The sequence below is a fragment of the Bos indicus x Bos taurus genome, chromosome X (assembly GCF_003369695.1).
Source record: "Bos indicus x Bos taurus breed Angus x Brahman F1 hybrid chromosome X, Bos_hybrid_MaternalHap_v2.0, whole genome shotgun sequence".
In the NCBI taxonomy this organism is placed as follows: Eukaryota; Metazoa; Chordata; class Mammalia; order Artiodactyla; family Bovidae; genus Bos; species Bos indicus x Bos taurus.
The window spans coordinates 141,415,604-141,542,413 of NC_040105.1; the positions used below are offsets into that span (position 1 = coordinate 141,415,604).

The 126,810-nt window shown below is 42.7% G+C and overlaps 1 protein-coding gene across 4 annotated transcripts; it reads right to left on the minus strand.

The window, feature by feature from the left end:
* Window positions 1-10,173: 10,173 nt before the first annotated feature.
* Window positions 10,174-80,089, minus strand: LOC113887075 (fibrous sheath-interacting protein 2-like). 4 transcript variants are annotated; one of them, XM_027533907.1, is made up of 21 exons: window positions 79,879-80,089; window positions 78,391-78,516; window positions 76,394-76,555; window positions 75,584-75,673; window positions 75,240-75,379; window positions 74,022-74,163; window positions 73,279-73,389; window positions 72,716-72,863; window positions 52,629-52,697; window positions 48,573-48,673; window positions 46,716-46,761; window positions 45,536-45,621; window positions 42,887-42,947; window positions 38,333-38,369; window positions 33,608-33,641; window positions 20,919-21,410; window positions 18,391-18,488; window positions 16,934-16,980; window positions 14,821-14,864; window positions 12,698-12,764; window positions 10,174-10,381 (listed from the first exon to the last, which is right to left on the minus strand). In XM_027533907.1, exons 1-21 carry the CDS (start codon window positions 79,975-79,977, stop codon window positions 10,359-10,361), a joined length of 2,223 nt encoding a protein of 740 aa, XP_027389708.1. In that variant the 5' UTR covers window positions 79,978-80,089; the 3' UTR covers window positions 10,174-10,358. The 4 variants fall into 4 exon arrangements, with proteins under 4 accessions (XP_027389708.1, XP_027389707.1, XP_027389709.1 ...); XM_027533906.1 differs by lacking the exon at window positions 79,879-80,089 and adding an exon at window positions 78,897-79,118; XM_027533908.1 differs by lacking the exons at window positions 76,394-76,555; window positions 79,879-80,089 and adding an exon at window positions 78,897-79,118.
* Window positions 80,090-126,810: the final 46,721 nt, after the last annotated feature.

The window sequence follows — 126,810 nt, forward strand, 5'->3', positions numbered from 1 at the left end:
TTGTATCAGTGAAAATGTTACTCAGTCGTGTCCACCTCTTTGTGATCCCATGGACTGTAGCCTTCCAGGCTCTTCTGTCCATGGAATTGTCCAGGCAAGAATATTGGAGTGGGTAGCCATTCCCTTCTCCAGACACCTCATTCGTTTTTATGGATAATGTCCCATTGTATAGATATTCCATGTTTTGTTTGCCACTCCTGAATGGATAGACATGTGGGTTGTTTCCACCTTTTGGCTAGCCAGGTATACCAACCTGCTTCTGTGCTTAGTCTGCTTTTTGAGTAGCTGCTCTTGGTGAGGTGGGAACACTTTGTCAGCTCCATTGCATATCTGTGTGGTCTGCTGGGTAGTTCTTTCTCATTTTGAGATTTCTTTTTATTTATTTATTTTACTCTACTTATTTATTTAATCAATCCTTTATGAATTTGATAGGAACAGTCCACAAAACCTTAATACCTCTGCTGAATTATTAAATGGAATTTCTGACACTGTAAAGCGGAGGACTAGAGCTTTAATAGTGAATGCGCTAAATCAACTGGCGTGTTTGTATGGGTCCTAGATGAGATGTGCACCTACATTGGTGGTTGGGATGTCCATGAAGGAGAGTGGGGAGGGAGCTGGCGGAGACTGGGAAAGCTGTCAGACTATGACATATGTCTAACTTCTGGAGAAGAAAGGGAGGGAAAGAAGGAAGTTACATAGGAAAAGTCTTAAGACTGCAGTGGAGTTCTAGGAGTTCTAAGACTATTTCAGCAAGACCAGTGGTGAGCCCTTGAGCAAGAGTCACCTGTCAGAGGAGTCCCGGGAGATGAGCCTTGGTAAACAGGCGTCCTTGCTGCTGGACCTCCGTCAGCCATCGTGACCACTCTGCTCGTGTCCATCATGCCAGTTGTGTAGTAACTAACGAAGGCCCCTGCACCTGGCTGAGTCGTTGTGTCCGCCTGGTGGTTCAGTGCCTCTTCCATAACAGATGTTTTCTGGTGGTGGTGAACATACGATGCAGAAATCTGCACACTTTGCATGCTCCCATGTGTCAGTCCACGGCCTTTGCATCAGATCGCCTTGTCTCTGATCTTCCAGCCCTTTTCCTTCCAGGCTTCCAATTGGATGGTCAAGCCATTGGCCACTTCCTGGAGTCTTATGTATTCAATAAATGGTCTCACTTTGGGCCACTTTTTCCACACCAAGTCAAGTGCCCTGCTTTGTTGTTCCATCCACTGGAAAAATGTTCCTTCTCCCCCGTGAACGTATCTGCTGTTACATAGATACCACCCATCTTCGTTTTGTACGTAGATATTGAGTGCTGACCCATCTGTAAACCAGACTCAAGCTGTTTCCTCCTTCAGCTGGTCATACAGGAATCCCCATATGGCCACAGGTGCAGAGTTACCATAGAGCCTACCACTGTCTGCATCATTCAGGTGTTTAACAGCAGCGCTGATCTACTGCATCTCCATGGAATATGTATTTGATTTATATATCATTTAGGGGTTTTTCAGAGAAACAGGGTATAACATATATGAATGTGTATATAATATGTATGTATGTATATATATATCTATCTACATACACCATATATATCTTGCATCCAGTATTCAGATGTCTGGCTATTCTTGCCCCAGTGTACATACACCGCTAGTGCTGGGAGAAGCATTACATGGCATTGTCCTTCCTTCTAGGGGCCCAGCTACCTCTTCTAGATCTGAGGATGGGCTGATGTCTGGAAATTGAGCAAGTAATTTGGACTTTTTATTGGGGAGAACCTCCCTCGGCCCCCTGTTTCCCCACTTTTGCCTTTTTCAGCTTGTAGATCTTGAGTGATAACCCTTGGTGGCTCTCTGTATTGCTTCTAGGGACTCTATGGTCCATTTGCGCTATTTCCATGAGTCCATGTGGGTGAAGCCTGCTTGGTTGCCCTTCTGACCTTGAGGTTCGCTTTAGTATTTGTGTCTTCCTGGCTTCTGGTGGATAAGCACCACTCAGTTCAGTTCAGTTACTCAGTCATGTCCGACTCTTTGCAACCCCGTGGACTGAAGCACACCAGGCTTCCCTGTCTATCACCAACCGGAGCTTGCTCAAACTCATGTCCATCGAGTCAGTGATGCCATCCAACCATCTCATCCTCTGTTGCCCCCTTCTCCTCCCGCCGTCAATCCTTCCCAGCATCAAGGGGCTTTTCTGATGAGTCAGCTCTTTGCATCAGGTGGCCACAGTATTGGAGCCTCAGCTTCAGCATCAGTTCTTCCAATACTATTCAGAATTGATTTCCTTTAGGATTGACTGGTTTGATCTCCTTACAGTCCAGGGGACTCTCAAGAGTCTTCACCACCACAGTTCAAAAGTATCAATTCTTCGGCACTTCCTAGGTTTTTATTACTGTGGGGCCCCAGCTCTGTGATGATCTCTTACTGCCATCCCCGGCCTGCAGAGGAGGCCACCTCTGAACCTAATGAGCCTCTGTGAGTGGGATATCCTCTGGACCCTGCTATGGAATACTACCCTCTGGTGAGGTTTCTTAACCTCACGTAATCTCTCCAGGATACCTACTCCCCTTGGCCTCTTCATTCGTTCCTTGGTCCTTTGCCAGGACCGCTCAGGTGTTCCTGCTTTGCCTAGTGGTGGCCAGCACTTTCTCCAGTCCTCTGTGAGCCACCTCAGTGGAAGCTGCTCACCCCCTGCAGTTCTTGCCTGGGGGTTAAATTCTGTATGTATGTGTGTGCGTGTGCTCAGTCGCTACAGTCGTGTCTGAGTCTGCAGCCCTATAGACTGTAGCCCACCAGGCTCCTCTGACAGTGGACTTCTCCAGGCAAGAATACTGGAGTGGGTTGCTGTGCCCTCCTCCAGGGGATCTTCCCCACCCAGGGATTGAACCTGCATCTCCCATGTCTCCTGCATTGTAGCCGGATTCTTTTACCACTGAGCCACTTGGGAAGCCCTCTAAATCCTATATGCTGAGTTCTAAGTCTGAATTCCTGCTTTTCTGATTCTTGATACAGCACCCTTGAAAACCAAACCCAGTGTTCCCATGGCTCCTGTCAGTAGCTGCCAGTTAATTCTTGCAGCTTTTTGGTAGGCCCAGCACTTCCCTAGCCAGGTAATGCTGGAATTTAATCCTAGATAGCAGTTTGGTAACCAGGAAAGAGGCTGGACACAGCTCCTGGCTCGGGGCGGGGGGCACTGCGTGTCTGGTGAGGGGAGCAGCCTCTAGCATCTTCCAGCACAGGGTGTGCAAGCCCTTGTTTGGAAAGAATGGCCCCCTTGGCATATTGAGAGCTGGGTGGGGGTGTCTCCTAGCCACCGCCTTCAGGAGAGTCTAACCAGATGTTCCTACCCCAAGTTTCAGGGTCCCAAGGATTTTCCAACCATATGAAGTCATGTGGCCCTGACTGCAGCAAAGCCGACCTGCCATATGTTAGATGTTGAGTATTTAATCTCCCTGGAGTTCTGCAACTCTTATGGCTTCTTTGTTGCTCTGCTGCATCCACTCCTCCACTGCAGGAACTGAGGGGCTCTTGGGAAGCTCGCTGGAGGCCCTCTGGCTCTCACACATACTCTTTACTTAACGGTCATCCATTTCTCATTGCCCTGCTGCAGGGCATCAGTACCCTTAACAGTACCCAGCCATTTCCACTGTCTTTGTAGGCCTTCCTTATTCCTCCATTTTCAAAAGTCTGAATCACCACATCCGGCAGCCTGTTTTCTCAGTTTTCCCACATCATCTCCAGAGAAATCTGTAGCAGTTGGGTCCTCAAGGCCTGGGACTATCCGTGCCCCACATCCCCTCAGGACAGTGTCCATCCTGCCCACCAGGCAGTGACTGAAGCAGTCCCAGGCCCCACCTTACACAGCCTGTTCTCTTGGACCACTGCTGGCACCATCTGTGGTAATTCGGGTTCTCTGAGAAGCAGGGGCCAAGATGGGATTACACGCATAAGAGGTTTATCAGGGTAAGGGCCTATGAGGGAGAGTGGGGAGGGAGTCAGGGGAGAGCTGTGGGGCTAGATGCAGGTCTCTAACGCCGGTGGAGAGAGGGAGGGAAGGAAGGGTGGAGAGGAGAATTCTTAACCAGGTGGTGCGATTCTAAGGACATCTTGCGAAGCAAATGCGTCTTTCAGGACAGGCAGTCCACCATGGGCCCTGAGCATCTGCACATTCTTGCTGAGGTTCTTGAAAGCACAGTTTACCTGCTTCTTGATGCTGAACCATTTCTGTAGGGCAAAGTGACCCTAGTGTGACTACTGTTTAACCACTCGCTTCCCAGGGGAAGGAGCACTGCTTTGTTTGTTCTTTGCTCAGAAGGTCCTGGGCCCTTGACCCTGGGTTCCTCGGCAGTGATGCAACCCGCCACATAGGTAGCATGTCTCTGAGCCCATTGCATTGCCCTTGGGGGACTGGCAGAACTCCACTGATACCCATGCTGTTTGCTGATAAAGTATTACTATCTTGTTCTGCCCCATGAAGTCTGTCTACTTTGCATCTGTAATGTGGGCTCAGGTCGACCTGCCATCCTTTGTGAGGATGGGCTGCTTCCCTGACAGCATCCCTGCCCAGTCACCTGTGGGGGAATGCTGGGAGCCGGCATATCGCATACTGAGTGCATATTGCATATTGCATATTGAGTGCAGCACTTTCCACAGCATCATCTTTCAGGATCTGGAATAGCTCAACTGGAATTCTATCACTGCCGGGAGCCAGCGTGAGGAGCTCCGCCCATGACAAAGGTCATGAGGAAGGAGGCTCGGCATACGCAAAGGTGGGATCGAGCCTCAGGAGTCTCCCTGGAAATTCTCGAGCATATACCCCCAAAACCAGAGTCTGCCTACTTTCTGCTTTGTGCTTTCACCTACACCTCTGGCTTTACGGGGGGCTGTCCCCCACTACCTCTCTCTGAAAAAAGAGTCAGCTTACAGCTCCAGTTAATAATTCCTGGGTGTGACAGTGTTTCAACCTACAAACTCCTTTGGAAATCCTCTAGCCTGCCTGAATAGGTTTTTCCGGCCACATGTGATTGCTCAGAGCCTCCCAACTGTGAGAGGCAGGAGATGTTCTAAACTGTCTAAATACAGATTCCTTTGAGCAGTTAAAAGATTGATTAGAAATTGTATTGGTGAAGGGATTTTCACTTGTTGGGCCAATGTTTGCTGCTAAGTCTCCATATCCCTTACCTGCTGTGTCCCTGGCAGTGTATTGATTAATATAATTGGTGTAAATAGTAGCTTTAATGTTTGTAACCTGGGACCCTTGAGTTAATTCTTTTTCTTGTTATAGCCCACCACACCTTTGCTCTGTAGGAATGCAACTTTATCTAATGCTTTTGGAGGGTGGCTCCTGACCAATCACCTTTAGAGAAAAATAAGTTTTCTGAAGAAAGGGTCTTAAAATGTTAACAGGCCTCCGGGCCAGAAGATGATGCAAATCACCTAAGCTTTTGCATATGATAAGTTTGCAGGAAGAAAGCCTGGCTTGCTGCATGACTCTACCCCTTCCCCCATTATCCTCTATGCATAACTTAAGGTATAAAAACTACTTTGGAAAATAAAGTGCGGGCCTTGTTCACCGAAACTTGGTCTCCCCATGTCGTTCTTTCTCTCACCTTCTGGCTGAATTATTCAGCCTCTTTTCTCCACTGAATTTTCCTACTGAGCTATCCTTATTTCAGCCTCTTTTCTCCACTGAATTTCCTCACTGAGCTATCCTCATTCTATTACTCTTTATATCCTTAATTAACGTTTAATTAAGCAGTTGTTTCCTGATCCTCGCCGACGCCGTCCCCGCTTCGAATTCCCTGGATCCACCGGGGCTGGACCCCGGCAGGGGAAGTCCTGTGTCTTGAAGGAATAACCAATCTTAGCATCTCTGCTACACTCTGCCATTGGCTGAGAGCAGCCCATGAGAAATGTGGCCTTGGTGAAAATGCAGTGATGATGGAAAGTGCAGCAGCACTGCATTTCAGAGCTCAGTAGCTGTGGCAGTCAGTCACTTATGCTCCCTGGAGTCAGAGATCTGAGAGGGACAAATACACCCTGCACTATGCCCAGCTGAGAACAACCAGCTAGCTATTGGTTTTACTTGATCTTTGGCAACAGCGAATGTTTACTGGTTCCTTTCATGGGTTCACTTCACAGAAGAGTTGCAATTCATTGGTGGACAAACTCGCAGTGACCTCAACGCTGAACAGCCAGTGAATAAAGTGCTCATTAAGAACAATTTTTACTTCTTGGCATATCATTATTTCTTTCATGTGGCCTAATTAACACCCTAGTCTGTCTCTTTCCTTCCTCTAACCTACTGGAATGTGTACCTCCTAAGTATCTATCTTGGCAGTTAATGGACTCAGTGAACCCTAAATTGGAAGTGATCCTTATCTAGTACAGATGTTCTGTAAACATGCTTCGAAGCTTTTTGAAAGGAATAGCCTGGTCATTGTCTAAATGGTAGTCTAGTGAAGTATAAAGTGCTGTGCACTATGCTGTTGAGACCAAACAATAAAGTCAAACATTTGCTGATATCTTTCATCTGAAAAGGTAAGCTTAGAAGACGTGTTTGGGTGTGACTATTTGTACTGAAAGGATTTAACCTAGTATCTTTCCTTTACTAAATAGGTGGCCCGTGATTTCTGCAAGTGTTACTGGGAACTCCACCATAAAATGAATGATAAGAGCACATCATTTTTTCCAGTTGGAAATAATAATTATATCTGTGATAAGCATTTGTTATTCTTTAAGTATGGGCTTCCCTGGTGGCTCAGTGGTACAGAGTCCGCCTGCAATGTACGAGGGGCCAGTTTGATCCCTGTATCAGGAAGATCCCCTGGATGAGGGCATGGAAACCCACTCCTGTATTCTTGCCTAGAGAATTCCATGGACAGAGGAGCCTAGCAGGCTACAGTCCATTGGGTTGTAAAGAGTTGGACACAAATGAAGCAACTTAGCATGCATGCAAACTAAGTATGACCAGTAGCGTGTCATCAAAGACACATTGGTCCCTAGATGAATCATTAAGAATACTGAAATTATGTGCTGGGTCCTAAAAAGGGGCAAAACCATATGACACAAGTTACTCTAAAATATATGCTTGTCACCTAGCTATATAGCTATTGTATATTTAATGCCAATATACTTTCCATACTGAACATCAGTCAAAAATTTGGTTACCTTTTGTCAGCTTAGAATTTAGAAGAGCACCTTGGGGTTGACTGAAGATGACCTACTATCTTTACAGAAGTTGTTCGAAAAAATCTGAACTAATGCTTGGTTTTTCTACGCCTCATAAGAAACTGAGGCATTTGATATTATCCACCTTAGGCTAGGTTTAGAATTGGCGTAAGAATTGATGTTGGAGATGGTTGTGATGATGTTTCCTCAAGAGAAAGGCATTTGTTAGCAAGCAGCTAACAGCAGCCAAAAAAAAAAAAAAGTCCTTCATGATTGTTTAGATCTCTTAAGTTCCTTGAATTTTTATTAGTATATCATATGGTTGCCAAATCATAAAGTGTACTGTGTAATTGTTATCTGTGTGACATCTTGTTTTCTCCTCTAGCCTTCCCTGGTGGTTGTAGGAAACCCTGGGGTCTCCTTGGGTCTGTGGCCACATTCTGGCCCTTCCGGTTCATGTCCTGCTTGCTTGGCAGGCCCGGTTGGGCCCCTTGGAACACATCCACAGCACGAGGGGAACGGAGGGGCACTGACGCCTCCCCTCCCAGCGCCCCTGTGTGGGGAGGCCCGAACAGGGCCTTATTCTGTGCTCACATCTTATTTGTGTGCTGGTTTTACTTATTTCATATCTGCATTCCTTTGTGTATATATTTTCACTAGCATTCTTTCCTGATAATACAGCACACCAGTGTCCCACTAGGATTGTTTTAATTTTTCTTCATAATTAATAGTAATGCTATGTACGTTTTTATATAGCCTTTAACATTTTTTTTCGCTTTATATTATTCCCTTGGACCAAATTTACCTAAATGTAGTTACCAGGTCCAAAAGTACAGCTGGAACCATAACTCATCTTATTGTTAGACTGCTTTTCAGAAAGATCAAATTTGTAGGATTGTCACCACTGTAGAGTTCAAATGTAATTCCCTACATCTGGGCAACACTGGATTTTTATCATTTTATTCCTGTTTTCTTCTCTAAAAGGTATATTGTGATACATTTGGGTTATGCTAATTTGCATTTTAGTTATTCTAATTTGCATTTTATTTCACTGCATTGTTACTTTTATTTTTTTTTATTTTTAAACTTTACAAATTGTATTAGTTTTGCCAAATATCAAAATGAATCCGCCACAAGTAAATATCTAAATGGTTCTATCTCTAAGGACTGTAGTTACCAGCTCATACACTCTTAATGTATTTTGGCCAGCAGACTTTGAAGAGCTATGGTAAGCAGCTTTCCTCCCATTCTGGTGCTCACCTTTTGACATTTAATTCATTAGACAAAAGAGCATTGGAAAAAATGACTGACTTTATTTGAGACTACGAATGCAGTGATATTAGGACATAGTAGCTGTCAGATAGCGTGCACGCATTCTCTCCTTCCATTCTCACCTCCCTCTTCCTCTCTGTTTTCTGCCTTGTTTGAGGGAGGAGACTAGACTTCTTGCTCAAGTCATATGAAAATACACTTGTTATCCAAAGCCTAACTCTGAGAAGGATACTGCTCCCATTGGTAATAGAGATTGCTTTGGGAGAGGTGAACCAGGCCGACAGCTGGGAGAGGAGAGGGAAACTTTTCACTGTAGCTTTTATAACTTTTGATTTCCTAACTGGATTGCTATTACTTTAAAAGAGTTTTATTTTTTGGTATTACTTTTTAATAAAAACAAAGGCTTATGTAAGATCAGTGCTTGTCATTATTGTAGATCTTTAAAAGCTAACTTTAAACTTATGCTGCCGCGTGCGATGAACTTCAGTGTGTAAGGGCAGAGATGAGATGAAGGCAGTGCAATTTAGGTATATGTGGTATTTGGGCAGAACTGCCTGCCATTCTATTTACTAAGCTTCACTTAACATTTCTGGACTATAGATACAGCATAAAGGAAATTTACTTTCATAGAAATATTTCCCTTGGGCATTAGTATAAGGCTGAGACCTTCCACTGACCTAAATTCCTGGATAAAGCTGGGGTATGAGAATGACTAGTGAGTGATCATCTTCATGTGTTTCTGTCCCATGGAAGCCGTTTCTAGCCAAGCACTGCTTGAGGCCAGCTGGCAGATGCAGGTTCCAATGTTCTATTTGTGATTCCCTGACTTTGGTGTTCTCCATGGGGCTTATCCTTTCTCCATCAATTGAGTTTTGACAAGTGCAGCGGCACAAATATGGCTGGAAACCACGAGCTCCTCTCTGGCCACACTGGTGGTTCATGTCTCTTAAAGGGACCAAGAGGATGCCTGGAGGCTTCAAAGCCCCCCTGAGGAGTTAGATGTCTACACGTCTTTGTTTGAGGATAGACTTTGGAAATGACCTTTCAGGGACTCCTTCAACCTAATTGGAACTGGCTGCTGTCCCTGAGGCCTTGTACCGATTAGACTAGTGCTGTCTGATAAGGGAACCACTAGCTACATGTGGCTATTTAAACTGAAATAAAACGGAAAGACCGGGTTCCTCAGTCACGCTAGTGACAATAGCCACGTGGGGCTGGTGCCTCCTGTACCAAACTGAGCAGATACAGACCCTTTCCATTATCGTGGAATGTCCTGTGGGCCAGAGCTAAATTGTTCAGGCGTGGCAGCAGTGTATGCAGGGGTGTGACCTGAGGGGATGGCCTTCCTGGTGCCGTCAAGGCCTCCCTAATCCTAACGGTCCTTTGAGGGTTCTCTGAATTCCAGTTCCTCCAGCAAATGTATCCTAACGACTCCAGCCCACAGCGATGACTCCCTTCTTTGAACACCCAGGGTGCCTGAAAGATGTGATGACACGTTGCTTTACTGGTATGACACGTTTGCTTTGGAGTTAGTTCTCATCTTCCCAGCAAGGCTGCAGGGCCCTCAAGAGCAGAGCTTCAACCCCACACTGCCTGCTAGATGGATCTATATGTGACACAGAGCTGCTCTTTTCATCCCAAAATGCTTGTCAGAAGCATTTATCAAAACCCTTCTTTTCTCCAACTGCCTCTTTATGCTTTCTTTGCTCTTATTTTCAATATAAGAATCAGTGTGTAGGACACAATGTCAGCTTTAACAACCGTTTATTTTTTGAGGAAGGTCAATATGCTTACTGTTATTGGGTATTACAGTCTCAGTTTCTGTTCTGGTGAGGAGGTGAGGGTGAGGAAGGTTTCGGAACACTGGTGTTAGATCTTGAAAACACTTTGGAGAAAGTTGATGATGTCGTCCTCATCATTTCAGACCCCTGTCTAGAGGAAGTATGGTTCAAAGTCTGTGAACAACCAAAAGAGAAATGTGATCAGTTACCAGGCTTTCCAATTGCTGTCAGGGCCCGGGGAGCGATCATTTAGGATTCAGAAATAAGTAGTTATCTCGTAGCTTTTGTTTTTAAAAGTGCTTTCACAAAGAGTAGTTTGCTCCTTCTGACAGCCTTGGGAAGAAAGCAGGAGAAACCCAGTGAAGTCAGATGCCTTGTCTAAGGTCACATGGGTAGCCTGATGAGCTAATTCCACACAAGAAGGTAACTTTCAACTCTCAACAGTACTGGTGTCCATTTCAAAATGTCCAGGCAAAAGCAGCTGTGCACTACAAGAGGCTAGCATTTCTCACTCGGTTTGGGAACATTTTCAGTTGTCTGACCCAAGTGATCTGTTTGTTGTGTGAGCCATACAGGACTTGAGTGGCCAATAAAAGGCTCCATTTGGACTCATTGTTCTATACCACTTGTCTTGTGCAAAGGGCTCTTAGAGCATCTAATAGTTTATGTTAACAAAATGATTGTTGTATCTGTAAGGACAGAAATGCGCATTTACCTTTGTTGCTGATGAATTGTGACAAGATGTCATAAAAAGACACAGGGCAATAAAGAACATACCTTCTTATTTCTAGTAAAAGACAGGGTTCTCCTAGACCTCTTGCAAATCCTCAGTTTTTCTCTTTAGCAATATAACCTTAGGAACCCCAAGGATCTATGATTAAAACTAAGGTAGCAGATAGCAAATTTAACTGCAAATAAAGTGGGGGGTGGGAATAGTTTAGCTCTTCAGATCAATCATGCAGTACTGGACTGTGCTGATAAATTAAACTAAATAAGAACAACCAAGAAATTCAGAAGGAAAAAGCCAAAATGTGCAAAGGCAAAGGTAAAGGCTTGAATGGAGAGATCTCTTCTGAAAGAGTAAGACAAAGAGTTACCGAATTCAAGCATATACTGCAAGGCCACATTCTGAAAATCTTGAGGGGAAAAATAAAGCTTTGTTTTTGCAATTTGCGGGTCTTGTTAAAAATGTAGATGCCTGGCCACCATTTCCAGGTCTCCTTCAAGACACCCTGCTGCTGCTTTGATCTGCTTTGTGGGCAGCACCATGGACTTCACTTGGTTGGTACTGGTCACTCTGAAGAGAGAAATGTACCTGGGTGTTTATGGCCATGACACATGCCAAGGGCTAGGGAATGACACATCGTACCATGAACTGATTTTGATTCCCCCAAAATCCTATTCGTGAAAAATAAGCTGTAATGAGCCTGTGTTGGTCCAGAAGTCCCCTCTTTTTTGGGGGGGGGGTTTCCTAAGCAGGTATCATTGTAATTTCAAATTCAATGTAAACTCTCCTCTGGGGGGAGCTTTTCTACTTTGAGCACCTTAGCACAGGGTGAGCCATTTCTGCATTCCTTCCTCCAAAAGCCCTTATCCGAGCAAAAATAGGTTATCTGAACTGCTTCTCAGTGAATTCCTCTAATGTGTAGAATGTAGGGGTTGGGAGGAGGTGTCCCCATCAAACTGAAGTCGCAGAAGAATGCGATTTTACTCTTTGACTGGACATGCTACTTGGAAACCTAGATGGGATCTTTTCGACTTATCACTGAACTCTGCAGGAAGTTCCTGGTCACTGCTTAGTTCTGAGATGTGACCCCTGTTTGGCAGGAAAAAGAATATGGGATAGAGCCTCAAGACCTGTGATGTTTGAGCCCTGGCTCAGCCACCTGCTGGCTGTGCCACCTCAGGCAGGTCATTTGCCTCCATTTTCTCCTCTCTCAGAGAGAGCTTCAAGACTTTCAAGGAAGCACGGTGTGATAAGCTTTAGTGACTGTTACCTTGTCGATATAATGGAAATGATGCTTCACGGGGTGGATGTGAGAAAAGCACTTAGCAGAATGCCTGGTACATGGCCGGTCCCTAATAAATGTTACTCCCATGACCAGGAACTGCCTGCACGTTTAAGTCAGAGAACTGCATAATAACCTGCAAATTGCAATCTACATACATACTAAGGGAGAAGGAAATGGCCACCCACTCCAGTATCCTTGCCTGGAGAATCCCATGGACATAGGAGCCTGGAGGGCTACAATCCACAGAGTCGCAAAGAGTCAGACACGACTGAGTGACTCACATACACACACACACACACACACACACACACATACATACTAAGTCATATTATCTCATCCTCGTACTGGTGGTGGGTGGGTGTGCTGCAAGGCAAGACCCATTCAATGTGATGGGCAAGGAGGGTAAATGATCAAAACTCCTCTATGTTCAAAATGACATAATTGAGAGCTTCATTCTAAAATGATACATTTGTTGTACCTGAAGTGCCATCGTTTGAGGAATATGGGCTGGTCCGGTCTCTTCTGCGTTGATAGAGGGTGAGAAACTGCCAAGACAAAGGTGAAATACCAGCTTAAGCCTCTGCCCTTTGATGGACAGCGAACACTAGAAACCCTGAAGGGAGCACAACCATGGTGGCATCATACACAGTAATCTCAGGGCCCCTCAGTCTCAAAGAATTATCTTCTGGGACTTTGGTTATTCCTAGGCATGACTTCTCATAATTCTTGCTAATTAGGACACCCAGGATTGGCGCCAGACTCAGACAAGGGCTGCCCCTGGCGGATAATTTCAAGGGCTCACCTGTCCCAGGTCACAGAACAATGTCAGCCATGCTGCCCCTCCCCTCCTGGAGCTTGGAACAAATAAAACCTTTTCGATCCTTCTCTGAGCAAAGCTTATGATAGTGGAGGTCTTAAGGGAAGGAGGAGGCAAGGGGAGGTCCATTTTACTACCCCAATCTTCTTTGAAATAATTCTTAACCATTGTGAGGTCTGGAGCAAGAAAGTGGCAGTGTGAGGTTGCAGCAGCCTGGAGGGGGCAGGGCGGAGATGGTGGCTCAGGCGCTGGCTCTGCTCTGTGGACCTTCCTCACCCCCTGGAATGCAGAAGCAGCAGGGTCCCAGAAGGGCCTGCAACAGGCTGGGGGAGGTGGCTGGGCTAGGTGTGCCATGGTGAGGGCGGTTAAAAAGGATGGGGCAAATCAATGAAGGCAAGATGAGAGAAGCATGAGAGATGAGAGAAGCTCTCCACACCAACACCTGTCGTTGGTATGGAGAGCAGAGTATTATGGTGAAATTTTGGATTTGAGGCAGTTTATGGATTAAGATACTGAGGATAGGATATAGAAAGGGATAAACTGGGACAGAACAATCTAAGGGACTGGGTCTCAACGTTGGCTGCACAACACAACCATCTGGAGAAATATTACAAATAGGCATGCTTGGACCCCGCCCCAAACGAACAGGAATCCCTGAGGCTGGGGCAAGCATTGTTCTCTTTTCTAAGTTGCCTGGGTGACTCTAGCATGAAGTCAGGTTGAGAATGCCTTATCCAAAGGAAGGAGGGGAAGGGGCAGATGCTACTAAATGGCCAGACACAAGTCCGCTAACTCAGTGGTTCTCAACACTGCCTGTTCATCAGCATCACCCAGGGCCCAGGCTGCAACCCAGACCAACTGAATCCGAATCTCTGGGGATGGAACGCTGGGCATCAGTTGTTACAGTTGATTCCAGGCTGCAGCCAGGGTTGAGAACCTCTGCTCTGTGTAACAGTTCCCACACAGGGCTGTCCATCAGCGTCATGGGGGCAGGAGTTGAGGCACTCCTGACTTAGTTGAAATTTGACTCTGATGGTGCTAAGGCAGTTATTCTGACAAGACAAGCCCTTGCTGTCATGAAGCTTATACTCAAGTGAATCCTGTGCCAGAGGATGAGGGCAGGAATATTTGACAGCTTTGTTTACTTCTGAATCTCTAGCCCTCGGCACATAGTAGGCACTTGATAAATGGTGAATAAATGACTAAATGGTGACCTAAGAGGTGTGAAGAAAATAACGCAGGATAAGGGGGATGACTTGTGTTTATGTGTGTGTACACGCGTGCTGGGGGATGGTTAAAGTGAACCAAGAGTAAAGCAAAAGTAATACAAAACAGAGAGGAGGATCTAGGAGGATCTGTAGTTTCAGTCTCCTCAGAGACTTCCTAAGAGGGCTTTAGGTGGAGGGAATTTCTTGGGATCACACTAAGGAGTGGGCCAGGTTTTTGGAAAGCTGCCTAGGAAGGGCACCCTGCAAAGCAGATGGAGCCAGCGTTCATTTCCCTCAGCCAGCGCCCCTTCCTCTTCGAAGCATCTGTTCCCTCGCTGCCCACACCGGGCCCTCCAGTTCCAGGGCCTCACTCCTTGCGTGCCATTGTTCTCAGGTGCTAAGGGGCTTACTCTGTGCACTTACTCGGGGACAATACCTTCAACCAGGGGTTGGCCCCAACTGGGAGTGCTTCCTGAGGCCCCTCAAGGCACGCCACACCCTTACTTTAAGGCACTCCCTCATTTCTGTCAGGGTTCCACTGGCTCACCATGAGGGGAACCAGTGAAAAATATTTACCTTAAGATTGCTCAAATTCTCCAGACATGGACATTCAAGACTTTCTGTGATCAAAACACAATATTGGAAAACAGTTATTTCTGAGACATATACACATTTTAGCACAAAAATAACCTCAGTAATTTCATCAGAGAATCGCAGAAACTAGGCAAGCAGAAGAAACCAAAAGAGGTGAGATCCTCAAATTCTGGGCACAGGTCGTGGGGAAGATGCCTCTAACATGCCAAACTCATCCCATCTAGGGTCCCTTGCACTTACTGAACTCTGTGTGTGGGACCCTCTGCTTCCAGATCTTCTTGTGGTCACTTCCTTCCCGTTATTAAGATCTGATGTTTCTAGACTTCTTGGACCAAACTAATCTAGCCAGTCAGTCTGTATCACTTGGGCTCTTCTTTATGTGTTTTTCATATTCATTCATGAATGTCACAAATATGTACTGAGTATCTACTCTGTGCTTCTTTTGTAGACATGTGGGGATACAGTGAACAGAGAAAAATCCCTGCCCTCATGGAACTAACATTCTAGGGAAGGGGGAGAGTCAATAAACAATTTTTTTAAAAAGCTTTCAGATGGTACAAATGCTAGGGATAAAATTAAAGCAGGGAGTGCTGGGGTGGCATTGGGGTTTCAGTTTTAAAGAAAAGTGTTCAGGGAATTTTTGACTTCAAATATAATACTTCAGCAAAGATCTGAAGAAGATAAATGTTCATGTGGCTGGAGTGGAGTGATTAAGAGGGATCATAAAGAGAGGTGGTCAGACAGGTTACCAGGAGGGGTGAGTGGAATCCAGACCATATGTGGCCTTGTAAGCCATTGTAAAGACCCTGGCCTTTATCTGGGTGAAATGGGAAGTACTTATTCCTATCTAGAATTATTGTGTTTATGTGCTGTACTCAGTCGCTCAGTCCTGGCCAACTCTTCACCACCCCAGATGAAGCCCTACTGTGTTTATATCCCCTTCCCAATTAGAAGGAGGTGAAGACTTTGTCTCTCATTCGCAGCTGTATCTCCACAACTTAGAACAGCGTCCAGCCCGAAGAAAGTGCTCAGTGACTCTGTTGAATGTGAATGAATGCATGAACTGGACAGGTGCAATATTAAATATTACCACAGGACACCTATATCTAAGTGTGACTCACTGCAGTGAAGTTGAAGAAAACAATGACATTGAGTTCAGATTTAGGAGACTTGGGATCCATATTCTGACTGACAGTATGACCTTGGACAAGTCACTTCCCTACCCTGAACCTCAGTCTCTTCAGCTGTAAAATAAGGTTATACTAGCTACTTTCTGGCTCTGACAGCCTATGATTCCATAATACAGGAAACACGCCAGTGACGTATCATCCTCTGACGATGACCTATTTATGGGATTCTGGCAACTTACCTCCATTCTATGATTCATCTTTTAATGAATGTTATTCCCACTCTCAAATGGAGAGGATATATTTCTTGAGTAGCTTCTTGAGTGGGTGCAGGCTTGAAACAACCAAGGCCAACTCCAGCTCTGTAGCTGGAGTTTTCAGGCCATCTTTACAGTAAACATGATACCCCTACCTCAGTGCTGTCCCACTGTTAGAGCCACATTGATCCTTTGAGCTTTAAAAGAATGGAGGACCAAACCCAACTCATAAATAAGGAGTCAGTTTTAACAGAGACAGAATTAAAGTGGGGTGCACCCTAGCCAAGATTTAATGCAAGCAAATAAATGTAGGTTTCATTTTTAGCTTTAAAAGCTTTTAAATATATTTTACTAGGGCTGACCTAGTTACATAAAGCAAGCATTCCTACTTAAAGAGATGATTAAATCCTAGCAGCATGGGCTGTAGTCTACATATAGATGTGATAAACCTTTATTTCCTGGATATTTCCCACAGGATCATGGTAACTGTAAACTTATAGTCACACTACACACTTTTCACCACAATTATTAATGGAATCTTACTAGCGTTTCAGAAAAAGCAAACTAGTTCATCACACTAGCTGGTTAACTGACTCAGTATTCCTCCAATTTAGATCAGCCTACTGGAAAACTCAGTATTCATCAACACGGTGAACAAACTCTCTGTTTAAATACAATCTAATTTAAAGTAAGAAAAGTAATCAATCCAACCTTCTGCAACCTTGGCACTTGGATCGGTGGAACTCTCATCATCAGAACTAAAGAAAAGATATAAGACATTTCATTTTCTTTGTATTTTATATGAAGGAATGAATAATTATTAATGAATAATAATGACTGTTAAAGAACCATCTGTTCAAGTCTTTATTTATACAGATGCAAACCTGGCATGGTATGTCTGTGAGTTCTCAAGATAAAAATGACAGCTACATTGACTTTGGTTTTATATATTCCCACTCGTGTTGTGCAATGATACCAACAGTTGAGATTTGCCTGCCATACTAATTATGTATGTTAAGACAAGCGTGAGTGGAGATAAAGCCAGTGGTGGGCCAGGAGTGGATGTCCTAAAATGGCATCGGGTCAAAAAGAAACCTTAATTTCATGGTGCCAGGTGGAAAAGGATATAGTTGGGACAGGGTGGATTTTCTTCCTTATGCCCTATTTCTCCCATGATACAAAGTGCTACTGTTCCGAGCTTATGGTTACCAGCGGGGAGGGTGGGGTGAAGGGGTGGTTAGGGAGTTTGGGATGGACATGTACACACTGCTGTATTTAAAACGGATAACCAACAAGGAAGCACTGTGTAGCACAGGGAACTCTGCTCAATGTTATGTGGCAGCCTGGATGGGAAGGGAGTTTGGGGGAGAATGGATACATGTATGTGTATGGCTGAATCCCTTTGCTGTCTACCTGAAACTATTACAACATTGTTCATCGGTGATACCCCAATATACAATAAAAAGTTTTAAAAAACAAAAACAGAGTGCTACTGTTCCCAGTTTGTGAATATTCTTATGAACACAGGGGCACTTTTAGACATGTTTTGGCTACTCTAGAAAAACTATTAAGACTTCAGTGTACTTTGTTCCTCCCTGTCCCTATAGATACCACATGGTCCAGCCTTTCTCTTATAGTCTTTTCCAACCTGGATGGCCTTATCTAAATCTTATCCATCATTTAAAGCCCAATTCCAACTCTAACACTTGTGAGAATTCTTCCCTGAGTGCTCTAATTTACATTGCCCCCTGTCTCCTTGGGGTTCTTCTGACAGTGCCACCCTGCTGAGCATTTAGGTACACACATGAACTAAGTGGGACTCCTTTAGGTGAGCCGTTAGGGTGGGGACTGCTGGCTCAGAGCCTGTCTCCCAGATTCAAGAACCTAACACATTAAAGACTCAAAGTAACTATACTATAGACCACTATACTAGAAAGCAGATCCCAGGAGAAGAAAGTAGAGACCAGATAAATAGGAATAGGAGAAAAGATGTGGAGGGAAGGCCCAGGAAGTAAACACAGAGGGGAGTTAGGGGAAGGAGTGAGGGGAGATTGACGGGCTAAACTGGCTTCCTCACAGGTTTACTTGAGGGGCCCATTCTTCCCATCAACGTAATCTTCATTTCAGATTTCTATTTCCTTAGCCAACTAGTATTACTTTGACTGTACCTAGAAAAGGAGGCCAGATCTGCATCACGTAAAGATACACTCATCATTCTATGGATGAAGTGATGTGTTGGTTCGGTGCTAGGTCTCATTTCTGTTTCCTGGAAAAATACAAGTAAGACACAAAAGAGTGTTTATAATAAATAAAATATACCACAACATTTCCTTAGTTATCTATATAGCCAGCATTTCTGACCAGGCACACTTTGTTTGCTCATGAGATTTCACATGGCTTTCCAGTAAATAAACAGATCCCAATACATAGAGTTTGTGCAAGGCTATTGACCTGATGAGCTCCTGAAGTGGCCAGAGTCATATTCCTGTGTTTTGTTTTCTCTGGTTCATTGCTGCTTCTGAGTTAATTGGAAAGAAGTGAAAGTCGCTCAGTCATGTATGACTCTTTGCAACTCCATAGACTGTAGTCCATGGAATTCTCCAGGCCAGAATACTGGAGTGGGTAGCCTTTCCCTTCTCCAGAGGATCTTCCCAACCCAAGGACTGAACCCAGGTTTCCTGCAAATGGATAATCCATGGGATTGTTTTACTAGGAAATTCTAAATCATGTGTAATCCCCACACATATGACTAAGGTACGATTTTTGGGGTAGGACTAACCCAAGAGGTCAGTGAGGCCCAGATCACCACTAGAAGGGTACAGAACCAGGGATAAGAGCTAGAGTTTATGGGCTGTTTACAGGGGGAATATTCAACACATTCAACTAACAAGCTGGATAAGTAATTTTTAAGAAGATAGTTGGTTAAATAACTTTCCCCAATGTCACATAGCTACTAAGTGACAAAGCCAGAATTCAAACCCAGATAGGCTGAATTTGCATGAATGTTTTTACTCCCCTTCAAGTCCATCTTCTGGTCCTGCCCACTGGAAAGGAGCTGGTACACACAAAACTTCCAATGAGTATTTACAGGGCAGTAAAGTGTACCCAAAACCCACACAACCTAGCATTTTAAATAATTAGCTTGTATTTCTCCTAACCAGTTTCTATTTTCTGTTTTTCTTGTCCTTCTAAATAGCCTAGGACTCTTTCCATGATCTGTTTTTCTTCAATCGAGGCTCCTGGCTGCCGGCAGCCAGCGTGAGGAACTCCGCCCGTGGCAGAGGTCACGAGGAAGGAGGCTCGGCATACACAAAGGCAGGATCGAGCCTCAGGGGTCCCCCTGGAAATTCTCGAGCATCTACCCCCATAACCAGAGTCTGCCCACTTTACTGCTTCGTGCTCTCACCTACACCTCTGACTTTACGGGGGGCTGTCCCCCACCACCACCTCTCTCTGAAAAAGAGTTAACTTACAGCTCCAGTCAATAAAGTTCCTGGGCGTGGCAAGAGTGTTTCAACCTACAAACTCCTTTGGAAGTCCTCTAGCCTGCCTGAACAGATTCTTCCGGCCACATGTGATTGTTCATAGCCTCCCAACTGTGAGAGGCAGGAGATGTTCTAAACTGTCTAAATACAGATTCCTTTGAGCAGTTAAAAGATTGATTAGAAATTGTATTGGTGAAGGGTTTTTCACTTGTTGGGCCAAGGTTTGCTGCTAAGTTTCCATATCCCTTACCTACTCTGTCCCTGGGAGTGTATTGCTGAATATACTTGGTGTATAGGAATGTAAGTAATAGCTTTAATGTTTGTAACCTTGGACCCTTGAGTTAATTCTTTTCTTGTTATAGCCCACCACACCTTTGCCCTATAGGAATGCAACTTTATCTAATGCTTTTGGAGGGTGGCGCCTGACTTTAGAATAATCACCTTTAGAGAAAAATAAGTTTCTGAAGAAAGGATCTTAAAATGTTAACAGGCCTCCTGGCCAGAAGATGATGTAAATCACCTAAACTTTTGCATATGATAAGTTTGCAGGAAGAAAGCCTGGCTTACTGCATGCCTCTACCCCTTCCCCCACTATCCTCTATGCACAACTTGAGGTATAAAAACTACTTTGGAAAATAAAGTGCGGGCCTTGTTCACCAAAGCTTGGTCTCCCCATGTCGTTCTTTCTCTCACCTTCTGGCTGAATTCCCATCTGTAGCGTGGAGGCTCGTCAAGCCTACTAATTTTGCCTGGGCTTCTAAGATCTGACCGGGGAGGCCTCAGTGTCTCCTCTCCTTCTGGAGAACGGGAGGACGCCTGCGGCCTACGTAGGTGATGCAAATTCCTTGTCCTGGAATTTTATTAGCTTTCCACGTAAACCAAGTTATTCAGCCTCTTTTCTTCACTGAATTTTCTCACTGAGCTATCCTTATTTAACCACTCTTTGTATCTTTGATTCTATTGTATCCTGATCACCGAAGCCGTCTCCCCTTCGAATTCTCTGGATCCACCAGGGCTGGACCCCGGCACCTGGCTTCATCTGTTAATCATTTCCCTTTTGTTGTAAATATCATCAGAACTGGGAGAGACTACTTGGGATCCAGTTGATGCCCTTATCTTCCTACCCAATGTGTATCACTTGGACTAAGTTTGTGAAACTCTCTACCCTTTCTATAGAAACCTGGTCACTGATAGTTACATTTCTCACTTACGCTTAGTTGTGTCTTCTTCTCCCAAGACGAGTTTGTGACAGTCACACATTCTGAGGTAGTTACATCAATGTTAGAATCAGTTCTTATTAGTGTCTGTTCAGATTCCGTCTGTTTTGCTGGTGACACTTCAGTCATTATAGTCACACTGGATTTGGGCTGACATTTTCCTACTGACAAAAATTTTTTCAGACTGCGATTGCTCATTGGTGGCTTAGGGTGAGCCACTGTGCTGGTAGTGAGCTTCATGTCTTCTTTTACTTGATCTTCAAGTGGGCTTTCTGGAAATTCTTCTTCTTCTTTTACAACCTCTTGTAAAACAACTTCATCTTCATCAGAAGCTAAGCTTTCTTCTTTATTTTCTAAATTTTCTTGACGAATATCATGAGTTAGCAACCAAATGATAAGATCTTTTTTGCTTTGAACATCTTTTAAAAGCTCCACTTCGGTGATGTCGGGCTTTATTAAACTCTGAAATGAATTTCTACTAGAAGTCTGGAATTAAAGAGACAATGAATGTTAAAAAACAATCAATTCAGTCATTTTTGCTGTGGCTCTACTGTATTGAATGGTAAGGCAACTTTCACATGGTTTCTATTTCAATTTAGTAAAATTACTTATCTTTAAGTGCCTTTCACTTACATATTAGTCATATGTTTAAAAGAAAAAATACATGAAAATCACAAGCAATATTTCCTCTTTTCGATAATTCTTTTTTGCATTCAAGATTAACAGTCCAGTTCAAAGAAGAGACCCTAAGGTTCCTCCTTTTGCTTCAAAGTTTACATTTTACTCATCAAGAAATGCAAAATGCATACATTAAGTACACTGTTTTCATCATTTGCTTTGAAAGTCTTATAACAGATTTAGACACGATAACTTGTTTTTCTCAACTTCTTACTAGGGAACTAATACACCACTCTAAATAAAGAAATTTTCATGGAAAAGACAAAGTGTTGGCTGACCGGGATTTTTAAAACTGATGAATAATGGCAACATTGTGAAGGACTCTGAATGTTCACTCCTCACCCCTCCAACACCCTAATCCTTGGAACATATTTTCCAAAGGAAGCTTCAAAGAGTAAATTTTCATTCTCCTCACTTCCCTAGTCAAATGTTACTTTCCATTTTGCAATGTTAAAGCCAGATTAAGGAAGAGACCATTACAGTTAAACAAATAACTTTTCCCATTTCTGTAGCCTTTTGATGATGCCACAGAACTTTTAAGTTAATTTGAGTTACCAATCTTAGATCCCTCTGTAACACTGCAAACCAGATTTTCAGATAAATGCTGCCTTAAAGGAATATCCTTTGTGCAAAACAAAATCTGGGTTAACAACTGGTTTGAGGGGCTCATAGTGAAGCACTCTTTGATTTTCACCCTCTTCCGTTTCTTTGAAAGACATGGGTGCTCTGGTGCTGCCTGTGCAGAGTCACTGGATTTCTGAGATGAAATTTGTAAGACAGTGCCTTCTGGGAGAGAGTAGTCTCCTTTCACAGCTTGATCAAAATGGCTGAAGGCTTGGGCTTCACTTGTAGAAGATGATGGTTTAAACTCTGATTCGAGCCCTTCCATTGGCTCTATGGTTTTAGTTGAATCTCCTGTAGAGTATCTGACATATGAAGGTACATCTAAGGAAGTCTTGTCCTTTATTTTCATATCTTCCTCTGAATAAGACAACAAGCTGGAGACTTGTGGAGGATCATCCCAGCAGCTAATTCCCTTTGACTTTGAAGTGGACATTTCTGGTCCAGTTGTAAATCAGGAGCAATTAACAGTGCAGGCATTTTTAGCTCCTTGGAGCAGATTTTCCTTTGGATGGCTTTTGATCATCAACTCATAGAAATAAGTGCACTGGTTTATCAGTGTGCTGATGATCTGACTTGCTACAATGTTTTCTTCAAATATGCTAGTTGAAGATGGTTCCTTGTGGCATTTTTCTTTGTCAAACTAGTTCTTAATTATACTAAGCATGTCAGTAACAGTATTAACAGCATAAGTAAGCAATTCTGAATGGAAAAAATAAAGCTGTTGAAGGCATTGTTTATGTTTTCCTGGGAAATCATACTACTTGGTTTAGATTCATCAGGAAACGTAGTCAGTGTTTGTAACTTGGGAAATATTGTTTTCATTGGTGGTTTCTGTTGCACAGCAAAAACTTTTTCAGTAGGTGTTCTCACAACTTCAGAAAAAGCATATGTAGAGACATGTTTAAACTGTAGGTCTGCAAATGACTCTAAGGTGTTCAGAACCCCTTCCAAGATCTCTTGAGTGATTTGGTGGCCAGCGATCCCCAGTGTTTTGTCTTTCAACTTTGTGTTGTAAGTTGGTACATCGTTGAGATTGTTTGTTCATGAGGAACCACATTTTCTTCTAGCAGCAGTTTCTTTCTTGCTCTGTAGTGTTTCTTTACTATCCGTTGTGAACATCTGAGTCAAGAAGCACAGCTCTGATTTTTCAAACAGTTTTTTAATGATTTCCTGGCCAAATATATTAATTTGTGCTTGAGAATCCTCAACTCTAGAAGCAGCTCTTTTAAAATGATGGTGACTGCTTTCACATGGCTCAAGAAGTGACAAACTTAAAAGTGAAACAGATTGTTTTAATTCTTTTGCTTTTGTTGAAATTTCATCCAAAACAGCCTCGCTATCATCGGTAGCTTATGCTTTTCGTTATCCAGGTTGCTTGATTCTGTTTGCCATTTGTCAAACATTTGTTTAAAAATATCTTCTTTGGGAAAGAGTTTGTCTAGTTGTGAAGAAACATTCTCCAAGGAGAAATGGGCTTCTGGATTTGCAGCAGAGGTTGTACTAAAATATCCCCCGTGGAAGTCTGAGATCATCTGAATGTGAGCCCTTTATTGGGTTGGCCAAATTATTCTTCAGAGCACGTAGTCCTTGCAAAACTGCACTCACTATTCCACTTGCTCTCTCAGTCTGATCAGACAGTAAAGTGTTTACATTTGCCACTGCTCTATTTTGCCTCACCTCTTCAAATTCATTCACAGTTGTTTGCAGAATATTACGTAGTATATCCCGGGCATACATTTTTAGCTCTGCAGTGGGGAGTTTTGCTCTCGGTGAGGGACTTTTGGCCTCCCCTATTGACAGTAGGTGTGGGAGCCCAACGGAAGTCTTGGGCCAGCTACCTTTTAGGGTCTTCTCTCTAGGACCTAACTTGGTTTTGCTTTGGGCTTTAGCTCCACTAGGTCTGAGCTGTGTTTTTGTTCCAAATTTAGACAAAGAGGTAACTTTTGATTTTGTTTTAAAATTTGTCTTAACACTTGCCCTAGGGCTGCCCTTGGGACTAGCTTTAGAATTGCATGGCCTCAGAATTTCATCAGCTTGACCTTTAGGGGGTGAATTTTCTTCTAGATTCAGCAAAGCAAAATCTGTGATCTTTCTGAGAACCTTTTGAACCAAGTGTTTGCCCAGTCACAATGGAGAAAATTGCAATAAGGTGTTTTTCAATGAACTGACACTTCCAATGCCTGTGTAAGGATAAACTTGTGGTATCACAGGTTTAGGGGGAACACTGCCTTTTTCTGCTTGTTTCAGTTCTCTAAAGCATGATGAATTCATCAGTAATCCATCACTGCCAGAGGCTTCCATTTCTCCTCTGGTCTCACTGTTTTCATATAACGAGGTCAGAATTACTGAGATCATTTTTGTGTAAACACTTTCAATTATGTCTTTGCAACACTGCTTATATGTGACTGTAAGGCTTTTTTACATGCTGATGTTTTAATCTTAGAATCAGATGTAAAGTGGGGGAGTTCACTGAATGGAGAACAATATTCTGTGTTTTCCAATACCCTTTGATATGCCTTCTTTAAAATTTCCTTAACTACACTTAACAAAGAATTTGTTTTTTCCTGTCCAGATTCTCCATTTCTAAATATTTCTTCCAATGTCCTTCTCTGGTTTTCCACTTCTGGTGTTTTTTGGTTTTCACCTGAGTATTTTGAAAAGAGAGACAGTTTGGTGTTGTCTTCCATTTTTCTTTGACCTGGCACTATTTCATTTTGTACAGCTAGTTGGGTAAAAAGATCAGGGTCCTGCTTTGAGTAAAAGCCACTTGCCTTCAAAGATATTTTATTACATAAACTCTTGAAGATGTTGTTGACAGTTTCACTTGCAATGATGTTTTCTTGAAATGAAGTATTGTTTTGATATGTATACATCTTTTGGATTTCTAGGTCTATGTCATTTTTTATAAGCGTCAAAATGGTGTTGGCGATTAGGTCAGCATATTCCTTAAGACTAGCTTGTGATATATGAATTGCAGGTCTATGGTTTTCTCTGTAATTAGCTAATGTGTAATTTGTGACTTCTTGATTGAGAATGGTTCCAGCTGTTGACATTTTCGGGACAGTCACATCTAATGGCGTTTGGTTTGATTCAAGAAACACACTGTCATTTTGTTTACAATTTGTAAACTCTGAGCCAACATCCGGTTTTTCTCTAGTCTCAAGAATAAGTAGCAAATCTATTCTTTCTGTGGCGAAAGATTTTAATCTATTCAAAATAGTTTTAGTAATAAAGTAACAGTAAGCATTTTCCTTACATGGATCAGGAGTAGATTTCTTGGCATCTTGTTTCTTAAGTACAGTTGTCTGATTATCATCAGGAAGAGCTGATTTCAGCTGAATATCTCCTCCCTTTCTTGCAAAAGGAAATCTCTCCCTTTTCCTTTCATTCACTGAATCTATAACAGGAGGTTGCTTACGCTTTGCCCTTTCATTCACTGAGTCTGTAACAAGAGGTTGTTGACGCTCTGCCCTTCCATTCACTGAGCCTTTAATAGGAGATTGTTGATGCTCTGCTTTGGAAAATGCATCAGAAAATGCTGCAGACAATCTTGGAGAAATGGAATCATTTGCACTGATGTGAACCATGATAGCAGAAGTGAGATTTTGAAGAACAATATCCACCATATCATTGGAAATCATAGCAACGCACTCCTTAGGAACTAAAAGTGTAAGAATAGCCTTATTTGTATACCTAGGGTCCCTTTCAGAGTTTGTTTCTAAATGTCTCCCACTTACATTACATTTAAGAGTGGATACAGCAAGTGGGAGATTATTCTCATCTATTGTTTCCGCACAGATATCAATTAAGATACCTTCAATGGTATCTAGTATTTGAAATTGAAGTTTTTTACGATAATCACTTTTATTGAATAGCTTTTCAATAATATCTTCTGGTGCAACTGGATCAGTCTCTCTGTCAATTACATTTTTTTCATATTTGCCTTTAGTAGACACAATATCTAACACTGTGCTAACAACCTGACTTGGAATACTTTCAAAAGCCACAACACTCTGAGTTAAGAATGGACTTCTTATGTCTTGATCTAATTTATGTTTGATTCCTTGTAAAATTTGCCTAGCCACTTCTGTTGCATACATATTTAATTTAGAGGCACTCAGTTGACATATTGAGGTGGTCTTTCCTGATTTACTGTGATCCATTGAGCAACAAGAAAATCGGTCTTCAGAATATGAATCTTTGGTGGATAACCATGGTTGTTGTAAAGCAATCTCATCCTGCTGTGAAGGTAAAGCCACAGGAACTGGGAAACCACTGTGAGGACAAAAGAGCGCCTTTACTTTGGAAGTAGCAGATGCTTCTAAATTTGTTAATATTGACTGTATAGTATCTTCAACTACATTTATTTTGGTCAGTTTACCAATATTGAAAGTGGACTGAAATGTGCATGGATTTCTGTCCAGTATGGTAGAATAAACAGGGGACTTTCCTCCATGGGTAGGTTTAGGAAAAGAGATTATCTGCTGGAAAGGTGATAGTATTATACCTATTTTCACTTTCATTCCTATCTGTCATGGCAGCAGAATAAAGCTTTTGAAATATGGCTCTAACGACATCATCTGCAACAATGGTTACATCTGCTTCAGATACTAAAGGGCCCACTGTTTTATCCAGGGACTGAACAGATGTTTGAGCAAATGGTTCATCATCAGCATGAGGAATGTCACATAAATGGGACTGGGGAAGAGTAAACACCTTTAACTGACCAATTAAATCATTCTGAAAAATTTCATTCAAAATATTTCTTACAATGGGCACAACTGGGGACTTTTTTGGCTCTTTGAGTTCTACTTCAAAAGTTTTTAGTGGTTTTTTCTAGTTCCTGTTGCTTAAGAGAATCTGATTTAGTTTCATCTTCTGCTGGTCTTTCCTCCCCAGCACTTTCTTTCTCTGTATCTGCAGGATCTTCTAGATATGAATCTGGGTTAGCTCCTCCGGGAAGAAAATTTCCATAGATTGGCCTATATCTGTAATTTTCAATGCCTCTCTCTTCCGGTTCAGGTTCATTAAACATATCTGGAGAAACTGCATCTAAAATGAAATTGACTAAACTCTTAAGTATTTGTTTCTCTTGTAGTGGCTTACTTATACATGTTTCCAAATCTGGCAAGTTCATGTTTAATTCAGTTTGAAGCGCTTTCAAAATAGTACTTGACACTTTCTTTGCATGCCTGTATAAAGTCGACTGCAATCGTTTTTCATGTGTGTTACCACAAAGGTTGGTATTTTCACTTTCACGGTATGTCTTGTTCTTTTTATATCCACAGTTTATAGCACCAAGATTTTCTAAATTTCTATTGGCAAACCCTTCCAACTTAGCAAAAACCATTTCAAAGATGTCTGAGGCCAAGGTTTTCAGTTTATTCAGATGCTTTTCTTTTGTGGTTCCTATTTTGGGGGCACTAGTTTTCCCCTTGTTAGTTACCTCTGGGCTACCTGGCCAGGTCACATTGGATGCTATGCTTGAGATTATGTCATAGCATCTGCTCATTTCCTCAAGAAGCAAAGCAAGTGACAGGCTGTCAGTGTCAATACATAGCTTTAACTTCTGAATTTTTGAAAATGCCATTTGCCTCAACACCACATAGTTTTGAAACAATACCTTCTAGAATTGTACGAGAAATGAGCTTAATACTGGACTGCAGTGCACTGGTTGTTCTCAAATTCTTATTGATCCCCTCTGTATTTTGCTCATCAGATAAGGGAGAATGTGGGTGGTCTCCAGTGAGCTTGCATAACATATCATACAAGGCATCTCCAACTCTATCTAACACTTGAAATCTAGTACATTGGTGAACTTCCTCCTGCATGTGAGGGCAACGAGAAGGCAAAAGTTTTTGTTGATCAATGCCATCAGTCCCATGTGAGATTTTAGACCTTAGCTTATCTGAAGGGAGTAAAATATTACTTTTGTGTTTCCACTTAACACCTCACAAATGCAAGTAGCTAATGAACTTGTCATAATGTCAATATTTAGCTTTGTGACAACAGAGTCTAATTCATTTTCAGCGTCAGCAAAAAATCCTGTATCTCTAAAGTTCTTGGGAGGGCTATTCTTCCTAACATTTAGATTTTTCTTATTGTGTCGTAGTTCTTTCTGGATAGCATCCAAAACAATTTTTACCACTTCAGTTGTGAAAGTACTAAGGTGAGATCGAAATGAAGATTTCTTGTCAGGAGCAGGCTTTGAATGGGCAGCACGGCTTTCTGGTTTGAAGCAGGTTTGTAATTTTGGACAAATAAATGAGTTCAAATTCTTAAAAATTGCGCTAAACATTTTATCATTAAGGTTATCTACAGATTCTGATGTTGAGCCACTTGTTCCAGATTCTACCCAGGAAAGTTTTGTAGGGTCCACGCTAAGTGCAGATAAAAATTTCATCTTCCTTTTACTGTCAAACCATATTTGTAATAACTCTTTGTTTGGTACATCAGCATTATCTAGAGGAGTTTGATGTACTGATGAAGAATGTTCGATAATATGACGAGAAGTTACGTGAAGTATTTTTAATATAGCATCTATAATATCTTGAGATACCGTATGGATTTCTGACACAGAGAACATCTGGTCCATCCATTCTTGATGTGATGGATCTTGTGGTTTTCTTGAGGTAAGAAGTGAAGCCTCTCTACCATCTTCATAATCTGAGTGATCAGACGGCCCAGAAGATAGATCTTTGAGCATCTTTGCTAAAATACTCCTAATTATATCTTCTGAGGCTTTTTGTATTTGATATGTCTCATCTTGACTGAAAAGCAAAATGTCTTTATTCCAACTTGGCTTGTCCTTTAAAGGGTCCTTATTAAAAGTTGGAAGGTCAGTATTTAATCCCTGATCATGAAATGCTACTTTGCGTCCATAAGCAGGCTTTGTAGGTACGTTCGTATTTCTTGTGCGTTTAAAATCATTGTTTTCCCCAGTTAACCAGTAGTCAGGAACCTGTTCTTGTAATTTTGCTTTTTCGTCTTTGATAGGTGAAATCAATACATTTTCCACAATTCTGTCTATTTCTTCATTTTTGTCTTCAGAATAAAGGGCCACACCAGGAACATTAACAGGTGGAAACAGGCTCCCACACCTAGGAGCACTAGCTACTCCAGTCCTGGTGAGTCTGTTCCTTTCTTCAGTGCCGGAGGGACTGCTCAGTCTGGAGTGTCTGCTCTTTCGGACATCTGTTTTCACTGGTTTCTGATGCAGCTGAGCCAAGAGAGCATCAAGTAGCTGTAGGATGATCACTGTTTCTTCAGTTGCAACTAGCCTTTCATTATGAAGTCCAACTTGTATATAACCTAGTATAGTGCTGACTGCTTCCTTTATATAACCAACCAGAGAGGGCTTGGAACAAATAGTTGACACTAAATTTTGTATTTCTTCTTTGCAATCAAACTGGCAGCATCAGTCTTAGCACCGGATTTCCCTTTGCTGGCTCTTTGAAGGAACGTATATGCTGGATCTTCTCTGTGTTGCTGATAAGCTGGGTCAGTAGTGATTTTAAGATGAGCCAATTCACTTTGCTTAGCAGATGCAAGGACCGTCAGCTTTTCTAAAATCACACGAACCATGTCCTCTGCAACATCATTCATGTTCTCCAAAGCATAAGGCAGTGAAACTTCTGAAGTTTTTTCTTGTGGAGAAATAAAATGTTCTCCACTGACTTAATCTGATTTAAAGTGAACTGATATACTTCCTGGTGAAAATTCCTCAGTACATGTTTTCTTAACTGCAGACTGTAACTTCTCAAGCACATTTTCCATAATTTCAGCAGCTGCTGAGGAAATATCAACATTGGAGAGCAAGTCTCCTTTGTCAGTGTCAGTTTGGGCAGGCAAAGGTTCGGTCGTAACAGAGGAAAGGGTGGGGATGGTCTGGGTTAGTTCAGACACCATTTCCTGAAAAATGTTTTTAAAATCAACTCAGCTTCCTCTTTTAGATGATGTTTAAAGTTAACAAAAACATTATTTAACTCCTGCATCTCACTGATAGCTTTTGCTTTTTCATCTGAAGACAGTGGGCATTCTAGGCTATCTGTTTCATCTTTACATTTCCTAGTGCCTGTTTCAATCCGTACAACAAGGTGACTATCGGATTTACAGGTTTTAAGGTTGGCGGATTCAGATGTCTCATTATATTCAGGTTTGGGGGCTTTAGATTTGTTTTCCAAGTGTTCTTTCCTGTGATGTGTTGTTTCTACATCTGTTCTTTCTTTACAGGCAAGAGATGATTTTGATGGTGCCACTGGCTGCTCTATTGACCTGTCAGCCGCCTCTGTACAGGGCTCTGCCTGAACCATCTTACTTGTTTCATATAGAAATGTCTCATAGCATGTGCTGCAGCAACTCTCACTATCAGAAGAGAGGGTGGAGTTATCAGGCATTGGGCATGTAATATTTTGCCATCTTTCTTCATATTTTGTGATGGCTGGGTATAATACACTGGTCACTGCAGCCACGACCCAGGTCATGACATTTTGAATTACACTGTTCAGTTCTTCAGAAGTTACCTGGAAAGGAAGTGAGTGGGGATAGAAGGGAAATCATGGATAAATTACTCGTTTTAGGGACAGCAACTAACTTTTAATTCCTTGTATCAAACAATGCATAGTTAGAATCCAGCCATGGTGTATAAAGAGAACATAGGAAATCTATTTAGAACACCAGATTAATTTCAAGTTGGTTTATTCTCTATGGCTGTGATCTATTTTTTGAATAAGATTTCCTTTGATTCAAAATCTCTTGGACGCTATACTTGTGCTCCTAAATGTATACTTATGTCATCCCCTGGATTGTCTAATTGTTGGATGTTTATTGTGCAGTGTAGCGCCCTTAAAGCTGTCTGTCCATTTTATCTTTATTTCAAAAATCTGAACATATGCCTAGCATATACCTGAGCTCACTGTTGGTGAAATTTAAATGTTAATAAAGTAGTACACCCATTGAAAAATAAAGCAGAAAAAAAAACAAAACAAAAAAATCCCTTGGAACTATATAATAGTTTATTACTGAGGGTAAATGGCTTCTTGGTTAGAACAACATAGCAAGCTCGTAGAAAACAAATTCTCTAGCAAGAGGTAAGACTATATTATGATCCAAGCGATACTTAAAAAAACCAGATTGCCGCTAACAAACTATTTCATGAAACAAATTTGCAGTTCAAACATGTATGTGCCTTTGTGGACAGAGTCTCCTTTTACTTAGGCATCTGTTTAGCTAGGAGATGAGGGTGAAAAGTAAAGCCTCACTGTGGAGAGGTCAGCCTGTGGGCTCCCTGGCTGGTCTGTTGCTGTCTTTCTCAGTCAATTGACTGTGTTATATGCAAATCACTACAGCTACTTGTTTAAGTTTAATCAATGGGCAACAATTAGCACTGATGATTTAAGGGAAATGAACAGGCTTAGGTCCAATAAAAGATTATCACTGCAAACTGTCTTAGATTGGGAGGCAGAGGTCAGCTCAAGAAACAAATACATTAATCTCAGAAGGAAAAAAGGCTGAGCCCGAACTTGGCTCAAACAGCCAGAAGGTGGAGCACTTGAGGGAAGTCGGGGCCTCTTTCCGTAAGTGCTGAAGTTAGAAACCCAGGGCCTGGACTTGAACAGCCATTTCCTCATGTTTAATTGTGTTTATTGTTACAGCTTAGACAGGGGACCAGGGGCAGATGACAAGTGCACCTGCCAGACTCTATAACTGTTTGTGTACGTTTACTTATTGCAGATATATTTGGGGGTCATAAAAATCCTTTTGCCTATAATACAATAGCATTCTTTTTAAAGTTGTTACTGTCCTCAAGACAGCCAGACCAAGCATGCGTACCTTCCACGGGAACTGTTTCTCAACGCTATGGCTACAAGCCAGTGGCAGCAAAGGCTGGATGCCTGGCATTTTAGCTGTGCATTGTTTGATATCCTGGCATTTGGGCACCGAATTCCCTATCATGTGGTTGTTAATTCACAATTATCTCTGAAGTTAGCCTCAGATTGTTCAAGGTTAGGCCAACATTCAGAGAAAAGTTAACACCTTGCTGAATGTAGCATATTCTCTCCTGGCCAGTTAGAGAAGGTTTGAAGGACACCTCCAGGAAAAGTCATGTTATTAGAATCCTTCCCAAATCTCTTAATGTATGTTTTATTGTGATAAAATGCACATAACATAAAATTGACCATTTTAAATTCTACAGTTGAGCAGCATTAAGCACACTCACAGTGTTATGCAAACATTACTACTATCTAGTTCTTGTAATGCACTTTTTGTCACCTACCGTGCAGACCAGAAAATGGCTACTGAGTTTGAAGAACATAGTAATAATTTGAAATGACAGCATACGGTTGAAAAACACTTGTTTTACATAAACATGACCTAAATCAGACACTTCTAAGAATCACATTTAAACATTAATAAAAAAGTTACTCACCTTCTTGGTCTAAATTGATTGAAATCTGTTTCAATACATATGAGATAAGCATTTCAATACGTATTATTTTATTATTACCAGAGATAATGTACAGTAAGTAGATCTACATTATTACTCTTAGGGTAGCTGAGAAGAAGCATGTCCAACTTTGACATATAAAATTGGGACATTTGTCAAGTTTTTAATGAAGTGAAATGTGATAAGTAGGAATCTGATTTTTAGCTCATTTTTACTATACTAGTAAACCAAGAAATACCTTCCTGGTGCCAGTATGTCTCAGCCTCTGTGTTGGTTGGACGGTCTATGAAACTCTCACGTACGTGTGAAAAAGTATGTGAATGTGCTACTCCCCTGAACCCCTTTCTAGTTCATGTTTCCTCCGTCTAGCCCCAAAGTTGGGGCTTATCAGACTTACCTTATGCTCTTTGCCTGGTCCAAGTTGCAGCTCTCTTGAGACCCCCTTCTTTTGATGCAGTAGCCATCCTAAGATTCTTCTTACTCCCAGGAGAATTACAAGATAGATCTAGGCATCTTGGTTCACTTACCTGAGGGGCAGGGTGCTCAGCCCTTCAGCCAGATCTGCAAGGGTCTGCAAAGGCATTTCCTGTAATGCCTTCCCATTATGGAGTGAGTGTGTGGTATTGGATGTTTTCTTTGTGATGATTAAACCTCCCAAAGCTCCCCCAATCTACCCTCCTGAGGACCCGGGGCAAAATGGCGATAACAGTAACTTTGTACCCCCCATAACAATAAGTCTTTGAACAATAATTTTCGGACCTTGGCAAAATTCAAGATTAACAGAGAGTGAAAGTCAAGGAAGAGAAAAAGGCAAAGAGGAAAACTGACTAAAATCAATAGATGATTTTGCTGGTAGTCTGATTCACAGATTTTTCTCTAATAACATATCAGAAAATATCCTTAATTGCTCTATAGTGAATTTCATCATACATACTTTCTCTTGACAGCGATTTGGATGGTAGTCTTGTCTGAAAAAGTAAAAAGAGATTGATTTTATTACTTATGGTTAATCATTTATGTAAGTTTCCTCCAAATTCCTAATCATTGAATCAGATTACCTGTTTTGTGCTTGGGAGTTTTGTTTTCTCCCCAGCAAGTCACAAAGAAGAATAAGCTTTATTTTTTTTTACCTAATCCCCCCATTTATCCTCTTATTTAGATATCGGCCCCTGGGCATAGGACATGCTCTATTACCCAGAAGAATTATTATGCAGAATAATTGCGGCATAAACAGTAGAATAATAGGTGCTGTATAAACTAACACTTGATGTTGCCACTCTTGACCCACCTTAGCCACGCCTGTTCTGTAGTGAGTTGAGAAGAGCATGGGGTTGGAAAGACAGGGGATGGGCTAGTTCTTTCCACTTGCCCTGCTTGATCAGAGCTTTCTGATAATTCACTTTCTATTCACCCCCTCAAAATTCCTAACCTCCTCTCCTCACCCCACAGTAGAAGATCTATGTATGATTACTGACAATGACATTAAAACAGTGGGTTTCAGATGACATGCAAAGCCAAATTAGATGGAGCCCCTTTCTAGGTATCACAATATTCTCTTCTATGCTCTAATCAGGATTATCTATTCTGATCTACTACATGGAACCAAAATTATATTTTATTAAATTGTAGCAAGAGAACAACAAAATCATGTAGATTATAGGATAACACAAAGTTAAAAGAAAAAAACAAAGCCTAAGTCTGATTTACTTTCATATTTTACTGCCTCCATGGACCCCTTGCCATAACCTCTTGACCCTCTTAAAGGAAACATGGTGCTCTATTTTCATTTTTACTTGGCCTGCCCTTATGTTATCAAATTTACTTTTTTCTACCAAGGCCTAACAATCCAATATTGAGACATACAGTCAGACTGTGAAATGACAACTTTAACACTAGTAGGAAAAGGTCTCAGCTAGGGTTAGGCAGCAATAGCCCATCCTAGGATTAATACCTTTTTGCAATATGGAACCTAGAACATGAATGCTCACCATCAGTGACATAGTTCCTATCCTTGGCTTCATTAATTTTTCTGACACCCAGTTTCTCAGGCCATCTCCAGCACAATTTCCTCTTTGTAGATCCTCTGCAATCTAATGCACTCAGATTCTTTTTTTCCTGCTCTCCCTAACCTCATACCATAGGCAGCAAGTGGAGTCCTATGTATGTTTCTGTCTCCAGACTTTCTGTCCCAAAGGCATACTTTAAGATAAAAGGAAACAGCAAAGACCTAAGAACAAAACTAACCATATAGATTTAAAAAACCTTATATAAGACCACTAGAAACTAGTTGTAATATTGGATACAAACCTGCAGTTTGCCGCGAATGATCAGTTTCTCATTGGAGTCAATTGAGCAGAAACACGCAAATAAACTCATTGGTATGTGGGAAAGTTCCACCACATTCTAGGAGTGCCATGATATTACATCCACTTTTCTCTAGTCTGCAGTGGTTTTTCCCTGATAGGTTGATACTACTAAAGTGTCAAAGGTTTAGGTTCGTTTGTACTGCCAACTCTACTTCTTAAAGAGGGCAGTGATATTAATGACAATTAGTTTAGAAGCCCCAAAGGCCCAGTTTTTCACAGTTTAATTTTCCATGTTATAAAACTATAAACATAACCTTTCTGTTCCTAACCTTTTCCTCCACACAACCTGACTTTAGTCCAGAAAATAACTGGCAAACCACCCCTTGAAGATTAATGTAACAAGACTAAATTTTAGTCCGTCTGCCTAATCCTTCTGAATATCTAAGTTTTAATCTAATTGTAATTGGTGAGCCTCTATTGGTACCTCAGGCCCCTAGCTTGGGATTATACCTGATACCTCCTGATCATACATACGTGTGGTCCATTCTATCACCAAATCTGTTTAATTATTACTACTGTTTACTCCCCATCACTATCTTATCACATTGGCATCCTCTTGTCCTGATTTTTTTGGTTCCTAATTCTATTTTATTAAGCTCACATGACTGCCTCTTGAGAAACCTGTATGCAGGTCAGGAAGCAACCGTTAGAACTGGACATGGAACAGCAGACTGGTTCCAAATAGGAAAAGGCATACATCAAGGCTGTATATTGTCACCCTGCTTATTTAACTTATATGCAGAGTACATCATGCAAAATGCTGGGCTGGATGAAGCACACGCTGGAATCAAGATTGCCGGGAGAAATATCAATAACCTCAGATATGCAGATGATACCACCCTTAGGGCAGAAAGTGAAGAAGAACTAAAGAGCCTCTTGATGAAAGTGAAAGAGGAGAGTGAAAAAATTGGGTTAAAGCTCAACATTCAGAAAACGAAGATCATGGCATCCAGTCCCATCACTTCATGGCAAATAGATGGGGAAAACAGTGGAAACAATGGCAGACTTTATTTTGGGGGTCTCCAAAATGACTGCAGATGGTGGCTGCAGCCATGAAATTAAAAGACACTTGCTCCTTGGAGGGAAAGTAATGACCAACCTAGACAGCATATTAAAAAGCAGAGATATTACTTTGCCAACAAAGGTCCGTCTAGTCAAGGCTATGGTTTTTCCAGTAGTCATGTATGGATGTGAGAGTTGGACTCTAAAGAAAGCTGAGTGCCGAAGAATTGATGCTTTTGAACTGTGGTGTTGGAGAAGACTCTTGAGAGTCCCTTGGACCGCAAGGAGATCCAACCAGTCCATCCTAAAGGAGATCAGTCCTGGGTGTTCATTGGAAGGACTGATGTTGAAGCTGAAACTCCAATACTTTGGCCACCTGATGCGAGGAGCTCACTCATTTGAAAAGACCCTGATGCTGGGAGAGATTGGGGGCAGGAGGAGAAGGGGATGACAGAGGATGAGATGGTTAGATGGCATCACCGACTCGATGGACATGGGTTGGGTGGACTTCGGGAGTTGGTGGTGGACAGGGAGGCCTGGCGTGCTGCGATTCATGGCGTCGCAAAGAGTCAGACACGACTGAGCGACTGAACTGAACTGAACTGAAGTTTACTGTGTATGTCTTTATGTTAGCATTAGAAAAAAGAGAGAACTAAGGAGGTGGAGGAAGAGAAGAGAGATGAGGTATGTGATGGAATAGACATAATGCACCCACACTTGAGTCTCAGGGAGCAAGGAGCTGCAACAGATCAAGAGGACTAAGCCCGAGGCCTTGAACCTGTGTTCTTTCCTGTAAGGTAAAGAGGTGTGGCGTGGGTGGCAATGGGCAGAGCCATACCAGATGGTATTCTAGCTGTGTTTTCTTGTGTTCTGGCTTGGAATTGTCCTGCTGCTGCTGCTGCTGCTAAGTTGCTTCAGTCGTGTCCGACTCTGTGCGACCCTATAGACGGCAGGCCACCAGGCTCCCCCATCCCTGGGATTCTCCAGGCAAGAATACTGGAGTGGGTTGCCATTTCCTTCTCCAATGCATGAAAGTGAAAAGTGAAAGTGAAGTCGCTCAGTCGTGTCCGACTCTTCGAGACCCCATGGACTGCAGCCTACCAGGCCCCTCTGTCCATGGGATTTTCCAAGCAAGAGTACTGGAGTGGGGTGCCATTGCCTTCTCCATTGTGTTCTGGCTTGGAATTGTCCTAGGCTTAGCTAAAGGTATCTTAACTTGTGTATTTGTGAGGAATGAGATAGCAGCTCTGGGTCATGTGCATAGTTCTTCATCTTAGCTGATTTTTATAATAAAGGGCTATCCAGAACATTTGCTGTTGAAAAGACTCAAGTGATTCTGTAGTTCTGTAGTCTAGGATGATAGTGGGCACAGGAAGAAGAGGCAGGCAGGAATTTACACTCTATAATGCACACATTCTCTCACCTTTATTTCTTGAAACTACCTTGATACTGAACTAGTCAGTTTCTTTCCTTCAGCATCCTTGTACCCCACGAGCCCTCTGTAAATGAAACTGACTGCAATGACTCCTACCTCAAAATCCTTTTCTAAGAAGCCTGGTCTGAACATCAACACCATTTACCATCATACACTACTTCCCTTTACCTAACCAATTCATCAAAGTTTGGGATTTATAAAAATTATCCTGAACCTAATTTGGTTTGTTGAGGGTTTATAAAAGATGATAGGTATGTACGTTCCATCACGAGGTATTTTATATGCATGGATTATTATTCAAGTTTGAGGGGAACAGGACATCAGCAGAATGGATGGCCATCAATGTTTGAGAGCTGAAAGGCCCCAGGCCAAAAGAAAACTTCTCCACTGGCCTTTCTTTTAGATCATGAGAGATTGATTTACTTTGGATGAAAATGCAAATATCCTTAGGGAGTAACAGATTACATCATTAATACTATATGGTAAACTAATTTATCATCATTTGAAAACCAATAACCTCAAATGGTACAAGTAAAGCAGTTTTGAGGGGGGACAGGGGAAAAGAACAGATCTAGATCCTAGAAGGAGTAATGCTACGTGAAAGGGGAGTCAAAGTATTGCCTATGAGGAGAGCCCAGGACTAAAGTGAGATCAGAGGAGGAACTGGAAGAGCATGAATGATTAACTTTGCCTACTTTACAATTTTAGCTTAGTCCTGAGAGGTTGAAAAAGGTGAGACTTTTACTACAGACAAGTAAAACTACAAGAGTAGAGGATTCAAGCAGCACTCTAGTGTAATTATTTAAATATTAATTTAAAATAACACATTCCTTTATTAGCTTTCTTAGATACTTACCTAATGGGTGAGTCGGGAATGAAGGCGACTCCAGGACCTGCAGATGAATTTTTAGAGAGAAGAAGAAAATTACTATTTGTTGGTATCCTTCACAGGCTACTTATAAAATTGTAATTAAGGCTGTGGTTTTTCCAGTGGTCATGTATGGATGTGAGAGTTGGACTGTGAAGAAAGCTGAGTGTAGAAGAATTGATGCTTTTGAACTGTGGTGTTGAAGAAGACTCTTGAGAGTCCCTTGGACTGCAAGGAGATCCAACCAGACCATTCTGAAGGAGATCAGCCCTGGGATTTCTTTGGAAGGAATGATGCTAAAGCTGAAACTCCAGTACTTTGGCCACCTCATGTGAAGAGTTGACTCATTGGAAAAGACTCTGATGCTGGGAGGGATTGGGGGCAGGAGGAGCAGGGGACGACAGAGGATGAGATGGCTAGATGGCATCACTGACCCGATGGACGTGAGTCTGAGTGAACTCCGGGAGTTGGTGGTGGACAGGGAGGCCTGGCGTGCTGCGATTCATGGGGTCACAAAGAGTTGAACACGACTGAGAGACTGAACTGAACTGAACTGAATAGGTCTTTTTAAAAAAAAAAAACTTTTATTTATTTATTTGGCTGTGCTGGGTCTTAGTTGCAGCCTCAGGATCTTCCATCTTCGTTGTGACATATGGGACTTTTTTACATCTTTTTTGGTTTTGTTTTTTTTTTTTTTTACTTTTTTACTATGTTACAGCATGTGGGATCTCGTTCCCTGATCAGGGATTGAACCTGGACCTCCTGCATTAGGAGCTCAGAGTCTTACCCACTGGACCTCCATGGAAGTCCCTTAAGAGGTCTTTCATTCCCTGCTGTCAACACTCTTTTTAAATCCTCCAGGGACTACCAGACAGGCATCAAATACCTTAAGATTTGGGTGACTGCCTACCTCATCAGCCTCATCTATGGTCACCATTCTACATATATTCTCTGCTCCAGAAGTACTGAACAACACACAGTTCCTCTGCCTTCACTATTTCCCTTGTAACTCATGTCCCTTTTAAAAACTTCCCATCCTTTAGGACTCATTCGGCTTGTGTCACCTCCTTCAGAGAGCCTTCCTTTATATCTGCCCAGATAGACAGGCGTTCTCTGTCAAGCTCCTGAAGCGCCCTATACATCCCTCTGTTATAGGACTTACTATGCTGTATTGTACTAGTTTACAGTGCCTGCCATATAGTAAGCACTCAAGAACATTTACTTGTTCAATTAATTCTTTAACATATGTGTTGGCTCAATGTTCATTCATTAGTCTTCCTGTCATTAATCTCTTCCCACTTAAATACTAACATGCTTTGTATGCCATCTAGCAAAGTTCCATAAGTGGATTTTAGTAACTATTTCTGGATAATGATACTAAAGCAAGTCTTCATGTAGAATATGTCCACAGGAATACTGGGATGGTGTATGTCAGTTATGCACGTGTGTGCGTGCTAAGTCGCTTCAGTCATGTCCAACTCTGTGCAACCCTAGGGACTGTAGCCCACCAGGCTCCTCTGTCCATGGGATTCTCCAGGCAAGAATACTGGATTGGTTTGCCATGCCCTTCTCCAGGGGATCTTCCCAATTCAAGGATTGAACCTGTGTTCCCTGCATTGCAGGCTGATTCTTTACCTCTGAGCCACTGAGGAAGGCTGTCAGTTATGCACATACATGACTAAACAGTCTTAGACAATAAAAAGTAATGTTACCAATTAAAAGTCAGTTCAAAGTCAGGGTGAATAGCTATTGTTCTCCCAATAAATATAACGTGCATTTTGAATAATCAATGAATTCCAATGATCTGCATCAAAGTTAACTTCAATTCTGTGTACTTTCTTAAGTTTCTTTGTGTGTGAGTGTATGTTTGAGTGTGTACAGTTTTGAAAGGCAGGAGCTGGAATTAATAGTGCACATACATGAAAAAATAAGTGTGAAGATAATACTGTTGTCGTGTTGTTAAAATACGTCTACAAATTCTCTGATAATACTCTCTCCAAGTGGTGGAGGCTAATTCTTTTCCCCCTCGAGTGTGGGTTGTACTTAGAGACTTGCTTCCAATGAAGAGTGGAAGTGATGAGCGGAAGTCAGAGTGTGCTGAGACTAGGCTATAAAATATGGTGTGGCTTCTGCCCCTCTCTCTTGGACCACCCACTCTGGGAGAAGCCAGATGCCATATCATGAGGATACTCAGAGATGTATGCACATGCCCACATGGTGAGGAACTGAGACCTCCCGCCAACAGCCATGTGAGTAAGCCACCTTGGAAGTGACTTCTTCAGTCCCCATCAAGACTTTAGATGACTGAAGCAGCCCTGGGTGACATCTTGACTGTAACCTCATGAGAGCCCCTGAATCAGAGCCATCCAGCTAAGTCGTTTCTGTATTCCTAACCACAGAAACTGTGAGATGATGTTTTTTTATGCTGCCAGGTTTTAGGGTGATCTGTTATTCAGCAAATAGTAGACCAAAAAATCAGTAAAGACATATAACAGTTGAATAATATAATCAATAAATAGAATTTAAAATTCATTTAGAGCCTTACAGCCTTTAAATAGAGAATATATATTTTTTGTATATCTATGGAACACTTTCAAAATATCAATCACATATTTGGCCACAAATAAAATGTCAACAACTTCAATGTGTCGAATATTTACAGGCTACATTCTCTGAATCTAACTTTAAAAATGTGACTGAAAATATGAATTTCTTGATAATTAAGAGACATACTTAAGGATAACTCTTAGATCAAAGATGGAATAAAGAGGAGAAAGTATAACCTACCTTAAAAAGAACATTTATATCAAACCTATGGGAACGGCTTTCATTATTTCCCATAGGTTTTGACATAAGGCGTTCCTTTCATTTCTTCTCCCATGCATCTATAACTGCCCCCTTGACTGCTCCACTTAGATGTCCCACTTGGATGCCCTCAGGCACCTCAAACTCAATATATTCAAAGCTGAACTAAATATCTGTCTTCCAAACTTGTTCATCTTTCTGTATTGCCTATCTATTGAATGGCACCACAATCCATTAAGTTGCCTGTACTAGAAATATGGGCGTTGTCTTCAATTCATTCTTCTCCCTTACTCAATCAGTAGCCAGATCTCATCCATTTGCCTTTCTTAGTCTGAGTCAAATCTGTGCCCAGCTCTTCATCTTTACTGCCACTGACTTTGTTCAGGACTCATTTCTAGCTGTGACTATTATAATAGCCTCTTAATTGTAATAAGGGGCAGTGTGGTATTGTGGTTAGGATTGGTTGAGTAAGATAGACCTGGCTTTTAAAACCTTGGCTTTGCCACATGTTACGTGAAATCTTGGGCATGCTAATTTACAACTCTGAGACTTAGTTTATTCATGTGTAAAATGGTAGGTAAAATAGTTTTGTTGTTCAGAGGGTTAAATGAAAGAATACGGTTTAGCATAGAACCTGGCACATAGTGAGTGTTCAATATGCTATTATTTTTATTGTCTCATTGTCTCAAGTCTCCTCACCTCTAATTCTGCTTTCCTTTTTTAGAAAAGGCAAATTCTTTCTTTCTTTTTTGGGTCATTTTTTGAAGTATAATTAATTTACAATGTTGTGTTAGTCTCAGGTGTACAACAAAATAATTCAGTTATATATATATATAATATATTTAATGCGTATAATATATATAGACATCCCTTTTCAGATTCTTTTCCATTATAGGTTATTACAAGATATTGAATATACTTCCCCCTGCTATGCAGTAGGTCCTTGTTGTATATCTACTTCATATATAGTAGTGTGTACCTGTTAATCCCAAACTCCTAATTTACTCATCCCCCCAACCCGCTTTCCCCTTTGGTAACCAGAAGTTCATTTTCTATCTCTGTGGGTAGAAAAGGCAAATTCTGACCATATTAGGTTCCTGTCAATATTCTTTGATAGTTGTACTTCGATAATAGGATAAAAGGTAGATCTCCTGGCACAGCTTACCAGAATCTTAACGATCAACTGATACCTACCAGTCAAGCTTCATCTTCTGTAATTCTCTGACTTGAACTTTTAGCTAAAACAATTCTGAAAAAAAATCTGCATTTCCACAAACCCACTAGGCTCTAATGTATATATCTTGGTAAATGTATCCTTTCTCCTGGAAGTTCTCTTTCCATTTGTCTGCTTAGAAAATTCTCTCTTTTTTTCCTTATAAATTTATTTATTTTAATTGGAGGCTAATTACTTTACAATATTGTATTGGTTTTGCCATACATCAACATCTCGTCCTTCATGTCTGAGCTCATGTGGCATCTTCTGTAGAAGCTTCCTTGTCTCCCCTATGCTTCCAGTGGACTTTGTATTTGCCTCCTTTATTGCACTTATTATATTGTGTTGTGATTACTGGCATGACTGTTTTATACTACACTGTAAAATCCAGGGTAGGAACCATGGCTTCTCTACTTTGTTCAATAATTAGTATAGTGCATGGTGTGTAGCAAAAGCTTAGTAAATGTTAGTTGAATGTATTAATGCATTGCAGGATTTCCTTAATAGCTGTTGGTAATGTTTACCTGGCTCATAGTTTAAGCTTGATTTCTTGGCCTTTTCCCCATTCAAATCAGCACGTGTCACCTATACATGCCACAAGAAAAATGAAAACAAAAAAAATCCTTAAAGGAGTTTTCAAAGAATCTGAACATCACCTATGTCTCACAGAAATTTAATATAGTGATTTTAGAAGTCTATTTATCATAAATATACATGTTTTATTTGGTTTCCATTACTTACATAATTCAAAGGCTTACAGAGTTCCTAGTATGCTAAAATTAATTAACTGAAGAGTGAACTGACCAGCATGGAAGGTAATCAGTTGAATAGCTTAAAAGAATATGTGTGGGTTTTAAAGAAAGTTAAGCACAGGGGGAATGCTGTGAGGGAGCTGGAAAGCAGAGAGCAGCTTTTCTGCATATGTGGGATGTGGCTCTGTCAGTTGGCCAAGAGCTCTACCTGCTTAGGTAATCATACAGGAAGAGAAATCCAACAGAGTAGACTTTGTTTTTTCCTAGGCCTGAGAACTGAACACAAGCCACCAGAAGTCCATTTCTTGACACTGATGGGATGGGTGAAATAAGCTGGAAAATAGTATTGGATTTTGTTGCGATAAAAGTGGTCATACTATTTCTCAAACCGAATTAGGTATTTGTGACAATTTGATTTACTCGTATTGTCCAATGTATTTTAAAGCCTTAAAAAACAGATGGTCTAAATTTGTGTATTGCTTATTTTTTGGGTAACATATGTATCGATAGTATTATGTTTGCCATCTATCAGTTCAGTTCAGTTCAGTCGCTCAGTCGTGTCCGACTCTTTGCGACCCCATGAATCGCAGCACGCCAGGCCTCCTTGTCCATCACCAACTCCCGGAGTTCACCCAGACTCACGTCCATCGAGTCAGTGATGCCGTCCAGCTATCTCATCCTCTGTCGTCCCCTTCTCCACCTGCCCCCAATCCCTCCCAGCATCAGAGTCTTTTCCAATGAGTCAACTCTTCGCATCAGGTGGCCAAAGTACTGGAGTTTCAGCTTTAGCATCATTCCTTCTAAAGAAATCCCAGGGCTGATCTCCTTCAGCATGGACTGGTTGGATCTCCTTGCAGTCCAAGGGACTCTCAAGAGTCTTCTCCAACACCACAGTTCAAAACCATCAATTCTTCGGCGCTCAGCCTTCTTCACAGTCCAACTCTCACATCCATACATGACCACAGGAAAAACCATAGCCTTGACTAGATGAACCTTTGTTGGCAAAGTAATGTCTCTGCTTTTGAATATGCTATCTAGGTTGGTCTTAACTTTCCTTCCAAGGAGTAAGCGTCTTTTAACTTCATGGCTGCAGTCACCATCTGCAGTGATTTTGGAGCCCCCAAAAATAAAGTCTGACACTGTTTCCACTGTTTCCCCATCTATTTCCCATGAAGTGATGGGACCGGATGCCATGATCTTCGTTTTCTGAATGTTGAGCTTTAAGTCAACTTTTTCACTCTCCACTTTCACTTTCATCAAGAGGCTTTTGAGTTCCTCTTCACTTTCTGCCATAAGGGTGGTGTCATCTGCATATCTGAGGTTATTGATATTTCTCCTGGCAATCTTGATTCCAGCTTGTGCTTCTTCCAGTCCAGCATTTCTCATGATGTCACTCAGAAAATACTTTTTTTCTGACTCTATAGTGAGGCATGGAGAAGGAAATGCCAACCCACTCCAGTATTCTTGCCTCGAGACTCCTGCATACAGAGGAGCCTGGTGGGCTGCTGTCCATAGGGTCGCATAGAGTCGGACACGACTGAAGCGACTTAGCATACATGCATAGTGAGGCAAGTGAAAAAAGTTATTAACTCCTGATGTGCAACTCGTATATTGTCTTAAGGTAGTTAAGATTCTTTCTTCAGATACTGAGAATACAGATTATGCATTTACCATAGGATATAGGAAAATGTGTTAACTTTTTAGAACAGGTGAGTCATTTAATACAGTGCTAACAGAGCCAAGGATGTGGGTTTGAGTCTGAAAGTGAATGACCAATTGGTGACCCACAGAGATGACAGATGCTGTGACCAGAGGCTGTACCCTAAATGTTTGTTGTCAATTTTTCCCACCATCGACTGAGTGATCACTGACCACAAAGGGGAGAGGGTGAGGCTGTATGTCTGTTTCTGTACAACCCATCAGCATGAGAAGAGAAATGATTCACGAAAGTCCAATATGTTGCTTCCTGTGTGAATGGGCTTGAAGCTTATCTTTTAAGAAGCCTACATACCTAAGAGCTAAGTGAGAACACTCACATTGTTTCTGGTAATTTCTATTAAGAATTGAGACAAGTATTCAAATTTTGGGTCTATTTAACACATTTAAAATCTCAGGCTCACCTGAGATTTTTCTTTTGTTAGCTTACTAGTTGTTACTGATATGTCCCTACACTTAGAGTATGGCAACGTTAACACAACAGATAGCCATAAGCATTGGAAGTCTGAAGTAACAGGATTCTTACTGTGGATTCGCATTTCCATTTTTTTTTAAATAAAATCTTACTATAAGATGGTTAATTTCAGGGAATAAGACTGTTCTGAATTGTCATTTAATGAATGAAATTGTGTTATGTCAGTCTTGATCCTCATTCTATACTTCATTGTTTCTGTGTGTATCTGGGACAAAAGAAAAGTTACTTGCCTGTTGTTTTGAAGTATCCTGTAGACAGTATCTACAGATACTTGGTGTTTTCGCAGAAACACCTAGACTCTGAAGTGTAGTAATTTCTAGGGGAAAAAAAGAGGTAACTTTAAATATGAAAAAAATCATATAGTTCTCCTTGCTGGGCTGCCATAAAGTCTAAAATTACCATAATCAAGAATGTATTTATCTATGGACATTAAGGCAGTATCTCTGAGTATAAGAACCCTTTTTGTGAAATCCCCTGCTTACCAGCTTCCAGGGGCCCACTGCTGCCATTAGGGACAAGCCTCAACTCCCTGGCTCTAAGTTACTTGGCCAGCTAAACTTCTCACCACTCCCCTGCCCTAGAACAAACTGTTCTGCACTTCATTCAGTAAGCAAAGGGAAACCACAGAGGACTTTTGGGTAGAGGAATTATATGTTCAAAGCTGTATTTCAGGAAGGTTACGTTCACAGCAAAATGTAGGACAGATCAACAAGAAAAAGAAATTGGAGACTAATTATTACAGTGCTTAATGGCACAGGAAGCATGCATGGAAAGGAAGGGAGTTATGAGAGGATTTAAGGAGGCAGACTGGACTGGAGCAAACAGCAAAGAGTCAAAAATGACTCAGGTTTTGTGCCTGAATAAAGTTAGGAGGAACAGAGCGCTGGTTTGGGGATGAATCTGGTTTTGCACATGTTGGATCTGAGGTACTCATGGGCCGCCCAGGTGAAGATGTCCCAGCGCTGCTAGTAAGTGTGGAGGTTACGCGTGGGAATCTTTTATGGAGACAAACAGAGACTTAGCTAATCTCTAGTCCAGCCCTGGGAGATGGGAAACAGGATGGATTTTTATGTCTGGGGAGAAAAGATGGTAAAAGAGACCTTCCTGGGGAGAATTCTCTTCACTGGGACTCTCTAATGGCTGCATTGTCAGGAACTTACAGAGGCAGTCACAGCAGAGACTCTAACTTCCTCACACCTTGTCGATTCCAGAAGGCCTATTCTCCCAGCAATCACTTAAAAATGTGATGCTTCTATTTACAACCATGAATAATTCTTCTATCTTCCTTTATCAAATTAATCATGGATTGTATAATCAGAGAAAAAAGCATAACTTGGAAGACTATATGACAAAATGAATTATTTAACCAAAAGATATCAGAGCAATTATAAATACTGTTCATTTTCTTACCTCCATCATTTGAAGGATATGACATCCTAATGGTTTCTCTATCTTTCTGTATGGTTTAACATTCAAGAAAAAAATTAATTAGTAATTATTCTTCTAAAAGACCCTTCTGCTGATTCTAAAGCAATCAGAATAATACAGTATCTCGTCTCCCCTTCCCCTCATCTCTACCTCTCTACTAGGTGCTGGTCTCAATGCTAATACATATTATTAACCTCTCACTGGATATCTTTTACAGGTACCTCACTTTAACTAGTTTAAAATGAAGCTTATATTGTACCCAGGTACACGATCTTTTCCTGTCTTTTCAAACTTGCTACTTGTCTGTCTTCCACATTTTGGTTATAGGTATAATAATCCTATAACCAATAATAATAATCCAGCGCTCCATTCCAGAAAGCATAGACTTGTTCTGTTTATTTCAGATAAGGCTAGTTTAATCCAGTCTAATGTTTATTGAGTACACTGCCTGGAACTAAGATACATAATTCCTGACCTCAAGAAGCTTATCACCCAGTAGAAAAGACAGACAAATATGATGGAGGATAATGAGTTCTGAGATAGAAGTAGGCCTCAGCACTATGAGAGCATACAGGACCTGCACACAAAAGTTAAATCATCACCATCGTTGTCATCTCCTTTTCTCTGGGTCCACACATCTGTTGAGTCACCAAATCCTGACATACTCTGACTCTGAAATATCTTAAATCTGTGGCCTCTGGTCACCCTCATTGTCACAGCCTTAGTTCAGGCCTTTATCATTTTTATCTGGACTATCCCAGTAGACTCAAAACGATCTTGCCTCTAATCTCCTCTATGTAGCTATCTCACACTGCAACTAGAGTATCTTTTAAAACCCAAATCATTTTTATCTCACGTCCTACTAAAAAACCAGCAATGGTTTTCTACTACTGAGAAAATAAATTCATACTTCAGCAAGAGATACAAAGTTCTGGCTTCAACCTACCATTTCAGTCTCTTCTGTTCCACTGCTCTGGTTTTGCTGGCTTGAGTTTTCATGCTTTCACTTAATACTGTAAGCCTGTCTGCAATACTGCCTCACTACATCCTCACATCTATTCATCTGAAAACTTCCCACTCATGTTTCAAGACCTAATTCAATGAAAGTGAAGTCGCTCAGTCGTGTCCGACTCTTTGCAATCCCATGGACTGTAGTCTACCAGGCTCCTCTGTCCATGGGATTTTCCAGGCAAGAGTACTGGAGTGGGGTGCCATTGCCTTCTCCAGGGGATCTTCCTGACCCGGGGATTGAACCCAGGTCTCCTGCATTGCAGGCAGACATCTGCTTTACCCTCTGAGCCACCAGGGAATACTACAATTCAATGAAGCCCTCCTTTTATAAAGCTTTTTTAGATTTCTCTAGGCAGGGCTATTTCTCCACACTTTCTGTGCTTCATATTTTATACAAAGCAAAAGTCTCCTCGCATTTGACTGTAAGGACTTTTGTTTGTGTGTCTGATCCCTGGACAGTGCATCGCCAAGAGCAGGGATGTCTTTTCTATCTTTGTATCCTATGTCACCTACTTCCCCCCTTTCCCCTTCCTCTACCTTTCCCTACTTTCTACTAGGACCTGACCCACAGCAGGTTGTCAATAAACATTAGCTAGCGTCATCATCATCATCAAATATTTGTCAGTTTCTGCTCAACTACCTGGTACATTTAGCATGAAGCTGACTCAGAACCTTCTCTACCAGGAAGACGGTTCAGATCTGTGTAGAACTCCATTATTTCTAACCAATCAGTACCATGCCCAGTGAATGGGGATATTCCCTAGAAAGAAAAATTAACCAGATAAATGAGTGGCCAATACAAAGCACCTGAGACATAAAGCTTTCTACCTTTTGTTCTGCTGTGTTACTCTGTACATCATGTGGAGAATGCAACAAGGTTGATCTTCTTCCGGGAGTCTTTACAGAACTATACAAATGCTGGGATGGTCCTATAGGCAAATGAAAGAGAAATCATTTAATTTTTAAATTTGATTGAACTGTAACTGAAGTACAATAAACTGAACATATTTAAAATGTACCATTTGGCTTTGGCATATATATATATGTATATATATAAACCCTTGAAACCATCACCACAATCAAGGTAAACATTTACATCATCCCCAAAAGTTTCCTTGTGCCCCCTTATAGTTCATCCCTCTCTCCTCTCCTATCTCCCAGGCAATCACTGATCTGCTTTACTATAAATTAGTTTGCATTCTCTACAGTTTGCTATAAATGGAATCAAACAGGGGTTGTACCACCCTTTTTTTTGTTGGGGGAGGCTGGTGATCTGGCTTCCTTCGTTCAGCATATTTTGATATTCATCAATATTGTTGCCTGTAATAATACTTTATTCCTTTTTATTTCTGAGTAGTATCCCATGGTATGGATACACTAGTTTACCCATTTGCCTGCTGAAGGGCATTTAGGTTGTTTCCACTCTGACTATAATGCTGCTATGGACATTGATGTTGTCTTTATCTGAACATATATTTTCATATCTTGTGGGCACCTACCTAGGAGTGAAATGACTGAATCACATGGCAGATGTAGTTTAACTTGAGCTGCCAAAATTTTTTCCACAGTGGTTGTACCATTTTACATTCCCACCTGCAATGTCAGACAGTTCTAGCTGCTTCAAGTCCTTGCAAATACTTGGTATGGTCAGTTACTTCAATTCTACTAGACATTCTACTGGGTGTGTAGTGGTATCTCATTGTGGTTTGATTTCTATTTCCCTAAGGAATAAAGATATTAAACAGTGTTTTGTGTGCTTATTTGCCATCTGTGTATCTTCAGTAAAATGTTTGCTCATGCCTTTTGCCCAAGTTTATTACGTTGTCACATTACATGTACTACGTTTTTCTATATTTTACACTTTTTTTTACAGTGATCATGCCTTCTAGATGTAGGTCTGGAGACCACCTTTTGTTGTACTCACTTTTGGGGCTTGAGAAATGAGAAACAGCCATTATGCAACAGGGCTATTTTTTAAATTTTATATTACTTTTTCATTTCTGACTAAGTATAAGATCGCTACCCTCGTCTTTCATAGGCTTTCACTTACCTGGGGGTGGAGCTAGGGAAGGAAGGGGAGGTTAGAATTTTTAACAGGACAAATGCCACGATGAACACCCAGGTAATAATATTCAATATCTGTCATCCCCCAAAATGATGACACAACCAAGACATTATGCCTTGCAAGCCATGCAGTTGTCTCAAGAATTTCCTTAAATTTTATCTTCCTTTTTGTGTAGAAACATCCTAGAATACTTAGTTGAGAAAATTCTTCATAGTGTCCTGGAGATACCCTTAGCTTACCAAATAAGGGTTATCTGGGCTCAGGAAGAAAAAGGATATGACTTTAGGAAAGTTAGAGGGAAAATGTCCACTCCTTTAGCAGCTCAGAGATGGTGGGAAAATGGGAAGGTGGTGAGAGTGACTGGGGACCAAAGACATCAGACAGGGCTTCACATTTTGCTTACGCTGGGCCTTGGTGCTTCAGATAACTGAGGCTAACAGAGAGAAAAGAAGAACTATTGCTCAGCTCTCTGTTTAAGACTCTAGAAAGAGATTTCCTTGGCTACCCCTACTTTGACTCTTCCTCCTCACTGGGGTCATGGACCCCAAACTTTGTAATACAGTGTGGTCAGGCAGAGCAAGGCTCTCGCCAAGGTTTTGCTTTCTTTTTCTTTCAGTTTTAAAACAGTTCAGCTTTACTGACATATATAATCAGTTCAGTTCAGTCGCTCAGTCATGTCCGACTCTTTGCGACCCCATGAATCGCAGCACGCCAGGCCTCCCTGTCCATCACCAACTCCCGGAGTTCACTCAGACTCACGTCCATTGAGTCAGTGATGCCATCCAGCCATCTCATCCTCTGTCGTACCCTTCTCCTCCTGCCCCCAATCCCTCCCACCATAAGAGTCTTTTCCAAAGAGTCAACTCTTCACATGAGGTGGCCAAAGTACTGGAGTTTCAGCTTCAGCATCATTCCCTCCAAAGAAATCCCACAGCTGATCTCCTTCAGCATGGACTGGTTGGATCTCCTTGCAGTCCAAGGGACTCTCAAGAGTCTTCTCCAACACCACAGTTCAAAAGCATCAATTCTTCGGTGCTCAGCCTTCTTCACAGTCCAACTCTCACATCCATACATGACCACTGGAAAAACCATAGCCTTGACTAGACGGACCTTTGTTGGCAAAGTATTATCTCTGGCTTTTGAATATGCTATCTAGGTTGGTCATAACTTTTCTTCCAAGGAGTAAGCGTCTTTTAATTTCATGGCTGCAGTCACCATCTGCAGTGATTTTGGAGCCCAGAAAAATAAAGTCTGACACTGTTTCCCCATCTATTTCCCATGAAGTGATGGGACCAGATGCCATGATCTTCGTTTTCTGAATGTTGAACTTTAAGCCAACTTTTTCACTCTCCTCTTTCACTTTCATCAAGAGGCTTTTTAGTTCCTCTTCACTTTCTGCCATAAGGGTGGTGTCATCTGCATATCTGAGGTTGTTGGTATTTCTCCCAGCAATCTTGATTCCAGTTTGTGCTTCTTCCAGCCCAGCATTTCTCATGATGTACTCTGCATATAAGTTAAATAAGCAGGGTGACAATATACAGCCTTGACGAACCAGTCTGTTGTTCCATGTCCAGTTCTAACTGTTGCTTCCTGACCTGCATATAGGTTTCTCAAGAGGCAGCTCAGGTGGTCTGGTATTCCCATCTCTTTCAGAATTTTCCACAGTTTATTGTGATCCACACAGTCAAAGGCTTTGGCATAGTCAATAAAGCAGAAATAGATGTTTTTCTGGAACTCTCTTCCTTTTTTGATGGTCCAGCGGATGTTGTCAGTTTGATCTCTGGTTCCTCTGCCTTTTCTAAATCCAGCTTGAACACCTGGAAGTTCACAGTTCACGTATTGCTGAAGCCTGGCTTGGAGAATTTTGAGCATTACTTTACTAGCCTGTGAGATGAGTGCAGTTGTCCGGTAGTTTGAGCATTCTTTGGCATTGCCTTTCTTTAGGACTTATATAATAGACACATAAAATTGTAAGATAGCTAAAGTGTACATTGTGGTGATTTGATAAATATGTGTACTGTGAAAGGATTTCTCCCCCCTTCCATTTAGTTAATTAACATCCATCACCTCACATATTTATCATGTTGTTCTTAGCAGATTTCAATTATACAATACTTTTTTTTCAACTATAGTCACCATGTTATACATCAGATCCTCAGACCTTATTCATCTTACAGCTGAAAATGTGTACCGTTTGATCAACCTCTCCCTATTTCCCCTTGAGGTTTTGCTTTCTTAAGCCACTCTTGATTCCCATGTGGTATACACATGGCCCAGGAAGGGCTGAGGGTCTAGCTGGGAAGCTCGTCAAGGGGAGTCACTGGGCTGGGGGTAAGAGGGCCCCTCCCAGAGTGTCATGGAGCAGGCAGTCAGGACTCAGGTGGAGTGGGAAACGCAGAGGGTTCTACTAAGCCCAGCGAGACCAGACCATGAGTCATTGCAGTGATGGCCAATTCAACTGTGAATGATGACAGGCCAAGCACTATCTCAGTGGAGATAAGGGCATGTCTCTGAAGACCAGAGGAGGCAGAGGACAGTCATCCAAGCAGCCTTACTTTATTCTGCCTCCATGGGGCTATGGAAGCCAGTGTTCTCCAAAAGTCAATGTGCGTGTCATGCACTGGGGTCTTATGAAAATGCAGGTTCTGATTCAGTAGTGGGGCAGTGCCTGAGACTGCGCTTTTATAGTAAGTGCCTCAGTGGCCCATACTGCTGACACTTAGAGGAGTAAGAACATAAGCCACACCTCTTGCCCCAGACAACACCTTTGGGAAAGAAGCACAAATGACTATTTTAGTATTTCTAATTATTTCAATTACTTTTTTGTCCTTGGTGTGACTTCTGGCGACCGGCAGTGACACTCATTTTCTTGATCCTTGGATAAGAAGCTTAAAATTAAAAAAAAAAATTAATAGTGGTGATGACAAAGTTATTCAAGATAGATTCTATTTATCCTTTTATGCCCACTAGGGGGAGAATCATATCCTAATCTGTATATGGGGAGAAACTGGAGAGGGGACGTAGTAGGTCTCAGTGGGAGGCAAATTTGTACCCCAGAGGACAATGGAATTGGGACATGTCTGGAGACATTTTTGGTTGTTACAAACCAGGGAGAGGGATTTCTCCTGGCATCTAGGGGATAGGGGCCACGTAGGATGCTACACATACTACAATGCACGGATGGTCCCCATAATAAGCAATTATCCAGTGCAACATGCCAAGTGGCAGGGTTAAGAAACCTTAGGATAGATGTGATGGGGAGGGAGGACAATCACTTTTATAATATTATCTTGTATAGTTAAAGCTCTCCTGGGCAGGGGGTAGAACTGTCTTCTGGCAAAAGGGAAAAAACTCCATCCCTCTGTCCTGCTCAAGAAGAGCATGGCTTTTTCTTTGTGTGGGGATGCAGACCAGCATAATACCTGTGCTAGAGACCCTGGAGGCCATGTGCTGGAGACCCCACAGTGGCCATGACAATTCTTGGTTGTGCCTCAAAAATCTGGCTGAGGCAACCATACATATATACACCTGATTTGTGAAAAAGCTGACTGCCGTTCCTGTTTCTAATCATTTAGAAACAGACAAAAGGATTCTAAACTATATGTGTGCTAACTGGGTTTTCATTAGAGTTATGTGTATTCCTTGGTGTTGACGTGGTAGAACATGATGTCTTTGTTACAGTGATAAGTCAATTTCATATGTGAAATAGACATCTTCATTCTCCTGTCACCTCTGTAATCCTGTGAACATCAAGTTCTTTTACGTTTTCTTTTTCAAAAAGCATTTGAGGTGGGCACTGTTTAAGATGCCTACCTGAAACTTTCCTCCTACTGGAAGGGGAAGTTAACAGTTGAAGATGGAGGGAGAAAGCTGGCTGCTAAAGTGATGTACTGTCACAGAGGCAGAAGGTTACACCCTCATCTCACTGAACTGAACTGTGAGCTTTAGTTACTCACTCTTCCTTCACAAACTTTTCATTCCTTCCTCCCTCTCACATTGTGTTTACTGACTGGTCCTTTTTAAAAGTTCTCTTGAACCCATGCTCTTGCTCATTTCTTAAAAAGTGAAGTCTTTTCTGCTTCCCTTTAAAACTTCTTTTTATCTGGTTCTTTTCCCTTCTTTCTCTTTTGTCCCCCCTCACACATCTTGTCTCCTGTCCTCTCTTTTCTTCCTTTTTATTATTTAGCGATCCACTTTTTTAAAGTTTTTCATTCCTTCTCTTTCCAACTCTCTACCTTTCGTGTATTGACTTTTCACTGGTTTCTCCTTTTCCACATCAGTTCTATGTGTGTATGTATGTATGCAGGGATGTATGTATGTATGTTTCTACCTATCATCCATGTACCTATCTGCGGTACCTACCTATCCCTCTACCTACCTAGCCATCTATCCATCTATCTTGTCTTCTTTTTTAAAAAACTGACTTCTACTTTTTAAACCCATCTCCCTCCATCACACACAATTGTACTTGGCTTTATTGGTTCTCCCCCTCATTCTCACATTGTCTTTTTCTGCTTTTTCTCACTTTCCCCTACTGACTCATCACTTATAAACCTCTTTTCTTTCTTCATTATTTCTTACTTCTGTTCCAGCATCCTTTCTTCCTATCTTTCTTCCTTCCTTCTTTATCTTTGCCCTTCCCACCCTCCTGTCTTCCTTCCTCCCATCCTCCTTTTACTCTCTTTCTGCTGGCTCCCCTTTTATTTTTTCCTATCTGCTCTAACTCTCTCATTCTCTTTTTCATGCATTCCTTCTTACTGGCTTCCACTTTTAAAATTATATACCTACCTACCTACTTACCTATCATCTGTACAACTGCCTACCTACCTATTCAGCTCTCAACCATTTATCTTTGTCTTTATTTTTGTCTTTGCTTTCCTGACTCCTACTTTTACAATCTGTCCCCCGCCACACAACTGTTTTAGGTTTTTTGTAGGAAAATGGTTCCTATATTTTCACTCTTACATTCTCTTCCCTTCTTTAGCTGTCTTCCCTACTGACTCATCCTTTATTTTTAAATCTTTATTTATTTTTGGTTGCGCTGGGTCTTTGTTTCTGCTTGCAGGCTTTCTCTAGCTGCAGCAAACAGGGCCTACTCTCTAGTTGCGGTGGGCAGGCTTCTCATTGCAGAGCCAGACTCTAGGGCATGAGAGCTTCAATAATTGCAGCTCACAGGCTCTAGAGTGTGGGCTCAGTAGTTGTGGCACATGAGCTTGGTTGCTCCACGGCATGTGGGATCTTCCCGGACCAGGGATCGAACCTGTGTCCCCTGTACTGGCAGGTGGATTCTTATCCACTGAGCCACCACGCAAGTTCCACCCTTTGTAAACTTATTGCCTGCCTGCCTTCCTCCTTCCCTCCCTATCTCCCCTACTTCCTGTCTTCCTGACCTCCTCCTTCCTTTCCTTCCTTCTCCTTTACTTCCTTCCCCCTCTCTTCCTCTTATATGCATTTTTTGGGGTTTCCTCTTTTAAACCTGTTTCTCTTCATATTGACTTTTAAGAACTAGATCTTCCACATAAAAATCCTGTCTACTTACCCATCTGTCCATCAACCTACCAAACTACCTAGCTGTTCTCCATTCATCTTTATTTGTTTTTAACTGAGTTCCTCTTTTTTAGAGCTTTCTCTCCTCACTCCCTACAGCCTCCCTTTCTTCTTCCCTCCCTCCTGCCTCCTCTCACTTTCTCCTCTTTGTCCGTCTTCTCCTCACTCCATTCCTTCCGTGGCCTCTGTCTCTCTTCTTTCCCCGCCTGCATGCATGTCTTCCCCCTCCCCTCCCTCGCTTCCTCCCTTCCGCCATCCCTTCCTCCCCTCTTACTGTGCACTGCCCCTTCGCCCTTCCCTCATGTCTTTCTTCCTTGCCCCTGCCTCCTCCTTTCCTTTCTCCATCCATCCATCCACCCACGCTCGCTCTCTCATCCTCTTTCATTTGCTTCTCTCTCCTTCTGTCCATTCCTGTCTCCTTCCTCTTCCCCCCCCTTTCTCTCTCATTTCCTTCTTTCTTCCCTTCCTCCTTCCTTCCATTCCTATTTTGCTTTGTTTATATTACTCCTTTTGCAAAACATTTTCTTTGTTTCCTTCTCCCTTTCTTTATACATTTTGCTATTATCTTTACTACTGCTTTCTCCTTTAAAAATCTGTTCTTTCTACCTATCTACCTACCTAGCTGGCTGGCTCTATATCCAGCTGTCAATCACTCTTAAATTGACTCCTACTTTTAAAACTTTTTGGCCCGTGAGACATTCTTCCTTTCTTTCTGTCTCTGACTCTCGTTTTTTCTTTCCTTTCTGTCTCCCATTCTCGTATTTTTCTCTATTTTACATTTTCTTATAATTTTATTCCATTTGAAACCTCTCCTCTTTTTGCTTTCATATGTCTTCCTTTCTTCCTTCGTTCTTTCCTTCTGTTATTCAATTTCTGTTCATCATTTTTTTGTTCCCTTTCTGTATTTCTTTCTTCTCTGTTAGCCTCCCTGCCTTCCTGTTTCCCTTTCCTACTTTACCCTACCCTATCCTGTCCTGTCCATCTTCCCTTTTTCTTTTATTCTCTGTGTACTGGCCCCTTTGAAAAATATTTTTTACCTTCTTTCCCTTTCTCTTTTTCTATCTTTTATGTACTGACTTTCATTTATTTATTTTTTAATATAAATTTATTTAGTTTAATTGGAGGCTAATTACTTAACAGTATTGTATTGGTTTTGCCATACATCAACATGAATCTGCCACGGGTGTACACGTGTTCCCCATCCTGAACCCCCCTCCCACCTCCCTCCCAGTACCATCCCTCTGGGTCATCCCAGTGCACCAGCCCCAAGCATCCTGTATCATGCATCAAACCTGGACTGGCAATTCATCTCACATATGATATTATACATGTTTCAATGCCATTCTCCCAAATCATCCCACCCTCGCCCTCTCCCACAGAGTCCAAAAGACTGTTCTATACATCTGTGTCTCTTTTGTTGTCTCGCATACAGGGTTATTGTTACCATCTTTCTGAATTCCATATATATGCATTAGTATACTATATTGGTGTTTTTCTTTCTGGCCTACTTTACTCTGTATAATAGGCTCCAGTTTCATCCACCTCATTAGAATTGATTCAAATGTATTCTTTTTAATGGCTGAGTAATACTCCATTGTGTATATGTATGTATTGACTTCTTACTGACTTTTAGAAACTCGGTTCTCTTTTTAAAAATAAGACCTACCTATCCATCCAACCATCAATCATCTATCACTCACCTATCTATGGTTCTATCTATTTATATTTTATATACTTTCCTACTTATCAACCTACTCTCCTGTCAATTCATCCATGAATCTTATATCACTGAAATATTTTAACTGGCTTCTTTTTAGATTTCTTTCCCCACTGTCCACAACTGTGCTTAATTTTCTTATTAATGCATCCTTTTCAAGCCCTTCACACTGTTTCATTTCTTTTATATTTTACACTTTCTACAGGCTCATCATTTTAAACTTCTCTTTCCTCCCACTTCCTCCTTTCGGTCTTGCCTCTTCTTTTTGTCCTTCTTTAAAAGCTTCTTTCTGTCCCTTCTAGCTCTGCGTCATTCATTGTCCTTTTCTCTTGGTCTTTCCTCCTCTATTTTTATCTCTCCCTTCTGTCATCCCTTTTCTCTCCTCTTTCCTTCTTCCATTCCTTCCCTACTTCCCTCTTTCCACTCTTCTTCCATTCTTTTCGCATTGTCTCCTATTTTTAGGAGATTTTAATCTTATTTTTAAAGATTTTTCTTTTCATCACTATTTCTTTTTAGTGTGAGATTAATTTTATTATCATTATTAAAATATTTGTGTATTTGGTTAGGCCCCCTGCGTTGGCAGTGCAGTGTCTTAGCCATTGGACCACCAAGGAATCCCTCTTCTTCCTTCTTAAGCTTTTATACTGGCTTCTTTTTAAACTTCTCTTTCTCCCCACCCCCCGCCCCCCATTCCTCTCGCCTTTCTTTACACTGTCTTAACTGGATTGTCCTTTTAAAGTTCTACCTACCTAGAGGGATGGAACCCAGGCGCCCTGCATTGGGAGCTCAGAGTCTTAGCCACTGGACCACTAGGGAAGCCCCTCCTCTCTCTTTCCTTCCTGTCCCTCCTCCCTTTCCTCGTGTCTTATTCCTTCCTCCTACCTCCTTTCATCATCCACCCTACCACCCTTCTCCCCTCTTGTCTTCCTTCATTTGTAGTCCCTCCTTCTTCTTTCCTTCCCCCCCCCACTCCCTTCTTCTATTACTACTCCTAAAACTTTTTTCTTTCCTTCCCTCTCTCTTTCTTTATACAGTCTTCTCCTTACAACTGCCTTCTCCTGTAAAAACTTTTTTCTACCTAAATTTCCTACCTATCTAGCTGGCTATCCACATAGGTATCAATCATTTAGCTTTATGTTACGTTTATTGTCTTCTACTTTTAACTATTTGCACATCACACGGTTGTACTTGGTTTTCCTACTTATCCTCCATCACACTCTCACATTCCTTCTCCTTCTGTATGCCATTCTCTTCCTTGACTCATCCTTTATAAAATTCGATTCTTCCTTTCTTCTTTTACTGTCTTCTTTGAAAAAAACTTTTTCTTCTCTCATTTTCTGTATTCTTTGTCCTGTCTTACTACTACTGGTTTCTCCTTTATGAATATCTATTATCAACCTGTCATCTGATTGTCATCAACCAATGTCTCATTATTTTATCATTTTAAACTGATTTCTTTCAGATCTCTCTCTCTCCATGCCTTCAATTATACTTAATTTTATCAACATCTCTTTTTAATCTCCTCAGAGTCTCTCACTCACATTTTGTTTTTTATTTCATATTTTTTCCTAGCCTCATCCCTTTTAAAAAATTTTTATGTATTGGAGTAGGGTTGATTTACAATGTGTTAGTGTTAAGCGTACAGCAAAGTGAATCAGTTATATATACATATATCCACTCTTTTTTTGTGTGTGATATTTGAACAAAGCCTATATTTAATAACTGTATCACATGTTAATTTTCTGGGGTTTTTTTCTTTAACAACATAGTATTTCTTTACATTCTCAGAATTGAACTAGAAGTTTCAAGCCTCATTCAAACTTTTAAAAAGTCACTAAGGTTATAAACTTTCTAGACTTTAAGCAGGAATAACAGACGCAAAATACATGGAACTATATCAGACTTCTGAGTGAATGTATAAATTAGAAATCTAGCATTCTATTCATACTGAGTCAAACAAGTGGAATGCCATAAATGTGATAAATTTTTTAGCTGGGCAAAAATTCATAAGCTTTCTAAAATATATATATATATATATATTATCCATACTATTTCTCTATCTATCTATATATATATGTATACAAAAGTTTTTCTACTACACTTGATAAAGCCTTGAGAAAGAACGTCAAAAAATAAAAAAGAGAAATTGGAAAACATAAACCTAATGACATGGGAGCACTAAACATGAAATAGAAAAAGTGAAACAAATTAGATAAAAGTAAAAAATCATCATATACTCCAGTTGCTTTTAAATATAGCTGCTCATCAGAAACACATCTGGAGCTCTGGAGAAAAAAAGCAATACCTGGGCATTTGTATTTTTCAAAAAATTCCAAGGTAATTCTGATATGCATCTGGATTTTAAAAAGTGATTACAGGTTTTTCTATTAAATAGTAGTTTTAGTGATGTAGAACTTTATTATTTTCCATTGACCAATCATGATACAATGGTATTAAGTGAATAAGTTAGGTAACCAAGAAGCACAAGCTAGAATCAAGATTGCCGGGAGAATATCAATAACCTCTGATACGCTGATGACACCACCCTTATGGCAGAAAGTGAAGAGGAACTAAAAAGCCTCTTGATGAAAGTGAAAGAGGAGAGTGAAAAAGTTGGCTTAAAGCTCAACATTCAGAAAATGAAGATCATGGAATCTTGTCCCATCACTTCATGGGAAATAGATGGGGAAAACAGTGGAAACAGTGTCAGACTTTATTTTGGGGGGCTCCAAAATCACTGCAGATGGTTATTGTAGCCACGAAATTAAAAGATGCTTACTCCTTGGAAGGAAAGTTATGACCAACCTAGATAGCATATTCAAAAGCAGAGATATTACTTTGCCAACAGAAGTCCGTCTAGTCAAGGCTATGGTTTTTCCAGTGGTCATGTATGGATGTGAGAGTTGGACTGTGGAGAAAGCTGAGCGCCAAAGCATTGATGCTTTTGAACTGTGGTGTTGGAGAAGACTCTTCAGAGTCCCTTGGACTACAAGGAGATCCAACCAGTCCATCCTAAAGGAGATCAGTCCTGGGTGTTCACTGGAAGGACTGATGCTGAGGCTGAAACTCCAATACTTTGGCCACCTCATGTGAAGAGTTGGCTCATTGGAAAATACCCTGATTCTGGGAGGGATTGGGGGCAGGAGGAGAAGGGGACGACAGAGGATGAGATGGCTGGATGGCATCACCGATTCGATGCACACGAGTTTGGTTGAACTCTGGGAGTTGGTGATGGACAGGGAGGCCTGGCGTGCTGTGATTCATGGGGTTGCAAAGAGTTGGACATGACTCAGCGACTGAACTGAACTGAACTCAACCACAATAATAAAAGATGTTCATCAGTTTTCACAATCAACAGTCAGACAAAAAATAAAAGATAATTACGATTGCAAGCCATAATGGAAACATGATTATCCTAACAATATAAGACAATTACATACAATTTGGGGGGGTTAAGTAGAGTGATACGGTCAGTGGAAGTGTATATATGCACATGTTCTCATCCACCCGGCCAGTCTATGTCTTTTGTTTGGTGTACTTAATCCATTTACATTTAAGGTAATTATCAGTATACATGATACTATTGCCATTTCCTCAATTGTTTGGGGTTTATTTCGTGTAGGTCTTTTCCTTCTTGTGTGTTTTCCTGCCTAGAGAAGTTCCTTTAGCATTTGTTGTAAAGCTGGTTTTGTGGTGCTGAATTCTCATAACTTCGCTTGTCTGGATAGCTTTTGATTTCTCCATCAAATCTGAAGGAGAGTCTTGCTGGGTAGAGTTTTGGTTGTAGGTTCTTCCCTTTCATCACTTTAGTATCATGCTGTTCCCTTCTAGCTTGTAGAGTTTCTGTTGAGAAATCAGCTGATAACGTTATGGGAGCTCCCTTGTATGTTATTTGTCGTTTTTCCCTTGTTGCTTTTAATATTTCATCTGTCTTTAATTTTTGTCAGTTTCATTATTATATGTCTTGGTGTGTTCCTCCTTGGGTTTATCCTGCCTGGGACTCTGTGTGCTTCCTGGACTTGGTTGACTATTTCCTTTCCCACGTTTGAGGAGCTTTCAGCTATTATCTCTTCAAATATTTTCTCAGGTCCTTTCAGTCTGTCTTCTGGGACCCCTATAATGTGAATGTTGGTGTGTTTAATGTTGTTCCAGAGGTCTCTTAGGCTGTCTTCGTTTTTGTTTTTGGTTTTTTTCATTCTTTTTTCTATATTCTGTTTTGCGGCAGTGATTTCCACCATTCTGTCTTCCAGGTTACTTATCCATTCTGCCTCAATTATTCTGTTACTGATTGCTTCTAGTGTATTGTTCATCTGGTTTTTTGTTCTTTAGTTCTTCTATGTCTTCAGTAAACATTTCTTGCATCTTCTCCACTCTTTTTCTGAGATCCTGGATCATCTTCACTATCATTAGTCTGAATCCTTTATGTGGGAGGTTGCCTATCTCCACTTCAGGTTTTCTCTTGTCCCTTCATCTGGGACATAACTCTCTGCATTTTCATTTTGATTAACTTTCTGTGATGTGGTTTTCATTCTGGCAGCTGCAGGATTGTTCCCTTCTTGCTGCTTCTGTCTTCTGGTGGATGAGGCTAGGGGAGTTGTGTAAGTTTCCTGATGGGAGGGACTGGCAGTGGGGAAAACTGGGTCTTGCTCTGGTGGGCAGGGCCATGTTCAGTAAAGTTTTAATCCAATTATCTGCTGATGGATGGAGTTGCACTCCCTCCCTTCCTAGGGCTTCCCAGGTGGCCCTAGTGGTAAAGAACCTGCCTGCCAACGCAGGAGACATAAGAGATAGAGGTTCAGTCCCTGGGTCAGGAAGAGCCCCTAGAGGAGAGCATGGCAACCCACTTCAGTATTCTTGCCTAGAGAATCCCATGGACAGAGGAGTCTGGTGGGCTACAATCCATAGGGTCTCAAAGAGTTGGACACGACTGAAGTGACTTAGCATGCAAGACCCAGGCCTGGGGTCTACAGGCTCTATGGTAGGGTTAATGGCGACTTATAAAGAAGACTTACGCCAAGGGGCACCTTCCAGGACTGCTGCTGCTAGTACAGCAGTGAATCACTGCGACCCATGCCTCCACAGGAGACTCTCAATACTAGCAGGTAGGTCTGGTTCAGTCTCCTGGGGGATCACTGTTCCTTTCTCTTGGGTCTTGGCGTGTGCAAGATTTTGTTCATGTCCTCCTAGAGTGCAGTCTCTGTTTCCCCCAGTCCTGTGGAGGTACTGTAATCAAATCCCACTGGCCTTCAAGGTTAGATTCCCTGGGGAGTCTCAGTCCCTTTGCGGGATCCCCAGGCTAGGAAGCCTGACGTGGGGCTCAGAACCTTCTCAACAGTGGGAGAACTTCTTTGGTATTATTGTTCTCCAGTTTGTGGGCTGCCCACTTGGCGGGTATGGGATTTGATTTTATCGTGATTGCGCCCCTACCGTGTCATTGCAGTTTCTTCTTGTCTTTGGAAGTAGGGTATCTTTTTTTGATAGGTTCCAGCATCCTCCTGTCAATGTCTGTTCAACAGCTAGTTGTGATTTTGGTGCTCTTGCAGGAGGAGATGAGCACATGTCCTCTACTCTGCCATCTTGAACTGGAAGCTCCCTCATCCTTTCAAAAGTCTTAATTTTCTTTTCTCCCTCTTTCCCTCCACTCTCTTTACTTCCATTATATTTTATTCTGTCGTTCTTGTTCTATGCATTCTTTATTGGTTCCTCCTTTTAGAACTTATTTTTTTTCTCTCTCTCAAATTTTTTGTAATGATATTTCTTATTTTCTTTTTTAAACAACTTCTTTCTCTCTCTTCCCCTTTCTTTTCTTCTCTCTCTTCAAAAAAACGTACGTATTTATTTTGGCTGTGCTGGGTCATCACTGCTGTGTGGGCCTTTCTCTAGTTGTGGCAGGTGAAGGCTACTCTCGAGTTGTGGTGTGCAGGCTTCTCACTGTGGTGGCTTCTCTTATTGTGGAGCATGAGCTCTTGGGCACGCGGGCTTCAGCAGCTGCAGCTCGTGGGCTCTAGATCACAGGCTCAGTATTTGTGGCAAATAGGCTTAGTTGCTCCACAGCATGTGGGATCCTCCCAGATCAGGGGTTGAACCCATGTATCACTCTCATCTCACACTCACATTTTTTCGCTTTTGATTTTACTCTTTTTCCTAGGGACTCCATAACCTCTGTTTCTTTCCTGCCTCGGTCTTCTTTTTATCTGTCCCCTTCCCTTCTTTGATTCTTTCTTTCCTCCCCACTCTCTTGCCCCCTTCATATTTCCTTTCTTCTCTCATTTCTTTCTTATTCAATAATGTTCTTTTCCCATCCTCTCCCTCGGTGCTTCACCCTCTACCTTTCTTAATTCCTTCTTTCCTCTTTCCTCCTTCTTTCCTTTCCTCCTCTGTCTCTAACTTTTCCCCTTCCATTCTCCTTTTATTCTCTTTTAGTGTCCTCTTTTTAAATCATTCTTTCCATCCATTTCTAAGTTTTTCTTTCTTTTTTATTGGCTTCTGCCTATGAATGTCCTTTCTATATGTGTGCATGTTTGGATGAATCTATCTCTGTCTTTTCTTTCTATCAATCATATATTTGTCTTCCTTTGTACATACCTACATGCCTAGCTGTCCATCTAGCTATCAGTCATCTATGTATGTTTACTGTCTCTTTACTGACTTGTACTTTTAAAATCTCTCCCATACCACACACAATTGTACTTGATATTCTTACTCACACAGTCTCTTTTTGAAGACTTTGCATATATTATGACAGTCATTAGTGACACAAGTTGTAAAATATTTTTCCATACTTTTGAGCTTTGCATGTGATGATTCTTCATCAGTCACTGCAGATAAATTATGTGCGTTTTGTTTTTGTGTGTGTTTTTTTTTAACATGCATTCAACTAGATATGATTCAGAATAGATTAAGATTCCCTTTGTTTAATTACAGATAGCTAAAAAATTGCCTGACAGCCCACCAAACAGGATTTGCTTTAAGACCAACCCACAGAGTCAACTGGAGACTGAGTGTGCTGGGACCTGCTGGGTCAGCCGTAGTAGCGTTTAGCTAATTGTCTAGAGCATTAACCCCTGGAGAAGCGAATGGCAACCCACTCCAGTATTCTTACTTGGAGAATCCCATGGACAGAGGAGCCTGGTCGGCTACAGTCCATGGGGCTGCAAAGAGTCGGACACGACTGAGTGACTAAGCATACATACTAGCGCACAAAGAAGAAAGTCCTGGTTGGAGACACGAGGCCTGCAGCACCGGCTGTGGAACCTCCATGATGTGACTACACAGCTGCATCTGCAAATGTCTGTGGGTGACCAGGGAGGGGGCGCATAGCTGTAGGCAGGCATTCTTGGGGCTGCATACACTGGCACACTGGTGGGGTGGGTGGGGGGTGACAGGAGCTGGGGAGTGGGCAGTTAGCAGGGTACCTGTTTGGAAGGTAGGATGTGCTCCAGGATATATGTTGAGGGAAAAGGCTGGAGCTGCTGCTGTATAGCCCATGGGGAAACCAGCTAGATAACCATTCCTTTGGAATTTGCATGGGGAACCCCAGAAGAACCCAGGCTATAAACAGGATTGGTGACTTCAGGCCCCTGGGCTGGCGGTTGCGCTTGGCAAGGGCCTGCCACGGAGGCCTGCTCCCATGAGAGGCTGAGTCACAAGGTCTGTGCCCTGCCTTGCCTGGGCTCCCCGCGCACTCTCTCTTTCTTTTTCTTGCAGTCTCATCTCTAAACCTTTGCTTTTATCCCTCCTCTCCCTCCCTCCCCACTTATACTTTTAAATCCTTATTTATTTATGCTTTATTGCATATAGTTGTTAACAATGTTAACAATGTTGTGTTCGTTTTAGGTGTAAAGTGATTCAGGTTCTATGAATCACACTTTTCAGATTCTTTTCTTATATGTTATCACAATGTTGAGTATAGTTCTCTGTGCTATACAGTAGGTCCTTGTTGGTTATCTATTTTAATTTCTTATACTTTTTAAGTGACTCCCCTTAAAATTTTTTCTTCTGTCTTCTGCACTTCTTTTATACTGCCATTCTTATTGGCTTCTATTTTTAAAATCTGTTTCTTACCTAGCTATCCAATCTTCCTATCTATTTTAATGTATTGTTAGATCTCTCTGTCCATGACTGTATTTTCTCACTAGTTTCTCCTTTTCAGCATTCTCTTGCTGCCTCTCATGATCACACTCTTTATGTTAGCCTTTTTCCCAGAGATTCTTCCCTTATAAACTTTCTTTCCTGCCCCTTTCTTCCTTTTATTCACCCCTCCCTCCTTCCATTCCTACCTCTCTCCCTTTCTTCTCTTTTCATATCCATACACCTACATACATACATACATACCTACTTACCTAGCTATCTATCCAGCTATTAATGATCTATGTTCATTGCACTCTTTCTGTATTGACCTCTACCTTTTAGAACTCTCTCCCACCCTGCACAGTTGTACTTAATTTTCTTCCTGTATCTTCCTCTCTCATTCTCTCTGCTTATTCATGTAATTGTCTTCTGAAACATCCTCTCTAAACTGATTTTCTTCCTCCCTCCCTGCTTCCCTTCCCTGCCTTCCTTATTTCCTTCCCTCCCTCTCTCCCTTCTTCCATTTTTTAAAATAATGTTTTGACTTTTTTATTTGGCTGCACTGGATCTTACTTGTGGCATGTGGGATCTAGTTCCTTGACCAGGGATCAAAGCCAGGAGTGCAGAGTCTTAGCCACTGGACCACCAGCAAAGTCCCTCTTCTTCCTTCTTAAGTTTTTACTGGCTCCTTTTTAAACTTCTCTTTCTCCCCGCCCGCCCCCTTCTCTCCTTCCTTTGTACTGTCTTTACTGGATTGTCCTTTTAAAGTTCCACCTACCTAAACCTGTGCACTTATCTTCCTTGCTATGTACCTATCAATCATCTTCATTTTACTGTATTTTTATTGACTTAAAAAACCTGGCATTCTCCCCTTTCCCAACTGTACCTGAGTCTCTTCCTTTTAAACCTCTTCTTTCCTACTTCCTAATTCCTTTCTTTCCACTATTCCTGGCTGTGTCTCTCTAGCTCTCCCTTTCACTGTGTCTCTGTTCTGTCTGCTGGCTGCCTGCATCCCTCCTTTCCTTTGTCTCCCTCCCTGACCATATATCCCTCCCTTACCCCTTCTTCTCGCCTTCCTCCCTCCCTCTCTCCTTCCTTCTGCTTTTCCTGTTGAGTTTTCTGACTTGCTTTTTTAGTTTTAAAAATGTCTATTAATAATCTCTGTATATACATTTTTTTTAAATTTTCTTTTGTGACTGACTTCTTTTTAAATTCCCCTGCCCCACCTAGTGTGCTAATTTTCTCACTGGGTCCTCTTTTTCAATCTCCTCTCCCCATTTCAATCATTCTTTTGTTCTCTTTGTCTCCTTTATTCTTCTAACTTACTCCTAGCATCTTAACTTCTTTATTTTCTTTTGTCCCCTCCTTTCTTTTTTTTTTTATTTCCCATGTCTCTTTCTCATTCCCTTTCTTTCCCACTCTGTATTTGTTTCCTTTGCCTCCATGTATGGATGCTTTCTTTTCTCTTCTTTTTGCTTGATTTTACTGTTTTTTTACAGGGACCTGGTTTTACACTTTTTTGTTTTCTTCTCATCTTTCTCTTTTCAACACTATCTTTCTCTATTATCTTTTTTACTTGGCTTCTTTTAAAATTATACTCTATTTTCTATCTGTTTATATCTTTTACTGTCTTCTTCAATAACTTCTCTTTAAATCTCCCATCCCCACAGTCCTACGTGAGCTTCTTACTGACTCCATCTTTTCAAGCTTCTCTCACTTTCAAACTCTTTCTCCTTTTACTTTCTCCTACCAATTCATTCTATTTCAAGTTGCCTGCCTGCTCTCCTTCCCTCCATCCCATCTTCCCACTTTCTTTTACTGTTTTTCTTCCTGCCTGCTGTGTTTCATTTTTTGCTCAATTTTTCTTATGCTTTTTTTATACCTCTTTTTTTTTTTTTTTTTTTACTGGTACTTCCTATTTATAGTCTGTTCTGTCCATCTGACTGCCTGCTACCAAACTATAAATCACCTATTTTTTAATCTATATATTAGGGTCTTTAAAAAATTGTTCCTTCTCATCTTTGAATCTCTTTCACTTGTACAGACCATTGTACTTGATTTTTTTCTTACTGGCTACTCCTTTTCAAACACTTTCATGCTCATCTTTCATCTCTTACCTTTTCCTTTTTGAGTGACTTGTCCTTTTCTTATTTTCCTCTCATTCATCCTCTTTTCCTTCCATTTTCCATCCTTTCCTCCCCCTCCCTTTCCTTCCTTCCTTTCCTCCTCTCTCCCTCCATTCCTTCTTTCCTTTCTGTGTATCTATTGCTCCCTTTTTTCACTGTCTTTCTTCTCTTTTCCTGTCTTCCTTCCCTCCCTCCCCCTTCTCTATACATCTTGATGGCTTTCTCTCCCTCTCTCTGGCTTTTCTGTCTTCTTTGCCTGCTGCCTGCAAGCCCTTTCCCCTCTCCTTCCCTCTCCTTCCTCTTTGCTTTCCCCCACTGCTTCTCTCCTCCTCTTTCTTCCTATATTCCCCTCACTTTCCCTCCACCCTCTTTTCCTTTGGTCTTCATTACTTTTCTCCTTCTTATCTTTCTCCCTCTAACAGCCTGTTCCCTCTGTCATAGCAGCCTCTCTACTCCTTCCCTTCCTTCCTCTTCTCTCAGTTCTCCAGTGTTTAAACACTCTTCTTTACTTCTTCTTGCTTTTCTTTTCTGTATTGTCTTTTTTATTGGCTTCTTTTTACAGTCCTACCTATACCTATGTGTTTATCTAGGTATCAAATCATCTATCTTCATTTCACTGTATTTTTTATTGGTTTTTACACTTTAGCTGTACTTCAGCAACACACCACATAGAATTTTACTTGATTTTCTTACTGGCTTCATTTAAAAAACTGTTCTTTCTTCTCTTTTCCCCCCAAACGTTCCTTCTATTCTTTTTGCACTGTGGCTCAGATCATGAACTCCTTACTGCCAAATTCAGACTTAAATTGAAGATACTGGAGAAAACCACTAGACCATTCAGGTATAACCTAAATCAAATCACTTACGATTATACGGTGGCAGTGAGAAATAGATTTAAGGGACTAGATCTGATAGATAGAGTGCCTGATGAACTATGGACGGAGGTTCATGACATTGTACAGGAGGCAGTGATCAAGACCATCCCCAAGAAAAAGAATGCCAAAAAGCAAAATGGCTGTCTGAGGAGGCCTTACAAGTAGCTATGAAAAGAAGAGAAGCCAAAAGAAAAGGAGGAAAGCAAACACATACCCATTTGAATGCAGAGTTCCAAAGAATAGCAAGAAGAGATAAGCAAGCCTTCTTTAGTGATCAGTGCTAAGAAATGGAGGAAAACAATAGAATGGGGAAGACTAGAGATCTCTTCAAGAAAATCAGAGATACCAAGGGAACATTTCATGCAAAGATGGGCTCAATAAAGGACAGAAATGGTATGGACCTAACAGAAGCAGAAGATATTAAGAAGAGGTGGCAAGACACAGAACTGTACAAAAAAGATCTTCATGACCCAGATAACAATGATAGTGTGATTGCTCACCTAGAGCCAGACATCCTGGAGTGCAAAGTCAAGTGGGCCTTAGGATGCATTACTACGAACAAAGCTAGTGGAGGTGATGGAATTCCAGCTGAGCTATTTCAAGTCCTAAAAGATGATGCTGTGAAAGTGCTGCACTCAATATGCCAGCAAATTTGGAAAACTCAGCAGTGGCCACAGGACTGGAAAAGGTCAGTTTTCATTCCAATCCCAAAGAAAGGCAATGCCAAAGAATGCCCAAACTGCTGCACAATTGCACTCATCTCACACACTAGCAAAGTCATGCTTAAAATTCTCCAAGCCAGGCTTCTACAGTACAGGAACCGTGAACTTCCAGATGTTCAAGCTGGTTTTAGAAAAGGCAGAGGAACCAGAGATCAAATTGCCAACATCTGCTGGATCATCAAAAAAGCGAGAGAGTTCCAGAAAAACATCTATTTCTGCTTTATTGTCTATGCCAAAGCCTTTGACTGTGTGGATCACAATAAACTGTGGAAAATTCTGAAAGAGATGGGAATACCAGACCACCTGACCTGCCTCTTGAGAAATCTGTATGCAGGTCAGGACGCAACAGTTAGAACTGGACATGGAACAACAGACTGGTTCCAAATAGGAAAAGGAGTTCGTCAAGGCTGTATACTGTCATCCTGCTTACTTAACTTATATGCAGAGTACATCAGGAGAAACGCTGGGCTGGATGAAGCACAAGCTGGAATCAAGATTGCTGGGAGAAATATCAGTAACCTCAGATATGCAGATGACACCACCCTTAGGGCAGAAAGTGAAGAAGAACTAAAGAGCCTCTTGATGAAAGTGAAAGAGGAGTGTGAACAGTTGGCTTAAAGCTCAACATTCAGAAAACTAAGATCACGGCAATCTGGTCCCATCACTTCATGGGAAATAGATGGGGAAACAGTGGGAACAGTGTCAGACTTTATTTTTCTGGGCTCCAAAATCACTGTAGATGGTGATGGCAGCCATGAAATTAAAAGACTCTTACTCCTTGGAAGGAAAGTTATGACCAACCCAGACAGCATATTAAAAAGCAGAGACATGACTTTGCCAACAAAGGTCCGTCTAGTCAAGGCTATGGTTTTTCCAGTGGTCATGTATGGATGTGAGAGTTGGATTATAAAGAAAGCTGAGAACCCAAGAGTTGATGCTTTTGAACTGTGGTGTTGGAGAAGACTCTTGAGAGTCCCTTGGACTGCAAGGAGATCCAACCTGTCCATCCTAAAGGAAATCAGTCCTGGGTGTTCATTGGAGGGACTGATGTTGAAGCTGAAACTCCAATACTTTGGCCACCTGATGCGAAGAGCTGACTCATTTCAAAAGATCCTGATGCTGGGAAAGATTGAAGGCAGGAGCAGAAGGGGACAACAGAGGATGAGATGGTTGGATGGCATCACTGACTCAATGGAGATGAGTTTGAATAGACTCAGGGAGTTGGTGATGGACAGGGAGGCCTGGTGTGCTGCAGTCCGTGGGGTCACAAAGAGCTGGACACAACTGAGCGACGGAACTGAACTGAACTAAAGCCACCAGGGAAGCCCCCTCGGAAGTCTCCTTTTTAAACAGCCCTCTTCCCCAAATTGTACTTGAATTTTTTACTTACTCTTTCTTTTCAAGCCTCTTATACAATCACATTCCCTCTTTTTATTTTACTTTTTCCTACTGTCCCATCCTTTAAACACTTACCTTCTTTTTCTTTGTTTTCTGATTTAATTCTCTTTGTCTTTTACTTGCTGCCTTTGATCCTTTTGCTTTACATTTTTTGTCTTCCCTTCTCCTTCCTTCACCCTCCCCCGGCACTTTCCCCATCCCTCTCGCTCCTTTTAAACTCACTTTTGAGGGCTCCTCTTCTGAAATGTTTCTTTCTTTCTCTCATCTGCTGTCTTGTTTTGTACTTTCATTTATTTCTGGGTTACTCTTTTAAAAAGTGTTTCTTTATTTGCCGTAGCAGGTCTTAGTTGTAGCCTGTGGTGTCTTTGGGCTTTGTTGGGCGTGTGAGATCTTTAGCTGTGGTGTGCAAACCCTTAGTTGGGGCATGTGCCTCTACTTCCCTGACCAGGGACTGAACTGGGCCCCCTGTATTTGAAGCACAGAGTCCTAACCACTGGACCACCAGGAAAGCCCTCTGGCTTATTCTTTTAAAAGTTGGTTCTACCTATCTATTATCTATCATGTTTATTTTACAGGTTTTTTTTTTAATTCCTCTGACTCCTTTTGAAGTCTCTCTCTCGCACAGTCACATTCTCTTTTCATTTTATTTTTTCCTATAACTTATTCATTAAAATTTTTTTCTTTCCTTCCTTCCTTTTCTCCTTTATTCCCATTTTTAATAGCTCCTTTTCATGCCTTTTCTTTTGCTTTCTCTTTTCTTTGCCTGCCTGCATGCCTGCCTTCTTCCCTTTCTTTCTTCTTATTTTATTCTCTTTTTACAGGCTTCTCTTTTCAAACTGTCTGCTTTCCTTCTCCCTTTCTCTCTTCCTTCCTTCTATTTTTTTTTTTTTGTCCTGCCTTTTTTACTGGCTCCTATTTTATAAACTCATCCTATTTACCTCTTTTCTATATTTCTTTTCTCTCTCTTTCTCTGTCCCTTCTCTCTTTCTTCCATGGTTTCTCTCTCTATGTTCCTGTATTGCTTTTCTTACTGGCTACTGGCTCTTCCTTTTTGAAGTATGTTCATATTTTCTGCCTTCCATCTATCCATCTTCCCTCCCTTCTACCTTCCCCTCCCCCCTTATTTAATGCTAGTCTTCTGTAACTTTTGAAATCCTTCTCTTTCCTTATTGTACTATACTTTTTCTCTCCCTTTTGCTCTGTGTCTCTGTTTCTCCTCTTTTCATTTCCTTCTTTGCCTTTTTTATTTTTTCATTTTTTGTTTTATTTTCTTTTACTGACTTTTTAACTTCCTCCTTTTTAATGTTAATATTTTCCTTTTCTCCTATTCTCCCTCTCCTACTGGATCCTTTTATTCCATTCAGTCTATCTTCAATGTACTGCTTTTTCATATTGGCATCTCCTTTTTAAGTCTCTCTCTTTTTCTTCTACTAACTTCTCATGTTTTCCCCTATTACTCCCTGCCCAAATTATATTAGATTTTCCTACTGGCTTCTTTTCAAATTTTTTTCTCACTCTCACATTCTTTTTTTTTTTTTTTTTTTTTACTTTTTTCTGTTCACATATCCTTTTTAAACTTTATTCTCTCTCTTCCTCCTACTGCTTTGTTTCTCTAGTTTTGTCTGTGTGTCTTTTTCTTGCTCCCTTTCTTTCACTCTTTGTCTTCTTTGTTTGCTTTTCTTCCTCATACTCCTTGTCTTTTTTTCTTGTTTCTTTGCCTTTGTCTCCTTCCACTCCCTCATGGTGTGTGTGTGTGTGTGTGCACACGCGCGCATGTGCATGTATATTTTCTTACTAGCTTCTTCTGCTTAATATTCTTCTTTTTCATTCATTCACTTTCCTCCTCTTTATATCTCCATTTCATTCTTTCTTTTTGTATCATATTTTCTCCTTCTCAACCTTTTTGTTCTTTCTATTTCTATTTCTTGTTTAGGATATTTTAAATGTCTCTTCCTTTTTTCTACTTAATTTTTTTTCTCTTTCTCTTTCTAGCTTACTGTTTTGTATAATCCTTTCTTAGTGGACCTCAGTTAAAATTTTCTTCTATTTTTCATTCATTGTCTCCCTCTTTGTTTCAGTCTGTTTTGGGGGTAATGTTTTGTCTTACTGGCTCATTTTCTCTATCTATATATAACTGTCTCTTTCCCTTTTTGTTGTTGTTCTGTCTCCTCTACTGGCTCCTTTTTAAACTCCTAGTAAAGGCAGTCTTGTCTGCTGAGCCACTTTACAGAAGTGTGTAATTTGTTAAAATGTCTGTAACATAACAATATTGTGTGAATGTGTGTGGCTGTCTGTACATTCTCTACAACTTGACCTGTAAGTGGGAAGTGCCAGTAAGTGTGAGCTTCTAGAATTTCTCTTTGCAAGGGCTTTGTCACCTCACTATATTAGCACATAGACGGGTTTTTTACAAAGCCACTGATAATAAATATTTATGCATATTCTACTTACCTTTGTCTTTTATTGTTTCTCTCTCATCTTCTGTTTCATCTTGACTTCTGTTTTCAAATACATTTTCTTCTGATCCTTCTCTCTGAAGGTAATTCCTTTGCATTTTTGGTAAATAATAAGGGATTTTTTTCTCGAGTTGTGCTTTTTTCTAAATATTAAAAAAATATATATTCAGTGTTTAAAATTTAATATCAACTTGCCACTGGAAATGTATAACAGATACTTCAAATATGATGGTACATTTGAAGGAAGCCCTCTTTCTTGAGATTTCTAAAATCAGAGTACAGAGCTAGGAAGGTAATAAAGGTAAGTTTCCTTTTGCTGTCCAGCTTGAAGAATGTATTTTAATAACAAGGTCCAACTGAACTCATTGCCTACTTTCTGGAGACTGGTCCCATTGTAGACCAGCACTTAAAGTTCAGGTTCAGACCAGACTGGCTCTTTCCATCAATAGCTATCCTTGTGAATTTAAGTCACTTCTGAAAATCCACACTTTAAAATATCAAAATTAGCAAAACCCTTTCCTCAAAACAGCCCAAGTTATTGTTCAAAGGTCACTCTACCTTACGGTGCGCATCTTCGTTGACTTTTTTACATTGTTCTTCATATCTTGCTTCTCTGTTTACTTCTTCTCCAATCTTTGACAGCAGTAACATTTCTTGTGTTTTCCGTTCCTAAAGAGCACAATGTCATGGTAGTCAGCAGGGCTTCTCTTTTATAATCTTTTTCTTTCTTTCTTTCTTTTTTTTTTTTTTTTTTGATCAATAAGCAAATTAGGTCAAATTAAGACCCTTATAGGAACTTGGACAACCATAATGAAAATCTTACACTGGTTTTAGAATGGGCTTATGCTTCAAAGGTAGATCTCAAAAGATGCTGGAAAGGTGATTTTCTCTTATAGATTTGAGGAATTATTATATGTAATATGTTGCCCTTAAATGTATTCTGACAGAGAGCCAGAACAAATAGCCTTGTCTGAGCATTGAGGAGTGAGAATACAGACATGATTATTTTTCACTAGTTAAATTCTAAAACTTTAAGAGCAGATGAAGTGTGTCTATACTATGATGGTATGTAATTTGTGGTATCAGTCTCACTATGTTAAGTAAAAGCTTGTCTGTTATAACGGTGATACAAGATTAATAGCAGTTTATTATTTTAAAATAATTATGATTTTTTAAAGCAGTGGTTTATTTCTTAGACCTGAAATAACTTCAGGTAATATGGTGGGACTGCTAAAAATGTTTATAAATAAAATAATCACACATAATTTCCCCATCAATATTTATAATTTGGTGTTTCTCACTTCTTCAGTTTGTCTCCAGAGACTAAGTTTTCTTCTAACGTGGTCCCGATGTCGTCTTTCTTCTTCCTTTATCCGGAGTACGTTCTGCTTTTCTGCCGTGTGTTCAAGCTTGTTTAATTCCAAGCTAATCATATCTAAATATCTAAGTAAAAGTGAAAATTTAAGGGAAGATAAACTGGGTGTTTCCCTTATGATGGTATTATCTACTCTGATATTCCCAAACCACCTTCTGGGTTGTTTTTTATTTCTTAAACTACAGGAATGTAGAGTTCTTTAAGCTAACGTGATCCACCAACTCACCATGATGTACTCATCAGACTGTTACTGTGGTCAGGACAATGGCAAAATGTAGAACAGACTGATTTAAAGCATTTTATACAGAGATTAGTCCTAGTTCAGGAGCTCTGTAACATGAGTTTCCAAAGACGGCTGAAGTCAACTTAAGGACTGACTTCAAAAAACAAGTATATTTGAATTTTCTTTAAAAAATAAGTGGCTATTGGCCTCTCTGTCATTGTCAAGTCCTTGAACAATCTCTCATGTGTAGACAGGCCTGAAGACTGCCAGTCTGCCACTTTGGTGAATCAGTATATATTCTGGCTTGACATGAATCCATGGAATATAAGAGGTAGGTGATGGGGAACTGGCCCTCACCCCTGATAAAGGAAAAAGAGAAGGAACTATAACTCATCCATTTGCCTCCTGGGGCATGGGCTCAGCCGCTGAATAATAAGATTGAATGTGTGTGAGTAATAGCTAAATGAACATACATGGTTGGTTGGGGGGGTAACACCTGTTTATATTAACATCAGATGAAGTTATAGCAACTCTCTCTGTTTTATCCAGCAGTAATTTCCTTAAACTTAAGTTTGAAATGTGCTAATGACACCTTTCCCTCTACTACTATGAACTTGGGTTTCCCAAGCTCAGGGAGCTGTACTTCGGAATTGTTCTTCAAATATCAGTTTGTCTTACCTCTTGGGTTCCTCATGACTCCATTTTCTCAGGTAGAAACTCTTTCCTAGCTATGGTATCAAAGTTTCCAATCCCTGCTATCTCTTAATCTCCTTTCTTTTCAGTCCACATTGAAGACTATAGGAAGTTAAATTGTGTCTAATACTTTTTAAATTATTCTGCTTTCAATTATTTCTAGTACTTTTACAGTTTTCTGGAGTCCACAATACGTCCACAAAAAATATGCATTAACTTTGGTCATACCTTTGCTTTATCAACAGCTCTTGGTCTGGAGTTGTTCGTTTATTTTCTTGTAACAGCCAACCTTGGAACTGTGTGCTGCCATGACGGTCACAGGCTCTCTTGGTTTCATACAATTTATTTACTTGTTTTTCAATCATTTCCTGGGAGGGAAAAAAAAGAAGTACAGTGTTTATATTGGCCAGAAATAACCTTGTCCTTTGATATGACTTCTCATGTTTTGGGCTTGGTAAACATCCTGTAGTTTACAAATGGTTAATTAACCTGCATTTAAGTCTTTCTTCCACAACCTACATAAAAACTTTCTTACGGGCCTCAAATAAAACAAATTCAAGTACTTAACTTACTTGTTCTCTTACATAGTTTCTTTCGGAGTCTAATTTCAAACGGGTGAGATACTGCCTGTACTTATTCAATTCCTTCAAGGTGCATACAACCTATAAAAACAAATATATAAATATTTGTTGTAACAATATGTTACAAAAAAGTTGTAACAATCATGAAACTTTCCAGAGAAAAGAGTCATAAGAACATTCATTTTAGTAACAATTTTGGGATCAAGGCTAGTGATAGCACATTTTGGTAACAGTTTAGAAGGCAATATCTCTCTACGGTGGCTGTATCACCAGGAAATGTCTACCTAAATAATATTACTTCAATAATATGGTTCACACAAAATAAATGTTATTAAAATATCAGTATAATAATGATGTTTAACTTTCAGAAGAATTTATTCTATCAAGCTGTATTCTGTTAGGTTTCCATTTTGTCTCTAGTCTTCTCAAAGGGTATTGAAAATATCCCTTGATGGGTATACAGTGCTATTAATACTTTTAGAGCCAAAGGAAAGGCACTAATAATACAGCTGAGAGAAAATGCATAAATAAATGTGTATGCATATGTCTTTACATATTCAAATCATTTGGCATTTATCTTTTGCTTTTATCAAAGAAAAATGATCAAGTGGGAACAATTTTATTTAGAAACAGCCATCTGATTTCTCTTTACTCAAATATTGAGTAATTCACTTAGTTTTCTGTCAGGTATTCTTTATTGCTCAATTAAAAGTTGACACAGGTTCCCAGTGAAGTACAGAAGCAAGCTTATATCAAGACCATGGGTTTATGCTGGTTAACTGGAAGCAAACTTCAACCCACCTTATTATTGCTGGTGATATAGCCACCTTTCTTTAATCTCCTCAAGATATCTTTTCGCCTATAGTATGATTTTAAATGTGGATCGTGCAGGCTGTTATAGCCAGTTTGTAAAAGCCGACAATAAGGATCAAACAGGTTAAAGTCAGAAGTAGGCGGATAAAGCTGCAAACACACAGATTGAAAAGTGTTACATATGTAAAATGAATGAAATCACACTTTTAAACCTCAATTTGTTAAGGTGATTAGGCTGTTCATTGAAAATAAAACATGCAAGAAGAATCTGAAGTGAGAGAATACTGACAATGGGCTGATCTGAAAAAAAGACAGTAGAATACTGTAATTTTCTTCCACTTGCATTTAAATCAATATGAAAGACCTTTAAATTCCGTTTCCATGGTACTCTGCTAAAGTGATTGTAGTTCACAAAGCAGCAAGGTCAGGTGAAGAAGCATGGCCTAAGAAATTGGGAGACTGTGGTTCTAGTCTAAACTCTGCTACCATCTACCTGTCATAGCTTCACCTTACAAGGTGGTCAAGGGTGCTGCTGCTGCTGCTAAGTCGCTTCAGTCGTGTCCAATTCTGTGCGACCCCATAGACGGCAGCCCACCAGGCTCCCCCGTCCCTGGGATTCTCCAGGCAAGAACACTGGAGTGGGTTGCCATTTCCTTCTCCAATGCAGGGAAGTGAAAAGTGAAAGTGAAGTCGCTCAGTCGTGTCCGACTCTTAGTGAACCCATGGACTGCAGCCTTCTAGGCTCCTCCGTCCATGGGATTTTCCAAGCAAGAGTACTGGAGTGGGGTGCCATTGCCTTCTCCAGGTCAAGGGTAGAGTTAAAAAAAAAAAAAACAACAACAACAACAACTAAATGTGCAAAATATAGTGTTACTTCCTTGAGGAGATATTGCTAAAAGATAAAGAAGGATCCCACTAAGTTAGTGGTTAGGGTAGTTGAATATAGTACCTGGTCATAATTAAATACATGTGTTTGGGGGGAATCAATATAATAAATTGTAGAGCGAATCAGTATAAGTATGGGGAAAAAATCAGGAAATAAGTAGCTAACAAGTGAATAAAAGAGTAACACAATGTAAATATGGGAAATAGAAGATAGTGGAGCAAGAAACCAATGAAGAGGGCTACATTTACAAACTGAAAAGGAGTGTTATCACTTTTTAGTCAAATAGGCTTTGAGTGTGTTTTAGGAATGTTAATTTGTGGGAAGGGGTAGAATGTATTGGTTTTGAACAGAGAAATTATATTGCTTTCCAGCAATAAAACTTAAAAAAATCATATATATTTGACAAGTATCAGAAATACCAGGGAGCCCCCTATGCATCCTTGATGACACCCTAGAGAGGAGAATGGTAAGGAAATAAGTAAAATCAGGAAATAAGTAGAGATAACGTGATGAAAGCACACACTCAGAGAGTTCCGAACCTCCTTCAGGCTTAGCCTACAGCTAAGGACAGGGTGGGGAGTGTTAGGCAGAGGACTTAAACAGTGCGTGCAGCACTCTGAACCAGAAAAACAGTACTTTGGTGCTGAGTGAGAGAATGCAGATCAAGGGCAATGTAAATTCTAAGGAAAGATGAAACCGTTGGGGTTTGGGACACTGGGGAAAGGCTTCATATAGTAGCTCTTGAAAGATGGCTCAAATTGAAGATCAGGAAGCAGAGGAGAGCATGCCAGGTGTCAGGACCCAGATGGACAAAGGCACAGAAGTAGAAATTATCATACCATGTGTGGACAGGGAGAAAAGACCCGGACCTTTCGGAGCTGAGGTCTGGGTCGGAGATAAGGCTGAACTGGGTGGCGGAGGCCTATCACGAAGCCTTCTATCATTAAGTTCAGACACTGAATACTTCAACTCATTTTAACTTCACTTGGTGTGTGAAACTGAAGTTGACTCAAAGCAAAATAATAGCAGTGTTTCGAGTTTAATAGCAAGCAGAAAACAGTCAAGAAAATCACTTAAGCACCATTAAAAGTTAGTTTACCTTTTCACCTAAATTTGTAGTATAGAAAACATTATTACTTCCTGGAATGACTGGAAGCTTCACCCCAAGAGGAAGATCTAATAGATCAGTGGCTCCGACCTCTGTGATGGGGTCTTTTTGTGAGGCCTGTCAGATATAAGTAGAAACCTTATTTTTGTTTCTAGTACTATTATTTTAGTTTAGACCAATCTACTTAAACTAATACCTCCAAATAAACCAAAGACACACACTCAGGGTTGAAAGAAACCGCCCTGTTGATAACCTGAAGGCCTCCCTGTTTACCCCTGTTACCAACCCAATCTCTGAGCTCCATTCAAAGCTAATCTCGACCAGAGGGAGCTCTAGTCACTGCAGAGGGTCTGGGAGCTGGAAACCCAGCTTCAAGGGCCCACACCCCTCTGCTGAGTCCTCCCCCATAGTCTTTCGTCTGCCCGCCCTCCTTCCCTGCCAAGACCCAGCCCTGGAGCCAGAAAGAGGAGGAAGATCACCGACTGGCCCCCACTCACGGAGCCACACTGCTTCCTGTTGGCAGTTAGGCTGCGGGAGGCTGCCTTAGAGGCGGCGGCCTGAGCAGCCTTGTAGCAGTTATTGAGGTACCGGTCCATGGCCACCCATCAGCCCGCAGGGGGTCAGGAGCTGGGGTGCCACAAGCCGTCTTGGTTTCTTCTCTTCACGCACACCTTTCCCTCTCTACACCCGTAGCTAGCCTGGGCAACCCAGACAGTGGTCACGAGGGTAACGGCTCCTCCAGGCCACGCCCCTCACAATGCTGGGTTCCAGGCTGCCGCGCTGACGTCCTAAAAGGGCGCCTCCCCAAAGCGTGTCGCCCTCAAGTGAGGGGATGGGCCATTGTGACCACACGAGCTGCCACCCGGGGCCTCCAGCGCATGCGCAGAGCCCAAGCCTCAAGGGCCAAGCGAGATGGGGAAGTGCTCCAAAAGACTTGGTGTAGGAGGACCACAGTTGACATTACCTTTCAACCTGAAACCAATAGCCCTAATTTAAATTAAGCCAGAAGTGTATCAGTTTTTCTCAGTGTATTGTTCTTGTTTATTCGTTAAATCGTGTCCGACTCTTTTGAGCCCACCAGGCTCCTCTGTCCGTGGGATTTCCCAGGCAGGAATACTGGCGTGGGTTGCCATTTCCTTCTCCAGGGGATCTTCCCGACTCAGGGATCGAACTCACATCTCCTGCATTGGCAGGCGGATTCTTTACCACTGAGCCACTAGGAAAGCCCTTGTCTCTGGAAGCCTGTAATTCTAATTCTTCCTGACCCCCAAAGAACTGATTCTGTTCAACACGTGCCTCTGAGTAATTGTGTAGTTTGCAGTAAGACCAGAGGGCTGGCTTAGAAACCCAGCTTCAAGGACCCACACCCCTCTGCTGAGTCCTCCCCCATAGTCTTTCGTCTGCCCGCCCTCCTTCCCTGCCAAGACCCAGCCCTGGAGCCAGAAAGAGGAGGAAGATCACCGACTGGCCCCCACTCACGGAGCCACACTGCTTCCTGTTGGCAGTTAGGCTGCGGGCGGCTGCCTTAGAGGCGGCGGCCTGAGCAGCCTTGTAGCAGTTATTGAGATACCGGTCCATGGTCACCCATCAGCCCGCAGGGGGTGAGGGGCTGGGGTGCCACAAGCCGTCTTGGTTTCTTCTCTTCACGCACACCTTTCCCTCTCTACGCCCGTAGCTAGCCTGGGCAACCCAGACAGTGGTCACGAGGGTAACGGCTCCTCCAGGCCACGCCCCTCACAATGCTGGGTTCCAGGCTGCCGCGCTGACGTCCTAAAAGGGCGCCTCCCCAAAGCGTGTCGCCCTCAAGTGAGGGGATGGGCCATTGTGACCACACGAGCTGCCACCCGGGGCCTCCAGCGCATGCGCAGAGCCCAAGCCTCAAGGGCCAAGCGAGATGGGGAAGTGCTCCAAAAGACTTGGTGTAGGAGGACCACAGTTGACATTACCTTTCAACCTGAAACCAATAGCCCTAATTTAAATTAAGCCAGAAGTGTATCAGTTTCTGTCAGTGTATTGTTCTTGTTTATTCGTTAAACCGTGTCCGACTCTTTTGAGCCCACCAGGCTCCTCTGTCCGTGGGATTTCCCAGGCAGGAATACTGGCGTGGGTTGCCATTTCCTTCTCCAGGGGATCTTCCCGACTCAGGGATCGAACTCACATCTCCTGCATTGGCAGGTGGATTCTTTACCACTGAGCCACTAGGAAAGCCCTTGTCTCTGGATAGCTGCCTGTAATTCTTCTAATTCTTCCCGACCCCCAAAGAGCTATGATTCTGTTCAACACATGCCTCTGAGTAATTGTCTAGTTTGCACTAAGACCAGACGACTGGCTTTATACATCTGCCCACTTTATAGATCCCGTGACCGACCACTTCCGCTAGGCATATCCTTCCCCTAGTCTCATTTAGAACATACTGGTTTTTCCAGGACTCAGTGCTGTCTTTCCTGTCTTGGGCTCTTCATCTCTCTATGCTCCTTGTCCTTCCTTTCTCGCTCTTCTATTTCTATCTTATAGTTTCTACCTTATCAGCGCTTCCCAGGTGGCGCTAGTGGTAAAGAACCCACCTGCCAATACAGGATATATACCGCAGGTGGTGCTCGTGGTAAAGAACCCGCCTACCAATATAGGAGACAGGAGGTGTGGGTTCGATCCTGGGTGGGGAAGATGCCCTGGAGGAGGAAATGGCAACCCATTCCAGTATTCTTGCCTGGAAAATCCCATGGACAGAGGAGCCTGGCAGGCTACAGTCCATGGGGTTGCAAAGAGTCAGACAGGACTGAAGCGACTTAGCACGTAGGCACCTTACATTAGATTAGCCAACATTTATTGAGTGCCTGCTCTGCCAGACATTGTGCTGGATGCTGAGGATACAACAGTGAGTAGAGCATAGTTCTTGCTGTCCAGGAACTCACTAGATGGTAAATATCTTAATAGCTGAGACTGCACTTGGTTTGTCGGGAAATCTGTACTTTTGTCTCCATGTTCTTTCATGAATCTTTTTATTGTGCTAAAAATGCATAACATAAAATTTACCATCTTAACCATTTTTAAGTGTACAGTTCAATAATGTTACATATATTCAAATTGTTATGTAACAGATCTCCAGAATTTTTTCATTTTCCAAAACTGAGTCTGTACCCATTAAACAATTCTCCTTTCTTCCCTTGTCCCAGTTCCTGGTGAAGTACCATTTTGCTTTCTGTTTCTAGGAATTGGACTACTACAGATACCTTATATAAGTGATATAAGTGAAATCAAGGAATATTTGTCTTTTGTGATTGGCTTATTTCACTTAGCATAATAACTTCAAAGTTCATACGTGTAGAAGCATGTGGTATGATTTCTTCCCTTTTAAAGGGTGAATAATAGTCTGTTAAGTGTATCTGTCTCTATCACATTTTCTTTATCCATTCAACCATTAGTGGACATTTAGCTTGCTTCCACTTCTTCAGTTCATTTCAGTCGCTCAGTTGTGTCTGACTCTTTGTGACCCCATGGACACCAGGCTTCCCTGTCCATCACCAACTCCCAGAGCTCAAACTCATGTCCATCGAGTCAGTGGTGACATCCAACCATCTCAACTTCTGTCATCCCCTTCTCCCCCTGCCCCCAATCCCTCCCAGCATCAGGGTCTTTTCAAATGAGTCAGCTCTTCTCATCAGGTGTTTCAGCTTCAGCATTAGTCTTTCCAATGAATATTCAGGACTGATCTCATCTTGGATGGACTGGTTTGATCTCCTTGCAATTCAAGGGACTCTCAAGAGTCTTCTCCAACACCACAGTTCAAAAGCATCAATTCTCAAGTGCACAGCTTTCTTTATAGTTCAACTCTCATATTCATACATGACTACTGGAAAAACCATAGCTTTGACTAGATGGACCTTTGTTGGCAAAGTATTGTCTCTTCTTTTTAATATGCTGTCTAGGTTGGTCATAGCTTTTCTTCCAAGAGTAAGAGTCTTTTAATTTTATGGCTGCAGTCACCATCTGCAGTGATTTTGGAGCCCAAGAAAATAAAGTCTGACACTGTTTCCACTGTTTCTCCATCTATTTTCCATGAAGTGATGGGACCAGATGCCATGATCTTAGTTTTTTGAATGTTGTGTTTCAAGCCAGCTTTTTCACTTTCTTTCTTCACTTTCATCAAGAGGCTCTTCAGTTCCTGTTCAATTTCTGCCATAAGGGTGGTGCATCTGCATATCTGAGGTTATTGATATTTCATCTGGCAATCTTGATTCCAGCCTGTGTTTCATCCAGCCCGGCATTTCACATAATGTACTCTGCATATAAGTTAAATAAGCAGGGTGACAATATACAGCCTTGACGTACTCCTTTCCTGATTTGGAACCAGTCTGTTGTTCCATGTCCAGTTCTAACTGTTGCTTCCTGACCTGCATACAGATTTCTCAGGAGGCAGGTAAGGTGGTCTGGCATTCCTTTCAGAATTTTCCACCGTTTGTTGTGATCCACACAGTCAAAGGCTTTGACATAGTCAATAAAGCAGAAGTAGATATATTTTCTGGAACTCTCTTGCTTTTTCTATGATCCACTGGATGTTGGTAATTTGAGCTCTGGTTCCTCTGCCTTTTCTAATCCAGCTTGAACATCTGGAAGTTCTCAGTTCACATACTGTTTTGTTTTTTAATGTGTCTTTTTAAAAAATAATAATTTATTTTTTTTTAAATTGGAGGCTAATTACTTTACAATATTGTAGTGGTTTTTGCCATACATTGACATGAATCAGCCATGGGTGTACACGTGTTCCTCATTCTGAACCCCCACCCACCTTCCTCCCTATCCCATCCCTCAGGGTCATCCCAGTACACTGGCCCTGAGCACCCTGTCTCATGCATAGAACCCGGACTGGCAATCTATTTCACATATGGTAATATACATATTTCAATGTTATTCTCTCAAATCATCCCACCCTCGCCTTCTCCCACAAAGTGCAAAAGTCTGTTTTTTACATCTGTGTCCCTTTTGCTGTCTCACACATAGGGTCATTGTTACCATCTTTCTAAATTCCATATACATGCATTAATATACTATATTGGTGTTTTTCTTTCTGACTTACTTCACTCTGTATAACAGGCTCCAGTTTCATCCACCTCATTAGAACTGATTCAAATACACTCTTTTTAATAGCTGAGTAATATTCCATTGTATATATGTACCACAGCTTTCTTATCTATTCGTCTGCTGATGGCTATTTAGGTTGCTTCCATGTCCTAGCTATCATAAACAGTGCTGCGATGAACATTGGGGTACATGTCAGTTCATGTAATGTTGAAGCCTGGCTTGGAGAATTTTGAGCATTACTTTACTAGTGTGTGAGATGAGTGCAATTGTGTGGTACTTGAACATTCTTTGGCATTGCCTTTCTTTGGGATTGGAGTGAAAACTGACCTTTTCCAGTCCTGTGGCCACTGCTGAGTTTTCCAGATTGGTGGCATATTGGGTGCAGCACTTTCACAGCATCATCTTTTAGGACTTGAAATAGCTCAGCTGGAATTCCATCACCTCCACTAGCTTTGTTTGTAGTGATGCTTCGTAAGGCCCACTTGACTTTGGACTCCAGGATGTCTGGCTCTAGGTGAGTGATCACACCATTGTGGTTATCTGGGTCATGAAGATCATTTTTGTACAGTTCTTCTGTGTATTCTTGCCACCTCTTCTTAATATCTTCTGCTTCTGTTAGGTCCATACTGTTTCTGTCCTTTATTGTGTCCATCTTTGCATGAAATGTTCCCTTGGTATCTCTAATTTTCTTGAAGAGATCTCTAGTCTTTCCCAGACTATTGTTTTCCTCTATTTCTTTGCATTGATCACTTAGAAAGGCTTTCTTTTCTCTCCTTGCTATTCGTTGGAACTCTGCCTTCAGATGGGTATAACTTTCCTTTTCTGCTTTGCCTTTTGCTTCCCTTCTTTTCTCAGCTATTTGCAAGGCCTCCTCAGACAACCTATTGTGACTAGTACTCCTATGAATATGGATGTGCAAATGTCTCTTTGAGATCCTATTTCAAAAATTTTTGGATATATACCTAGAAGTGGGATTGCTGGATCATATGGTGATTGTATTTTAAATTTCTTGAGGATCTTTACTGTTTTCCATGGGGGTTATTCTATTTTACCATCCCCCCAACAGTACATAAGAGTTTCAATTTCTCCACATTGTTGCCAACACTTGTTATTTCCTTCCTTCCTTCCTTTTTCTCTTCTTTTTCCCCTCTTTCCCTCCCTCCTTCTCTCTCTCTCTCTCTTTCTTCTAATACTAGCTCTCCTAATGGATGTGGGGTGCTATCTTATTGTACTTTTGATTTGCATTTCTCTGATGATTAGTGATGTTAAGCATCTTTTCAAGTGCCTTTCGGCCACTTCTTGGCTCCATGGTTTGGTCTACTTCTTTGTTATTTCTTGATCATTTGGTAACAATATCTGCCACTTATTGAGAATTCATTAATTTTAGATTCTTTGCTAAACCTTGCCTCGTTTAATCCTCACAACAACCTTTGTCTAGATTTACTCTGTCTCTGTAGATGAAGACATTTTTTTCTCAATGACTGTGGTTAATATGTGGTGGAGCTGAGATTTGAATCCAAGTTAAATGAGCCCAAAAGCTATACTCTTAATCGACATATTGTATGTGTTCTTGTTTTATTTTCACATATATGACTACAACTCCTGCATTTAAAACTCTAGCCTGGTTATATACATTACTGCCAGCCAAACATGTCTATATGGATGTCTGACAAACAACTGAAACTGACATACTCAAAACTCAACTCAGCCTCCCCTCACTAAAAAGAACTAAAAAAGGCCTTATCATTCTTCCTATAGTTCCTGCCTCAGTGACTGGTACCAGTTCTACTGAGCCAGACCCCAGACAATGCCCCTAGATGCCTCCCTTCCTCCACGACCTTGACATTCAATCCATCCTTAAGCCCTAGTGTATTTACCTCCTAAGGAAGAAAGAATGAAAACAAAGCATAAAACATTTTTGTGCCTCGGTTCCTGTCTACCTCTACAAGATCCTATTGCAATACTCCCTCTCAAACCTGACCTTACAGAAATATAGAACAGCACACAACCAGCCGGTTTGTGACTCTGTGCCTCTGCCTTGCATGAATATGCCCTGTCTTTGCCTGTCTAATTCTGGGGCCTCAACTGGAATGACCTGTATAATTGGGCTCTCACTCCATGAGTTTTTTAATCCTCTAGGAGCTAAGGCTATGCTGCTTCACATGGTGGTCTTAGGTTCCCCAGCAGTAAGAAAGGGCAAACCCCAAAGTACAACTAGTTTCAAGATTTCAAGATTTTGCTTTCATCATCTCGGCCAAAGCATGTCACACAGTCAAGCCCGTGGTCAATATAGCAGAGGATTAACCATTGTTGGTGATTAATATGACAGTATAGCACTGTCCTCTCTTTGGTACCTGTGATTTGTGTTCCTCCTACGTGCAAAATATATTTACTTTTCCTAAGACCTCAGATATTTCATCTAATTATAGCCTCAGCTCAATGTCCAGAATTTTGTCATCTACAGTCACACCCAGAGGTAGCTTCTCACAAAACACTTTGCATTCGTTATCTACTGCCACATAACAAGTTACCCCTATACTTCAGATCAGATCAGATCAGTCTCTCAGTCGTGTCCGACTCTTTGCGACCCCATGAATCGCAGCACGCCAGGTCTCCCTGTCCATCACCAACTCCCGGAGTTCACTGAGACTCGTCCATCGAGTCAGTGATGCCATCCAGCCATCTCATCCTCTGTTGTCCCCTTCTCCTCCTGCCCCTAATCCCTCCCAGCATCAGAGTCTTTTCCAATGAGTCAACTCTTCGCATGAGGTGGCCAAAGTACTGGAGTTTCAGCCTCAGCATCAGTCCTTCCAAAGAAATCCCAGGGCTGATCTCCTTCAGAATGGACTGGTTGGATCTCCTTGCAGTCCAAGGGACTCTCAAGAGTCTTCTCCAACACCACAGTTCAAAAGCATCAATTCTTGGGCGCTCAGCCTTCTTCACAGTCCAACTCTCACACCCATACATGACCACTGGAAAAACCATAGCCTTGACTAGACGAACCTTTGTTGGCAAAGTAATGTCTCTGCTTTTGAATATGCTATCTAGGTTGGTCATAACTTTCCTTCCAAGGAATGAGCGTCTTTTAATTTCATGGCTGCAGTCACCATCCGTAGTGATTTTGGAGCCCAGAAAAATAAAGTCTGACACTGTTTCCACTGTTTCCCCATCTATTTCCCATGAAGTGGTGGGACCGGATGTCATGATCTTCGTTTTCTGAATGTTGAGCTTTAAGCCAACTTTTTCACTCTCCTCTTTCACTTTCATCAAGAGGCTTTTGAGTTCCTCTTCACTTTCTGCCATAAGGGTGGTGTCATCTGCATATCTGAGGTTATTGATATTTCTCCCGGCAATCTTGATTCCAGCTTGTGATTCTTCCAGTCCAGCATTTCTCATGATGTACTCTGCATATAAGTTAAATAAACAGGGTGACAATATACAGCCTTGACGAACTCCTTTTCCTATTTGGAACCAGTCTGTTGTTGCATGTCCAGTTCTAACTGTTGCTTCCTGACCTGCATACAAATTTCTAAAGAGGCAGATCAGGTGGTCTGGTATTCCCATCTCTTTCAGAATTTTCCACAGTTTATTGTGATCCACACAGTCCAAGGCTTTGGCTTAGTCAATAAAGCAGAAATAGATGTTTTTCTGGAACTCTCTTGCTTTTTCCATGATCCAACGGATGTTGGCAATTTGATCTCCGGTTCCTCTGCCTTTTCTAAAACCAGCTTGAACATCAGGAAGTTCACGGTTCACATATTGCTGAAGCCTGGCTTGGAGAATTTTGAGCATTACTTTACTAGCGTGTGAGATGAGTGCAATTGTGTGGTAGTTTGAGCATTCTTTGGCATTGCCTTTCTTTGGGATTGGAATGAAAACTGACCTGTTCCAGTCCTGTGGCCACTGCTGAGTTTTCCAAATTTGCTGGCATATTGAGTGCAGCACTTTCACAGCATCATCTTTCAGGATTTGGAATAGCTCAACTGGAATTCTATCACCTCCACTAGCTTTGTTCGTAGTGATGCTTTCTAAGGCCCACTTGACTTCACATTCCAGGATGTCTGGCTGTAGGTCAGTGATCACACCATCGTGATTATCTGGGTCGTGAAGATCTTTTTTGTACAGTTCTTCTGTGTATTCTTGCCATCTCTTCTTAATATCTTCTGCTTCGGTTAGGTCCATACCGTTTCCGTCCTTTATCGAGCTCATCTTTGCATGAAATGTTCCTTTGGTATCTCTGATTTTCTTGAAGAGATCCCTAGTCTTTCCCATACTGTTATTTTCCTCTATTTCTTTGCATTGATCGCTGAAGAAGGCTTTCTTATCTCTTCTTGCTATTCTTTGGAATTCTGCATTCAGATGTTTATATCTTTCCTTTTCTCCTTTGCTTTTTGCTTCTCTTCTTTTCACAGCTATTTGTAAGGCCTCCCCAGACAGCCATTTTGCTTTTTTGCATTTCTTTTTCTTGGGGATGGTCTTGATCCCTGTCTCCTGTACAATGTCACGAACCTCATTCCATAGTTCATCAGGCACTCTATCTATCAGATCCAGGCCCTTAAATCTATTTCTCACTTCCACTGTATAAGCATAAGGGATTTGATTTAGGTCATACCTGAATGGTCTAGTGGTTTTCCCTACTTTCTTCAATTTAAGTCTGAATTCGGCAATAAGGAGTTCATGGTCTGAGCCACAGTCAGCTCCTGCTCTTGTTTTTGCTGACTGTATAGAGCTTCTGCATCTTTGGCTGCAGAGAATATAATCAGTCTGGTTTCGGTGTTGGCCATCTGGTGACGTCCATGTGTAGAGTCTTCTCTTGTGTTGTTGGAAGAGGGTGTTTTACCCCTATACTTAGTGGCTTAAAACAATGCAAAATAATTTATTACCTTCTTGGCTTCTCTTTCAGACAGGGCATCAGAGGGTATAGTTTGTCTCTGTTCCATGATGTCTGAGGCTTCAGTTGGAAGACCCTTTCAGTGAAGGCTAGCGTCATCTTAAGGCTCTGTTTACTCACATGTGTGGCTTGTAGCTGTTGGCTAGGAGCCTGTCTGTGGTTGTCAGCTAGAACAGCCACACTAATCTCTTCATATTGACTAGGCTTCCTCACAACACAGCACTGCGTTTCCAGGGCAAGGGGAGAGAGAGAGCGAGAGCAAGAGCAAGAGCATGTGAGAGAGGGTGCCAGGCAAAAGCTGTTACCTTTCGTGACCCAGCTTCGGAAGTCATACGGCATCACTTTCACCACATTTTATTTGGCTGAGGCAGTTACAAAAGTCCACCCAAGCTCAAAGGCAAGGAACATGGATGCCACCATCTTGAAGAGAGCTGTCAATGTCACATTGTGAGAACAGCATATAGGATAATCTATATATTAACGTGCCCATATTTGGAAAAATGCAATCTGCCACACAAGTTATCTAGTACTGCCCTCCAACCACAATGGTGACATGGGGACAAGATAACTACAGTAAACACTCCCACTTGAAAAGAGAGGTACAAAGGAGTCATTGACCCATAGCAACCATAGAACCACCTGGATATGTGCTGCCAGGTCCCCCTTTTCTTGGAGCAGAGAAATCCTTGACTCAATCCTCATTCTATTCCCTGGGAGTGGCTTCCTAGTTTACTGTTATTCATAGTTCTTATTTCCATCTTCTGGGCTCTTGACATGGCCCCATGGGTCATGCTTTTATTTAAAAAAAAGGTCTATGTTTGCAGCTTAGTGGCTTTCTCAGCCTGCTCCCTCCCTACGCACAGAAAGTCGGGGGCCCAGTTGGGATTTGCAAATGGAGCAATCTCAAGCCTTCTTAGATCTATTTGAAGGGGTTTTGCTAGTTCAGTTCTCTTAAAAATGTGGGTTCGGTATTTGAGTCAGATCTAGTGAGGTGGTGAACCTAGAGCCTGTTATACAGAGTGAAGTAAGTCAGAAGGGGGAAAACAAATATTGTATATTAACACATACGTATGGAATCTAGGAAATGGTACTGATGAACCTATTTGCAGGGCAGGAATAGAGATGCAGACACAGAGAACAGACTTGTGGGCACAGCGGGGGAAGAAGAGGGTGGGATGAATTGAGACAGTAACATGGAAACATACACATTGAAAGTGAAAGTGAAGTTGCTCAGTCATGTCCGATTCTTTGGGACTGCATGGACCCCGTGGTCCAACTCTTTGGGACCCCTGCCAGGCTCCTCCGTCCATGGATTTCTCCAGGCCAGAGTACTGGAGTGGGTAGTGGTTCCCTTCTCCAGGGGATCTTCCCAACTCAGGGACTGAACCCAGGTCTCCTGCTTTGCAGCCAGATTCATTACCAGGGAAACCAGGTATCTGAGCTACCAGGGAAACCCTAACGAATACATTACCATGTGAGCACACGCACACACATACTTTTTTAAATTATTATGTTGTAATATATTTGTACAGAACTTATAGTGACTTTTAAAATTTATTTTTAATTGGATAATTGCTTTGCAATGTTGTATTAGCTTCTGCCGTACAACTACGTGAATCAGCCATGAGTATACATATGTTCCCTCCCTCTTCCCGTCCCCCCATCCCACCCCTGTAGGTTGTCACAGAGCACCGGGCTGAGCTCCCTGTGTTATATAGCAACTTCAGCTGGGGGCGCAGTAAGAGGGAGGGAACATATAGAACATTTATAGATTCAAAGGAATAAAGTATGGGGTTCATATGAATCTGAGTCCGTAGAATGCAATTATACCCACAACATTTTTTGAGATGGGCTTCTTTCTACTTTGGATGGCATGTTAAGGGCTGGGGACAATGCCTTTTTTCTTTTTAAGTTGAAGTGTAGTTGATTTGCAGTGTTTCGTTAGTTTCTGGTGTACAGCGTAGTGATTCAATATGTTTACAGATTATACTCCATTAAAATTATTATAAAATATTGGCTATATCCCCTGTGCTGTACAATATGTTCTTGTAGATTATTGTATGCATAATACTTTATACCTCTGTATTGCCCCTCTTCTCTTCCCTCTCCCCACTGGTAACCACTAGTTTGTTATCTATATTTGTAAGTCTGTTTCTGTTTTGTTATATTAGTCATTTGTTTTATTTTTTAGATTCTACGTATAAGTGATAACATATGTATTTGTCTTTCTGTATCTGACTTAAGATTCAGTAAGAATTACACCCTCTGGGTCCATCCATGCTGCTGCAAATGGAAAAATCTCATTCTATTTTTATGACTAATATTCCATTGCATCTTCTTTATCTGTTCATCTGTTGAATGGGCACTTGGATTGCTTCCACATAAGTGCTGCTATGAGCACTGAAGTGCATGTATCTTACTGAACTAGTATTTTTTATGTATTTATTTTTGGCTCTGCTGGGTTGCTGCTGAAGCTTTTCTCTAGTTGTAGGGGAGGTGGGGGTTACTCTCTAGTCGTGATGTGCAGGCTTCTCATTGTGGTGGCTTTTCTTGTGGAGCATAGGCTCAAGGGTGCGTGGGCTACAGTAGTTGTGTTACGAGGGCTCAGGAGTTGTGGCTCCCGGGCTCTAGAGCACGGGCTCAATAGCTGTGGTGCAGGGGCTTAGTTGCCCCGCAGCATGTGGGATCTTCCTGGATCAGGGATTGAACCCTTGTCTCCCGATTGGCAATCAGATTCTTTATCACTGAGCCACCAGGGAAGTCCTGAAACAGTGTTTTTTACTTCATTGGCTATGTATCCATGAGTGGAATTGCTGGATCACATGGTATTTCTATATTCAGGTTTTTTAAGAACCTCCATACTGTTTTCCATAGTAACTACACCAATTTACATTCCTACCAACAATGTACTAGGGTTCCCTTTGCTCCACATCCTTGTTAACATTGGTCATCTGTAGTCTTTTTTGATGATAACTATTCTGACAGGTGTGAGGTGATATCTCATTCTGCTTTTGACTTGCATTTCTCTGATGATTAACTGTGTTGAGCATCTTTTCATTTGCCTGTTGGCCATCTGAATGTCTTCTTTGGAAAAAGTCTATGCAGTTCTGCCCATTTTTAAATTGGATTTTTTTTATGTTGATTTGATGTTGATTTTGATTTTGATGTTGATGTATGAGCTGTTTATATATTTTGGATAGTAACCCCTTAACAGTCATATCGTTTGTAAGTATGTTCTCACATTTAGTATATTATCTTTCCATTTTGCTGATGGTTTCCTTTACTGCATAAAGCTTTTAAGTTTAATTAGGTCCCAATTGTTTATTTTTGCTTTTGTTTCTTTTCTCTTAGGAGACAGATCCAAAAAACCTACAGGTATGATTTATGTCAGTGTTCTGCCTATATACAATGCCTTTTTTTCTATTTGAAAAGGTTTCTTAAGTACCAACTTATATCTTTCTGGGGTCTTCACAAAGGATCTTACGTTACACTCTTAATCTTTGCTGGCTCGGAAAACTAGAAATGCAAAAGTTTTATTTTCTGACCCAGAAAATCCCGGCTCTTCTATATTTCCTCTAAAATTCCATTTGCAAATGCTGCTCGGCTCACCTCTCTCTTTGTGTACATTATCACATGCGGCTAGATGTTAAATGGCACTATCAGCATTCTGCTTGACTGGACGTTCTCCTTAGGTAGATACACAAGTTCATTAGGTACATATTTTCCATCTTCTGTTTACTGCAGATGACAGTTTTGCCAATTGTTTTTTTACCTATATGACATGAGATGTCATTTTCCAACCTTCTATTATAGTTTCCTCACTACTCTTAGAGATTCTACTTTGTTCACCCATTTCCCAACCTTTACTAACATTTTCCTAGCTGTTTTTCTAGCCTCTCCCCACAACTCGGTCCCAAAGTTAATACACCTGTTTTAGCTTTTTCCTTTCTTCTTCTTCTTCTTTTCTTTTTTGCAAAAGCACATTATTTTTAAGTACCAATTTCAGTGGTCTAAGATGGCTCTACTCGTGTATCTGGGGCCTTGGCTCTGAAGGTTGAAATAGCTGGACTGTCTTGGCCCTTCTCTGCACATGCCCTCTATTCTCTCTCAGGATTCAGTCAGGGGAGTGGCAGGGCCACTATATGTATTATGAAATAACATTGGACCTTACACAACTTTCAAAGAGTTGGGGAGAAAGAAGATCTGAGAAACTGTCACGAAGCATCTATGCTGAAGTGCTGGCTAGAGTGGACAAATAGGAGATTACAGGGCCATCTGAGAAGCGAAGCGTGTTTAGTCAGTGAAGTGAAACAGTGAAGGGGGAATTAGTGGAGACAGGAAAGCTGGGGCCTCATTATTACTCTTTTTGTGGCTTCACAGCTAAAAATATGTTGGGGGTCCTGGTTAACAAACAAAAGCCTGGTGGAACCTAAAAATAAATCAAGATGGAATCCTAAAATCATGTGCAGGTAACCCAAAGAAAGGCAAAAAAAAAAAAAAGAGAAAGAAATGAAGTAACAAGAAACAGAGCCTTAAAATACATGAAGCAGAAACTGATAACACAGGAGAAAAGCAATAGATAGATTATTCCCTGGTGGCTCAGTGGTAAAGAATATGCTTTCCAATGCAAGAGATGCAGGTTCAATCCCTGGGTCAGGAAGATCCCCTGGAGAGGAAATGGCAACTCACTCCAGTATTTTTGCCTGGGCAATCCCATGGACAGAGGATCCTGGCAGGTTACAGTCCATGGAGTCGCAAAATAGTCAGACACGACTGAGTGACTAAACAACAACAACAACGTGGAAATAGCTCAACACTCCTGTCTCAGTAACTGATGATCAAATAGACAGAAAACCAGTAAAGGACCTCGGAGACCTGAACTGAACTGTCAACAAGCACATCCCAAGTGACATTTATACCACACTTCACCCAAGAACCCCAAACACACATTCTTTTCAAGTGCCAAGACAGACAGGACATATTCTGGGCCATAAAACAAGTCTTAAGTTCAAAAGCATTTAAATGATGAAAGTATAGTCTTTGATAATGTTTTTGGTTAAATTGTATTCTCCCAAGACATATATTGTAGTCATACCTTAGAATGTGACAGAATTTGGAAATAGGATCATTGCAGATGTAATTAGTTAAGATGAGGTCATCCTGGAGTCCGGTGCCCTTAATCAAATATGACTGGTGTCCCTCTAAGGAGACACATGAAGGTAGAATGCCATGTGACAACAGAGGCTGAGACTGAAGTGCTGCAGCTGCAAACCAAGGAATGGCAAGGATTAGTAGCAATCACCAGGAGCTAGGAGGAAGAAAGGAAGCATTTTCCCCTACAAGTTTACAAGGAGCATGGCCCTGCTGGCACCTTGATTTCAGGCTTCAAGCCTCCAGAACTGTGATATGATAAATTTCTGTTGTTTTAAACCACCCAGTTTTGGGTACATTGTTATGGCAGCCCTGGGGACCTAATACAGACCAATTACATACTTTCTTGAAATAAAAAATAGAAAAATCTCAGCAAAGAAATAGAAGCTTAAAAAAGGACTAAGTGGAAATTATAGTACTGACTGAAAAATATGATAACAGGAAATTTAAAAAACCCCACTCATTGGATGGGCTCAATAGCAGAGTAAAAAAGACAAAGGATAAACTCAGTGAGTTTAAAGAGAGATTAATAGAATTCGCCCAATCTGAACCATAGAGAGAAAAGAAATTAGAAGACTTAGAACTTCAGAAAGGAAAGAAGAACATCAAAATGGGTAAAAATAGGGATAAGAATAATGGACTATCTTATTTTTGTGTGTGTTTCTTAAATCATATTTTATGGTTAAAGCAAAAATTGTAACACCATCTGATGTGGTGTTTGTATATGTAAAGGAAATATTTAAGACAATTATATTTTAAAAATGGGCAGTGTAAAGGGATATAAACGGAAGTAAGTTTCCTATGTGTCACTCAAAGTAGACTTTGGTAAGTTACCTATGTATATTGCAGTTCCTAGAGCAATCATTAAAAACATTATTCAAAATGCCTTTAAAAACATGATACATGAATCAAGATGGATTCCTGAAATTTTTCAAGTAACCCACAAGAAGGCAATAAAAGAGTAACGAGAAACAGAGGAAACAAACAGAAAACAAATAAAAAATAGCAGACTTAAAACCTAACCTAGCAATGATTACCTTAAATGTAAATAATCTAAACACAGTCATTAGTGGAAAAAACAGTCTCCTCAATAGGTGGTGTTAAGAAAACCAGACAGCTGTAAAAAATGAAACCAGACCACTGTCTACATCATTACACAAAAATAAACCCAAAATGAATTAAAGATTTAAATGTAACACCTGAAACCATAAAATTCTTAGAGAAAAACACAGGCAGTATAGTATGCCCTTTGACACTGGTCTTAGCAATATTTCTTTGGAAATGTCTCGTCAGGCAAGGGAAATAAAAAGCAAAAATAAACAAATGGATTACATTTTAAAAATCTTTTTCATAGTGAAGCAAACCATCAGCAAAATGAATAGGCAACCTCTTGAATGGGGGAAGATATTTGCAAGTGAAATACCTGATAAGAGGTTAATATCCAAAATATGTAAAGAATCACACAACTAAATATTTTAAAAATCCAGTCATATTAAAAAAATGGGCAGAGGACCTGAATACACATTTTCCTGAGAAAGACAGAGAGCCAAAAGACACACGAAAAGATGCTCAACATCGGTAATCGTCAAGGAAATGCAAATCAAAACCACAATGAGTTATCATTTCACACCCGTCAGAGTGACTGTCACCACGATAACAAGATCAAGTGTTCAAGAGGGTGTGCAGAAAAGGAGACCTTCATGCACTGTTGGAGGAAATGTAAAATTGGTACAGCCACTATGAAAAACAATTAGGAGGTTTCCTCAGAACATTAAAACTGGAACTACCATGTGTGTGTGCTAAGTTTCAGTCATGTCCGACTCTTTGCGACCCCATGGACTGGAGCCCACCAGGCTCCTCTGTCCATGGAGATTCTCCAGGGAAGAATTCTGGAGTGGTTGCCATGCCCTCCCCCAGGCGATCTTCCCAACCCAGGGCTCGAATCCAGGTCTCCCGCATTGCAGGTGAATTCTTTACTGTCTGAGCTACCAGGGAAGCCCATAATGGAATATTACTCAACCATAAAAAAAGAATGAAATCTTGCCATCTGTGACAATATGCATGGACCTAGAAGGTGTTATGCAAATTGAAATGTTAGAGAAAGCTAAATACTGTGTGATATATATATACTGTGAAACCTATAAAATGAAACAAATGAACAAATGAAACAAAACAGAAACAGACTCATAGATAGCAGAGAACAAACCAGTGGTCTCCTGAGGGGAGGGGAGTAGGAGGTTGGGTGAAATAGGTTAATGGGATTAAGAGGCACAAACTTCCAATCGTGAAATAATCACAGGGATGTAATATACAGCACAATAATATTGCAATAACTTTGTATGCTGAGAGATGGTTACTAGAATTATTGTGGTAATCAATTTTTACTGTATATAATGTTGAATCACTATGTGGTACACCTGAAACTAATATATCAACTATACTTTAGTAAAAAAAGAAAACTAAAAAAAAAAACCCAAACCTATTAAAAGACAGAGATTAGCAGAGTGGATTAAAAATATTCTCCAACTATGTATGTCTATAAGAGATGCACTCACTTCATACATAATGACATACATAAGTTGAATGTAATATAATGGAACAAAGTATTCAAAGCAAATATTAATTTTAAAAGAAAGCAAGACCAACCATATTTATATCAGATGTAGTAGACTTTACTTGGTAGACACAAAGAGGCACATTACATAATGCTAAAAGGATCAATCCACCAGGAAACCAAATGATTCTAAAATATACATGCACCAAAACACAGAGCCTCTAAACACATGAAACAAAAATGATATAGAGAATGTAAAATATGACAAATCCACGGTTATAATGTGGGACTTACTAAATGCCCATCAACAGGAGATTCAGTAAATAAAAATTACGCTACACTCATGCTTATGCAGTAACTTAAGTGAAAGACTTGGAGCTATGTATTAACAACGTGTACTTTAAAAACATAATATTGAGCAAAACCCAGTAAGCTGCAGAATGATATAATTTATTTGAAGTTTGAATCATGTTTATGGGTAACCATTTATGTAGTAGTAGCAGTATAAAATCCTGCATGAAAGAGAAAAACATTTAGGATAGTAGTACCCCTGTGGGGAAAGGGAGGTGAATGAGACCATGAAAGAATATGAAAGAGACTTTGACTTCATATTTCATATTTTATTTCTTAAAACCAAGTCTGACTCTTCTTTTACCCCTTCCTTTCCTTCGCTTCCCATCTCTTCTATAAAAATTTAGTCCTAAAGTCAATAGATGGGACAGAGCAAGATAGCTGTCCAAGCAGAGGAGTGGTGCTGGGTCGGGCTGCTCAGTTGTGGTAAGGGGGAAAACCATAGATGAAGGCAGCCTGGGGTGGAGTCAGAGCCTGAGAAGGATGTTTTTCTAGGGGGTTGATATGGAGAAGGAAACGGCAACCCACTCCAGTATTCTTGCCTAGAAAATCCCATAGATGGAGGAGCCTGGCGGGCTACAGTCCACGGGGTCAAAAAGAGTTGGACATGACTGAGCGACTTCACTTTCTTTCTTTGATTCGGTGTAAAGAATCAGAATCCAGGAGGAGAGAGGAAGGCATTACATTGATGAGCAGTTTATGAGCAGCTCAGTGTGGAGTGTCAGAGCCCAAGCCGGTCAATGAGGGTATTGTCACGGAAGGGTGGTCTAGCATGGGGATTCAGAGCGTGAGTAGGATGGAGGATTAGCAATGTGTGGGACAGCTAGGAGTATCAGAGTCTGTATTAGTTTTCTTGGGCTGCTGTAACAAAGCATCACAAACTGGACGGTTGAAAACGACAGAAATTTGCTGTCTCAGAGTCTTGGGGGCTACAAGCCTAAAAGCTTGGTGTTCGTGGGGCCATGGTCTCACAGTTCAGTTCAGTTCAGTCGCTCAGTTGTGTCCGACTCTTTGCGACCCCATGAATCACAGCACGCCAGGCCTCCCTGTCCATCACCAACTCCCAGAGTCACTCAAACTCACGTCCGTTGAGTTGGTGATGCCATCCAGCCATCTCATCCTCTGTCGTCCCCTTCTCCTCCTGCCCCCAATCCCTCCCAGCACCAGAGTCTTTTCCAATGAGTCAAATCTTCACATGAGGTGGCCAAAGTACTGGAGTTTCAGCTTTAGCATCATTCCTTCCAAAGAAATCCCAGGGCTGATCTCCTTCTGAATGGACTGGTTGGATCTCCTTGCAGTCCAAGGGACTCTCAAGAGTCCTCTCCAACACCACAGTTCAAAAGCATCAATTCTTTGGTGCTCAGCTTTCTTCACAGTCCAACTCATATCCATACATGACCACAGGAAAAACCATAGCCTTGACTAGATGGACCTTTTTGGGCAAAGTAATGTCTCTGCTTTTGAATATGCTATCTAGGTTGGTCATAACTTTCCTTCCAAGGACTAAGCGTCTTTTAATTTCATGGCTGCAGTCACCATCTGCAGTGATTTTGGAGCCCAGAAAAATAAAGTCTGACACTGTTTCCACTGTTTCCCCATCTATTTCCCATGAAGTGATGCCAAAACTAAGACCAGATGCCATGATCTTCGTTTTCTGAATGTTGAGCTTTAAGCCAACTTTTTCACTCTCCTCTTTCACTTTCATCAAGAGGCTTTTGAGTTCCTCTTCACTTTCTGCCATAAGGGTGGTGTCATCTGCATATCTGAGGTTATTGATATTTCTCCCGGCAATCTTGATTCCAGCTTGTGATTCTTCCAGCCCAGCATTTCTCATGATGTACTCTGCATATAAGTTAAATAAGCAGGATGACAGTATACAGCTTTGACGTACTCCTTTTCCTATTTGGAGCCAATCTGTTGTTCCATGTCCAGTTCTAACTGTTGCTTTCTGACCTGCATATAGGTTTCTCAAGAGGCAGGTCAGGTGGTCTGGTATTCCCATCTCTTTCAGAATTTTCCTCAGTTTATTGTGATCCCCACAGTCAAAGGCTTTGGCATAGTCAATAAAGCAGAAATAGTTGTTTTTCTGGAACTCTCTCGCTTTTTTGATGATCCAGAGGATGTTGACAATTTGATCTCTGGTTCCTCTGCCTTTTCTAAAACCAGCTTGAACATCTGGAAGTTCACAGTTCACGTATTGCTGAAGCCTGGCTTTGAGAATTTTGAGCATTACTTTACTAGTGTGTGAGGCGAGTGCAATTGTGCGGTAGTTTGAGCATTCTTTGGCATTGCCTTTATTAGGAATGGGAATGAAAACTGACCTTTTCCAGTCCTGTGGCCACTGCTGAGTTTTCCAAATTTGCTGGCATATTGAGCGCAGCACTTTCACAGCATCATCTTTGAGGATTTGAAATAGCTCAACTGGAATTCCATCACCTCCTCTAGCTTTGTTCATAGTGGGCTTTCTAAGGCCCACTTGACTTCACATTCCAGGATGTCTGGCTCTAGGTCAGTGATCACACCATCGTGATTATCTGGGTCATGAAGATCTTTTTTGTACAGTTCTTCTGTGTATTCTTGCCATCTCTTCTTAATATCTTCTGCTTCTGTTAAGTCCATACCATTTCTGTCCTTTACCGAGCCCATCTTCGCATGAAATGTCCCCTTGGTGTCTCTAATTTTCTTGAAGAGATCTCTAGTCTTTCCCATTCTGTTGTTATTTTAACTAATTATATCTGGAATGACTCTATTTCCACATAAGGTCACATCCTGAGACACTGGGGGTGAAGACTTCAATATATCCTTTCCTGGGGACATAATCCAACCGATAACAATCTGCCCTTTGCCTCCCCCCCCAAAACTCATGTCTTCTCCACGTGAAAAATACATTCATCACATTCTAATCGCCCCCCAAGTCTTAATGCATTTTAGGATCAACTCAAGTCCAAAATCACATCTAAATATCATCTAAATGAGGTATGGGTCGATCCTGGGGTAAAGTTTCTCTCCAGCTGTGAATCTGTGAAACCTAGAAAACAGTTACCTGCTTTCAAGATATAACAGTGGGACAGGCATAGGACAAACATTTCCATTCCAAAACAGGGAAACTGGAAGGAAAAAAAGCTGTCGCTGCTTTAAAACAGTTTGTAACACAACAGGGCAAATCCCATTAGGAATAACGGGTTTAGAAGAATTCTCTGTGGCTCTATCCACTGGCCCACCTCAGCTCTAGGTGGCAGCCCACCATCTGGAAAGAAGAGGTGGCCAGGCCCCCTGGCTCTCGGTGGTGTCCCCAAGCCCTGCGTGGAGGTTCTGCCCCTCAGACCCGAGCAGCTATGCTGCCCTCTGCTGCTGAGGACTTAGCCCCGCCCTCTGTAACCGGGAGGAAGCCCTGCCCTCAGGAAAGGAGGAAGTCTGAACCTTGAGCCCTGTGCAGAGACTCCAACCGCTGGACCCAGGAGAGAGCCCCACTCTCTGGAACCCAGAACATGGACAGTCCCCGGTGGCCACCTGCCTCCATCATGGGCAGGAGGCCTGCCCTCTGCAACCGAAGGAGCAGCTCTGCCTTCACAGAAACAGGAGGCAGCCTGGCCCTCTGCACCCTGGGTGGTAACTTTGTCCTCTGATCTTTGTGCAGTGACCCCACTGTCTGATCTCTGGGCAGTGACACATCCTCTGATCTTTAGACAGAGATCCCACAATATCAGTCACTGGACAGTGACCCCACCCTCTGATCATTAGGCAGTGACCTCGCCCTCTGTTCTCTTTGGAGTGACCACACTCTCAGGCCTGGACTGCGGCCTCACCCTTTGATCTCTGGGCAGTGACCCTACCCTCTGATCTTTGGGCAGTGACTACCCTCTCAGGCCTGGGCAGTGACCCCAACTCTGATTATTGGGCGGTGGCACCACACTTCAGGTCTGGGGAGTGATACTACCCTGTTATCTCTGGACAGTGACCTCACCTTCTGGTATCTGGGCAGTGGCCTTGCCCTCTGTTCTCTTTGGAGTGACCACACTCTCAGGCCTGGACTGCGGCCTCACCCTTTGATCTCTGGGCAATGACCCCACCCTCTGATCTGTGTATAGTGACCCTGCCCTCTCAGGCCTGGACAGTGACCATACCCTCTGATCTCTGGGCACTGACCCCACCCTCTGATCTCTGGACAGTGACCACATCCTTTCAGGCCTGGACCAGCCCCACTATAGAGTTCAGGAGTGACCCGAACTCTCAGGCTTGGACCGTGAACCCACTCTCTGATCTGTGTGCAGTAACCCCACCTTCTCAGGCCTGCCCAGTGACCTCACCCTCTCTCTCTCTGGTTAGTTACACCTCCCCTTTGGCCTGGAGACTGACCACACCCTCCGATCTTTGGGAATTGACCTTTCCCTCTCATATCAAGGTGCTGACCTTCCCCACCCTCTGATCTCAGGGCAATGACCTCATCCTCTGATCTCTGTGCACTGACTTCACTCTGATCTCTGGGCAGAGATCCCACCCTCTGATCTCTGGGTATTGACATTACCACCTGATCTCCGGGTAGTGACTCCACCATCTCAGGCCTGGACAATGACTCCACCTACTCAGGCCAGGGCAGTGACGCCATCTCTGATCTCTCATTAGTGACCGCACCCTCTCAGAACAGGACAATGACCATACCCTTTGATCACTGGACATCCCACCTTCTGATCTCTGGGCAGTGACCCTACACCTTGATCTCTGGTCAGTGATCCCACCCTCTAATCTCTGGACAGTGACGACCCTCTGATCTCTAGACAGTGACCCTACCCTCTCAGGCCTGCACTGTGTCCTCACCCTCTGATGTTTTAGCAGTGATTCCCATAATCTCAGGACTAGACAGTCACCCCACCCTTTGATCTCTGGGCAGAGACTGATTTCTGGGCAGTGACCCCTCCCTCTAGACCTGCAGAGTGACCCCACTCTCTGATCTCTGGACAGTGACCCCACCCTCTCAGGCCTGTGCAGTGACCACACCCTCTGACTTCTGGGTAGTAATCCCACCCTCTGGACTCTGGGCAGTGACCTTATACTCTGATCTCTGGTCAATGACCCTACTCTGTTATCTCTGGGCAGTGACCCTACCTGCTGATCTCTGGGCACTGATCCTACCCTCTGATCTGTGAACAGTGACATCACCTTCTGATCTCTGGACAGTGACTGTACCCTCTGATCTCTGGGCAGATCCCACCTCTGATCTCTCGGCAGTGAACCCATGCTCTGATTTCTGAGTACTGACATCACCCTCTGATCTCTGGGCAGTGACCTCACTCTCTGATCTCTGGACAGTGACCCTCCCTCTGATCTCTAGGGTAAGATCACACCCTCTGATCTCAGGGCAGTAACCCAACCCTCTCAGGTCTGTGCAACGACCTCAGATTCTGACTTTGGTTAGCAACCCTCGCACTGCCTGCCTGGAGAGTGACCACACCCTCTAATATCAAGGCACTGACCCCACGCTCTGATCTCTGGGCAATGACCTCACCCTCTGATCTCTGGGCAGAGATCCCACCCTCTGATCTCTGGATATTGACATCACCGACTGATCTCCAGGTAGTGACTCCACCATCTCAGGCCTGGACAATGACCCCACCTATTCAGGCCAGGGCAGTGACCCCATCTCTGATCTCTCATTAGTGACTGCACCCTCTCAGGGCTAGAGAGTGAACATATCCTCTGATCACTGGACAGTGACCCCACCTTCTGATCTCTGGGCAGTGACCCTACCCTCTGATCTCTGGTCAGTAATCCCACCCTCTAATCTCTGGACAGTGACGACTCTCTGGTCTCTGGGCAGAGATCCCACCCCCTGATCTCTAGACAGTGACCCCACCCTCTCAGGCCTGGACAGTGTCCTCACCCTCTGATGTTTCAGCAGTGATCCCATACTCTCAGGACTAGACCGTGACCCCACCCTCTGATCTTTGGGCAGACAGCTCATCCTCTGATCTCTGCAGTGACCTCACCTTCTCATCTATCTCTGATGTCTCGGCAGTAACTCCACCCTCTCATGCCTGGGCAGTGACCTCACGCTCTGTTCTCTGCGGAGTGACCTCACACTGTCAGGCCTGATCTGTGACCTCACCATCTGATCTCTGGGCAGACACCTCACACTCTCATCTCTGGACAGTGACCCCACACTCTGATCTCTGAACAGTAACCCAAGCCTCTGATCTCTGGGCACAGATCCTACCCTCTGATATATGGACAGTGACCCCACCCTCTCAGGCCTGGCCAGGGACCCGACCCTCTCAGGCCACGACAGTGACCCCATGTCTGATCTCTGGGGAGTAACCCCACCCTCTCAGGCCTATACAAGTGACAACACCCTCTGATTTCTGGGCAGGAATCCCACACTCTGGTGTCTGGGCAGTGACACTACACTCTGAACTGTGGGCAGTGACCCCACTGTCTGATCTCTGGGCAGTGACCTTAGCCTCTGATCTCTGGGCTCTGACCCTAACCTCTGATCTGTGGACAGTGACATCACCAGCTGATCTCTGGACAGTGACTCTACCCTCTGATCTCCGGGCAGATCCCACCTCTGATCTCTCGGCAGTGAAACCATGCTCTGATTTCTGGATACTGACATCACCCTCTGATCTCTGGGCAGTGACCCCACCCTATGATATCTGCGAAGTGACCCCACCCTCTGGTTTCGGGGCAGTGACACCCCCCTCTGATCTCTCGGCACTGACCCCACCCTCTCACCTCTGGCCAGTGACCCCTCACCCTCTCAGACATGGACAGTGGCCTTACCCTCCAATGTTTTAACAGAGATCCCACACTCTCGGGACAAGACAGTGACCCAACCCTCTGATACCTAGATAGTGACATCACCCTCTGATCTCTGTGCAGTGACCTCGCCCTCTCAGACATGGACAGTGACCCCAGCCTCGGATCTCTGGGCAGTGACCCCACCTCTCAGACCTGGACAGTGACCCCACCATCCCAGGCCTGGAGAGTGACCCCAGTAGTGACCTCACACTTTGTCTCTGATTAGTGACCTCTCCTCTCTGGCTCGTAGAGTAACCACACCCTTTGATGTTTGGGAAGTGACATCACCCTCTCATATCAAGTCACTGTCCTTACCCTGTGGTTTCTGGGCAGTGACCCCAACATCTGATCTCTGGGCAGTGACCTCAGCCTCTGATCTGAGCATTGACCCCACCCTCTGATCTAAGGATACTGACCCAACCCTCTGATCCCTGGGTAGTGACATCACCCTCTGATCTCTGGGCAGTTACCTCACCCTCTCAAGGCTGAACATGACTTCACCCTGTGATATCTGGGCACTGATCTCAGTTTCTCAGTCATGGAATTGACCCCACCCTCTCAGGCCTCTGCAGTGACCACACCCTCTGATTTCGGGGCAGGTATTCCACCCTCTGGTCTCTGGGCAGTGACATCACACTCTGATCTCTGTGCAGTGACCCCACCCTCTCAGGCCTGGACAGTGACCCCACCTTCACAGGCCTGGTCATTGACCACAGCAGTGACCTCACCCTTGGTCTCTGGTTAGTGACCCCTCCTCTCTGGCTTGGAGAGTGACCTCACCCTCTCAGATCAAGGCACTGATCTTACAATGTGGTCTCTGAGCATGGACCCACCCTCTGATCTCTGAGCAATGACCCCACCCTCTGATCTAAGGATAGTGACCCCAGCATCTGATCTCTGGATAGTGACCTCACCCTCTGATCTCTTGATATTGACCTAAACCTCTGATCTCTGGGCAGTTACCTCACCCTCTCAAGGCTGGACAAGACTTCACCCTGTGATCTCTGGGCACTGACCTCAGTCTCTCAGTCCTGGAAGTGACCCCACCCCCTCAGGCCTGTGTAGTGACCTCACCATCTGATCTGTTTGCATAGATGCCACCCTATTTTCTCTGGCAGTGACCCTACCATCTGAACTCTGGGCAGTGACCCCACTTTCTGGTCTCTGGGCAGTGACCCCACCCTCTGATCTATGGATAGTGAACCTGCCCTCTGAGACCTGGACACTCACCCCAGCTTCTGATCTCTGGGCAGAGATCCCATCCTCTGATATCTGGACAGTGACCCTCCCTCTGATCTCTGGGGAAAGATCCAACCCTCTGATCTCTGGGCAGTAACCCCACCCTCTCAAGTCTGTGCAGTGACCTCACCCTCTGACTTTGGTTAGCAACCCCTGCACTGCATGTCTGGAGAGTGACCACACCTTCTAATATCAAGGCACTGACCTTACCCTCTGGTCTTTTTGCAGTGACCCCACCCTCTGATCTCTGGGCACTGACCCCCACTCTGATCTCTGGGCAGAGATCCCACCCTCTGATCTCTGGATATTGACATCACCGTCTGATCTCCAAGTAGTGACTCCACAATCTCAGGCCTGGACAATGAACCCACCTACTCAGGCCAGGGCAGTGACCACATCTCTGATCTCTCATTAGTGACCACACCCTCTCAGGACTGGAGAGTGACCATACCCTCTGATCACTGGACCGTGACCCCACCTTCTGATCTCTGGGCAGTGATCCCACCCTCTAATCTCTGGATAGTGAGGACTCTCCGATCTCTGGGCAGAGTCCCACCCCCTGATCTCTAGACAGCGACCCCACCCTCTCAAGCCTGGACACTGTCCTCACCCTCTGATGTTTTAGCAGTGATTCCCATACTCTCAGGACTAGACAGTGACCCCACCCTTTGATCTCTGGGCAGACAGCTCATCCTCTGATCTCTGTGCAGTGACCTCACCTTCTCTTCTATCTCTGATGTCTCGGCAGTAGCCCCACCCTCTCATGCTCAGCAGTGATCTCACGCTCTGTTCTCTGTGGAGTGACCTCATGCTCTCAGGCCCGATCTGTGACCTCACCATCTGAGCTCTGGGCAGTGACTTCACCCTCTCAGGCTTGGACAGTGTCGTCACCCTCTGATGTTTTAGCAGTGACCTATGCTCTCAGGACTAGACCATGACCCCACCCTCTGATCTTTGGGCAGACACCTCACACTCTCATCTCTGGACAGTGACCCCACACTCTGATCAGTGAACAATGACCCCAGCCTCTGATCTCTGGGCACAGATCCCACTCTCTGATCTATGGACAGTGATCCCACCCTCTCAGGCCTGACAGTGACCCCACACTCTCAGGCCAGGACAGTGATCCTATCTCTGATCTCTAGGGAGTAACCCCACCCTCTCAGGCCTGTACAGTGGCCACACCCTCTGATTTTGGGGCAGGAATCCCACCTTCTGGTCTCTGGGGAGTGACACTACCCTCTGATCTCTGGGCAGATCCCACCTCTCATCTCTGGGCAGTGAACCCATGCTCTGATCTCTGGGCACTGACCCCACCCTCTCATCTCTGGACAGTGACCTCATACTCAGAACTCTGAGTAGTGAATTCAGCCTCTGATCTCTGTGCAGTGACCCCGTCCTCTCAGATCTAGACAGTGGTCTTAACCTCCAATGTTTTAACAGTGAACCGGAGACCAGACAAGACAGTGACCCAACCCTCTGATCTCTTGAAAGTGACCCCAGCCTCTGATCTCTGGGCATTGACCCCGCCCTCTCAGGTCTGGACAGTGACCTCACCATCCCAGGCCTGGACAGTGACCCCAGCAGTGACCTCATCCTTTGTCTCTGGTTAGTGACCCCTCCCATATGGCTTGGAGAGTGACCATACCCTCTGATCTTTGGGAAGTGACCTCACCCTCTCATATCAAGGCACTGATCTTACCCTGTGGTCTCTGGGTAGTAACCCCACCCTTTGATCTCGGCTCAATGACCTCAGCCTCTGATCTCTGAGCATTGACCCCACCCTCTGATCTAAGGATACTGACCCAGGCCTCTGATCCCTGGGTAGTGACATCACCCTCTGATCTCTGTGCAGTGACCCCATCCTCTCAGACATGGACAGAGACCCCAGCTGCTGATCTCTAGGCAGTGACCTCACCCTGTCAAAGTTGGACATGACTTCACCCTGTGATCTCTGGGAACTGACCTCAGTCACTCAGTCTTGGAAGTGACCCCACTGCCTCAGACCTGTGCAGTTGACCTCACCTGATCTGTGTGCAGAGATCCCACCCTCTGATCTCTGGACAGTGACCCTGCCCTCTCTGACCTGGACACTCACCCCACCTTCTGATCTGTGGGCAGAGATCCCACCCAATGATCTCTGCACATTGACCCCACCCTCTCAGACATGGACAGTGACCTCATTCTGTGATCTCTGGACAGTGACCCTCCCTCTGATCTCTGGGAAAAGAACCCACCCTCTGATCTCTGGGCAGTAACCCCACCCTCTGAGGTCTGTGCAGTGTCCTCACCGTCTGACTTCGGTTAGCAAACCGCCCCCCCCACCCCAATGCATGCTTGGAGAGTGACCACACCCTCTAATATCAAGGCACTGTCCTTACCTTCTGATCTCTTCGCAGTGACCCCACACTCTGATCTCTGTGCACTGACCCCTCTCTGATCTCTGGGCAGAGATCCCACCCTCTGATCTCTGGATATTGATATCACCAACTGATCTCCAGGTAGTGACTCCACCATCTCATGCCTGGACAGCGACCCCACCTACTCAGGCCAGGGCAGTGACCCCATCTCTGATCACTCAGTAGTGACTGCACCCTCTCAGGACTAGAGAGTGAACATACCTTCTGATCACTGGACAGTGACCCTACCCTCTGATCTCTAGTCAGTGATCCCACTCTCTAATCTTGGGCCAGTGACGACCCTCTGATCTCTAGACACTGACCCCACCTTCTCAGGCCTGGACAGTGTCCTCACCCTCTGATGTTTTAGCAGTGATCCCATACTCTCAGGACTAGACAGTGACCCCATCCTTTGATCTCTGGGCAGACAGCTCATCCTCTGATCTCTGTGCAGTGACCTCACCTTCTCATCTATCTCTGATGTCTGGGCAGTAACCCCACCCTTTCATGCCTGGCCAGTGACCTCACGCTCTGTTCTCTGTGGAGTGACCTCACACTGTCAGGCCTGATCTGTGACCTCACCATCTGATCTCTGGGCAGCGACCTCACCCTCTGATGTTTCACAGTCACCCATACTCTCAGGACTAGACTGTGACCCCACCCTCTGATCTTTGGGCAGACACCTCACCCTCTGATCTCTGGACAGTGACCCCACACTCTCAGGCCAGGACAGTGACCCCATCTCTGACCTCTGGGGAGTAACCCCACACATTCAGGCCTGTGCAGTGACCACACCCTCTGATTTCTGGGAAGGAATCCCACCCTCTGCTCTCTGGGCAGTGACATTACCCTCTGAACTCTGGGCAGTGACCCCGCTTTCTGATCTCTGGGCAGTGACCCTAGCCTCTGATCTCTGGGCTCTGATGCTAGCCTCTGATCTGTGGAAAGTGACATCACCATCTGATCTCTGGAAAGTGACTCTACCCTCTGATCTCTGGGAAGATCCCATCTCTGATCTCCAGGCAGTGAACCCATGCTCTGATCTCTGGGTACTGACATCACCCTCTGATCTCTGGGCAGTGACCTCGCCCTATATTTCTGGGCAGTGAACCCCCTCCAGTCTCTGGGCAGTGACCCCAGCCTCTGATCTCTGGGCACTGACCCCCACCCTCTCATCTCTGGACAGTGACGTCATCTCAGAACTCTGAGTAGTGACCCCACCCTCTGATCTCTGTGCAGTGACCCCACCTTCTCAGACCTGGACAGTGGCCTTACCCTCCGATACTTTAAAAGTGATTCGGAGACAAGACAGTGACCCAACCCTCTGATCTTTGGATAGTGACTCCAGCCTCTGATCTCTGGGCAGTGACACCACCCTCTCAGGCCTGGACAGTGACCCCAGCAATGACCTCACTCTCTGTCTCTGGTTAGTGACCCCTCCCCTCTGGCTTGGAGAGTGACCACACCCTCTCGTCTTTGGGAATTGACCTCACCTTCTGATCTGTGTGCAGAGATCCCACCCTCTGATCTCTGCACAGTGAACCTGCCCTCTCAGACCTGGACTCTGACCCCACCTTCTGAGCTCTGGGCAGAGATCCCACCCTCTGATATCTGGACAATGATCCTACCCTCTCAGAGCTGGACAGTGACCTCATACTCTGATCTCTGGGCACTGACCCTCCCTCTGATCTCTGGGGAAAGATCCCACCCTCTGAACTCTGGACAGTATCCCCACCTTCTCAGGTCTGTGCAGTGACCTCACCCTCTGACTTTTGTTAGGAACCTCCACACTGCATGCCTGGAGAGTGACCACACCCTCTAATATCAAGGGACTGACCTTACCCTCTGATCTCTGGGCAATGACCTCACCTTCTGATCTCTGTGCACTGACCCCTACTCTGATCTCTGGGCAGAGATCCCACCCTCTGATCTCTGGATATTGACATCACCATCTGATCTCTGGGTAGTGACTCCACCATCTCATGCCTGGACAGCGACCCCACCTACTCAGGCCAGGGCAGTGACCCCATCTCTGATCACTCATTAGTGACCGCGCCCTCTCAGGACTAGAGAGTGACCCTACCCTCTGATCTCTAGTCAGTGATCCCACCCTCTAATCTCGGGCCAGTGACGACCCTCTGATCTCTGAGCAGAAATCCCACCCTCTGATCTCTAGACAGTGACCCCACCCTCTCAGGCCTGGACAGTGTCTTCACCCTCTGATGTTTTAGCAGTGACCCATACTCTCAGGAGTAGACTGTGATCCCACCCTCTGATCTTTGGGCAGACACCTCACCCTCTGATCTCTAGACAGTGACCCTGCACTCTGAACTCTGAACAGTGACCCCAGCCTCTTATCTCTGGGCACAGATCCTACCCTCTGATTTATGGACAGTGATCCCACCCTCTCAGGCCTGGACAGTGACCCCACCATCCCAGGCCTGGACAGTGACCCCAGCAGTGAACTCACTCTCTGTCTCTGTTTAGTGACCCCCTCCCCTCTGGCTTGGAGAGTGACCATACACTGTGATCTTTGGGAAGTAACCTCACCCTCTCATATCAAGGCACTGACCTTACCCTGTGGTCTGGGGCAGTCACCCCACCCTCTGATCTCTGGGCAATGACCTCAGTCTCTGATCTCTGGGCAATTACCTCACCCTGTCATGGCTGGACGTGACTTGACCCTCTGGTCTCTTTTCAGTGACCTCAGTCACTCAGGTCTGGCAATGACCCCACCCTCTGATCTCTTGATAGTGACATCACCCTCCGATCTCTGAACAGTGACATCACCCGATGATTTCTGGGCAGAGACTGATCTCTGGGCAGATATCCCACCCTCTGATCTCTGGATAATGACACACCATCTGATCTCAAGGCAGTGACCTCACCAACTCAGGCCTGGACAATAAGCCACCTACTTGGGCCAGGGAGGTGACCCAGTCTCTGACCTCTGGACAATGACCCTACTCTGTTATCTCTGGGCAGTGACCAACCCTCTGATCTGTGAACAGTGACATCACCTTCTGATCTCTGGACAGTGACTCTACCCTCTGATCTCTGGGCAGATCCCACCTCTGATCTCTGAGCAGTGACCCCACCCTCTGAACTCTGGGAAATGACCTCACCCTCTGATCTCTAAGCATTGACCCCACCCTCTGATCTAAGGATAGTGACATCACCTTCTGATCTCTGAACAGTGACTTCACCCGATGATTTCTGGGCAGAGACAGATCTCTGGGCAGATATCCCGCCCTCTGATCTCTGGATAATGACACACCATCTCATCTCAAGGCAGTGACCTCACCAACTCAGGCCTGGACAATAAGCCACCTACTCGGGCCAGGGAGGTGACCCAGTCTCTGATCTCTGGGCAGTAACCCTACCCTCTCAGACCTGGGCAGTGACCTCACCCTCTCAGGCCAGGACAGTGACCCCACCTCTTATCTCTGGTTAGTGACTGCACCCTCTCAGGACTGGAGAGTGACCACACCCTCTGATCTCTGGGTGCTGACCTCAGTCTCTCAGTCCTGGAAGTGACCTCACCCCCTCAGACCTGTGCAGTGACCTCACCTTCTGATCTGTATGCAGAGATCCCACCGTCTGATCTCTGGACAGTGACCCTGCCCTCTCAGACCTGGACAGTGACCCCACCTTCTCGTCTCTGGGCAGAGATCCCACCCTCTCACGGCTGGACGTGACTTCACCCTCACTCTATCAGATCTGGCCATGATCCCACCCCTCAGGCCTGTGCAGTAACCTCACCCTCTGATCTCTGGGGAAAGATCCCACCCTCTGATCTCTGGACAGTGACCGCATCCTCTCAGGCCTGGACTCTGCCCCCACACTCTGGTCTTTTGGAAGTCACCCTGAACTCTCAGGCTTGAACTGTGACCCCACCCTCTGATATCTGGGCAGGTATCTCATCCTCTGATCTCCAGATAGTGACAGCATTCTGTGATCTGGGCTCTGACCTTACCCTTTCAGGCCTGGAGAGTGACCTCACCCTCTGATATCTGGGCACTGACCTCAGCCTCTGATCTCTGGGCAGTGACCCCACCCTCTCAGGCTTGGGCAGTGACCCCACCCTCTGATCTCTGGGCAGAGATCATACCCTCTGTTCTCTGGATGGTTACCCTGCCCTCTAGGCCTGGACAGTGCCCCACCCTCTGATCTTTGAGCAGTCACACCACCCTCTCAAGCCTGGGATTTATCCACATGCTCTAGGCCTGGGCTATGACTCTACCCTCTGATCTTTGGGCAGAGACTGATTTCTGGGCAGTGACCCCTCCCTCTCAGACCTGGACAGTGACCCCAGCCTCTGATCTCTGGGCAGTTACCTCAATCTCCGATCTCTGGGCACAGATCCCACCCTCTGATCTCCGCACAGTGACCCCACCTTCTCAGGCCAGGGCAGTGACCCCATCTGTGATCTCTTGGCAGTAACCCCACTCTCTCTGGCCTGTGCCGTGACCTCACCCTCTGACTTTGGTTAGCACCCCCCCACCCCATGCCTGGAGAGGACCACACCCTCTGGTCTTTGGGAAGTGACCTCACCCTCTGATACCTAGGCACTGACCTTACCCTCTGATCTCTGGGCAGAGAGCCCATCCTCTGATCTCTGGATATTGACATCACAGTCTGATCTCTGGGCAGTGACTCCACCATCTCAGGCCTAGATAATGACCCCACCTACTCGGGCCAGGGCAGTGACCCCATCTCTGATCTTTCATTAGTGAGCACACTCTCAGGACTGGACAGTGACCCTACCCTCTGATCTCTGGGCAATGACCTCACCCTCTGATCTCTGGGCAGTTACCTCACTCTCTAAAGGCTGGACATGACTTCACCCTGTGATCTCTGGGCACTGACCTCAGTCTCTCTGTCCTGGAAGTGACCTCCCCCCTCAGGCCTGTGCAGTGACCTCACCCTCTGATCTCTGGGGAAAGATCCCACCCTCTGATCTCTGGACAGTGACCGCATCCTCTCAGGCCTGGACTATGCTCCCACACTCTGGTCTTTTGGAAGTCACCCTGAACTCTCAGGCTTGAACTGTGACCCCACCCTCTGATATCTGGGCAGGTATCTCATCCTCTGATCTCCAGATGGTGACAGCATTCTGTGATCTGGGCTCTGACCTCACCCTCTCAGGCCTGGAGAGTGACCTCACCCTTTGATATCTGGGCACTGACCTCAGCCTCTGATCTCTGGGCAGTGACCCCACCCTCTCAGGCTTGGGCAGTGACCCCACCCTCTGATCTCTGGGTAGAGATCCCACGCTCTCAGGCCTGGGAAGTGACCCTGTTCTGAATCCCTGATGCCTGCCCCAGTCTCATGGACTCTGGTGGCGGCCCCATCCACTAGCCCTGACTAGCAGCCCCATACCCTCCTTCACTAACTTTGAGCCCACCTGCTCACACCTGGTCAGTGGCACTGCCCACTAAAACCACATCTTTGGCTCTGGTGTCTGCATCCATGGCTCTTCCAGTTATTCTTCCTTCATGTGTTCCTCTCTATTCCTTCGAGGCCAGATTGAGCTGTAAAATTCTCAAAAACTCTGTCAGCCTCCCTGCAATTCACAGAACTCCATGCCATTGGTAAAGGGGTTTATCCACAGAGCTCAACTGGACAGCTACATCTCTATTCCTAGCTTCTGCTGGTGTGGTTGATTGGATCCTAAAGTCATACTCGTAACCTCTTATTAAAGATTGTCCAGCCACACCTTTGTTGTTCTCTTCAGAGTGACCTTTCTCATTTTTTGCAATGTGGTTAGGCTGAGAATATTTCAAATCTTCAAATTCTGATTCCTTTCTGCTTGACAGTGTGTTCCTTAATTTATCTCTATCCTCTCTCTTCGTCTTATAAGCATTAAGGAGAAACTATACTACAACCTTTTACACCTTGCAAGGAACTTTCCTTAGCTAAATGGGGTCGCTAAGAGTTGGACACGACTGAGCGACTTCACTTTCACTTTTCACTTTCATGCATTAGAGAAGGAAATGGCAACCCACTCCAGTATTCTTGCCTGGAGAATCCCAGGGATGGGGGAGCCTGGTGGGCTGCCGTCTATGGAGTCATACAGAGTCGGACACGACTAAAGCGACTTAGCAGCAGCAGCAGCAGCAGTACCAGTCACTTTAGTCATGTTTAACTCTTGGTGACCCTGTGGACTGTAGCCCACCAGGCTCCTTTGTCCATGGGATTCTCCAGGAAAGAATACTGGAGTGGGTTGCCATCCCCTTCTGCAGGGGATCTTCCTGATCCACGGATTGAACTTGGGTATCTTATATTGCAGGCAGATTGTTTACCGTCTGAGCCACCAGGCAAGAACCTCTCGAAAAGCACCTTTAATATTAATATTTCAAGCAAAATTCTCTTTGAGGCAATTTAGGCTTCTTCTATCACGAACGTCAAAATTCTTCTAGCATCTACCCATTTGTGTTTGTAGTCAGTCGCTAAGTCATGTCCAACTCTTTGTGACCCCATGAATTGCAGTCCACCAGGCTCCTCTGTCCGTAGAGTTTTCCAGGCAATAATACTGGATAAGTTTGTGCCATTTGGGGATAAAGGAATGGCAAATCACTTAAGTATTCTTGCCTTGAGAACCCCACGAACAGTATGAAAAGGCAAAAAGATAAGACACTGAATGATGAACTCCCCAGGTCGGTAGGTGCCCAATATGTTACAGGAGATCAGTGGAGAAAGAACTCCAGAAAGAATGAAGATATGGAGCCAAAGCAAAAACAACAGCCAGCTGTGGATGTGACTGGTGATGGAAGTAAAGTCCAATGCTGTAAAGAGCAATACTGCATAGGAACCTGGAATGTTAGGTCCATGAATCAAGGAAAATTGGAAGTGATCAAACAGGAGATGGCAAGAGTGAACATTGACATTTTAAGAATCAGCAAACTAAAATGGACTGGAATGGGTGAATTTAACTCAGATAACTTTTATATCTACTACGGTGGGCAAGAATCCCTTAGAAGAAATGGAGCAGCCATCATGGTCAACAAAAGAGTCTGAAATGCAGTACTTGGATGCAATCTCAAAAACGACAGAATGATCTCTGTTCATTTCCAAGGCAAACCATTCAATATCACAGTAATCCAAGTCTATGCCCCAACCAGTAATACAGAAGAAGTTGAAGTTGAATGATTCTATGAAGATCTATAAGAACTTCCAGAACTAACACCCAAAAAAGATGTCCATTACATTATAGGGGACTGGAATGCAAAAGTGGGAAGTCAAGAAACACCTGGAGTAACAGGCAAATTTGGCCTTGGAGTACAGAATGAAGCAGGGCAAAGGCTAATAGAGTTTTGTCAAGAGAACACACTGGTCATAGCAAACACCCTCTTCCAACAACACAAGAGAAGACTCTACACATGGACATCACCACATGGTCAATACCAAAGTCAGATTGATTATATTCTTTGCAGCCAAAGATGGAGAAGCTCTATACAGTCAGCAAAAACAAGACTGGGAGCTGACTGTGGCTCAGATCATGAATTCCTTGTTGCCAAATTCAGACTTCAATTGAAGAAAGTAGGGAAAACCACTAGACCATTCAGGTATGACCTAAATCAAATCCCTTATGATTATACAGTGGAAGTGACAAATAGATTCAAGGGATTAGGTCTGATAGAGTGCCTGAAGAACTATGGATGGAGGTTCATGACATTGTACGGGAGGCAGTGATCAGGACCATTACCAAAAAAAAAAAAAAAAAGAAATGCAAAAAGGAAAAATGGCTGTCTGAGGAGGCCTTACAAGTAGCTGTGAAAAGCCAAGAAGTGAAAGACAAAGGAGAAAAGGAAAGATACACGCATTTGAATGCAGAGTTCTAAAGAATAGCAAGGAGAGATAAGAAAGCCTTCCTCAGTGATCAATGCAAAGAAATAGAGGAAAACAATAGAATGGGAAAGACTAGAGATCTCTTCAAGAAAATTAGAAATACCAAGGGGACATGTCATGAAAAGATGGGCACAATAAAGGACACATATGGTATGGACCTAATAGAAGCAGAAGATATTAAGAAGACATGGCAAGAATATACAGAAGAAGTATACAAAAAAATCTTATGACCCAGATAACCACGATGGTGTGATCACCTAGAGCCAGACATCCTGGAATGTGAAGTCAAGTGGGCCTTAGGAAGCATCACTATGAACAAAGCTAGTGGAAGTGATGGAATTCCAGTTGAGCTATTTCAAATCCTCAAAGATGATGCTGTGAAAGTGCTGCACTCAATATGCCAGCAAATTTGGAAAACTCAGCAGTGGCCACAGGACTGGAAAAGGTCAGTTTTCATTCCAATCTCAAAGAAAGGCAATGCCAAAGAATGCTCAAACTACCGCACAATTGAAACTCATCTCACACACTAGCAAAGTAATGTTCAAAATTCTCCAAGCCAGGCTTCAACAGTACATGAATCATGAACTTCCAGATGTTCAAGCTGGATTTTAAAAAAGGCAGAGGAACCAGAGATCAAAGTGTCAACATCCACTGGATCATTGAAAAAGCAAGAGAGTTCCAGAAAAACATCTACTTCTGCTTTATTGACTATACAACGGCCAAAGCCGTTGACTATATGGATCAGAATGAACTGTGGAAAATTGTGAAAGAGATGGGAATACCAGACCACCTGACCTGCCTCCTGAGAAATCTGTATTCAGGTCAAGAAGCAACAGTTAGAACTGAGCATGAAACAACAGACTGGTTCCGAATTGGGAAATGAATACATCAAGGGTGTATATTGTCACCCTACTTTTTAAACTTAAATACAGAGTACATCATGAGAAACACTGGGCTGGATGAAGCACAAGCTAGAATCAAGATTGCCAGGAGAAATATCAATAACCTCAGATATGCAGATGACACCACCCTTAGGGCAAAAAGTGAAGAGGAACTGAAGAGCCTCTTGTTGAAAGTGAAAGAAGAGAGTGAAAAAGTTGGCTTAAAAGTCAACATTCAGAAAATTAAGATCACAGCATCTGGTCCCACCCCTTCATGGCAAATAGATGGAGAAACAATGGAAACAGTGACAGACTTTATTTTTTTGGGCTCCAAAATCACTGCAGATGGTGACTGCAGCCATGAAATTAAAAGACACTTACTTCTTGGAAGAACAGTTATGATAACCTACAGAGCATATTAAAAAGCAGAGACATTACTTTGCCAGCAAAGGTCCATCTAGTCAAAGCTTTGGTCTTTCCAGTAGTCATGTACAGATGTGAGAGTTGGACTATAAAGAAGGCTGAGCACTGAAGAACTGATACTTTTGAACCGTGCTGTTGGAGAAGACACTTGAGAGTCCCTTGAACAGCAAGGAGATCTAACCAGTCGATGCTAAAGGAAATCAGTCCTGAATATTCATTGGAAAGACTGATGTTGAAGCTGAAACTCCAATATTTTGGCCACCTGATGCAGAGAACTAACTCATTTGAAAAGACTCTGATGCTGAGAATGATTGAAGGTGGGAGAAGAAGGGGTCGATTAAGGATGGGATGGTTGGATGGCATCACTGACTCTGGACATGAGTTTGAGGAAGCTCTGGGAGTTGGTGATGGACAGGGAAGCCTGGTGTGCTGCAGTCCATGGGGTCACAAAGAGTCGGACATGACTGAGTGACTCAACTGAACTGAACTGAACTTCCATGGGATCTTCCCTACCCATGAATTGAGCCCACGTCTCCTGCATTGGCAGGTGGATTCTTTGCCACTGAGCTACCTGGGAAGCCCTCATCTACCCACTGAAAGTGGAAGTGAAGTCATGTCCGACTCTTCGTGACCCCATGGACTGCAGCCTACCAGGCTCTTCCGCCCATGGGATGTTCCAGGCAAGAGTACTGGAGTGCCTTGCCATTTCCTTCTCCAGGGGATCTTCTCAACCCATGGATCAAACCCAGGTCTGCCACATTGTAGGGAGATGCTTTACTGTCTGAGCCACCAGGGAAGTCCTCAAATCTACCCACTACTCAGTTCCAATTTTTAAGACATTTAAAATTTAGGGTGAAATTTTAAGGTATTTGTTATAGCCATACAGTATCCCACTTGCCAATACCAAAATTGGTGATAGTGTTCTAGAACTGCCTTAACAGAGTACTGAAAGGCGGGTGGCTTAAAGCAACAGAAATGTATTGTCTCAGTCCTGGAGGCTGGAAGTCTGAAATTAAGGTGTCAGTAGGGCCATGCCCCCTCTGAGTCTGCAGAGGGCTCCTTCTCTGCCTTTTCTTGGCTTCTGGGGGTTTTCCAGCAGTCTTTGGTATCCCTTGGCTTTCAAGTGAGTGACTCTAATCTCTGCCTTCATCATCACCTGACATTCTCCCTTTACATGTGTCTCTTCACACAAACTATTGCAGTATAGCTGATTTGCAATGTTATGTTAGTTTGAGGTGTACAACACAGTGATTCAACCTTATTGGATGTCTTCTTTTTTAAAAAAAAAAAAAAAAACAATTTATTTATTTTAATTGGAGGCTAATAAATTTACAATACTGTAGTGGTTTTCGCCAAACATCGACATGAACCAGCCACAGGCGCACATGTGTTCCCCATCCAGAACCCCCCTCCCACCTCCTTCCCCATCCCGTCCCTCAGGGTCATCCCAGTGCACCAGCCCCGAGCACCCTGTCTTACGCATCAAACCTGGACTGGCGATCCACTTCACATATGATAATATACACGTTTCAACACTACCTTCTCAAATCATCCCACCCTCGCCTTCTCCCACAGAGCCGAAAAAACTGTTCTTTACATCTGTGTCTCTTTTGGTGTCTCACATATAGGGTCATCATCACCATCTTTCTAAATTCCATATATATGCATTAGTATACTGTATTGGTGTTTTTCTTTCTGACTTACTTCACTGTATAATAGGCTCCAGTTTCATCCTTCTCATTAGAACTGATTCAAATGCATTATTTTTAATGGCTGAGTAATATTCCATTGTGTATATGTAGCACAGCTTTCTTATCCATTCATCTGCCGATGGACATCTAGGTTGCTTCCATGTCCTGGCTATTGTAAACAGTGCTATGATGAACATTGGGATACACATGTCTCTTTCAATTCTGGTTTCCTTGGTGTGTATGTCCAGCAGTGGGATTGCTGGGTCATATGGCAGTTCTATTTCCAGTTTTTTAAGGAATCTCCACACTGTTCTCCATAGTGGCTGTACTAGTTTGCATTCCCACCAACAGTGTAAGAGGGTTCCTTTTTCTCCACACCCTCTCCAGCATTTATTGTTTGTAGACTTTTTGATAGCAGCCATTCTGATTGGCGTGAGATAGTACCTCATTGTGATTTTGATTTGCATTTCTCTGATAATGAGTGATGTTGAGCATCTTTTCATGTGTTTGTTAGCCATCTGTATGTCTTGTTTGGAGAAAGACATACTCTGTTTAGTTCTTTGGCCCATTTTTTGACTGGCTCGTTAATTTTTCTGGAATTGAGCTGCACGAGTTGCTTGTATATTTTTGAGATTAATTCTTTGTCAGTTGTCTCTTTTCCTATTATTTTCTCCCATTCTGAAGGCCGTCTTTTCACCTTGCTTAAAGCTTCCTTCATTGTGCAAAAGCTTTTAATTTTAATTAGGTCCCATTTGTTTATTTTTGCTTTTATTTCCATTACTCTGGGAGCTGGGTCATAGAGGATACTCCTGTGATTTATGTCAGAGAGTGTTTTGCCTATGTTTTCCTCTAGGAGTTTTGTAGTTTCTGGTCTTACGTTTAGATCTTTAATCTATTTTGAGTTTATTTTTGTGTATGGTGTTAGAAATTGTTCTAGTTTCATTCTTTTACACGTGGTTGACCCCTTTTCCCAGCACCACTGGTTAAAGAGATTGTCTTTTCTCCATTGTATTGGGCGTCTTCTTCTAAGGGCATCTGTTATGTTGGATTAGAAACCCACTAACCCAGGTGGCACTAGTGGTAAAGAACCTGCCATCCAATGCAGGAGACATGAGAGACATGGGTTCAATCCCTGGATTGGGAAGATCCCCTGGAGAAGGAAATGGCAACCCACTGCAGTATTCTTGCCTGGAGAATCCCATGGACAGAGGAGCCTGGCAGGCTATAGTTCATGGGGTCACAAAGAGTTGGACACAACAAAGTGACTAACACTTTCACTACTCCAATATGGCTTCATCTTAGCTAATCACACCTGCAGTGCTCTGAGGAACTACGGGCTAGGACTTAATTGTATCTGTTTTTGGAGGGGGGACACAACTTAAGCCATAACAGAGCCTAAACAAGGTGAGGAAGGTCTCCTTGTGTATGGGTGGCCTGCCACAGAGAGTCAGAGCTGGAGCAAGGTGAGGAAGGTGTCCACACATGTAGGTGGCATGGTGTGGGTGTTGGATCTTGAGCAGTGTGAGTGGGGCATCTATGACATGAAAAGTCTGTGAGAGGTGTGTTGGCTTTCTGAGCCTGAACAGGGTAAGCAAGGCTGTGCTCTAGGTGGGGGTGTTTGGGGAGGAGTCTAATAGGGATTGTCAGAACATGATGGAGTCATCATGCAGGAAAGTCATCCGTGCAGGAGGGATGAACTAGCTTGGAGTGCTGGAGCCCAAGCAAGGTGAGGAAGGCGACTATGTGTGTGACAGCCTGACATGGGTTGTCAGTCATCATGGGACATTATTGAGTCTACTGGCAGAGCTTGAGGTCTGAAAATTTTATGGTTGTATTCTGCTTGGGCTTCCCTGGTGGCTCAAATGGTAAAGAATGTGCCTGCGATGCGGGAGACCTGGATTCAGTCCCTGGGTCAGGACGATCCCCTGGAGGAGGGCATGGCAACCCACTCCAGTATTCTTGGACTTCCCTGGTGGCTCAGACAATAAAGAATCTGCCTGCAATGTGAGAGACCTGGGTTCGATCGCTGGGTCAGGAAGATCCCCTGGAGGAGGGCATGGCAACCCTCTCCAGTATTCTTGCCTGGAGAATCCTCTTGGACAGAGGTGACTGGCGGGCTACAGTCCATGGGGTCACAAAGAGTCAGATATGACTGAGTGAGTCAGCACAGCACAGCACGTTCTGCTTATGTAGGGAAATGTCTTTGTTTATATTAAATAGTAAAGAATTGGGGGCATCAAATCAGCAACTAAAAAAATAAAATCTCCTTGGGAATTCCCTGTTAGTCCAGTGGTTAGGACTCAGTGGTCTCAATGTCAGGGCCCCAGGTTCAATCCCTGGTCCCGGAACTAAGATTCCACAAGCCATGAGGCCAGGAAAAAAAGCTCTTCTAACTATACTTGTAACTTTTCTGTAAGTTTTAAAATAGAAAATAATTAAAAACTCTGAAATACATATGGCAGCATGTTATCATTCTAGAGATCTCGGTGGTGTATACTATATATGTTATGGTATATTATTGTGATATCTCTAGTTTTCTAGCTGATTATAATACTTCAAAGTAAAAATATTCAAAAACGAAAGGTGATACATGCTTAGTATAGAAAACAATAAACGAAATCATTCATGAGCTCATTGCCCAAAGACAGTGTTAACACTGTGTATATTTCATTTATGTTGAAAAAAGACAATCATAAAAGTAACCTGAACTTGGTGGTATAAGCGTTTGAAGGTCAGGTGATTTTTTTTAAGGTTAAAATCAGAGAGTTCCATTTTTTTCTCACTTTTAGAGGAAAATTGGAAATTCCTCAAGTTAATGTGGGAATGTGTGTTAGTCTCTCAGTCTCGTCCGACTCTTTGTGACCCCATGGACTGCAGCCCTCCAGGCTCTTCTGTCCATGGGATTCTCCAGGCAAGAATACTGGAGTGGGTTGCCATTTCCTTCTCCATAATATGGAAGCCTTAGGAATCAATGAACTAAAATGGACTGGAATGGGTGAATTTAACTCAGATGACCATTATATCTACTACTATGGGCAGGAATCCCTTAGAAGAAATGGAGTAGCCATCATGGTCAACAAAAGAGTCTGAAATGCAGTACTTGGATGCAATCTCAAAAATGACAGAATGATCTGTGTTCGTTTCCAAGGCAAACCATTCAATATTACAGTAATCCAAGTCTATGCTCCAACCAGTAATGCTGAAGAAGCTGAAGTTGAATGGTTCTATGAAGACCTACAAGACCTTTTAGAACTAACACCCAAAAAGATGTCTTTTTCATTATAGGGGACTGAAATGCAAAAGTAGGAAGTCAAGAAACACCTGGAGTAACGGGCAAATTTGGCCTTGGAATACGGAATGAAGCAGGGCAAAGGCTAATAGAGTTTTGTCAAGAGAACACACTGGTCATAGCAAACACCCTCTTCCAACAACACAAGAGAAGACTCTACACATGGATATCACCACATGGTCAACACCGAAATCAGACTGATTATATTCTTTGCAGCCAAAGATGGAGAAGCTCTATACAGTCAGCAAAAACAAGACTGGGAACAGACTGTGGCTCAGATGATGAACTCCTTATTGCCAAATTTAGACTTAAATTGAAGAAAGTAGGAAAAACCACTAGACCATTCAGGTATGACCTAAATCAAATCCCTTATGAGTATACAGTGGAAATGAGAAATAGATTCAAAGGACTAGATCTGATAGACAGAAGGCCTGATGAACTATGGAATGAGGTTTGTGACATTGTACAGGAGACAGGGATCAAGAGCATCCCCATGGGAAAGAAATGCAAAAAAGCAAAACGGCTGTCTGGGGAGGCCTTACAAATAGCTGTGAAAAAAAGAGAAGTGAAAAGCAAAGGAGAAAAGGAAAGATATAAGCATCTGAATGCAGAGTTCCAAAGAATAGCAAGAAGAGATAAGAAAGCCTTCCTCAGCAATCAATGCAAACAAATAGAGGAAAACAACAGAATGCGAAAGACTAGAGAGCTCTTCAAGAAAATTAGAGATACCAAGGGAACATTTCATGCAGAGATGGTCACAACAAAGGACAGAAATGGTATGGACCTAACAGAAGCAGAAGATATTAAGAAGAGGTGGCAAGAATACACAGAAGAAACTGTACTAAAAAGATCTTCGTGACCCAGATAATCACGATGGTGTGATCACTCACCTAGAGCCAGACATCCTGGAATGTGAAGTCAAGTGGGCCTTAGAAAGCATCCCTATGAACAAAGCTAGTGGAGGTGATGGAATCCAGTTGAGCTATTTCAAATCCTCAAAGATGATGCTGTGAAAGTGCTGCACTCAATATGCCAGCAAATTTGGAAAACTCAGCAGTGGCCACAGGACTGGAAAGGTCAGTTTTCATTCCAATCCCAAAGAAAGGCAATGCCAAAGAATGCTCAACTACCGCACAATTGCACTCATCTCACACACTAGTAAAGTAGTGCTCAAAATTCTCCAAGCCAGGCTTCAGCAATACGTGAACTATGAACTTCCAGATGTTCAAGCTGGTTTTAGAAAAGGCAGAGAAACCAGAGATCAAATTGCCAACATCCTCTGGATCATCAAAAAAGCGAGAGAGTTCCAGAAAAACATCTATTTCTGCTTTATTGACTATGCCAAAGCCTTTGACTGTGTGGATCACAATAAACTGTGGAAAATTCTGAAAGAGATGGGAATACCAGACCACCAGACCTGCCTCTTGAGAAACCTATATGCATGTCAGGAAGCAACAGTTAGAACTGGACATGGAACAACAGACTGGTTCCAAATAGGAAAGGAGTACATCAAGGCTGTATATTGTCACCTTGCTTATTTAACTTTATGCAGAGTACATCATGAGAAATGCTGGGCTGGAAGGAGCACAAGCTGGAATCAAGATTGCCGGGAGAAATGTCAATAACCTCAGATATGCAGATGACACCACCCTTATGGCAGAAAGTGAAGAGGAACTAAAAAGCCTCTTGATGAAAGTGAAAGAGGAGAGTGAAAAAGTTGGCTTAAAGCTCAACATTCAGAAGACGAAGATCATGACATCCGGTCCCACCACTTCATGGGAAATAGATGGGGAAACAGTGGAAACAGTGTCAGACTTTATTTTGGGGGGCTCCAAAATCACTGCAGATGGTGACTGCAGCCATGAAATTAAAAGTCACTTACTCCTTGGAAGGAAAGTTATGACCAACCTAGATAGCATATTCAAAAGCAGAGACATTACTTTGCCCACAAAGGTCTGTCTAGTCAAGGCTATGGTTTTTCCGGTGATCATGTATGGATGTGAGAGTGGGACTGTGAAGAAGGCTGAGTGCCGAAGAATTGATGCTTTTGAAACTGTGGTGTTGGAGAAGACTCTTGAGAGTCCCTTGGACTGCAAGGAGATCCAACCACTCCATTCTAAAGGAGATCAGTCCTCGGTGTTCTCTGGAAGGAATGATGCTAAAGCTGAAACTCCAGTACTTTGGCCACCTCATGTGAAGAGTTGACTCATTGGAAAAGACTCTGATATTGGGAGGGATTGGGGGCAGGAGGAGAAGGGGACGACAGAGGATGAGATGCCTGGATGGCATCACCGACTCAGTGGACGTGAGTCTGAGTGAACTCCGGGAGTTGGTGATGAACAAGGAGGCCTGGCGTGCTGCAATTCATGGGGTCACGAAGAGCCGGACAGGACTGAGCGACTGAACTGAACTGAGCTGAACTAGGTGCCTATTCACTTGCAAGTCATTGCTAGAGTCACTAGAGGGCGCACTCCTACCAATGACCACACAAAGTTCTGAAAACAATACTGTCACATTTTCTGAAATCTTAAAAAAAAAAAAAAACAAATATATTTCATCCATTTTTAAACACCAGCATGATATCCTGGTATCCTTTCCATTATCTTATGTCTGCTTACTTTACTTTAGAATTAGAAGATGTCTCCGTCATGACTGTCAAGATAATGGCTTTTCTATTTAAGACTAATTCTGCCTCTTTGCCCCTAGGTAGTAGTGTGAACCCTCTGAGGGTCTGTTGTTTCTCACTACAGTTTTCTCACACTTCCACCGAGGTGAGATTGTCACAGCTACCTTGTCAGTGGTCCCTGCCATGGCTCTCTTTGGAGTTTTTGAGACCAGCTTTTGTTTTTATAGACTAAAATTTTGTGAGTTTGATGGCTTTGAGAGAAAAGCAAAGGATTTTTTTTCCTTGTTTGATGGCCAAATAAATCCTGATATTGGAGTGTTTGGGGAGCAGGAACTGGGTTATTTGAGGAGGCGTTTGGAGGTGGCAGTACTTGCTAGGGGAACTTTTCTCTTGAAGCAAGCCCATTGCCAAACTCAAGACTGTGTCAGTTCACTGTTGCTATGAGGCATACAACACTGAGACGCAGAGAGTGTCAGTGTGAGAGAGACCTCAACAAACAGCGTCATTTCCTGACTGTATTTGGTGAAATCCTAGGGCTGTAGAAATGTTTGATGTGAAGTTTGTTAAGAAGTTTTAAAGCCCAAATTTGTACTAAAGCAAAGTTTGTCCAGTCAAATACCAGGCTACCTTCTTCTGGGTTATACCTCAAAATAATTACTCTTGGAATCTCAGTACTTAAACTTCTTTTACATTTTATTGATTAATAATAATAATATCTGATATTTACTAATGCTTGCTATGCAGCAAGCACTTTGCCATGCATCATATGATTTAGTAATGTGGTTGATATGGTTATTTTCACACTTTGCAGATGAGAAAACAGAGGCCCTGGGCAGGGGATGAATACTGATTTTCAAAAATCAGATTGGTCATTTTTGTTTCTTTAAGTTATTCGATCACTTAGGTCTGCCGGACTCTAATTAAAGTCTTATTCACTTAACCATAAATTATATTGCCTTCCATATAGGTAGTATGTGACACTATGCTTCCCTCCCCCTCTTTTTTTTTTATATAAACAGTTTGTATGCATCTGTTTGTATAAAGTGGTGTAAACAAGTAAACCAAAAGGCACATATGAGCCACCCTCAGCGTAACTTGCACTGGGTGTGGAGCTCTCAGTGCAACAGAGAACACTAAGTGAAGAGACCTGATGGAGGCCGATATGGAAGTTTGAGTGGCAGCAAAGTAGCGCCCATGTGGCTTAAGTGCGTGTATGAGAGGGAGAGTAATGGAAGGGACCAGATTAATAGAAGGGGGCCAGATTTTAAAGGGACTTGCAGACCTTTTACTTACAGGCTTTTACCCTGAATTAAAAGTGCAGCCATTGCAGAGTTCTGAAAATGTGAGAGACATGATCTGACTCCCAGGTTTAGCAGGACTGTTATAGCTGCCGGGTTGAAAACTAGACAGCTGCTAGCTTTATGCTGAGTGTGGCCCATATGTGCCTCTGTTTAAATATAATTTATTTATTTTAATTGGAGGCTAATGCTTTACAATATTGTATTGGTTTTGCCATACATAGACAAGAATCTGCCACGGCTGTCCTTGTGTTCCCCATCCTGAACCCTGCTCCCACCTTCCTCCCTATCCCATCCCTCAGGGTCATTCCAGTGCACCAGCCCTGAGCACCTTGTCTCATGCATGGAACCTGGACTGGCGATCCATTTCACATATGATAATATACATGTTCAATGCCATTCTCCCAAATCATCCTAGCCTCACCCTCTCCCAGAGTCCAAAAGGACTGTTCTATACATCTGTGTCTCTTTTGCTGTCTTGCATATAGGGTCATCTTACCATCTTTCTAAATTCCATATATATGCGTTAGTATACTGTATTTGCGTTTTTTTTTTTTTTTTCTGGCTTACTTCACTCTGTATAATAGGCTCCAGTTTCATCCACCTCATTAGAACTGATTCAAATGTACTCTTTTAATGGCTGAGTATATTCCATTGTGTATATGTACCACAGCTTTCTTATCCATTCTTCTGCTGATGAACATCTAGGTTGCTTCCATGTCCTATCTATTATAAACAGTGCTGCGATGAACGTTGGGGTACAGTGTCTCTTTCAATTCTGGTTTCCTTGGTGTGTATGCCCAGCACTGGGATTGCTGGATCATAAGGCAGTTCTATTTCCAGTTTTTTAAGGGAATCTCCACACTGTTCTCCATAGTGGTTGTACTAGTTTGCATTCCCACCAGCAGTGTAAGAGGGTTCCCTTTTCTCCACACCCTCTCCAGCATTTATTGCTTGTAAGACTTTTTGATAGCAGCCATTCTCACTGGCATGAAATGGTATCTCATTGTGGTTTTGATTTGCATTTCTCTGATAATGAGTGATGTTGAGCATCTTTTCATGTGTTTGTTAGCCATCTGCATGTCTTCTTTGGAGAAATGTCTGTTTAGTTCTTTGGCCCATTTTTTTGATTGGGTCGTTTATTTTTCTGGAATTGAGCTGCAGGAGTTGCTTGTATATCTTTGAGATTAATTCTTTGTCCATTGCTTCATTGGCTACTATTTTCTCCCATTCTGAAGGCTGTCTTTTCACCTTGCTTAGACTTTCCTTTGTTGTGCAAAAGCTTTTAATTTTAATTAGGTCCTGTTTTTTATTTTTGCTTTTATTTCCATTACTCTAGGAGGTGGGTCATAGAGGATCCTGCTGTGACTTATGTCAGAGAGTGTTTTGCCTATGTTTTCCTCTAGGAGTTTTGTAGTTTCTGGTCTTACATTTAGATCTTTAATTTATTTGAGTTTTATTTTTGTGTATGGTGTTAGACAGTGTTTTAGTTTCATTCTTTTACACGTGGTTGACCAGTTTTCCCAGCACCACTGGTTAAAAGAGATTGTCTTTTCTCCATTGTATATTCTTACTTCCTTTGTCAAAGATGAGGTGTCCATAGGTGTGTGGATTTATCTCTGGGCTTTCTATTTGTTCCATTGATCTATATTTCTGTATTTGTGCCAGTACCACCATGCTGTCTTGATAACTGTGGCTTTGTAGTAGAGCCTGAAGTCAGGTAGATTCATTCTCCAGTTCCATTCTTCTTTCTCAAGATCGCATTGGCTATTCAGGTTTTTTGTATTTCCATACAAATTGTGAAATTATTTGTTCTAGTTCTGTGAAAAATACTGTTTGGTAGCTTGATAGGGATTGCATTGAATCTATAGATTGCTTTGGGTAGTATACTCA

What these genes read in the sequence shown, in the direction of transcription:
- LOC113887075 (XM_027533907.1), bottom strand. Translation starts at nt 79,977, where the DNA reads ATGGACCGGTATCTCAATAACTGCTACAAGGCTGCTCAGGCCGCCGCC. An exon ending in GAAACTATGTAAGAGAACAA is followed by an intron (nt 75,380 to 75,583) that starts GTAAGTTAAGTA and finishes TTTCCCTCCCAG; the next exon opens with GAAATGATTGAAAAACAAGT. An exon ending in AAGCTTAAACTATGAGCCAG is followed by an intron (nt 38,370 to 42,886) that starts GTAAACATTACC and finishes ATTCATCTGCAG; the next exon opens with GTCCTGGAGTCGCCTTCATT.